The 144,179-nt window shown below is 36.6% G+C and overlaps 2 protein-coding genes across 3 annotated transcripts in view; one reads left to right on the top strand and one right to left on the bottom strand.

Annotated features, from left to right (window-relative positions):
- Positions 1 to 42,255, bottom strand: part of LOC145675987 (uncharacterized) — a 53,341-nt gene extending 11,086 nt beyond the window's left edge. For both annotated transcript variants that reach the window (XM_081746819.1, XM_081746818.1), the window contains exons 1-11: positions 42,161 to 42,255; positions 39,485 to 39,643; positions 30,709 to 30,916; positions 23,666 to 23,842; positions 18,644 to 18,776; positions 18,184 to 18,340; positions 11,816 to 11,989; positions 8,073 to 8,106; positions 3,432 to 3,484; positions 2,609 to 2,710; positions 705 to 830 (exon numbers count right to left, since the gene is read on the bottom strand). In XM_081746819.1, the coding sequence (XP_081602945.1) occupies positions 705 to 830; positions 2,609 to 2,710; positions 3,432 to 3,484; positions 8,073 to 8,106; positions 11,816 to 11,989; positions 18,184 to 18,340; positions 18,644 to 18,776; positions 23,666 to 23,842; positions 30,709 to 30,916; positions 39,485 to 39,619 (1,299 nt within the window). In that variant the 5' untranslated portion in view covers positions 39,620 to 39,643; positions 42,161 to 42,255. The remainder of the gene's footprint in view (positions 1 to 704; positions 831 to 2,608; positions 2,711 to 3,431; positions 3,485 to 8,072; positions 8,107 to 11,815; positions 11,990 to 18,183; positions 18,341 to 18,643; positions 18,777 to 23,665; positions 23,843 to 30,708; positions 30,917 to 39,484; positions 39,644 to 42,160) is intronic.
- Positions 42,256 to 56,646: 14,391 nt separating this feature from the next.
- On the top strand, positions 56,647 to 134,363 carry LOC145674875 (uncharacterized). The gene is made up of 12 exons (XM_081745117.1): positions 56,647 to 56,808; positions 59,544 to 59,751; positions 61,720 to 61,896; positions 68,768 to 68,897; positions 74,002 to 74,158; positions 78,877 to 79,050; positions 83,946 to 84,027; positions 85,599 to 85,642; positions 124,046 to 124,147; positions 126,160 to 126,285; positions 128,717 to 128,882; positions 134,046 to 134,363. Exons 1-12 carry the CDS (start codon positions 56,674 to 56,676, stop codon positions 134,174 to 134,176), a joined length of 1,632 nt encoding a protein of 543 aa, XP_081601243.1. The 5' UTR covers positions 56,647 to 56,673; the 3' UTR covers positions 134,177 to 134,363.
- Positions 134,364 to 144,179: the final 9,816 nt, after the last annotated feature.

Genomic DNA, 144,179 nt, shown 5'->3' with positions numbered 1-144,179 from the left:
CCAAGTTCGAACCAGATTATTAAAACTTCTATCGTTAATACAGCATACTCTTACAAGAATTTTGTAAAAGTGCCATTGATGATTTTAATAAATTATACCGGCATAACCAAAGTTATTTTCATTCTTTTGACTCTGTTCTGAAAAAAAGTTTTACCCATCATTCAGTTAAACGATGGAAAATGTAGTAAACATTTTCTAACGTTAGCTGTATTCTAGGTGGAGAGGCTTGCATGGAACATCAACCACCAGATCGTTATATATATATATATATATATATATATATATATATATATATATATATATATATATATATATATATATATATATATATATATAGAACCCCATATATAAAAGCGAACATAATGATCATAATGATAAGAATTACCTCCGATTAAATTGAGTTATTAGATGAAAAAGGTTTTGATTGAACCACAGAAGAATCTGTATTTACTTTATTTGGAAGTTAGAAAATCTGACGTACCATTATTTTCCCCTGAGCTGCTCACTATAGGGAACAGTTTTTAAGAATTACATTTTAGGCCAAGCCTAAAGGCAGTGGATGGAAGTTGTGCTTTTCTTGATAAATTTGCAAAGCTTCCACCAAACTCTTGAAAGACCAACATCGTCTTAAAATAAATTTACGTTGAAACAAAATAATAATTTTCTAACCTTTTCTTTCTAAATACAGCAGAAGAATAACTTACGTGATGTGCCAAATACTTAAATGTCTCCTTTAATCTGTCTTGAATAAATAACTGTTTCTTCTCATTAAAATATCCAATGTCTCCTGTTCGAAGCCAACCATTTTCGTCGAAGGCCTCTTTCGATTCCTTAAATAAGACACAAATACAGTACATCAATGGAGTGGCTAACCAGAAGGGGGTTCAAGCTTCAAACTTTATATAATTTCAGATTTTTATTGAGATATATTAATGTGGTAAATGCTTACTTTTTACACAAAATCTTGCTGAAGTAGGATTGAAATCTCAAAAGCTCCCCTTGCATACTTTACAGCATTAATCATACTATATAGCAAATTAATAATATTTATAAAACAACATAATATATAACTACCTGAATCTCTTCGTAACTCTTACAATATGCTTGATTTGATTTGATTTGTTTTTTTAAAGTTTAGTGTCCCTTTCAGCAGCGAGGCAATATGAGACGTGGACGTGGGATAAGAACTTCATGAGCTCCGCTAAGAATCGAACCCCGGTCTCACATGCCATAGTAGCGTACGCTAACCGCTTAACCACAAGGAACCTCTCCCTTAGGATATGCATTTCAGTGGAAGTGTATGGACAACAATCCGCAACATAATTTGACATAAATGTTTGAATCTCCCCTATCCAATTAAGATACATCATTTAATCAAAATAAACGTCATAAAAATTCAGCTTGAGGCAGGTATTATGTTCCAATATTAATTTCAAATAGGTCAACCATTTTCCTATGATGCGATCACAAACAACAAATAACGTCGTTTTTGGACCTACACTTCATATCTTTCCTCAACTCTATGTAAAAGCGAATAAGTACACGGAAAAGCGAAAACTTATTTTTCCTTTTATGTTACAAGAGTTATTTACAAAAATCTGGATATGCATTTTTTAAGCAAAGAAACAAGCTTCAGGTACAGATGTTAAACGAAAAACAGGTCCAAAATTATTTAAAAAGAGGGTTTGAATCCTTTGTGCACTGACTGCTTCAAGCGTATACTCTCCTTATGGCTTCTTTCCACAAAAGTCAAATAAAAGTGGAAAACATCACAATTCAAACTGTACATTCATATTTCTTAATTTATTTTGTATAATCAAGTCCTACCCGCCGATCTACTGATAGCACGAATCTCTGGTTCATGTGGTCCTGGGTTAGATTATTTTCCTCTCTGCTTATCTAATTGTTGTGGGGAAATTCTTTAAGGATTTTTCTTCCTCTCTTGTTATCTAATTGTTGTGGGGGATTTCTTTAAGGACATTCTTCTTCCTCGCTCCTTATCCAATTGCTGTTGGAAATTCTTTAAGGATATTCTTCTTCCTCTCTTCTTATCCAATTGTTGTGAGGAAATTCTTTAAGAACATTCTTCCTCTCTTGTTATGTAATTGTTGTGGGGAAATTCTTTATGGACATTCTTCTTTCTCTCTTGTTATCTAATTGTTGTGGGGAAATTCTTTAAGGACATTCTTCTTCCTCTCTTGTTATCTAATTGTTGTGGGGAAATTCTTTAAGAACATTCTTCTTCCTCTCTTCTTATCTAATTGTTGTGGGGAAATTCTTTAAGGACATTCTTCTTCCTCTCTTGTTATCTAATTGTTGTGGGACAATTCTTTATGGACATTCTTCTTCCTCTTTTGTTATCTAATTGTTGTGGGGAAATTCTTTATGGACATTCTTCTTCCTCTCTTCTTATCCAATTGTTGTGAGGAAATTCTTTAAGAACGTTCTTCCTCTCTTGTTATCTAATTGTTGTGGGGAAATTCTTTAAGAACATTCTTCTTACTTTTTTTTTTTAAATTCATATTCTGAATTAAGACCCAACAATGATGGATGCTTAAAGCTATTACAAAATTAAAAGAAAAGAATGTATAAATATTTCGATAATCACCTTCGGCCTGTTGAGGTATCCTTTCATCATGTTCGGTGAGTAAATAACAATTTCTCCAATTTGATTTGGGCCTAATGATTTTCCTGTTTCTATATCTCGTATCTATAAAATAAAATAAAGCAAGCATGAATTTAATTATATATGTGTATATGTGTGAGTGCTTTGTTAATTACATTATATGTTTTTAACTGTCTTACAGTAATAATAATAATAATAATAATAATAATAATAATAATAATAATAATAATAATAATAATAATAATAATAATAATAATAATAATAATAATATATTTAGGGAAAAGGTTTAGATTTGATGCGTAAATTTGTTGTTAGAAATCTTTTATGGAGAAATATTATGATCATAGTTTTTTTTTTTTAATTTATGAAACTTCTATGCTTATAAGTGGCTCTGGCGAACAAAATGATAAGTGACACTTCCCCGAGCTCTTACGTGGAGTGTGTTATGATTGAACCACAGAAGAGTATATAGATAGTTTGATTTGGGAAATGTACCTGTAGATTGCAGGACAAGCTTGTTTGATATATGCCACTGCATTGAATTGCATGGGAGTGATCATCCTTCTTTTCCAGTTTCATTGGAAACTTAGAAATGATGGCATATCATTGTGTCCATCCGAACCACTTGTATGTAAAAATGTTATTTTCAATGTATTACTATAAAAACTGTGGATATATATATATATATATATTAAGCATGTGTACCATATATATTTAGTAACTATTATTTTTATATCGTACCCCTTATGTTTTATATGTTAAAAATACAGAAATAAATAAAGAATACAGTTAATATGTAACTTACTTTTGCTTTCGTTGAAGGATATAGATACAGACCAGAGCGAATATCTTCAGCATCTTTAAAAGGAATATAAATATTAAATATTAGAAACTAAGTCTTTGAGTGATTATTTTTTGCAAATTATACCAATAATATTATTTATATCACACAAATAATTACTAGTTGTAATCCACGTAATATTTACCTGAGCAAAATATATAACTGCAGAGCTGAAATATGTTTCTTCAAAAGCAGTCTCCTTAATATTTCACAAGCTTCTTCCAGTGGCATCATTAGTAATCGAAACCTTTTCTTAAGGCCTTTTTAGAAAATAAAATAATCTTAGATCGTAGTCTTACGCATATGTCATCTGGTGTGTCGCATTGGGTCTATTTCGGCTGCATTATCAGTTTGACAACTACACAAAAATTAGAAACAAGCCGAAATAGAGAGTACTACTACTGACAGAAGGGAAATATTGTACGAGGTGTGTGAGAAAAGTAATGAGACTGGCAACACTGCGGGCGATCTGGCAACGTTGTGTCTACCGGCCTGTGCTAGACCGGTTTGTTTATCCCTTCCACTTCCTCAGTCCCGTTGCCAATGTGTGTGTAATTACACAAAATGTGTGCAATTTTGTTCTGTGTGTGCATTTTGTGTGTAATGCTAATCTGTGTGCATTTTGCGTGTAGTTTTGGCACAATTCAAAATTTTGATCATTGCTGATTTTTTGCGAAGTTCCTTTCATTCAAACATTCATTACTTCCATTTTTTCTGAAAATTGGCTTCTAAAAACTACGAGCGCCAACGCCTGACTCCAGGGCGACGCAATAAAACCTATCTTTCTTCCTGGGTACCTAAATCTAGTTTCTCAGAAGTGGGTGCCATTACCGTTGGCCCACATCCCCAATCAAGGTCGCTTTGTTCAAGCAAAGCAATATTAATGAATGTTTACCGTCGATGTTGGCCAAAACATGAGGCGGAAGGGGATAAGAAGTCTTTTTTTTGTTTGTATGTTTGTTTGTTTTCACACCACTTTTGTCAAGAAAATGCCATTTTGCAAACAGATGAACGACAGGGTGAACGGAAGGGATGGGAGGTCTTTCATTAAACGAAGGACAAAAATGGAAAAAAGTGTGTATGTGTGTGAGAGAAGTGAAGTTAAATCAAAGATTCAACCAAGTTTTACTGAATCAACTGGTGTGACTTGGTTAATGTAAAAACTTGTCAGGATGACTGGCCGATGTCCAATTAAAAGCATTAAGTACAATGAAAGTGATTGAAAGTGACAATGGGCGGGAAGATGACGGTTTTACTATAATAATAATAATAATAATAATAATAATAATAATAATAATAATAATAATAATAATAATAATAATAATAATAATAATAATAATAATAATAATAATAATAATAATAATAATAATAATTCGCTGAATCTCTGAACAATGACTGGTCGGTGTACGTATAGGTATGTACGTCATTAAACATAATATACATATAGATAGGTTGTTATTTATTGTGCAATTTTGTGTGCACTGTCTTCCAGTTTGTGTGTAAAATTGTGTAATTTGAACGGAAGGTGTGTGTAATTTCTCTTGCCGTGTCTGGCAACACTGTAAGTCCGAGTTACAACTCCGTACAGCTAACGCATTATTTTTGACAGCGCCATCAGTGAAGTGAAGTTGTCTTTTTGTTGTATGTTAGAGGAATGGAGCAACGGAATTTCCATCAGTGATTTTTTTTTTACCTCAAAACGCATTACTGTTGTTCCTCAACCCCCTTATTCACCTGATTTGAGTCCTTGTGACTTTTTCCGGAAATTGAAACATGTCCTAAAAGGATGTCATTTTGGAACTCTGGAGAACATGCAAAAGACTGTGACTGACCAGTTAAAAGCCATACCAGTTGAAGACTTCCAGCGCTGCTACCAAGAGTGGGAACAACGACTCTGCCGGTGTATAGTTACCCAAGGGAACTACTTTGAAGAGGATAACATTATTATTTAAAAAAAAAAAACACATAAAATCCTTAGTTAGTACAAAATTAGTCTCATTACTTTTCTAATACACCCCGTACGTTACAGGTTAATCTGAATTTAGGTTCAGGAGATATTCTCCTCAGGCCAAATCATGTCGCCCTCAGCTCATATCGTACTTCTTTGATGGTAACATGACGGTTTTACATGTCCCAAATCTGTACATATTCAACACGATTGTCAGTTTGGTTTGTCGAAGACTTATCGGAACGTGGTTTCCTATTAACTGATATAAACCGTTTTTTGAAGTATTAATACAGTGAGTGACAAATGAAAATGCTGTATTTTAAGTATAAACTAATGAATCTCTAATTGCACAAAGGACTTTAATGTACTTTCAAACGCTAGAGAAAAAATGTTTAAACCCAGGATTGCAGATTTCTCTTACACTCGACCTTCAGTTCAATGTTACGGTTACACAATTATAACATCTTCTATGTTTGTCCCTCTTATACACAAAGTTGTATATACCTCTAGAGAAAATAGAAAATCTCATAAATCAAATTACAGAAAAATATGACTTACGTCCTTTCTGAGCTATTTTCTTTTGTTAAAGAAAATATTATACCTTGACCTAACCGGCCAATCCCGTCCAACGTAATCAGTATGTCATTAGTTTTGTATCCGGTGCAATAGTCCAACATAGTGGCGTACGCAAGTGGGAGTTTCGGAATTTCAATCCTTCTTAAATAACATATTATGCAAAAATAAACATTTATTATATTAAGATACGCCTGAAATGATATAGGTTCTATATTTGAGAGCTTGAACCCCCCGTTGAGAAACTTCTGAGTACGTCCCTGGGCCATCGTACTCACTACATCCCTGGGCTTTTATCTATCGAAATATTGGAAAATAAATGGTAGGGAAGCTATGAATGACGGACTGTAATTTAGATAAAGGTTCAATGATAGAATCTGCCATAATCAGACCAAACACAAACAAAACTTCATAAATACCACTATCTGCGAAGAACTTGAAGGCATTAAAGATTAAAAGGTCGTGTATAGTAGTGAAGCTAAACCATACCATTTCCATCTTCATCGTAGAATATAGTTCTTCAACCAATAAATATTTTGAATCCGACCAACATTTCTATGAGCCTAATAGATACATCAAATTCAAGATCTGATTACTCCAATAACTGTTTCGAGGTTACTTTATTTAACATCCGTCTATACGTAATAAAACGAAGATTTGAGAAGATTCTTGAAGAAGGAAATTTAATAAATATATCAGGAAAAAGTATTTTCATTTAAAACAATTATGAAATGCAGAAGGTTCTTTCAAGAAATTTCGCTTTATTTGTGTTCGAAAAGATAGACCACTCAAACATTTCGTAAGGATTGTTCATATAAATATGGGTAAGATAAATATATTCATTTATCAAATATGAAAATTGTCAAAAGAAGTAAACTATGATCTTCTTTGACCTTCAGAATTGAATAATGTTACAATTACTTAGCAAAATAGGTTAAATATACTTTAAACTACTTCCAAGGTACTTTATTTAAAGAAAAGAAAATCCAAAATTCAATTATGCTGTGCTAACTTTATATTTCTTGAGGTCTAATTCGGGAGAGTAAAACTCCCGGAAGTAGGAACTAAATACGCGGTTGTGATTGGTTGGCGTTATCCGTTTCTAACTTACTAGAATACATATACAGGAAATCAAACGCTTGCTGCTGTCGGTTCTCGTACCCGAGTGCTTCTTAATATTCTCAACACAAATAAGATGAGAATAATACTCAAAAAAGTGATTCATTTACTTTTGTGCAGATAAGCAGTAGTAGTAGTAGTAGTAGGAGGAGGAGGAGGAGGAGGAGGAGGAGTTGGAGTACTAGTAGGAATAGTAGTAGTAGTAGTAGTAGTATTGGTGGTGGTAGAAGGAGGAGGAGGAGGAGGAGAAGGAGAGATAGTAGTAGGAACAGGTTAGAAGCCCTGCAGGGCTCGTTTTGTTTCATCTTGACTGCCATGATATAAATTTTGTGATCAACTTAAAACAACTGGATAGAGTAGCGCGTAAAGCAGCTGGCTAAGATAGTGCGCAAAAAGCGTACTTCCGGGAGTATTGCTCTTCCGAGTGGGTCGTATTTCTTGTACTTGACTAAAATCTATGGAATAGAATTCCCGCCTGAACACCTGCTAAGATGTCTCTGTAAACATACGTTGATAATCTATTAGGGTGGTGGATTTTTTTTTGTTACTTGTTCTGACAGTTCTGCGTCAACTATAGAATGATGTGTATTAACCAATTAACAGCCCTACAAAGTAATTGAATGTAAGCATAGCTCTTATATTAGACAAAAATACCCACATGGAGCCACCCAGATTGCTTCATGAAGAACAAATTAAAAACAAAATAATTTTTTCATATAGTAAGGTACCTGACTGGTTGTCGTCACATAGTGTTAGTCCACAACTAGCTTCTAAAATAAGGAACTTTATTTTGTACATTTCAATATTTAACTAACCCTATAACATTCGTGCATCATTTGCAAAAGTAAAGAAGCATTTCAGTGTAGAAAAAAGTATATATTTATTGCGCTATGAGTGAAGGTAAGTCAAATAAACTCTAGGTGACATATATGTATACTCGTATAATTGATTTAGGAAATACTTACATCCAATCATCCAGCATTCCGTGAGACCATAACCCTGAAAGAAGATAATAACATTGTAAGGACCCCCATATCATAACAGAAGCACATGTTAATACAACAGGTGTTATTGATTACACACAATGAAGCAGACAAGAAGCCAACACGGAAGACACCGGAGGAAGCCGAAAGGTGACGGACCTCACGAAAGGACCCGAATAGGACAAATAAAAGAGCAACCACGGAGGAACCTGGCATCAGTCGACCAACTGATCAGCTAACCATCACCTGCTCTGAAGTCGTATTGGACTAGGAGTACACCTTTCCTATTCCCCATGTCCCATTGGGCTACGGATCCAATCTTCAACTGAAACCTTGCGAGGCTGCCGTGAGCTAATGGGGTTATCCACAATCTCACTTATACACCTTGCCAGTATTCTGTGTTCTGGATGCTGCCATGAGCGGAAGGGGCACCCGGCAAAACATCGATATCCCTTCATCTGGTCATTAAAGAAAGACACTATTTACTCTTTGTAATCAAAGACATTTGTAATTAGAACTTTGTAATAAAATTGGTGAAGAGAGAAGACTCGTCCGGACCATCATCTAGTCTCTACCTATAAAGTCTTTGCGATGTAAATATTGTATTTTATTTACGTAACAGTTTCAAAGTTGACTCAAAGAATCCCACTTAAATTTACTATTTTTTTTATTATAAACTTCCATTATACAGAGTCCTCTTGAAAAAAATGTATACACTCTTTGTTATTCTGTACTAGAATACTGGCATTGAAAATTGTTCTGAAATTTAAGTATGTTCTAGTATGTTTTTTCACCCAACAGATGACGGCATTGTTTTCACTTAAAATTATGTCGTAGTTCGGTTTATTCATCATCAACGTCGGTACTATCTGCACGGTTAGCAGTGATGCCAACCCATGGGGAAAATCCCATATTGTGGGATTTTTGATAAAAATTTCTCGAAATGGGATAAACGGGAATTTTCATTTAAAAAATGACAAGATTTATGGGATTTTTTCACATATCTATTCCATTGACACCAAGAAAATTGTCTATGTGCGAGAAGTAGATAAATGTCTTCAATAAACTTAAAATTTAATTATAATTGTGAATTTTTGTTGCTGTAAAAGTTAATGTTAGTGTTAAAAATGATTTGTACAGTGACTTGTGAATCTCAAGAAACAAGTGACAAGGAACGTTAATTGTACTTTGGTGTTAAAAAAAAAGAGAGAAATTAAAGAAACAAGAGAATTAACGGAAGAAAATAAAACGAGAAACTTCCAACTTCCAAATCGTTCCTTACGAAATGACTGAGGAATGAAGTTCATCTAGCTTTATTACGTTCAATTAGAAGATTATGACATAAAAGCGTAATGGAAATATTAAACTTATAACAAAATGTATTTATTTTCATCAGCATTTTCAATTGTCTCTTTTAATTAAGGAAAATACTTGTTCATAGACTGTTGGATAAATGTAGATGATCGGAAATTTTGAACAGTTGACTCATATATTGAAGAGAATAGCTTACATACCCTAATTTCACTGTTCATGTTTTCTAAGTGTAGAAAATTTTGTTATTACTATAGCGTGGGAAATTTAAGAGCAAAATGGGAATTTCTGTTTTTCGAAATGGGATTTTATAATGTTTCAGGTTGGCATCACTGACGGTTAGTGAGATAAGAAAATGGCAGGAGCAAGCTTGACGTTCGAGCAGCGTAAGTACCTTTTGAAATGTTTTATCAGCTTTGGGAATGCCATCGAAGTGTAGTGTCAGTGGAGAGAAGAGTTTGGTACTCAAGCACCAACCTTTCTAAAAAATCAAATGCATTGTTGACAAGTTTGAGGGGCATGAAACGATTTGCAGGAAGAACACCTACAACAACATGTCCTGCCTGATAGTACTGACATCTATTGAGCGAAAAACCGTACTACAACATAATTTTAACTGAAAACTATTGACAACGCCGACATCTGTTTGGTGAAAAACTATACTACAACACAGGATGACAAAGAGTGTATTGTTTCGGCGGACTCTGTATTTGATGAAGAAAAAAACTTAATTTATAAAACAGGAATTGTTAAATTAAACACACACCCTGCGGTTCGGCTCACAATGTATTCCAAAGATTAATACTTATTTAACACCGTAGTTGATTATAATAATAATAATAATAATTACGGTACTATTATTTCTCCATTTTGTGAAAGTATCATATTCACTATTACCACATAGTTTTAGATTTTATTCAACTTGCCTTTATTATTACTCCAATATGTTCAATCAATTTGGTCATCTATTTCTACTGACCGAATTCTCAATACATCTTACATATCTGCAACAACAATACAATACGAACAATATATCAAACTTCCGGCCAAAGTGCTTGCTGATAGTTAATTACTTCAAAAATTGAATTTTCCAGAAATCATCAAATGAACAGAGTAACTCACTTAGAACGTGTTTTTCTTTAGTAACGAATGGCATTATGGGAAGGCAGTTGTGACATAAGATGTGTCAACCGATTAAACAATAATAATTGTCACGAAGGTGATAAACGAAGCTATAGCCGAAGCGTTGATTTGCAGTGATTTATTTAATTCACGTAGTGGGAACTAAAATTACACAAAACATTTAAAAGATATTATTCAGAGAGCATTCAAGGAAATTAACAGAGAGATATGGAAAATGTTGGATTCACATTTTAAAAAATACCACAATCTCTTGTCGCTTTTGGTCTATTGGGATCTCCGATATTGAGTCTAGAAACGGAAAGACCCTGCTACTTCCGGTTTCAATAGGAGGAAATGTGTAGAAATGAGGACGTTTCTACAACAAAATTTAACATTCTTAACATTAAACTTTGTCCTCTTCACTAAAGCTACTGTTAAATAATTTATGGTTAACTAATTAAATATTTAATTAGTAATAGAATCGTATACCCCATCAGGATTCTGCCGCCTCCAGTCGGACAATTTGTCCATGCCGACCGCGACAAATAGTTGCCTTGCCGAGCAGTCGGCAAACAGCCGGAAATGAGCATTAAATGTGCCGGCGCCGCCGTAAAGGCACAGTAAATGCGCCGGCGCCGCCGTCGAAAAGAGGCCGGCATAAGGAGTCGGCAGAGGGTCGGAAAGAGGCCTTTCCGACTGTTTTCCCGACTCTGACGGTCGGCAACAGTCGGCAAAGAACATTTTATTTTACGATTTTCGACCGCTTGCCGCCTCGGCAAAAGGTCGGCAACTTTGAATAAGTAGATCGTCGTGCCGCCGCGGACAGATGCCGGCTGCCTCCGGCGGCCCGCCACCGTCGACGCCGGCAATCCCTCTTTCCGACCGCGACTTCCTGATAGGGTAATTCAGTGTCTGGATGTTTACTGATTAATGTAAAATTTTCGTAATTGGAGGTAGGGACCACTTGGTCGAAAAAGTGTAAAACGCTTTTTCAAGCCAGCCACCCTGAATGAGGTTTTCCTGGGTTTTCCTCATTCACATCAGGCAAATGTTATGTGGGGTGGTACCTAACTTATAGGTCCCAGGCCGCTTCCTTCCTTTCCCGATCCTTCCTTCCTTCCCTTTCCCTGGATAGTGTGCTCGCGGAGGGACGTCATCCCTCAAAACATGACGGGCTAAATGGCCACAGATGCCGAAAGCCCAGAAATCTAAATCCTAATCCTAATCGTAATTGGAGCTAAACTCTGCAACAAAATAGAAATAAATATATAAATAAATTTTGAAAAACTTACCCCCAAAACTGCTTTCAGACCAGTCATTTTGTTCCTAAGAGTATCAATGACTTTGGGATCTACGGCTGCTCCTCCTGAGGCCATCGCCAGAACACTGCTTAGATCATAGTTCGAAGTTAACGGGGAATTAGCAAGTTGTACCAGGACAAACGGAAAGGCTGAGAACATTTGAGGCTTTAAGATGAAAGGAAAAACAATATATTAGGAACAAAACCTTTAGATTTTGACTATTAACTCAGTAATTGCTTAGTAATGTTTAGTAGAGAGGTTTGTATACATTGTATATGTTAATTGTTTGTTTTACTCTTTTGACGTAGTGTTATTCTAGTCTGCTAAAAAGTGATAACTGTGTGAATAACACCTCAGAAATATAATATAACACTTAAGAGTCTTCATCCCGGCGAAATTAAAATACCGCTAATTTTACAGTAATTATGTGATATCTTCAAATAGGTAAAAGATAATCGAAATGTGGAACAAGAGCGCCCTAGACAATATTATTTTACATGAGAAACCTTTATCACGACTCACTTATCTGCTTTCGATTTCGAGCTATTTTGAAAATCGGCATTTATTTTCGCGTTTTTAAACGGCTGAAAACGGAAAGCTACTAGGTGACTTGTGGTAACAGTACCTCATGCAAAATAATATTATCTAGTGCGGTCTTATTTCATATTTCAATTATCTTTTATCTATTTGAAGATATCACATAATTACTGTAAAATTAGCGGTATTTTAATTTCGCCGGGATGAAGACTCTTAAACAGACACTTGCATTAAAACTATCCCTTCAGTATCTCAAGAATAAAATTGAATGAAATGATTTTATGAAGCCGTAGTTAAAATTTAAGTGCTTTATACATAGACACATATAACCAAATAAGCATGTTGAATTTAAGGTGTCCAGTATGAACTCGTCCAGTTCAGATTCCACGTTAATCAGTAGGTTCACGTCTCATATAGCCTCGGTGCTCAAAGAGACGCTAACTTCAAAATCATCATCGTCACTTGGACTTAAAGAAAAATTAGCATGTTTTATAGTTATGACCGTGTATGATTGTATATCTCTGTCATTGGCAATAGTTAGAGGGAATAAACTGGAAGTGTTTCTCTATTGCTAAAGAATAGAGATTCCGCTATTCACTAAACTTGAATGATCGGTTGATCTCAAACAGCTCAAACGAAAACTTTCAAGTTCTCTCGGGTTGCACTGGACTAACAGAATAACAACTGAGGACCACACAACGGTTAAAGGGAGGACATCCATGTTTCAAGATTGCAGACGTGAAATATTTGAACCAAATAAATTATCATGGGAAATTAGGCAGACAAAAAATCACTTTTCATGGAAGCTAATATTATCAAACTGAAGCAATGAGCAATTGCTTTGAGCTTCTAACATTGTGACATCTTCAGAAATAAGTATTGCCGTGCTTATCGGTCAGATGTGATTCCACAGAATACTTCGTAAAAAGAATTAGCACGAGCTAACTGCAAGTGATAGTCAAATAGAACTTATAGTGTGGGTTCCCATTTGCATACAGGTCAATCTGGTCTACTTGAGTTTATTGGTAATGCTGCATTTCGAATGATCTATCCCCCAAAATTTTAACGTAGATTCTCTGTGCCGAAATGAAAAATAGCTAGCAAAACAAGAAATTCAAAGCTTCTAAGCATAAACTAGTAACCTGTCATAAACTACACAAATCACGTCGGATTTTTGTGCTTGATCACTATCTCCAGACTTATTTCCCGTAGGGAACTGTGACCTGTTCGTTCAAGGAGCACCACGTATTAGATGTCCACAAGCCATAAAGATAGACGTACTCTGTGTCTGTTGAGACTAGTGGTGGCTACAAAAATCGGTTTTTCGGTTTTTAGGAAAACCGAACCGGTTTTCGAAAATGTTCAAAAAACCCGTTTCCTCCAAAACCGGTTCGTTTTTGCACCGAAACCGGTTATAGGTTTTCTCCAAAACCGATTCGGTTTTTCACCAGACCCGGTTTCGGTCTTCTTCAAAAACTGTTCCGGTTTTCTTTTTCAAAATTGGTTCTATTTATGACCAGAATAATGTTTTCTTGTTCTCTGGAATCCGATTCCGTTTTCACAGAAATACAAGGTCTGTATGATAAGTAATGAGACTCGCCGCGCCGCGGCGCGCGTGTCGCTGGAGCGGGTTTGTCGGTGATGGAGGATGTAGGGGGGGGGTCCGAGCAAAGCAACGCACCGCGCGTCAGTTGGCTCCGAGCCTTAGTGGAGCGCGGACAAGCCTTGGACAAAGCCCTTGTGAACATTCTTGTCACGGCGGAAAATCAACAAACATGGAGGGTTCCATCGAACAGCGTTATGCGATCAAATTTTGCGTTCGCCTGGGGATAACGGCTACTCAGACGCTTTCTCTCATCACGGAGGCCTACAAAGAGGAAGCCCTATCCAAAGCCCAGGTGTTTCGTTGGCACAGTGCGTTCCGGAACGGCCGGGAAAGCGTTGAGGATCTGGAGAGGGCTGGACGCCCGACAACAGTGACTACGGACGAAACTGTGGCAAAAGTGAGGGATCTCCTGAACTCAGACCGTCGATTATCGTTGAGATTGATTGCTGATGAACTCGATATGAACCACACAACAGTGCACAAGATTGTGACGGAACAATTGGGAATGAGAAAAATCTGTGCGAAACTGGTGCCGCGAGTGTTGACTGACGAACAAAAGCAACGACGTGTTGATTGTTGTCAGGAACTGTTGAACCTCATGAACAGTGACCCTAACTTTGAAGATGACGTCATAACAGGTGACGAGTCGTGGGTGTTCCAGTACGACCCTGAAACGAAACGTCAAAGCGCGGAGTGGCACACTCCTGCGTCCCCGCGCCCCAAGAAGGCCAGAATGTCGAAGTCAAAGGTGAAAACAATGTTGATTGTTTTTTTTGACAATGTGGGGGTGGTCCACAAGGAGTTTGTACCCCAAGGACAAGCCGTCAACGCCGCCTTCTACAAACAAGTCCTTGAGAGACTGCACAGGAGCGTCAAGCGGAAAAGACCGGCGATCGCTAGCCGGTGGAAGTTGCATCACGACAATGCCCCTGCCCACACCGCCTTCTTAGTGACCTCCTTTTTGACCCGGATTGGGGTGGAAGTCCTTCCACAACCACCCTACAGCCCAGATGTGAGCCCGGCCGACTTCTTCCTCTTCCCGAAGCTGAAGCCACGCTTGAAAGGAACCCGTTTTGCAGACGTCACAGCCATCCAAGCAGCCGTGACCACATTTCTAAAGGACATGCCGGCTGCTGACTTCCAGGGGGCGTTTGCAGCGTGGAAACATCGATTGCAGAAGTGCATCGACGCAAGAGGAGAGTACTTCGAAAGCTTTTAAGTCCCTGTACAGATCAGATCAATAAAACAATGTTTCCAGACCTGGTCTCATTACTTATCATACAAACCCTGTAGTTTGTGTTTTCCAAAAGTTTTCACCGAAACCAGTTTTGGTGAAAACCGAACCGGTTTTGAAGAAAACCGAACTCGGTTTTTGGAGAAAAGCGAAACTGGTTTCGGTAGAAAAACCGAACCGGTTTTAAAGAAAACCGAAGCTGGTTTCGGTATAAAAAAACGAACCGGTTTTTGGAGAAGACCGAAACCGGTTTCGGGTTTCGGTTTTTCTAGAAACCAATTTTACCCATCCTTAGTTGAGACCACTAATGCCCATACATTTGGAACACTGAAAGAAGCATTCAATTCCAGTGCAGAGAACGTACACAAACTTCACCACCAGCTTCAGAAAAAGTGTCAAGTGGAACCATGAGTACTTTGAAAGTTGGCTGTAGCTCAGGAAATGACATGACAAAATATCTGTGTTTCTTTGTTGTCTCGTCAGTTGGCTTTGGATACTGGACTATGTCGTCATCGGTAATTGGTTTGGTACCATATAAATTCATTCATATAGAACCGAGATTACTACTGCATCGTAGATTTATTTTCTGCGTTTCGTGGACTGTTTCAGGTTACGTACATCACAAGATACTGTCACCAAGATAGATGATTAACAAAAATATATATACTCGAAGAAATTAGAAGGTATGAATGGAAATGTTGAATTCGACAGTGTTAGTTATTTGTGAGTCAGAGATGTGTTATTCTGCTTTAGGAGAATTTGAAGTCATATGTTGCTAAGATTATCCCTGACCAAAGGTACACACTTTGACCCAATGTCACTCGACCTCACGCTTGTGCCACCATCCGGGATCACACTCACAACATCATTTCGACTTATGCTCACTTCACCTCACACTTACAACATCCTTTCAACATTATGCTCATTCGACCTCACGCTCACATAATTTTGACATAACGCTCACTTAACCTCGTGATCACATCATTTCTACACTAAGCTCATTCGATATCACACTCACTCTACCTCACGCTCATATCCTTTCAACATCATTTCTACATCATGCTCACAACATTGTTTCGATGTCACGTTCACTCAATCTCACATTCATTTCGCCAGGTTGAAGATAGTGAACGTTAGTTTCAACACTTGGGCACGCTCGCCTCTGACACCACTATGCGACTTGATTGGGAATTGCTTATGGGTTCCCGTATTCTTTTGGGTATTGCTACTTCAGATCATAATATGTCTTATTCGTTAGACAATCATCTGTGAAGACGAGTCGTCATCGCCGAGATGACCCAACCTCTGGACAAATTCGTTGGTTCATTTTCTGCAGAATTCTTCTATCCTGGAAACGGTATTGTTCGCAAAATATGGAGATTGGTTATTTGTGACTTTCCAGGTACAGTACACCTTAGTTGATATTATCACATCTTTTCCTAAGGCAAATATTCGACATAAGAATTTTGGACACAGACTTTCAATATAACAAGTTACTTAACCTTGCCGTGAAGACATCTCTTCGCACCAAGAGCTCAAAACCTATAGAAAAAAAGTATCAAAATTGAGGTAGATAGGGTCAACTGATATACCTTTCTTTGTAGACTGTTCGGTGGTGATTTTTTTTTAAAAATTTCGGCAACCTTTAGAGCACATGAACGACCGGAAGATATAAACCGATTTTATTAACTTTTTACTCACCCCTAATTCGCAAATTTTCCGATGGTGAAAAAAGACTGACGTTTTTCGGCCCACCCTAGCCTGCATTTTCATGCAGCAAATTTTTACACAGAGCGTATGTAGAAGTTTGTGTCACGCTACCAGAAATGTCTTGAGGTTCATGGTGACTACGCCGAAAAATAGTGAAGATGTGCACTTATATATTAATCAGAACTTTTTTTCTCCTAGCATTTTCTTGCTTTTTGTAAAAAAAGAAAAAGAAAAGAAAGAAAAAAATGGACTTTTTAAATTTCTTTTAACATGAACCTCGTAGCTTATAAAACGCTTAATTATGAGAAGCTATTAATAAGTTCTAACCCTAACATGTAAGGGGTCCCATTCCAAAGTGATTTGTGTCAACTCAACGCAAAATATTCGTTTTACGTTGCGATAATCGGCATAGCAATTACAATTGGTTGTTTCAGCTTTTGCGTTGTGTTGCAGAACGCAAAATTTAGCGAACACTGGTACAAAATAAGGCCCCAGGATTAAATGATTATTTGACGGTACTTCCTCAGATTTCTATCTAACCTTCTCTGGTCTTAACGTACTTTACACATCGATCAGTAAGATGCCAAACACCAGCAGGAACAAAGGTTATAATCACAGCTGTCAAAACAGTCTTAGACAGAAGGAACGCATGCAGAAATTTATTTCGGGAGTGGTCCAAAGCTTTTCTTCGCTTCAAATTCAATATGAGGATAAAGTACATTAAAATTTATAAAATTAGCCCTAAACTTACACTACATTTACAGAAAGGTTGGGGTCTCGAGAAAGTCGGAAACCCAGTACACACCCTTCGCTTTCGTCCCTGTTGGACAGCAGAAAGGATCAATGTTTACTCACCATTGTCCCTGTGACGTTAACCACCCGTGTTTCTTCAGTTTTTGAAAAAAAAAAAAAGTAACTTGGAGCTAGATCTGGGAACAGGATGGGCGGAGAAGAAGCTACAATGTACACTGTTGAATTGCATAACAGCTTTGGAAACTGCAAACTCCTGGGTATCGTAAACATCACTGGATATCATATTCCACTTCCTACTAAAAGCCAAAGGATACATTTTTAGCGGCTTCTACTTTGGTTTTCCTTTCTAAGGAAGGATGACGCAATCGGTTTGCCAAGTTTCGTCACCTCACGATTGCTGCATCACTTTTTGTCGTAACATATAATGAATAGCCCTTGTACCTTGTATTGTTGACAGACTTTTGACAACAACCAAAAATTCAATCTGCCAAATTTATTGGATTACAGTTGCTTACTTACTTTATATTTCTGAATAGCTTTCAAAACATTTTCCACTGAGTAGACAGGAATCGTGTATGCTGCATTCCCAGACATCAGCTGATGGAAACTCAAGAGGATACCCGCCACATGGAAGTTTGTAAAGGTAAACATTGAAGTTCTCTGTGGACCCCACACTCTACAAATAATAAATAAATAAATAATAAAGATTTTTTTTTAAAAAGTACAGCACTCGAAGCAGGGTGCTATATCTTGGCAATATGCAGGGAGATTTCCTTCTGCCTTTATATTTTTGTAATTAAATATCTCCCTCTGCATACGTACATACACTGATAAGTAACTGGGGATGAATAAAGTGACAGTATTGTCAGAAGTAACAAAATTATTGTCTGTGCTTACAACATGGTTTCGTTATGGTAACCGTAATTCACAGTCTACAGTTACTTTTAGAAAAAATGTATTTCGTAATATCTTAACTTACACAGATCCATAGAGCATTGCCATTATTGTTTCGTGCGTATGGATTGCTCCCTTTGGTAGCCCTGTGCTGCCACTTGTGGTAGGAATAAATATCACGTCCTTTTCCAAATTTATATGGAGGTTTTCAGGGAATGCTGAAATTAGATACATACAGTACTTTACTATAGTCTAATGATAAGGCAAATGAAAACAATTAAATGAAATAAATTCTTCCAATGACAATTAAATGATAATAAATTCTTTAAGTGTGGATATAGCCAGTGTCGTGCTGTGAAAAATCAGCGTCCGGGGCGAGACTACACGACGGCGCCCCCATACGTATATTCCAAGTAATTTTTCATATCTTTTTTCCTTTTCTAACCCGATTTTTCGCCCCCCTTACTTCGGCGCCCGGGCCCTCGCCCCGCTCGTCCCCCCCACGGCACGGCCCTAGATATAGCCAAACCACAACAAAATCAACACTGGTTGCTCTTAAGGGAAGTTACATCGGGAAAAGAATAAAATGTTATCGCTTCAAATGAAGATGAGAAAAACTTTTCTAAGGTAAAAATTCTTAAATATAAAATTTGGTGCATTAGATAAGTTTCTTCAGTTTGGAGTGATAAAATGTTACTTTGTTTCCGATCTGTCTCTCCTCAAAATTATGTTGTCTTATTTAATTACTAAGCATAGCTTTTCTAAAACCAGGTAGTTTTGCCATGTTATATGCATATGGCTATTTATTGCTTTACATGTTTTATCAGTGTTCGTGAAAATCTAGACAGCACTAGGAAATTAACTAGAAAATTCGAATGATAATCATCCTTTTATGTAATAATCAACACTTTTTATAAATTAGTATGAAGTTATACAGAAAATATCTGATAATACTCTTGTTAAAGAATAATAATGTTTCTCCTATAATTCAATTGATGCAACTTGTCCCTTGTGACAGTTGCGTTCCTCTGTTTTTTCCATCCTGCACGTGGTCACAACAATCAGGCAACAAGAACTATTTGTATGGCAACAGCACGTACAGCCAATTATAGTGGCTCATTTCTCTCGCTCTGCAGTGGTAAACATTCCATGCTTTCCGCACTTTATTACCTGACCAGCGAACGAGTGCGGGCGGCAGGTTTTGGAACTAAAATACAAACAACAGTGTTTCTAATCGGATTACTTGTAATTAATCTATCACAGTTACTTTTGTCCTGTTCGTAATAAACACTTCAAGCATATGTTCAAGTTAAGAGAAACACAGTTTCAAATTTTATAGAAGTTATTTCCAGAACACTTAAAAAGACTACAAAAAAAGTACATACACCCTTCATATTAATTTGGGAATAACTTGCGAATAAACTCTAATCTCAGTGTTGTACAGTTGTATTGTGTACTTTTAAGATAAGACGTCTTCGAAATTGCGACCAAGTTGGACCATGTTATTCAGAGGGAGTTCAAGGTGAATTTCTCTACTCATAAATAAAAGTTGTGAATTTATTATGTTTTGAAGCAATGATACTTACGCTTACATTACCCATACGCTGATGTTTTATCAATACTTTTATTCCACATTTACCAAAAGGCTGGATTTCGATAATAATCATAAAAGAAGGATGCATTGTAATCAGATTTTACAAGTCAATCCCGAAAGGCTTGCTATCAAATCCCATAGCCCTTAAAAAACGAAGGAAAATTTTCTTCTTCACCTCCTTTCTCCCCCAAAGAGTTCATATTCATCGAAAAAATGAAATTAAATTTCTTTAGTTTAACGTCCCATCATTATGCTCTTTATGCTAGAGGAGACAAATGATTAATGAAAGTGAAAAGTGGTAAAATTAATTTTCGAGCTCTCACTGGGATTTCAACTCAGAACCAGGTACAACAAAGGCGCATGCGCTAGTCAATAGACCAATGTAGAGGACTTCCACAATTCTCGAGTAGAAACGTATCGGAATTCTTCCTTGATTAAAACAGATTAGGCTACTTATAGCATGTAAACTGCAACTTTTGGAAATCGTTGGATACACTGCAGAGTGACGCTCTCCGCTCCCCTGTCCCACCGTGCTTACATAGAAACTGATGTAAACACAACACCAGCGCTCTCCTCGAAAAACCGCACTAATATCCTGGTCAGGTAATACCAATTTGAATATAAACAAATTGTCACATTTGCACATTGTTTTAGTCCAATGTCAACTTGAGTACTGGACCTTGTAACGTATGAACCACCATTTAAAATGTAATGATTAATTTATATTATACATATATTTTACGTTACATTCTAGCCCACAGTCCGTGTAAATTTAAAAAAAAAATGTCAAAATGATCCAATCATATTAAATCAGGCACAACAAATTATATCACTATTACCTTTATTCTCCCAAACTCCATTAATTATACTTTTCTTTTTCGTTGTCATAGCAACGCTTTAAACAAGTAACTATCTACTGTTACGATAACTATAAATGCAGATTACACCTATAAAGCCAACATACACCGTATACTTTAACTATTGAGATTAAATCTTATTTCTTTCTATTTAGAATCAACAACATATATATTATTTTCTTCTTCTTCTTCTACACGACAGATTGTGTACTTTTATGCACCGTTGCCCAAAACCAAGATATAAAAATAGAAGAAATTACAAAATAGATATACAATGTCGTTGTAACCTGGTGGTTATTGAGAGCATTCTTTTTAGTTTATTTTTGTGTCATTTAGCATTCTACATTTAGTAAATATTAATATGGAAGAAGAAACAATTCACTTGTTCTACTCGTGTAGTTTCAATATTCGACGCAAAAACTGGCGACGCAGCATTGAGCACCACGTGCGCACAGCGAACTGTCACAAGGAACAAGTAGTATCAATTGTAATGTAAGTTTTAATATTCATCATCACTGCCTTCGCCTTGTTCAGGATAATTCCAGTATATATATACTGTATATATATATATTTCGCGAGTGGAATATTCATCGAAATTTCTGATATTTGCTATTTGAATATTCTCTGTTTATACTCGGAAGGAGTGTTCCTTATTAGCATTTCTACTTTGACTACCTTATGAATAAGATTGTGTAAGCTAATAATAACAGTGTAAGAAAAGCGAGTTTTAAGAGCCTTATCTATATCACATCGCTTGAGAAGAGTCACAGGGTAACTTTCACCGAGTCGCAAATGGAAATGAATGAATTTACAGGCTTTTCCTTTCTCGAAATCTCAAATTCTTTAGCAAAAAATATTCTGTTTCTAAACAAAGAACATCTTTTGTGCTCTCCTCATTGGTCTGGATCTTCCCAATAAATTCAGAGGCATTTATTTATTGAAATTTCGTTTTTGAAAATAGGTTAACGTGTGTCAGGTTTGCCTTTATTATTCTTGAGTCTTCACCCCGTCTCTTCTCAGGGTGCATACTTGAACACGTTTATTTCACTGACAGTTGTTCAAACGATGAGGATCAAGTATATTTACTGCAACTGAATTTGTGTTGAGTCTATTCGCCAACGTGCGTTACCATGCCTTATGGCAATGCATTAATTATACTTCGTGAAATTTTAATTTTCCCTGGCATTATTTCTTTTTCTAAGTGGACTGCGTAATCCAACCTAAACCATTTCCTCAGGAAACAGTAGGAAACAAAACCATAGTGACTTTCCGTGAGTACTAAGGCTTAATCTTGATACCTAATTCTGTTTTCGTGCAAGAACGGAACCTTTCTCATTAAGCCGTAACACACCAAGCGTGGTTCTCTAGGGACCCCAGAGGGTGATATTGGTGATACTCTCTAACTATAAGAACCAATTTATTCTTGATTTTTATAAGTGCTCTGCATCCTTTTGGGATATCTGCTACATAATTAGATCAATGAAACGTTCGTTAAAAAAGTACCAAAAAAATAATAAGTTGAGAAATTAAAATAATACTTGGGGTCCTCAGAAGACCCCAGCTTTGTAAACAACGTTGACGATTTAGGCTTGGTGAGTTAAGGGTTAAAGAAGCAGTGAATGCTTACAGTATATTTGATTCACTTATTGCCATCATGTGTGAAGAACCTAAGGTTTATTTCTTACAGTTTACATTTTGTAATGGCTTCGAATCCTACTTTTGACTTAAGTGAAAGAATGACTTGAATTGCATTAGATGGTTAATATACTTGCATTTCTTATAATAAAGCTTATTGTTGAGCTCTGACTATATGCTTAAGGGTATCCAAGTTACCGTAGACAACAGATTATAGTTTAAGAATAACTGATATACTGCATAAGGCTCTTTTTTTTTTATTTCTTTCAGTTACCTCCCTTACGGGAGATTTATAACGGAAGTCCCAGCCTTAGGGCCTTGTGGACTACGTCACTGTATTTGTTTTAATTATAAATTATTTGAAATAAGTAAATGTACTAAAATGGCACGAGCCAAGATGGCCGAATTTGCATGTTTTAAATAAAATTGTTTATCACACTATTAATGTAATAATACAGAAGGATAAGCGGCGCATGAACATATTGAAAATGAAATATAGTATATGAAAATTGTAACAAATAATAAAATTGTTCAAAGTAATGAATTGTAAATAGTAAAAATTGAATTTAAAAAATGGGAGGAAAGCTCCCCAATACTTAGTGTTTACAGCGCCATCTCTTATCCCTGCATAAAGCTCAAGGCAATAATTTTGTTCTCAACTGATTCTGCTGCATGATTGTACTCTAGGGTTGCATTTGACCCTCTAGGACATGCTCTTTCAGATGTTGTATATGTAGATGTTTTCACATGCTATGTATGAATATGGATGTACGAAACTGAGCCCATGTTTGTGAATCATTCTATATTATCCTCTTTGCCTCTAAGATCTCGCAAATGTGAGGTTCGGATTCGATCCTTCATCATCTTCAGTCTTCATTAAGTTTGCAACTCAAGTTTTATCCATAGACGAAACACTACAATTGAAACAGTGTTTAATAATCATAATGTTGCAGCGGTATCCTAACTCAAAAATTGTTAGTACTATTTATACTACACTGTATCTTTTCACTCTATGCCTTACCACTTCCATCATCTTCAAGTAAAGTTTCCACTGATGTAGCTCCATCTACGTCTCCAATAGAAAACAGTTGAACATCCCAACCTAACCTCTTAATTACAGCTTTCACATGAGAGGCAGTGTCAGGATCACAAAGAACATATTTGCATCCTGTCTCCTTCATCAACTGGAGTTGTTCCTCTATTAAGGTTAAAAAAAAAAAAAAAAAAAAGTATAAGTGTCATTAAACATTCTATGAAAGGAATTTTCTATTTTTATTCAAATCTAACTTTGCTGTAAGGAGAATATTGGCTAATAAAAAATCATTGTTATTTTTAAAAGAGTTATAGTGTATTGCCTGTTACATGGAGACTATTATTTAAATGATTTATGACATTTTATTTAGATGTGATAAATAGTAAAATAAAAAAGATTAAATAAAATATATAAGAAAAATGCATAATGTAATTAATTAATATTTAAAATAAAATAAACAATTACACATAAGTTAAATATACAAATAAAATATGAAAAAAAAGCATACAATAACTACAAAAACATGTAAATTGCTAATAAATAATTTTAACTTGTTATATTATACCATACTTTAGTTATACTTTTTTTTTAAGTTTATACTTAATGTTTTAACGACAGCTACTTAAAAATTTTATGTTAAATCTTTAAATAAAACAAAATAAATTCAAAATGGTGGATTTCAAATAAATAATTTTAAAAAAATGTATTTTAATTTATAAAATTTAACTTTTTATATTTATAAATGTTTTTGTTTATTACAACTAGTTGTCACTATATTTTTAAATTTTAAATTAATTAAATAATAATTTTTTTAATAAATACTATTATTATATATACAAATATAAAAATTATTTTTATTTTTTTGTTTAGTTTTGGAAAATTTGTGTATTTATTTATTAAATATTTTATTTTTAACTTTTTTTGCAAACAATTGTAAAATTACAAATATACATATTAAAGTTAACTAAATATTACGCTATAACTTGTTATAAAAAAGTTTATTTTTTAATTTACACAACCTTAGCCTCAAATTATTTTTATTTTTAAATACTTTAACTATTTACACTAAAAAATATTATTTTAATTATTTGTTTTATTTTATATTAATAAAAAAAATTATACACTATTAAGTAATAATTCACTTATTATATAACAATAGGGTAAAGGGCAAAATCCAGAGAGAGGTTCGAACAGTTAAAGAGGGCTGAAGGCCAAGATGGACAGGGTAAAAGGTAGAGAAAAGTGGGAGTGTAAAATGAATGGAAAAAAGTGTTGAAAAAAGAAGGGAATGTATGAACGTGTAAATGGAAAATAGAGTGTAAGAGGTGTAATATCAAATAAATGAATTAATTAAAAGCTCAGATTGCGTTATTACGTGTAGTATTATAAAATGGAGTGTAAAAAGAACGAAATTAACGTTATAAATTTTAGTAATGCTTCTTAGGTTGTAAGGACGAACAGCAATATTTCTATGTATATGGTACCAATGCATATGTAAGTGTAGCCTAAAAAGTGTTTATTACTTAAGTTTGTGTTTGCCTTTACGATAGTGTACCCCTAGACTATAACGTGCATAACAAAAAATGCCGGTACTCATTTCTGTTCCCATGTTTTCAATAGGATAATTTAAACAAGCATACTGAAAACGCACTTGACGTTTCAATTGTTTTCAGTATGAGCAGCAGAAAACCAACCAATCAAATGGTCCGTTAAAACCTTGCTTCGGGTTAACTATCTGACAGAGTATATATCAGGCACAGTATATTGTAGAACGAGCCACGGATTAAAGTAACTGACAACTTCCTGATATCTAATTCTGACTGATAGTAATCAGAAAGAATATCAGGATATTGTAGGACTGGCCCTAAGTAAAGTAATGCCCAAACTTTCAAGAGTAAACGCACTTGAGATGTCAAATTGAGCTGAATGAATGCGTTTATCAGTATCACTGTGCAAAGTTAACTCAATGTAACTGAAATCGTATCGAAATATTATGCGGTTAAAGTGGATCACAAGGTGTTCTCGGTGCTATGCTAAACACTGCTTGAATAGTGCGGTGTTGCCAAGTAGTGTCGAGTGTTTACTGGTTCCGAGATAATAAAGGAAGTAATCATGGAATTCTGCCTGGATATTTACTGGAGAAATTAGTTTTCGACCCCTACCGCAATTCACAGTTAAGTTCCGCTTCTCGAACTGCAACGCTAGAATCCAGGAATTAAACGTACAAATTTGGCAACAACGCATTATGGCGTTCTGCGCAAGTTTCTTCTCAAAATCTATTTCCTTAAATATAAATTAATATTTAAATAAAATGTGAAACATAACAAGAAAAACGGTCAAACAACATACCTATTTCGTAATAAGATAGTAACTTTAAAATACTTTACACGTTCAAATAAACATTTCATAAAATTGAGCACTTCCAGTAAGATCTAATAGCAAGTGCCATCTTGTGTGTTCATTGTAAAACGAATCAAATATTTTCTTTTATTTGTTACATTTTTTCGATATCAGAAGACACAATCAAATGAATCAATTTCTTGTGTTGTAGCTGAAACATAACTTTATGTTATAGTACAATATTTATAATATGTAACGTTTGAGTGCGCAGTAGTTAAGGGAATGAGCAAAAATATGTACTGACTTCCGGGTGATGATCCACCTCAAGGAAAGTTGGACAGAATATGTGATGCTTTGGAAGGGCTGTTCCCAAAAGCTTTCAAACAATTGAAAAATGAAATCTGTGAGTTTTACGTCCCACGGTTATGCCGGTTAGGCTAAAGGAGACGGTGATGATGAGTAATAAATGAAATGGTGGAATGAAGAAAGTGGGAGGAAACGGGAGAACCCCGAGAAAAGCACCCACACGGCGTTTGTCCAACACAAAGTTCACTTAGCGGGGGCTGGGATCGAACTCGAGACCCCAAGTACCAGAGGTGAACGCTCTACCACTGAGCCACCGCGGCCTCTTCAAACAATTGAGACAGCAGTTCTGACGAGAAAGTTTAACAAGTCATAACTACATAACGGTAATATTAATAACAGGAAAGAATGCTTTGTAAGGTATGATGATTGGTGAACAACTCCCCCATTCATTTTGATCGTAGCACGTACAGCAATCTATTAGACGCTACCTTACTTTAGCCGAGCAATAGTATCTATTCAATGTTGCCGACTACATGAAAGCAAAAGGGTGAACCGCAAGGACTTTGTCTCCATGAGTACATTGCTCCCCAAGGAAACTATCTGTAGAGACATTGCCTACCAGAAAAACTCATTACTGAGGAAAAGTCACGGTAAATACATAAGAGAAAAAAAGCCATATCTATCTATTATGTAACAACCCTTGACATGGGTTCGACTGCATTTATTGTTACGAGAAGAATTGATCCTAAAGAAAATGGAGGTCAAAATAGACAACGGAATTTTAAATTGTTATTACTATTTTTATTAGAATGCTTAGTACATTTTATAAAAGCGCGATACAAAGTGTGGTGTTTCACCCATGTGCAGCACGATTGTTAATTTATTTCGACTAACAGCCAGGCCCGCAACCAGAGGGGGTCTAGGAGGGCCAGGCCCCCCTAAACTTTTCGTGGCCCCTCCATACTTCAATATAAAATGCACAATTTAAATATTTAAAAAAAAAGAATTTTTAATGACTTGGCCCCCCGTAATATATTCATGGCCCCTCAAACTTCTGTGGCTTGTTTCGGACCTGTTAACAGCTAAAATATAACAGAATCCATCAACCAGTTCAGTGGTTCCTGCTCCCCAAAAGATTCGTTCAAAGAATCAGTCACCGTTTGGTCACAAATTGGAACTTGGGTCACTCATATCTTGCAAAGGGTTTAGTCAAATTGATGCAACGTTGAGACAAAAGCCTGAATCTCAATGGGTATCATGTAGAGAGATGAGGAAGGACCCTCCTACACATGTATGTGTAGTTCACAAATGTATCTTAAAAATACATATTTTACAGCTTAGAGAAACTTATATATTGGACGACCCACGTATTAAGAGTCTTCATCCCGGCGAAATTAAAATACCGCTAATTTTACAGTAATTATGTGATATCTTCAAATAAATAAAAGATAATCGAAATGTGGAACAAGAGCGCCCTAGTCAATATTATTTTACATGAGAAACCGTTAACACGACTCACTTATCTGCTTTCGATTTCGAGCCATTTTGAAAATCGGCATTTATTTTCGCGTTTCTAAACAGCTGAAAATGGAAAGCCATTAGGTGACTTGTGATAATGGTACCTCACGCAAAATAATATTGTCTAGGGCGCTCTTGTTCCATATTTCAATTATCCTTTATCTATTTGAAGATATCACATAATTACTGTAAAATTAGCGGTATTTTAATTTCGCCGGAATGAAGACTCTTAACACTATATATAAATTAAAAGCCATGCAGGATTCGGGCATTATCAGCCCATTATATTACCTATATATAGACATACACGCAGCTGCGGGCAGGATGGTAGAGCGCTTATATCTAGTGTGTGTGATCCATGGTTCGATCCCCGACAGGTTTGTGGTGAACAACATTGTGTCCGTATGTTTTAACGGGGTACTCCCGTTTCCTTCCACAATCTCGTTCCACCAATTCTTACACTATCATTCACTAATCGTAGGACGTTAAAGTGAATTATTTCATTTATACATATATATAAACACACACACACACACACACACACATATATATATATATATATATATATATATATATATATATATATATATATATATATATATATCGGGTGGTCCGAGGAGGAAGGGGCAATATTTTGGGAAATGGTAGTAAACATTGGGACAGAAAGAGAGGGCTCTTTTTCCAGGAATTCTGAAAACCCTGTCCACCCCTCTAAACCTTCCGCTAACAAGTCTCCGCGACACGTGGTAGAGATTTATGATCCCTTCTGGCTAAATACCAATGTTGCCTCAATTCCTTTTTCCTAGTTGCTCTTTTTTTTTTTAATTTCTATTGTTAACAGAATAGGAAGGAAAGCTTTCTCCTTATTTTGCCGGACTTTAACTACACAAGTGGATCGCAGGTACGGCAACACTGAGAGCAGTGACAGCTTAAACATTCGCGCGGACTAACCTAGGGTTGTGGGGGTGAAAAGAAGCAGTGGTTGGGGAAAGAGCCCTTTAAAGCTGTCAAGCAAAAAAAGTTCATATGAACATAGGTCCTAATCTTAACGGTTTGACAGCTACAGGTTATGAACCATCTTTGACTTTGTTACTTATTGTTCATCCTTTAATTATTTTACAGAGATAAGACATAGCAGATTTGAAAGGTGATGGGATGACCTTTCCAACGGTGTGCAGCATGTTGCAGTGTTGTCTTTGGAAGGGAAGCTATTGAGGGGAATTCGAGAAAGTTAAGGTTATTTAAAGAAATTGGATGGCAACACTGCTTTCAAATATCCTCAATAACTTCTCTTCCGAAGATACCACTGCCACTGCCCTCTTATTTTCAGAAATTCAAGTGTTTCGGAAGCACAGCATTCAAGTCGTAAGTATAGCAGTTAACTTATTGTACTAATCTGGGTGCTCCGGTAATTCCGATACGAAAGTATCAGATGGGTTTGTCTTATACGGGCAAGTATGCTGGATATATATATAGGATCGGATTCAGACTTTTCTGAGGGGGTGTACAAATAACTATCAGTACATACGAATTGGATTGGATTTTTTTTTTTTAATGTCTTTAGGCATTTGTTGTGTGAATGAGGAATGGCCATGGAAATGCTAAGCGTCTGCTCTCGGTTAATCCTTTTCTTTTGAACTTTTAGAGAAATGACTTAAACTATTGATTTTGCAAAACTTTTAAGCCCAAGCGGAAACACGACAACAGAAAATTTCTGAAAGTGTTCCTATTTTCACTGCTAGCTTCTCACTTTAGGTAGTGTGTATTTACAACGAAGGGGGGTACAATTGCACCTTTGCACCCCCTAGATCCGGCCCTGTATATATATATATACATACATATATATATATATATATATATATATATATATATATATATATATATATATATAGAGAGAGAGAGAGAGAGAGAGAGAGAGAGAGAAACTGGCTTAACGTTAGTGCTCCCAATAGAATTAGGGAACCTCGGCACTGGTGGTTCGATAGAACAAATTAATGCTTATGGTAATCTATATTATAAAAGAGAACGTACAAATCCTTTGTTCCCTCATCACGCTAATACGGCTGAACCAATTTCTTTTATTTTTGGGGGGTTATTAGGATTTGGACCCTAGATGGTTTTTATCATATCACTTTAATTTTTAATTACCAGTGTCTTGAGATAATTGACCATTCAAGTGTCCATACGTACAAATCCTTTGTTATTAGTTCATCATAGGTAAAAATAAACGTATTTATATGCAACCCGCATGACCGTGTCACTCGGCGGGTTAACATAAATGACAGGCGATATAATGTTAACATTTAGTGCAATCTACTATGGTTTTTATCATATCACTTGAAAGCGAAAAAGTAAAAATTATCTAAGTAACAAAGTTTATTGCGTTCCGGGGTGACCGCAGCGAAGCGGGGCGGGTTAACATAAATGACAGGCGATATAATGTTAACATTTACTGCAATCTTCTATGGTTTTTATCATATCACTTGAAAGCGAAAAAGTAAAAATTATCTAAGTAACAACGTTTATTGCGTTCCGGGGTGACCGCAGCGAAGCGGGGTGAACGCTGCTAGTAGGGTTATAAAGAACAGTTTTTTGGCCAGCATTACTCAAGGATACGAATTATCGCGATCATCTCGCTTAGAAAACATCTATACCATGGCCATTATCAAGATGAAAAGTCTTTGTATTTATTTTTATTTGTCTTTTCTATCGACACACATATACTCCCAACGGTGACCTACGTATAACTTGCAACTTTCCTTCCACTTTGACTATAATTTTTTGTTTTATGAGAAATTTTTGTAAGCTTTATTGCAAAATACTTGGAAACAATACAATCTACTAGCATATTTGGTTTCTTCCTTTACCTTCATTGTTTTCAGGACATCCTCCCCTTACGGCGCCATTAATTCTCCAGGCTGAAAGGATGATGAGCTGGAGTAACGCCATGTCAGTGGTTACAAAATACAGAATTTCACCCTGTTTGAAACCTCTTCTATATAGAGCGCTTCCAATCTTCTGTGTATAAGGCTCCACTTCATTAAATAATACACTTGTTTCGTGAACTGTATCTATCTGCAAAATAATAGACCAGTTAGTATTAAATTCTTGTTTGATTATATGCATATCTTAGATTAAATTGATATAATATGTTGTGAAATAAGTTTACAGCTAACAAAATAGCAAACGCTGCAACGTTTCGATACCGTAGCAGTATCTTCATCACACACAATAATACTTCTCCGATGTTTCTCATTGAAGCACTTTTTTTTAAATAAATACACGGTGTTTCAAAATAACACCGACAACATTTAGGAGGTGATTCCTGACACCAAGTGAAGACAAAGAGTATAGACCAATCTGGGTGCACAAAAGTTGATACATGAACTCAAGTGTTGCAAATATTTGAGCAAGAAAGAACAAACGAATTTCCTGATGCATTAAAATATGTACTCAGGTGCACAATACGAGCTTTCCTTTGTGTGTATATACATTATGTGATCAAAAGTATTCGGACACCTGGCTGAAAATGACTTACAAGTTCGTGTCGCCCTCCATCGGTACTGCTGGAATTAAATATGGTGTTGGCTCACCCTTAGCCTTGATGACAGCTTCCACTCTCGTAGGCATACTTTCAATCAGGTGCTGGAAGGTTTCTTGGGGAATGGCAGCCCATTCTTCACGGAGTGCTGAAATGAGGAGAGGTATTGATGTAGGTCGATGAGGCCTGGCACGAAGTCGGCGTTCCAAAACATCCCAATTTTTTCTATAGGATTCAATTCAGGACTCTGTGCAGGCCAGTCCATTACAGGCATATTATGATCGTGTAACCACTCCATCACAGGTCGTGCAGTATGAACAGGTGCTCGATCGTGTTGAAAGATGCAACCGCCATCCCCGAATTGCTCTTCAACAGTGGGAAGCAAGAAGGTGCTTAAAACATCAGGACTCTGTGCAGGCCAGTCCATTACAGGCATATTATGATCGTGTAACCACTCCACCACAGGTCGTGCAGTATGAACAGGTGCTCGATCGTGTTGAAAGATGCAACCGCCATCCCCGAATTGCTCTTCAACAGTGGGAAGCAAGAAGGTGCTTAAAACATCAATGTAGGCCTGCGCTGTGAGAGTGCCATGTAAAACAACAAGGGGTGCAAGCACCTCCAAGAAAAACACGACCACACTATAACACCACCACCACCGAATTTTACTTTTGGCACTACACACGCTGACAGATGACGTTCACCAGGTATTCGCCATACCCACACCCTGCCATCGGATCGCCACATTGTGTACCGTGATTCGTCACTCCACACAACGATTTTCCACTGTTTAATCGTCCAATATTTACGCTCCTTACACGAAGTGAGGCGCCGTTTGGCACTTACCTGCGTGATGTATGGCTTATGAGCAGCCGCTCGACCATGAAATCCAAGTTTTCTCACTTCACGCCTAACTGTCATAGTACTTGGAGTGGATCCTGATGTAGTTTGTAATTCCTGTGTGATGGTCTGGATAGATGTCTGCCTATTACACTCTACGTCTCTCTTCAACTGTCGGCGGTCTCTGTCAGTCAACAGACGAGGTCGGCCTGTACGCTTTTGAGCTGTACGTGTCCCTTCACACTTCCACTTCACTAACACATCAGACACAGTGGACCTAGGGATGTTTAGGAGTGGAAATCTCGCGTACAGACTTCTCACACAAGTGAAACCCAATCACCTGACCACGTTCAAAGTCAGTGAGTTCCGCGGAGCGCTTCATTCTGTTTTCTCACGATGTCTAATGACTACTGAGGTCGCTGATAATGAATACCTGGTAGTAGGTGGCAACACAATGTACTTAATATGAAAAAGTGTTTTTCGGGGGGTCCGGATACTTTTGATCATACAGTGTATATATAATTAGTTTTTAGTGTATCAGAAATACTAAAATAAGGCAAATTGTAGTCAACAAAGTAAAAATGCAAATGTTTTCGCTTCAGACAAACTTACAGCTTTTTAAGAGTTGAATTTGAAAAGATCGGCATGAAGTAGTCATGGCATCGTCAAGGAAATCTAGCTATAAAAAGAACTACGACATATGATCTGACTCAAAAACATTTACTCGGTTAAACTTCTATCTGATTTTCTCTATTCAAACACAGCGAACTCGAGTCATTTCTAAAGTGGTTGTTCATGAGTGATGATAGTCGATTACGCTGGACTACAAGGTGCGAAAAATATTGTGGTCGAGTAAGGAGATACTCCACGGCCCACACTGACTCCCATGTGCATTTGATGGAATTGGAAAGACATCGTGCATCATGAGCTTTTGTTGTCGCGCAGAACGATAGACTCGGATATGAATTATCGACAATTAGTGCAAGTGCACCTACCAATTCAAAAGAAATGGCCGGAACTGTTCAGCAGAAAGAGTGTCTTATACCATTCTGGCAACGCCAGATCACATACATTACATATTTAATAACATATCAGAAATTGAAAGAATTGAGCTGGAGGATTTTAATGCATCCACCATATAGCCCGAATGTGGTACCGTGAAACTATATTTTATTTGTCTCTGTTGAACTGCCTGAGTGGTGTTAAGTTAGTTTCGAAAAAGGTGTGTGAAAATTACGTATTTTTTTAAAATTCAGAAATCACCGAAGTTGAGTTGAGTTTATTTTCAGTTTAACATCCCTTGAGTTTATTTTCAGCAGCAAGGCTATATGAGACGGGACCTACTGATTAACGTGGAATTCGGACCACATGAACTCCCGCCGGGAATCGAACCCAATCGAATCGCCGGGGGTCTCCCACGCCAAAGGCGCGTACGCTAACCGCTTAGCCACGAAGGAGCACGAGTTCTACAGAAGTTCTAATAAGACAATATTATGGTGTTGCCGGAAAAATTACAGATGGTCGTCGAACAAAATGGTGCACAGAGTTTTATAACGTTATTTTCCTTATTTATAATAAATGTATTCTTAATTTTGATCTTCAAAGGTTCAATTCTTTCTAGACAACTTTACGTACGGTTTTTATACATTTCTTCTTACCCTTAGTACATTTATATTAGCAAAGATATTCTTTTATTTACCGGTATGCAGTTTACAAAAATTAACACCGATAAACTTTGCAATCTTTATGAAATCCAAATAAAATACTCAAGTATTATGTTTTGTGTTGCAATATAAGTAATTCTACAATCTCATTGTTTACTTCCATTTAAGGCGGACTTACTAGCTTCAAAGATCAACGTTTAAGTACCTTGCTCGTATTTATGCAATTATTATGAAATTTATTTTTAATCGTCGCGTCTGTAATGAGATTAAGATGAATGGATACTTTCCTGGTAAGTAACAAATGAAAAAATAATCAGTATTAACAAGTGTCACGTGTTTCGAGAAATGATAATTAAACATCATTTTCTAATTTATATATAGTGTGTACGTAAAGTTGCATAACTCAAAGTTTGATTACGCATATCTTTTGAACCAAGAACAATAAAGGCATGAGACTTGAAGCAAATATAAGCGTGTTATATGTAGATAGTTTTGAGATCGTGGCCAATGTTGGAATTTGTAACGTTTTTGTGTAGTGACGAAAGAAAGTACCGAAAGTGTAAAATGAGAAACATGTACAAACTGAAGAAAATCAATATTCAGTTACAGAAAAATGATTTCCTGGGGGAGAAATCCCTGTGTACAGTGGCGTATTTACGTTTTTGTTTCGGTCGGGGAGGGGGGGCTTTGCCTGAAAATGTGAAAATTCTGCAAGATATTTCATATACTTTATTATAGTAAGTAAGATTTCGGGGGGAGGGGCTTAAGCCCGGAAGCCCCTCCTAAATACGCCACTGCCTTTGTATATGTGCAATATGCATCAACATTTATCCATTGGTGCAAAAATGTGACAAAGTTCATACAGTGTTGCCATGTAAAAAGGATATTTATTGCAAGTCTGTTTTTTTTAACAGAAACGCGGCCCCTACCAACACTGTTGTTGTAAAATTACTGCAACAGGTGTGTTTTAGATTAATTAATGATAAGCAATGAGAATTTGAACATAATATGATAAAAAAAATTTGCGATAAAAATACCCACCTGGCAGCTGGCATAAAAACTCAGGAATCTAGCCCTTCCCCAGTATTTTGAGTGACAAAAGTAATTCAAGCTATTATTTATAAATTTTTGAAGGTTTATAGTAAACTCATTATATAACTATCATAGACTGGGTTCTGGTTACCTCCCCCCCCCCTTAGTTTTAACCTTTTCGATCCGCTACTGTGTATGCGTGAAATTTTCTTCTGTCAATTTAAATTTTACTTCATCTCACCTTTGATGCATAAAATGAAACCCTGTCCACTTTCCTTTCTTATCGTATACTTCTTAGCTTTTGTTTTAGGAGTACACGAAGAACTGTAAAACACCCATTATACATTTCTTTCTTGATAATGGCAGGGATTAAAATTGAAGGGAAGCCTGAGATACCTTCATCAAATTTCCCAATTAAAACTAACCGGCGTCGGTCTGAAGCACAGATAAATTAGGTGAGTTTGAATGGAATGTTCCCTTTGACGTTCGGTGGGAATCTTACATCACTAAGGAGTTTTTACCAAAGTCACGCGTCTAACGTCACAAACTCCATACACGTCCAGTAAACAATCTGAGGGTACCCAGATAGAAGGTAATGCGTTGTTAAATAGGATGATATGTAAGTTCAGCATTGATAATATACACAATTTCGAGTGGCTTTTCTTTCGTACACTGGGACATTCTGTACAACAAGCCACAAAATAACATTAACAGTGTATCTAGGTTACAAAGGCCGAATGAACGTACCATTCCCCATTGATTTCTCAAATTTCGTTCCGATGACACATTAGTATAAAGTGGGTCCAGTGGTCACTGACCAACATCCAGGAATGTCATTGAAGATTTTGCTTGGGGGGGGGGGCAAGACCCCTTGGTATAAATACAATTTCGTGTTTTTTCCTGCCTGCCTCCCTAAATGACGCCCCTGCCAACATCATGTTTAGATGAGCTACGGTCAGCACAGTCGAAGCGCCTCCTTGGAGAAGTGTTCGTGGCATTTCAGATGAGTTAGGCATACATCACAATACTGTCATTAGGCGATTTCGTGAAATCAGCAAGATGAAAAAGTTAGGACTCGTGGGTGCTACATGAATTGATACATCTCAACAAGAACCTCCATCGGAGGGTATTTAGTTCTCTGAGTGTAAAGGAGCCCATACACTATCGGTTTAACTGAAGGAAAACCTAATCGTGACTCAGACTGAAGGAAAAACTGTGCGAACTAAATGAATACGTTCAATTCAGTCAGTTCTTCATGCGGTTATTTGGACTGAAGAACGGTTATTTTGGACTGAACAAACGAACCGCCTTTTGCCACGATAACTGTGTTATTAACTGAAGGAAACACACAGTTGTCTCAGTACAGGGCCTGTTATCATGGAAACTTGTAAAAGCTAGGCAAAAGAGGGGAGGCATTCTTTCGGCCAATGGAAATCTGTTGATGATAATATGTTTCTATGATAATATCATTCCTTATTATACAATTCCCGCTTTTTCCTTCTTTTTTTCAAGGCTTTTTGAGCTAGAAATGAAACTGCAATGAAACAACAAATAGCTGCTTTTCTTCTGTTGCTCTCATAATGGTGTCTATCTGCTGCGAAGACGTACACAAGACGGCAATGCTTGTAGAAAAAAAGAAGTGTACTCCACAGAACATCTGATGAAACTGAAGGAACTGAAGGACTGAACTCGATTAAATCACGGTACTCCACACACTATCAGTTCAGTTGATCGTACGATAGGTTAAGTCAATTTCTAGCTCAGTTGGACTGATCAGTTAAAACTGATAGTGTATGGGATATATAAGGAATTACCAGGAAAGCTTCTTCTGCAACGGATTATTATTTTGATGGAAATTGGATGTCGTATGATAACCATAAATGGCCAGGACTTTGATTGGATCTTAATCAAAGCCCAAAAGGGTTCCATAACCACTAAATGTTGCTTCTGGTATGTTAAACATTTGTAGAGTTGATCCATCATGCCCTTCTCCGTCAAGATGAAACCATCTCTGTGGATCGTTACAGTGGGGTTAATCCATCATGTCTTTCTCTGTCGAGGGGAAATCCTCTCTGTGGATCGTTACAGTGGGGTTGATCCATCATATCTTTCTCTGTCGAGGTGAAACCATCTCTGTGGATCGATACAGTGGGGTTGATCCATCATGTCTTTCTCCGTCGAGGTGAAACCATCTCTGTGGATCGTTACAGTGGGGTTGACCCATCATTTCTTTCTCCGTCGAGGTGAAACCATCTCTGTGAATCGTTACAGTGAGGTTGACCTTCATGTCTTTCTCCGTCGAGGTGAAACCATCTCTGTGGAACGTTACAGTGGGGTTGATCCCTCATGTCTTCCTCTGTCGAGGTGAAACCATTTCTGTGGATCGTTACAGTGGAGTTGAGCCATCATCTCTTTCTCCGTCGAGGTGAAACCATCTCTGTGGATCGTTACAGTGGGGTTGGCCCATCATCTCTTTCTCCGTCGAGGTGAAACCATCTCTGTGGATCGTTACAGTGAGGTTGATCCTTCATGTCTTTCTCCGTCGAGGTGAAAGCATCTCTGTGGATCGTTACAGTGGGGTCGATCCCTCATGTCTTCCTCTGTCGAGGTGAAACCATTTCTGTGGATCGTTACAGTGGAGTTGAGCCATCATCTCTTTCTCCGTCGAGGTGAAACCATCTCTGTGGATCGTTACAGTGGGGTTGGCCCATCATCTCTTTCTCCGTCGAGGTGAAACCATCTCTGTGGATCGTTACAGTGAGGTTGATCCTTCATGTCTTTCTCCGTCGAGGTGAAAGCATCTCTGTGGATCGTTACAGTGGGGTCGATCCCTCATGTCTTCCTCTGTCGAGGTGAAACCATTTCTGTGGATCGTTACAGTGGAGTTGAGCCATCATCTCTTTCTCCGTCGAGGTGAAACCATCTCTGTGGATCGTTACAGTGGGGTTGATCCATCATGTCTTTCTCCGTCGAGGTGAAATCATCTCTGTGGATCGTTACAGTGGGGTTGACCCATAATGTTTTTCTCCAGCAAGGCAAAGCTATCACAGCGGATCATTACGGTGTTGAACTTCAGTAAGCCCATTGCAAACTCCCTCTGAAGTATCTAGCATCCAAGAATATTCAGAGACAGATGCACTTCATGTTTCGAAAGAAAGAACCCAAAACTTCAGATCAACAAACCTACTAAAGACCTCTGCACAGGGAATCGAATGTAGAAGCATGAACACATAAAGGATGGGGTCCAAATTGTCATTGACATTACGAATGTATGAAATCTTTCAAGTAATATCATAAATAAAATACCAACTGATACGCAAGATTAGAGTTGTTACTCAATAAATTTAAGATTTATATATGTATATCCCATGTCCCTACGGCAAGAAAAAAAGGTGTTTGTAGTAGTTTCCTTACAAATAATTAAAAAAAGAAATAATTACAAAAGCTTTTTTAACTTCGCGCTTCAGCCTCGAGTAGCAATTTATGAAATGTTCCCAGACAGAATTTTTTAACATGCTTAAGCAGTGTTGCTAACTTCAGCAATGTTTTTCATATCTCCGGAACGGTTTGAGATATCGAAGCGCTGTAAACGGCAATATAATTTAAACGTCCATTGCAAATTAGACAAGTAACTAGATATAATACTTACCTAAGCATGTTTTCGAAATAAAACCTTTCGAAAATATTCAATTATTTAAGCCGTTGTAACTTCGTTCCTATTCGTTCGAAACAAGTCATACCATGACCATGGTATCCAACACTAAGGTACTTTCTATGTATATTATCCTGTCCATTTCCGTTGTGTTGTATGAGGCAGAGGCTTCCAAACTTTGGATCTTTGTGATGCTAAACACCAAAACTATCCCAAAATCTATTACAAAAGCTTTGCTTTAGTTATTACAAAAGCTTTAGTTGGCAACACTGAATTATAAATGCGGTATTTTAAGTTTTCGTTTGAAATGTAGATTTGAAATATGTAATAATCAGACGTAGTGCCATTTGAAAAGAAAACACAATTTTATATTAAGTTGGCCACACTGATTGTTGGGAGTAAAATGAAATGAAATCTTTCAGTTTTACGTTCCACGGTTATGCCAGTTAGGCTAAAGGAGACGGTCATGATGAGAAATGAATGAAACGGTGGAATGAAGAAAGTAGGAGGAAATGGGAAAATCCCGGGAAAACTCATGAGCACGGTGTTTGTCCACCACAAAGTCCACACGGCGCGAGCTGGGATCGAACGAGGGACCCCAAGCACCAGAGGTGAACGCTGTACCACTGAGTCACCGTGCCCCCTTGTTTGTTGCTTGTTTCTGTTTAAAAATACTTGTGCCTTAAAACACTGTTCTCTTCTGTTTGTCTTCGAAGCTTTTGCATGATTTGTGTGCTGTAAACTAGAGGGAGGGGAGAAAAAGTCAACAGTCAAGCGTATTGGTAAGAGATTTACTATTCTGAGCAGATATGCTTAAGCTAAAGGTAAAATATTTATTTCTTTGAGTGTACAAAGCCTGAAATTTTTAGTTTTCAACCTGGAATCTTCGTACCCAGATATACAAAACAACTTACCACCCATGTCTGGTTTCCTGTCCTTTCCACGTGTTTCCTAAGATTTTGTAAAATATATTCGGCTACAGGTATCTTTGGAATGGAATCTTCTATGTTAATGGAATGTATTGAAGTAAACACATGATCTGAAGCCATTATTTACTTGTACTTCTGTAGTACCTATAAAAGAGGAAAAATACATTTTTATATATTTCACAATTCTGGTAGCGCCACGCAAGAATCGTTGCCAGTGCAGGTGAATTTCGCATTCCCTTCAAAACTTTTTTGTCACAGTATATCGGGCAAGATAAATTTTCTTCGTCTATTTGAAATGAAATGAAATCTTTAAGTTTTACGTCCTACGCTTATGCCGCCTAGGCCAGCGTTTCCCAACCTTTTTCAACTTGCGGCACACTACTTGTGTAACTTGAATTCTCGCGGCACACTCATAGATATTATTATTATTATTATTATTATTATTATTATTATTATTATTATTATTATTATTATTATTATTATTATTATTATTATTATTTGCAAATATAAAATACCATGGTATTTTTTTCTGTGATTACTGATCTCCTTCTAACAGAGATGAAAGCTCGATCACTGGTTTTCCCCTACACTAATTCATTATGCTTATTTTTTATTATAATTTTAAAATAGAAAACAATTGCAATGAAATATAGGATTCAGATTTTTAAAAATACGCTTTCTTTTTCGAAAACTGTATCCAACCTTTCACTAAGAAAGAAGATCGCTAAGTAACGAACGAACAAACAAATGTCTTGTACTTTTAACTTTGCTGTTTCAACCAAAACCGGTGCATATTATTGCAATCACACAGCTTGCGATACGTCGAAGTCAAAACACACCTGTTGAACAAAGTGTTGTTCTGTCATTCACGTGCTAATGAATGTTCTACGGACGTTCACTTGACGCGTACCGTACAAGTGCTTCCATTTCTCGGTGTCTATGACTCTCAATTGAAGCGTAACATAGTAGCTAACCGTGGAAATGTGTACGAGCCAAAATACTGTCTGCTACACAGTAATAGATGTAGAATAATATATTACAATTACAGTAATTTTGGAATGAGATCTTGGGAGGTGGCTGCAGGGCTCACAGTAATGTGAAATACAAAAATATATATTTTTTCCTATGTCTTGCAATTTGGTTGCTATAGAATTAATAATTTTGTTTCAATTTCCTCGCGGCACACCAGCGGTCCATTCGCGGCACAGCAGGGTGCCGCGGCACACCGGTTGGGAAACGCTGGCCTAGGCTAAAGGAGACGGTGATGATGAGAAATGAATGAAGAGGTTTAATGGAGCAAGTAGTTTGGTTCGATTTAGTTTAACGTCCCACAGTTATCACACGTCCCTCGCATTTTAGTTTAAAGTTTCTTTCCGGCTTTTTCTATTTCTTTTGAAGAATGAACGTATAACCCTTCCACTCTTTTACATCCCACGACGTTCTTCAACTTTTAATTCTTTGTTTTATCAACTCATCTGACTAAGAAAAGACCACTATTCTTGTATCCAACCTTTTCTTGGAGGGAAATACAATTTCTTGAAAAGCCAGATATTCCTAATCTTACCCATTCACCTCATCAGACGTGAAAAGTAGGGTTCAAGACATGATTTGAATGTTTGTATATCGATGTTAGTTTTCCTGATTGTTTCTAACATATTGACGGAAGCTTGTATAATTAATAATACTATCTTTTTCAGTTAAAATAGCGTATATTATATTTCATATTTTATTAAGTAAATTGCCAAGAGCAACTTAAGTAGGTACTATCCCTTTGTACTATTAAAGAACGAAAGTGTAAGAAGAGATTTGATTCCTTGCTCATGAACATCTTAAAATTCTGTTTGGAAAATTGTGTGATAAGATTATTTAATAACAAATTTGCAAAACAAATAAATAAAAAGGATAATATTAATCATAGTAATGAATAATGAGGCTTGTTTTGCAGAAGTTATATTGAAACTGGGGATTAATGAACAACTTATATTTTTAATTCCATACATGCCATTATATGTATGCTATTATTCTTGGACAATGAAAGACAGTAAATACTACAAGCATATACTACAACATATAAAGAAACACGAAATTGCGATATTAATTGCTTTGAATTGCAATTAAAACGCAATTCCTGTAGCTTTTCTTAACTCTACGGGAAGACGAATAACCAATACGTACACACGCAACGGCAAATATTATATGGCAACATTTTTTCTATGAAGCAGTAATACATACAAAAATTTTACATTTCCAAATGAAACTATATACATTAAGGGGTCACTTCAAAAAAGTGGGGGCAACTACCCCCTCTTGCCCCCCCCTAATCGCCGCCCCTGAGCCTCACCAATCTCTCTAATGTGCAGTTTTCTACGTATATTTCCTCTTTTATCACTGAAGAAGGGTACTGGCCGTCCTATCCTTGCGTTACTGCTAAATAGCTTTCTCTATAACTATTTTAGGCAAGTGAATTAGATTGTATCGTTGGAACATTCAAATAGACAAAATTGATAAACGTTACTAAATTTCTTTTTTAGACAATATTATGGTGTAACCTTAGATAAAACATGTTACGTGTTTAACCGTAAGCACCAAGATTAAATTAACGTTAGAAACACGTAAATTAAAAACCCCGGTACACAAATTAATGAATCGCCTTTAACTTACCTTGACTAATCCTTACACAGTGTCTTACTTCAGAATAAAAATGACCAGATATAAGTTATTTATTATAAAACGGACATTATTAAAGAGTTATTGCTCAATCTTATCAGTATTGGCTTAAGACGTTTCTACTTTTGATAGCATTTGTGCGTACCACGATAACGTGCTCTGATTGCAAATCTCAGTCAGGTATCTCAAGAGTTAGATTATTGTACCAGGAAGTCTGGTAACATTGCGACATCTTCCCATTCTTTCCACGTGAGACATAAAGAATCTATTAAAATTTGAAGGTGATAGAAACAAAAATCTTAAAATTAGCGTCCTGGTTTAATCTTCAGATACCCCAGCGGGATACAAATGTACCCCATGCATATGGTTCACTGTATATTTTATGTTACAGACACCCAAAGTTGAGTAGCTTTCTTTACATTGTGGATCGAATTGTAAGGAAACTTATTTTCTCAATAACAATTATGTTGTAAGGTGACTTGCTTACGTATGTAGCTAAAATTACACTGGGATGTACACTCATGTCCAAAATTATTGTCGCATGTCTATAAATATGTTGTTGTAGGAATATAATTTGATAATGAATTCGCCCGGTATTTCTTATAAGGTTAGCATGTGTATAATCAGCAAAGAGATGTATATGGAAAATTTCATGTCAAAAGAGCAGTAAATAAGAGCAATGAAACGGAAATAAAATTTTCTTATCTATTTAGCAACATTTAGTTTCAATCATTCTAATTTTCGTGTTTATAATTCTTTTCCAATGAAAATTTACCACAAATATACATTTCCCGATTATACACATAGTATCAGTATTAAAAGTACCCTGCAAACTCATTATCAAATTATATTCTTACAAGAAGACAGTTATAGATATGCGACAATCATTTTGGACATGAGTGTACATTTGTACCCTCCTTGGGTATCTATGTTACCATATCTGTCTCAAATATTTTATTGTTGTATTTTATTATTGTAAAGAGCAAAATAAAAAAATAGATATTATTAGAGCCTATTGCAATATATTATTGCAATATTTAATTCATATTGCAATATTGCTGCAACCTTTCCTGCAACAAAATATTACGAAATGAATACAGTTCTATAGCGTACAAACAAAATTGCGTTTCGCTAACCTAACCTACCTAAAGTAACCCTAAACTAACCTACTCTAACAAAACCAACATTACCTAACAAAGCACAACGCAGGATACCAATATTATCGATGTCACAAATAAGGATGTTTCAAATTGAAAAAAAAAAATTGGGATACACCTGTACCCTTGTTGGGAATCCGGAGTTAAAAGAAAAAATCATGAGTATCCGAGGGTTAATACTCGGATATTTTTGAGCAGGGCTGGACTTAAGCTGATTAGACCGATTGCTTCGAATCGGGCCCTGCGCCTTAGCTGTATAATGTAATCCACTTTCGCTTGTCAAATACGCACAAAATTACATTGCAATTTAATGATTTCCTTCACAATCCCAGTGGCTATGGCATCTGAAGAAAAGAGTTTTTCGAGTTGAAACTGGTCGAAACTTAGTTGAAAATAGTTGGAGTTTAAACTTAGACTAAATATAAAGGAAAATTAACTTTTATAATCATAAATAATATAATATAACTCGTTTATATTTTATGAATATTAAGTGATTTTAGAAGTTCGAAAAATATAATTTGTTATCAACGGTACATTTAAATTTTCATGTCTTTTTCGAAGGTAAATAAATACCTATATTCCACCTCTTCGGTAATAGTTCAACCGTGAGATTAAAACTTGCGATTTTAATTTAATTCATTACATGACGACATACAATAATCAAATTTAGCGCAGTTACAGACATTAGGAGTCCAAGTTTAATGGAGAAAGCAGAGGTGTTGCCACGGGGGGCCCATCGGTGTCAGTCCACTCCAAATGATTTCCTGGCTCCCCCAAATGACCAACTTATAAAACATTATCGTAAGTTTACCTCAAGTCGGTCATTTAAAAATAACAAAATTTACGTGTAATTAATAATTTACGGTAAATTATTTGCCGACCTTTAACGATCGAAAAACGTATGATATCTCTTACGTGTAAGGAATGAGCAAATGCACAGCTTGTTACTACATCTACTACAATTTTCAGTATTTTTGTGTGTTTTTTTAGTACATTGTAGCTGACCCCTCCCCTCAAAAACAACGGTTCCCTCCTAGATAAAACTGCTGGCTGTACCCTCGTGGAGAAAATAAGACATTCCTTGAGCTGGTAACATGAAGGGATTTGATGTTAAAAATGACCAAGACTAGAGTCCAATCCATAGTTTTCGGTGTCGTAAAGCTGATTAGTGACAATTTCGATGACATTTAAACCCGTACTTGTATGGTATGATAGCGTACGAGAACGATTGTTGATTCTTGGCACGAGGTTGCATTGTGGGAGTTAAAATGTACCCACGTTTCTGAATTGTTTGTAAGAATACATTGCGTGTATGCAACCAATAATACATGTTTGTTATGCGGGTTTGTATAACAGGAGAGACAAAATACCCAGACAATGGAATGGTTGTAGGGCCATTCCTTCAAAGACATTCTTCTTTCTCTATTTTTTATCCAGATTTCGAATTACAATCCAGCAACGACGAGCGCTTACAACTAATATATTATACCTTAATTATAGGCTTATATAAGAACACTCCCCCATTATGAAATGAAATTAAATCTTGCAGCTTAATATGCCATAATTTTGCCCATTAGGCTAAGGGAGACAATGATTAAGACTAGTGAATGATAATGGAAGAATTGGTGGAATGAAAAAGTGAGAGGAAACGAAAGTACCTTGAGTAAAACCCACGGACACGATGTTGTCCAAACCCAAACTTACTTGGCCCGAAATCGAAATCGAACTACGGACCGCACTCACCAGAAGTAAGCGCTCAACAACTGAGCCACCGTGCTCCCACTAAACAGAATTTAGTTTTTAAAAGGTAATTTTCTTGAAAGCAATTAATGTGTACCTTTTAAGGGCTGTGACAAACATCTTGGCATTTCAGCTAAACGAATAAAACACAAACTCTGACGCGACGTTGCCGAGTGTTAAACGGGTGTGGCTATAGCTAAGCAGACGAACTACAGTGCGATCAGGTGGCAGGGGATAGACGTGGATGTGTATAAACTAAACGTGGCAATACCGCTGGCCTCTCATTTGCTAGCAGCATTTAAAGGGACCTTAGAGCGCCGCCTTCAAATGCCAAGATGTTTATCACGCTGTTTGGTATGGTATATTTTACTTTTAAGGAAAGCATAATTTTAAATTTATTTTATTTTTTCAGAGTTACTAAAAGAGTTGTATTGTGACTATGTGCTTTTCAAAGCTAATATACAGTCCGCAGAAAAAAAAAACTGCTACATGAGCTTGTAAGTTTATTGTGAAACGACGAAGTCTTTTGCTCCAAAATAAGTGTCGATGTTTTTTTCCTGGCGTGATTCGTGCCACTTAGTGTTATGTTGATTCCTTGCGCTGTTAGGCTTAGTTTCACAATAAACTTACATGCTCATGTTGCAGGTTTTTTTGGTGCGGACTGTACAAATAATGTTAGTTACTTGTAATGTTACAAGTACGCAATTTTATATTAAAATGTAGCATCCATCTGTTTGCTCTATTAACTCGCATTTCGCGTGCACTTTTCAAGTATACATTTTTTTCTATTCTTATACAGAGAAATAAAACTCTTCCCAATCAGGTCGGGTATCTCCTAAAATAACTTTGTCCTTGAGAAATTTTAGAGATCTCAGATCTGCCAACTTCTCTTTGATCGTTGTTCTGTACCAAATAGTCGCACAGTTATGACTTCTATATTGTTTGAAAATTAAAATTATACAGGGTGTCCATAAAGTCTGGGTACGTGGGGGAAAAGCACATTTTAGTCATGTTAATGTTAATGAATAATATATTCAACATGATTTCCAGGCCCGCAACCAGACGCAGAAATTTGGGGGGGGGCATCAATAAGATAGGGGGCAAGGCATTAAAACTTCTCTTACAAATATCTAAATTATGATTTTTGTATTAGTCTAATAATAGCATTTTGTACTAAGGTCTGGAGGAGCTATGAAACGTTTAGGAGGTGCAAGCCCCCTCTAGTTGTGAGCCTGATGATTTCCGTGCTGTTTAATGCATAATTTGATGCGCTTTGCAAGATTAAGGTGAACTTGATGGAATAGGTCTGAATTGCCGTCGAATTCAGTACACTGACTGGTAATGCGTTCTGTCAGGTTGATTGATTTGAGACCAGTATCGAAGATTTTGTCTGTTCACTTCACCACTGACATAAAACACAGCTTCATCCATGGGCGTCTCTGGCGGGGGAGGCAAGGGGCGCGTCCCTTCAATATTTTGAAGTAAAAAATATTCAATATTTTATTCTAATTTAATTTATTTACTAACAACAGAATAACATATAAATAATAATTATTATTATATTTATTTGGAATATAATATTCAGGCTGTAAAACGATAATCATCGAGTTCTTGATATACTTTAGGGTGTCCGTTAGGATAAGCAGAAAGGTGATAAATTGAATCGAAGATAATGAACAGGTTGGGCTACGTAGTACCATTTAAATCATTGTCTTTGATGTCCCCCGCCGCCGAATTTTACATGCCAGAGACGTCAGTGGCTCCATCACTGAACAACACATAGTCTTTAGTAAAATTGATATTTTCATAACATTTATCTGCAAACCACTCACACATCTGCATGCGTCTATCGGGATTATCTTCATTTAAGTGATGCAATATCTGTAACTTGTACGGATGAAACTTCTCCTCTGCCAGGATTTTGTGGATGGTTGACCTTGCAACACCCAACTCCGTGGATGTCCGACGAAGCGATTTCTTTGGGCTAACATAAACCTTAGCCAAGACAGCCTCTTTCGTTTTGTCTGAAGTCTTTGATCATCCGGAACGGGGTTTGTCCAACACACTGCCTGTTTCTTTAAACTTGGAAATTAATTTCCAGACGGCAGTAAAACAAATAAGTTGATGATGAGGGTGTCAAAGGTCTCCACAATTTTCCAATACGTCCATCCTTTTCGGCCACTTAAGAGTACCAACTCGATTCGTTCTTCTTTAGACAGAGCCATCATTCAATCTGGAAAAACAGAAACAAATTATTAGAATTCCCTATGTACCCAGACTTTATGGACACACTGTACACATATCACGTATTATAAACAAAATAAACATTTAAAAAAATAACAACTAACCGTTGATTTTCTGAATAGTCAATTCTATTATAATAAATGCACAGATACCGAACAATACAACTAATTGTAAACTGATTCAAAACTTTATGTGATTTCTATAATAATCGATAAGGGTTTAGGTTCCCAGAAAATCAATGTAACTTTTGCAATTCAATGTAGATATAATTCAGACTAAAATGTTCGAGCGCTGTCCAATTGCGAAAGAGAGCATTACGTAGAATTAAAACCTAATCAATATTTCTGTTATTGCAGCAACCATCGTTATAACAAATAACTACTTAAGATAAATATAGCCGCAATTCTTTGTAATAAGTAAATACAATTATTTCTGTATACTGACCATTTATTTGCCACTGTTGGTAAACAGCTTATCGAAATATTTTTTCAAAATAGATATATCTAAACAGTGACGTATTTACGATTTTGTTTCGGGGGCTTTGCTAACTTTCGGAAGGGGGGCTTTGCCTGAAAATGTGAAAATTCTGAAAGATATTTGATATACTTTACTATAGTAAGATTTCGGGGAGCTTAAGCAAGGAAGCCCCCCTAAATACGCCACTGTATCTAAACAACATTGTCACCCGAATCGAAACTTCATCAAGATTTTCTTTTCTGTTTATTTATTGACATGTTATGTTTTCAGTTAGTACTTTCCATCAGTTCACTAGTTAGCTATATTCCCAACAAAACCCCTCCCTCCTTCCTTGGTGTTTTTGTGTGTGTGTGTGTGTGTGTGTGTGTGTGTGTGTTTGTGTGTGTGTGTGTGTGTGTGTGTGATTCTTGGGTATATTTACAACAAAAGTCCGATCGCCATCTACTTCTGATCCCTTCAGATTTATCCATCCCACCAAGTAATAAAAATTCTTCTGTATAAGTCTTACGCACTTCATTTTAGGTTCGTTATTGCTTGACCAAAAGTTACGATTATAAAGTTACACAAGTAGTTCTTTTAGTTGGTCTTTGTACAGATCGCGCTACTGAAAGTGATACAAAGTTTTGCCACTGAAATTGTTACAACACGTTCTTTTCCAAGTGCATAGGCAACCTAGCCTAACTTCCCGGATCTTTTTTTCTTCGTACGAAGATTCGTGTTAGACTACGTGCTTTTAAAGAATTTGTCAAGACTTCGCTAAAATTTCTTGATGCTTTATTCTAGAATCTGGTTGTCTGCTACCTGTTTCGGGATAGTGACACAGACTTGCTAAATTTTTATCGTTTACTGCACAGCTACTCGAAGCGTTCGCAATGAGTTTTTATGACTCATGTGTACGCTTGGAATACGCTGGCTATGTATTTAAATGGGGATGGCTAATCACAATGGGTTGCAAAAGCGAAAGAAATAAAAAAAACGCCCAAAATACGTAGGCTCGAGCGTGTTTCGTGCGTTTCGCAACAATAGACCGCCAGTTGTTTTGTAATCAATAAAAGATTTCCAAAGGAAGGACGTGTTGCCAGGGAAGGTGATTTTAGCAAGAAACAGCTGCTCGGTAGATGCATTGTGCACAGTATTGGACCTCCTCTATTAGCCCTTTGGGCAGCCTATGGTACAATTTGTACCATACGGATTTTTCATGGTACAATGCGTTATAACTCTCCTATTTGAGCTTCTTCGCCTTTTTTTTTTTTAAAGTCCAGAGGCATTATAGAAGACCTTACGTATGGTTTCACACCTTCCTACGTCGAGACATAGGAAGTGAATTCTAAAATATATTTTTTTTATTTATTAAGTCTATGTTAATTATTTTTTGGTGGGCTTATTTTTGCAGTAGAAGATTGAAATTTTGCACAAACATTCAATCCACCGAGTAGTATTTACCAGATTTTTCTCAGATTTCTGCGTTAAAACAGGGGGGGATCCAGAGGGGCAAAGAGTTGAAAAAAGGGATATTTTTACCCAAAAAATCCCTTTGTTCGGGATTTTCCCGCCTTAGATACATGATGGAAACACGTGAGTCATACCGTCTGAAAGGCAGTTTTATTCTGAAGAGTATGATGGGTGAAACATGACCCTAGGATAAGTAGGGATGTCACAGGGAATTTTTACAAAATATCCCTCTGTATACGGGAATATGGTACATTGTCGGTATATATATATTTTTTGGCGGGCTTACTTTTGCACCTAGAAGATTGAAATTGTCCATACACATTTAGCCTACCTAGTAGCATTTATCAGATTTTTTTTTAGATCTCTGAGGTAAACAGGGGGGTCCTGAGGGGCTAAAAGTTGAAAAAAGGGATATTTAGACCAAAAAATCGCTTTGTTCGGGATTTTCCCGCCTTAGATACATGATGGAGACACGTAAGTCATACCGTCTGAAAGGCAGTTTTATTCTGAAGAGAATGATTGGCGGATTTTAGTCCTAGGGTAAATAAAGATCTCTCAGGAAAATTTTTACCTGAGATCATGGTGTTTTGCGGTAATTTGGGGCATTGTGGGAATTCTTGATAAAATTTCTCCCGCTCTTAGTATTCAAGACAGAAACTTGAAAGGAGGTGGGCGGATAAGGACCATTTTTCGCCCATCAGACAACGGAAAAATGAAGTGTCCGATTCCGACAAGTTTGCAATGTATTTGTATACTAGAAGATATGTTGCATATGTAAAAATAATAGATACGTGATAAAGAAAATAGTAAGTCATAGAAATGAGTGCCCAAAAAGAGTCCGTTTCAGCGTTTTGTGACATTTTGGTAATGTTTGCTGTCTTTGATGGAGGCTTATAGGAAGAAGGAGTCGATGAACCAAAATAAATCTGACTCGTCATAATATAACACTGTGTAATCTTTGATATGAGTACTAACTGATTTTGGTTCAGTGTGTCCTTCTACCTATTAGAGAACAAAATGTATTGCGCGAGAGTATAGAGCGATGAATACCGTTTATACGCTGTAATGTACGAGTTCAACTGGATACTCCAGCTCTGATGTAAGTTACCGATTGTGACTGAAAATACATGCTCAGCATGTCAATAAGATATATAAAGAAAATGTATTGTTTGCTCGGATATGTGTGTAGGGCAGCAAAAATAGAGACAGCACGTTATGGAGTATTGAGAAGGAGTGTCATTTCTGAAAGTGGTATGAGTAAAAGTGCGAGCAGGAAAACCAGTCGCAGAATGGCATGAAATTCTGCAATATATATATATATATATATATATATATATATATATATATATATATATATATATATATATATATATATATATATATATATATATATATCGAAGAATCATACATACCAAGCGTCAATGAAGTACCGATGGGAAGTCATTAATACGTTATATTGCAATACTGAGGGAAAGATGAAAAACAACGACCAACAATCGTTACCTGATGTCTCCGATCCTTACACTCACGAGCACTTAAGTGACAAAGGTATGTACTCTTTGTACATACATCATGACGATGCTTCTGTTCTCCGAGTTCAGTGGTACTGTCAATGTAAAGTAGGCGCACGGGTCGTCGGATGTTGTGGGCATGTTGCTTCCGTACTATGGTTTCTGGATTACTGGCGCCACAATTCCACCGCAGTTAAGAAACCGAGTTTAGAATATACTCATACACTACAAGATGCCGCTGCAGGATGGTCCAGTGGCGATTCGGATGACGACAGCAAGCACGATGCCTAATCTGCAAACTAGCTACAAGTGTCTTCAGCTATCTGATTATTATCTATGCTTGATTATTTCCGATGTAATATATTGATCTTATAGTCGTAGTAGACTTCATTCTTCTTATTCTTGCCGTTAGTGTTCTATTTACTGTTGCTTTCTCGGATGCCAACTCATGACATTAGTGTTTACGTTCCACATTAACACACGACTTACGTCTTTGTTTATTTTTTTTTTTTTTTTTTTTTTTACCTCTCACTTATAGCGCTTTCCATCAAAATATATTTGTTTTCTTATTTTTATGAGGTATACTATTGGAAATCATGCATTTCACATCTCGGGCCTGATGGGCGAAAAACGGCCCTTATCAGCCCACCTCCTTTGGCACACACATTTAGTATACCAAGTACTATTTATGAGATTTTTTTTAGATCTCTACGTTCACACAGGGCCGTTCCAGAGGGGCCAAAATGTGAAAAAAATTTCGCTCCTAAATTTTTCCTTTGACATCATTTTCCCCTCTCTTGGTATATGGTATGAGCATGTAAGTGGTACCATTTGAAAGCCAACTCTATTCTGAAGAGAATGAGGTATGAACCATGATCCTATGATAAATAGTGACGATGCAGTAGCTGCTTGACTGAAAGTCCAAAAAATACCCCAAAAAGCCTGGATCCCGAAAGAGTTAGAAAGTAATGCGTGTATAATAAAAATAAAAAAATCACAAAGATAAAAGAAAATTTCGAAAAATTAGCTAATCACAGAAAAATCTATGTAACACAATAGGGTTATTTCTCGTAATTCGCATGAATGAGAATAAGGGTATTGCAATAAGGCCTGGAGACTCTGACTGGCTCACAGTATGCTTTGTAACTCTGGCGAAAGTAAAATTACCGACTAGCCACCTAGATCGCGTTCGCTGCGGGGAGTGACGCATCGGAAACGCATTCTCGATAACCATACACTTAGGGTCGTTTACGGATAGGATATCTGAAACAATGCTTTCGCAGATTTTTAGGAATTGTGTTTCACATAGCCTTAACTCAATTTCTGAAAGATCCTGCTTTCAAGAAATTAGTGTTAAAATCTCCGTTAGAATTTCTCTGGTTTACCAGCTGACCGTGTGTGGGAAAACAACAAGAAGATCATTTCCAGGTAGTCGCTTTGTCCAAAATGATATTCACAAAGGTTTTAATAAATGCATATGGAATTAAATGAAACCAAAGTTAAATAAAAATTTGATTGAGTTTCACATCCCGCTCAGCAGCGATGCTATATGAGACGTGGACCTACTGTTTAACGTGGAATCCGAACCACATGAGCTCCCGCCGGGAATCGAACCCGGGCCTCCCACGTCAAAGACGCGTACTCTAAACGCTTAGCCACGAAGGGGCTCTAAATAAAAATTGAGATAGGGCACTTGTTACAATGGACCAAACGTATCTTATGATCCAGAAACGAAGAATCAGTGCGAACAACAATGTTATCCATCTTCTCGCGATATAAAATGACTTACAATGTATAAGCCCTACATAAGTTGGTAATACAACGCACATCTGCATTTTTCGGCTTCCAAACTATATATGAATAAGTACTTGAAGTGTTATACAGCGTTGGGGGCGCGGTGGCTCAGTTTTAGAGCGTTCACCTCCGGTGTTTGAGGGCCCTGTTTCGATCCCACCTCGCGCCATGTGGACTTTGTGGTGGACAAACACCGTGCTCGTAGTTTTTCTCGGGGTTCCCCCCGTTTCCTTCCAATTTATTCATTCCACCATTTCATTCATTTGTCATCATCACCGTCTTCTTTAGCCTAACCGGCATAAGCGTGGGAAGTAAAAACTGAAAGGTTTCATTTTTACTTACATAGCGTCTATATCTATCTGTCAACAGATATTAGAGCAGAATAGTAAGAAATATCGAGAAGCGGTTTCGTAGAACCGATTCAACTTCAAAAGAACTGGTTTAGTATTATACGTTAATCCTTTATTTAAAGCGGAGTATAAACCATTTCTAATTTTAAGATTCATCGCAATAAAATGAAAATGGTAACATATAGCTAGTAACTACATATTCACAGTCGTTTTCCACATACACGAGGTGGCAACGGACTTTATGGGCACGAAATGTGAACCCCCGCTATTTAGGATGGGATCAACGTAAGGAATTGAATCTTTCGGCAAAATATTTCTCTTGTCGATACCTTTCCAATGGTATGTTACTTGATCCTCTTTGCTGTTTAAAATTTTCAAGTTGACCTCACGTACCCCTGTAGGGATATCTCGGGTGGACTTTTTATAGCTCAAAATTCAAGCCCCTTAAAATAATAATGAACTTGTTTTTGGCGTTTTCCCACATTTGCAATCGTTTCGAAGGTACACTTGGTGGCAACGGACTTCATGGACACGAAATGTGAGCCCCCGCCATTTTGAATGGGGTCAACATAGGGACTTGGAACTCTTGTCGAGACCTTTCCAACGATATATTACTCTACCCCCTTTGTCATTTAAAATTTTCAAGTTGACCCCACGTATCCTTATATGGGGGTGTCTGGAGTGGACCTTTTATAGCTCAAAACTGACGCCCCTTAAAATAATAATGAATGTGTGTTTGCGTTTTCTCATATTCGCCAGTCGTTTCGACGATACACGGGGTGGCAATGGACTTTATGGACACCCTGTATATATCTACTAACACCGGAAATGGTACAAATTGATTACTTCTCCCAGTTTCAATATTGATCTCCACAGACTGGAAGAGATAATGTATAAATAGTATTCGCTTTCTGATATCGATTCAGCGTCCGAGGAAGAGGTTCAATCTTTGATCCTATTATTATTGTACTGCAACTAGAAATTACAGATTACCTCTTTCATTTTCAGTACTGAACTCGCATATATTGGAAGTCTACCGTAGTTTTTTACTGTGAAACGAAACTCATCTTTATATTAAAATGCTTGGTTTACATGTTTGTCTCCAAAACAAAGTTTATATGTCAATCCTTTCGACAATGAAATCTCGAAAACCACAAATGCTAGAAACGTGCCGTTTTCACTAGTCGATTCCAAATTTTGTGTAGATACAGTTTTAATTGAATATTTAAAAAAGAAAAAAACATGGCCGTTATTTCTTTATTACATTTTTAGGGTACACTGGAACTTCTAAAAAAGTAAAGCAATATATCCTTCGAGTTATACGTTCCAAAACCACATAATTGTATACGGGAGTAGTATATCTCTCAGTCGTTTGTTTCATGCCCAAATGTCAATGGAAAACGAACGATAAATATTTCTCCAGTCTAAGATAAATCTTTGGAGTGTTTTGCCCAATGAACACCATATGTCACTGACATTATAATTAATTGTGTATGTAATGTATTTGCTTGTTACATACAGCATACAAGAAGAAAGAAAACACTGATCATACATGAATTAGCAACTGCAGCAGAAAGTAGGCTCAAATCTTGCAAATGGAGCGAGATATTGAAAAAATATAATTGAAAAAATCTCCTCTTTATGATACCCCTTGCCGATTTTTATCACGACGCCTTGTGTCTGTAAAGGAACGTGTACAGATGTTGTGAGGAATGACAAGGAGATTTGTGCTCATATGAGAATGATGCGCTGTGTAAAGAGCGCAGGTTCAGCTAGTTTGTTTCAAAAAAAAATTCGAGAGTCAGATTCAGTGATGTCTCTAATATCACATAATGTAATGGAGACTCTCTTAATGATATAATTATACCAACTTTTGCATTACTTTCAATATAACCTTCGTATGTTGAAAGTACTACATAATAATTTATAAGCGCCGATGTGTGTGTTTTTTTTTTTTAATTTCCACTGAGAAATAATCTTCACTTACCAGAACTAGTTGGCTTATATAAATATTTGACAACATAATCTGTGATTGGCATTATTTCAATATAATTTTTTATCTTTGTATAATCTTTCACGTTGACTGTTCCGTAGAACCGTATTATCACAATGTGTACTCTTTATCACTTCTGTACTTATAGTTCTAAGTAGCTTTTTGCTCGGTTGATAAAAGCCAAAATCACTTCCACGAGTTAACTGATCAAAATCAACTGTTTGTTTGCTGTGCTGGCGCTCTAGTTTTGGTGAGAATAAACAATTTGTTTTCCATAGTTTTAGTTCTTCCAATATATAAGGTACATGCAGATGTTACGATTTTTAGTAATCTCTGGAAATTTAAATTGGTAAGTACCTTCGAAAGGTAATTGATCTGTAATATAACGTCTGAAGCCTTTCCGAACTATACGAGGCTATTTCAGATTCATGGCAACGAATCTGATCACTAGGCAGCAGCACGCGTGAACACGCCCGAGATATTATATCTGTTGCGTGTGTTGACTTCAGCAAGGACAGCTATTGAGTGTGTGTGTGAGTTGTCATATGGCTCCGAAATTCTACATTTGTACCCTTTCAGACATTGGTTATTGTTGTAGCTAAATGAGTTAATAGTAACTATATGACAACGTTTCCATGTCTTCCAAGAAAGGGAGCAATACTGTGTTGAATCGCAGCGAAATAAGAAATAATTTTAATGTCGCTCCTGTAACTGCTGCGTTTGCTACATTTTATTGCATTTTATTGCAAGAATAAAAGTTTTCTAATACAAATTTAGTAAACTGTTCGGTTCTTCAAGCCACAGAGACTGTTTTTGTTTATTAAAGGAAACAAATAGAAAATCCCATTAGCTTGGAAACTCTCAATGGAATCATGTTGATTCATGTGGGTATACGGAGAAATAAGAAGTGTTTGTAAGGACTATGTCCTGCTGAAAGAAGTATTATTGAAAATTAGAACAATGGCAGTCTAGACAAACACAACCAATCCACGATCCAACTATGGTGCATCCAGTTCCAGCACCTCGGCTAGCTGTGACATCCTCGATGATAACTTATTTCAATTCAACTGATAATATGGTTGTTAAGTTTCGCAAATCAGATGAGTTGTTGATGGATTTTATTGTAATTTAAAGTCGTGTATGTTGTTTGCTAGTCTTCAGTGAATAAAATTCGACAGTTCAAATTTTACTATAACTCACGTATAATCCTACACACAGAAAAGGGGTTTAAAATCTACAATGTGTTATAGATTAGCTGTTCAAAATCTAGCCATTTTTTGCGTAAAAAAGCTTATTTCTGAAGGCAATCTAGTATAATTTCTTCAGAGGTTGTTGGCAACACTGCAGGCGAATGATTTCTAATATTTGGTTGTATAAAAACTTTTTGAACGCTCTAATAAATGTTTTAAACAAACATTGTAACTATGTGGAAACATAGTATAATGTGTACAAAGGAAATAACAAAAAATGTATGACACTATCTTTACCAGTCTTGTTTCTATTGACAATTGGATCTTACCTAAAAGTTAGCCCTCGTATTTATCATTTTGTAAATATACAGTATTTTATTAAGCATAATAAGCCTGTCACTTTTAATGGGACACTATAGCAGGAAAAATCCCATAACAATTCGTGCTAACTAACACAATGGGTTTAGTTTATTTATCCATACCTGTATTAGAATATAAGACAAAAATAAATAAAACAATCCAAATGTTTTTCAAAGTAAATTTTAATATATTTTCTATTATTTTCAGGTATTAACAAGTAGACTAGTTACAAGTACGCAATGGCAAACAATCAAGGAGTAGTAACATCACCATTTCCGTTTGATAGTCATGCAATGCCTCGTGTACCGATTGTTGATTATATCTTTCAACATGTTCAACAACACGTCGCTCAAACAGGAGATAAACCATGGGTGGTAAGTATTCTCATCATTTGTGTACACACAATTTCATGAAGAAGGGTTACAAAAAGTCTAATTGATATATCAGATATTTTAAATACTAATCAGGGAATAAAGTGAGGGTGAACGCAAGAGGACGCCGTCCCCCCAGCTCGGAAAAAGATGTACGGCATCCCCCCAGTTCCTAAAAATACAATGGGCAAAGATAGGCAAGGGGACGGCTTGACGTCATGCCGCTATCTACTGTCCCCCTACCTTTTCAAATCCACTTTTACCCCTGATACTAATAATGGTATATGTGGCTTAATATTGCACAATACTACAATATCTAATTATTTTACAGATATTGTGGTGTATTGTATGAGATTAGACACTCCGGAAAAGCTTTGGACCCTCCTTCGGAAATAAATGATTACAATAATTAGAAACGTGAATTTACAATATTTAGTATTTATGAGTTCTATGTTCAATTCGTAGCTAGCTATCTTCATTAATTTTCCACAAGCAACTCAACATATCACAGATGCTGTTTAGGTTGCCTGACCTTATCAACTGCCTGAAAATTAGATGTCATGTCATATGTATTTTATGGGTTGTTTTAATTCACACTGGAAGGTAGGAAAAACCTGAAAGTTAGACGTCATGTCATATGTATTTTACAGGTTACTTAATTCACACTGGCAGGCAGAAAAAACCTGAAAGTTAGATATAATATCATATGTATTTTACAGGTTGTCTTAATTCAAATTGGCAGGTAGGAGAAAACCTGAAAGTTAGACTTCATGTCATATGTATTTTACAGGTTACCTAATGCACACTCGTAGGTAGGAAAAACCTGAAAGTTAGATGTCATGTCATATGTATTTTACAAGTTGTCTTAATTCAAATTGGCAGGCAGGGGAAAACCTGAAAGTTAGATGTCATGTCACATGTATTTTACAAGTTGTCTTAATTCAAATTGGCAGGCAGGTGAAAACCTGAAAGTTAGACGTCATGTCATATGTATTTTACAAGTTGTCTTAATTCAAATTGGCAGGCAGGGGAAAACCTGAAAGTTAGATGTCATGTCATATGTATTTTACAAGTTGTCTTAATTCAAATTGGCAGGCAGGGGAAAACCTGAAAGTTAGACGTCATGTCATATGTATTTTACAGATTGTCTTAATTCAAACTGGCAGACATTTTTTTTAAAAAAATCACAAACCTAGAAAAGGATAAAAAATCATTTTTGTTTCGGTATAAAATTTCGCTTACATCTCGTTCTCTGTTCGGAAACCAATTAATTATATCCATTCAGATATCCGTTTAGAACTTAATATGAATTCACTTTACAAAATTAAACACATAAACGCCCATTTTAAATTTAATATGGCAGTTAACCATTCACAGAATTTCTTTTACTGATCTAACTTTTACGTATTTTAGGTATGCTCCTATATAAAATGTGTCTTAAGTCATAAAACTAATATATGAAACAAACTAATATATGAACTGAATATTAGTTTATTCATACATTATGAATAATAATTTTGTTTTAGGAAATCTAACTACTATATGCTGAGTACATTTATTGCTAGCACTATTGAAGGTTTAACTAAAATACATTTGTCGTTGAACATTATTCTAATACTGAACAAATAATTCACTGAAATTAGAAAACTCTCCACGTCCACCGAACTGCCCTATTTTCTTTCTTATCGAGTGATCTATCTTTTGACTCCTAATTGTTTTCATGTTCTTTATTTTTTAGAATATAATAATCATACGTTTTCTTCGCGTTATAATGCAGAAAGATGGAACGTAATGCAATGTCATGATTAAAATTGAAATGTTTAAGAAAAGGCGCAAAATTTTCTAGACAATAAACGCTGTGGATTTTCTCCGCATGTTCTAAATTCAGAATCCATAAATGTTGTTGTCCTATGATTCGTTATTTATAATCATTGACAGACACGTTACACATTTACGACTCTACCAAATCTACTTTTCACGGTCTGCGTAAATACGTGCCTAGTTGGGAAGAACTCTTTTTGAATAGATATACTCGTAGTACATTTGTTTATTTTACTGGGCTTTATCATTGGTAAATTTTGACTCTGAGTTGTCTCCTTAGCAGCACAGACATTAGGCCCAACAGATGGAAAAGGCAGACTAGCTAACTGCCTACGTTGTAATTGTACGCTTTACCGAGGATTTGCCAACGAATTCAACTGCCTATGTTGTAATTGGCCGCCTTGCCAATTTTTTTTCAACGAATTCAAACGCCTATGTTCTAATTGTTCACTTTACCAAGAATTTACCAACGAGTTCAACTACCTACGTTGTAATTGTCCGCTTCGCGAGAATTTGCCAACGAATTCAACTGCATTTATTATAATTGTCCGGTTTGTCCAGGATTTGCCAACGAATTCAACTGCCTACGTTGTAATTGGCCGCATTGCTGAGGATTTACCAATGACTTTAACTGTCAACGTAAACCCTAACGAAAATTGCGATTGGGAGTGCGGAGTCGAAACTGTCAAGTAAATGGCGGTATATTGATGGTTGGCCAACATACACTTCAACTTACATTGGGTCAACGCGCTTTTCAATGAAACGCCACCCATTAGCCTACGTTGAACCTACTAACTGTACTGGTAGGGTTTACGTCTTTGCTTGCAACTATCACTATTTTCCAGAGTTTCACTTAACTTGCTGGTATTAAAGTAGAGGATAAAATAGTTAGTATTATATAATGAAGTTTTTTTCAGACAGATGTGGTACATGGATCAAGCGTGAAATTCTCGGAAGTGATACCGCTTTCTCGTAAAGTGGCGAGTGCTCTCACTAGAAGAGGTTTCCGGAGCGGCTCTGTACTGTATTTTGTCACTCGAGAGATGGCTCGACTAAACCTTTTCATTCTTGGAGTTTGGACTTGTAATGGCGCTGTAAGAGGCGGGTCTCCAGATGAAATACCAGGTAACAAGAAAATTATATAACGTCAGTACTAATGATAAGATGATAGGAACGAAATCCGTTGGCAACGCAGATAGATAAATATTAGCATATGCTACAAGCGTGAGATAGGTGTCTTACAGCCAAGATTCTAGCTAACGAAACGAGATTTATCTTAATATTTGGGAATATATCTCCACCAAAGTAATGTTAAATTAATCAGTGATAAGAAAATGTGGCACGGTGAGTGCATAAGGGAATCAAGTCCACTTTTTGGTCATTTAGGACATATTTCACCTTTAAAACTTCTATCTAAAGCTCTTTTCAGTGTAAACATTCATGTCCAGATGTTGTAAATAACTCTTATAGTATTAAGAAAAAAAAACAGTGTTAACTTTTGCATGCACGAGTTTCATGTCTCTTGCTCTAACAACTTTGGAAATTGAACTTGTTTGGCTTGAACGTCCCATGTCTATTGTTTTAAAGCTAGTAATGAGAAGCCAAACTGAAACACACAAGCCTATTGGGGGATGAATTATAAGAAAAGTAAGTAAAGCAACATAGCTAATTGGTGATCATTAAGTAAAATCGAGTGATTTTAAAAGATAGTTCATGGGAACAGTTTTGAAGTCAGGCTACAGGTACTTATAAGGATAGAAGACCGTACTTTCCAAATTTGGTGAGGGTTCTAATTTGATAGATTGGGATTAGGATTAGGAATTATATTTCTGGGCTTTCGGCATCTATGACCATGTTACCCCGTCACGTACGAGGGATGACGTCCCTCGGGAATCAGACTATCCAAGGAAAGGGAAGAAAAATGGGGAACGAAGGAAGCGGCCTGGGACCGAAATGTTAGGTGGTATTCCGGCATTTGTCTGGTGTGAATGAGAAAAAAATCAGGAAAACCTCACTCAGCCTGGCTGGCCTGAAAAAGCTTTCACAATTTTTTTGACCGATTGTCCCCACCGGGAACCAAACCCGAGACCGCTCTTTGGTAGATAGAAATTCTCAACTCTATTCTCGTCGGTTTCTCCTTCCTTTGACGTTCTTGCGATTTGATACGTTACGTCTTGCTCCGAAATTTTAGTTTGTCTGTCTCTGTCTCAGTTACGTAATCCCCAGCTTATATCTACCAGGAAGTTTCCTTCTTTTCTTACGTAAAAATTCAAAGAATTCGCTCTCCACTTGCGAAGACCCTGCGTCAGCTGATCGTCGACAGCATCCGGTAGTCGAAGAATCACTAGACTTTCAGAGAGCTGGATCAGGATTTTACCTTAAAGAAGGTTAGTAAATATTAATATAAGTTATGTAATTTGTTATCTGCTTACTACATGTTTATTACAAGAATTAGATAGAAGTATATTTCTGTAAACATGCTCGTCAGAGAGTTCAATTCCCGGCGGGGTGATTCAAATTCCACGTTAAGCTTTACATCAATTTCTTATCTAACTTCGGTACTGAAAGGGACATTAAACTCCAATCCAACGACAACAAAAATCGTCCGAAAGAGAGAGAGAAAGAAGATCGAATGGAAATGATTAAATATCTTCATCTTGCAAAAACAGTAAAGATGAGGTAGCCATCTTAGTTTGAGGCTAGTCGTATCCAAAATAAATGCCTGAAGGAATTGCAGATTTTTTAAGGCTAGTTAGGACGAAGAGTTCTGCGAATTTCAGTGTGGATCAAGGAATAGGATTCTTTATAAAATATTCACTTCAATCTGCACCCCATCGATATTTTTTTTACAAGTGACATTTAGAAATGTTCATAAAGAAAACAACAGTGTAAGTTTGAGTTTCCTTTTTAAGGTAGGCCTACTGCATCCTCCATTTTCCATTCATCTCTTTTGAATAAGAATTTCTACTCTCGTTGGAAAGACAAGTTTTTTTTAAATTTTTTCCTCGAATCACAGATAAGAAACGGCTTCTCAAATTTAAGTAATTATTTTTAAAAGTATAAGATTTCAAACATCTATTCTTTTGCTTACAGAAAATCTAGCCGAATTAATGAAGGAAGTTGAAGCTTCTTTCGTCCTCTGCGACTCAGAGACTGCATCTACAATAAGAAAGGCAGTAGAGCTCAGTGGTCTTCATCCTGAGTTCCTTTCCATTGATGAAGTGGAAGGAGCTACTTCATTAGCTAAGCTGCTACAGGACGATGGAGCAGGTAAGTAAGGTATTACATTGCTTGGTACACTGAGAAAAAAATTGTAGGTGGCGTACTTAAAAAGATAGGTTACATGCGTAAATCCTGTAGTTTTTGGACCTAACGTACAGTAGACGTATAACTGAAAACGCATGTTTTATAATACTTTCTGTATAAGTGTTCCATCTATGCGTACTTTCCGTATGAAAAAATGTAGGCGGTCAGGATCTCACATACAAATGGACGTATATAACATATAGCTGACGAAGGTAATATAAGTATATGCATGTGATATACGGAAAACTGTTAGATGTCAGACATCCTGCAACGGCATGATGTAACATTTAAGGGCAGTACCTATGTAGCATACGGATAACGTATGCTCCGTACAGATTTCTATAGTAAGCAAGAGGATACCGTAAATTTGTACAATATACCGCTGTCCGGAGAAAAGATTTTTCTCTGTATATTTTAGTTTTAACTTTGCAACTACACTTGAATATTAAGGACCCGATCACATTTCAAATTTTGTGATGTATTAATTAACCGTATTAATTTTGTCAGACTGATCAGCAAGACTTACCGTAAACTTAGTTTCTAGCATAAATATGTGGAAACATTACTCATATTTCAGTACGTGCTAAACCTTTTCAAGTCTTATAAAATGTTTAATAACGTACGTGGTATTTTTCATTAGACTCATATAAGCACATAATAAAATATAAACCAACCCAAGTGTAGTAAATAGTAGGGGCGCAGTTGTAGGAAAAATCGCTTTCGTGTGCAGTTTGATGATACGAACATGCCGTTTGCGACATTCGATTACTCTCACAGAACAATTAACATGGTGTCACTTTTACCAACCCTTAGGACGCGTATGGTGACGTCATGAATATGGCCACAACTTCAAACTACTTAACAGGTATTATCTTGAAAACCACTTAACAAATTTTTATTTTGTTTGCGTCAAATGAAAGTTTGGTTTAAAGCTAAATATTATGTTCAGTGACATTTTTTTATACAAGCGATAATTAAAAATTACGAGGGACTTTATGTATTTTCCGAAATCAAAATTTGTGTTTTTTGGCAAATTTCAAAGAAACTATCAGGTTTACGAAAACAGAACATAAATATTAATGTAGTTTAAGACCTTTATTTTGTTGTAAAAATTGGTCAATTAATTCTCGAAGTATGGACATAAGTAAAAAAAAAAAAAAAAAAAGTATTTCGTAAATACTCGTCGCTACCCAGTTGCAGATGTTATGAAGAAAACTCCATGTTGAAGATGGTCACATCATTAGGATAACGAAAATAAAGATATGCGTAGGTGCTAATACCATAGCATTGCAACTAATTTGGTTACCTACAGTAGGTACTGCTTCTATAAAGCCGTGGATTATCTATAAAGCCGTAAGTTCTGGCTACTGTGCCATGACAATTCTGTCTCACAAACTCACCGCCGAAGGACGACCATTTCAAACTGATCACCCGACCGTAACCGAAACGTGCAATTGAAAAACTAATTTAATTGCCGGTGAGGTCGAACGTTTCCAATACACCATTAAATGTGATATACATGCTGTGTCCATTCAAGATATCGTGAAAGATACGAATTGCTGAATTTTGATAAAATTTACTTAAAATATCTGTTGGACAATACCACATGAATCAATAACAAATGAACTGTAAATAATCTTTTATTTATTTTCGTTTCACCCTCCATACAAACAATCAACTGAGTCACAAGAGCAATTACTGGTGCTTTCAGTTACATGCATTTCATATATCTTGCACACAAAGAAATATGTAATACAGAAATAACTTTTATTCTTCATCCCTGCTAACGAGGTACCTTTCTATTTTCGAAGAAATAATACCACTCAATAGTGAAACCATTAGACACATTACATATGACCAACCTCTTTATTTGTTGATCAAACTTAAGGTCACTAACATCGTCATCTAGAAATAAGAATTCACTCTTAAATTTATTATAACTAAATAATTCATTTTCATTGCACTCACACATTTCAGTACGGGGAATTTATTTGCTGAACTTTTGCACGGAAGATTGCACTTATTTCTAGTTTATGTGCAACGTACTGACTTTAAAATGGAATCTGGCGCACAAGGTACATAATTCACAGTACACGGACGTAAGATCTCAATTTTCTTCACACTAACCATGCCCAACAGGCGAAGGTATACATGACTTAATTTTATCATTTTGATTCCATACGATCGTTTGGTGGTTTACTCTCTAGAAAGCGGGTTTGAGTGAGTTTCGAGTTGGAAATAGTTTCTTCCAACTTGTCTGCATTTTGCTGAACATATTCCAACGAAGTTCTGCAAGAGAAGTAATTTTTGTTGCTGGTAGATAAATTTGATAAATTTGGCAGATGAAAACTTCAAGCTGATATACAGTATTAGTGTAGCAGAAAGTTCTTGCCTTCCAAGATTCTGCAATGCAAAGGGTCTCTTCATTCGAGTTTTCAAATGCCTTCTAATTGTGTTGCCGAATAAACATCCAGTACTGTCACATCTAGAGAGGTCATGTAACGCTGGAAGTGCATGCATCTTTGTAGCACCTAGGATGTGGTAAATATCTGACAAAGCTACACACTTCTATGGAAACGGTCTAAATAGGATTTTGTGCGAAGTCTTAGTTAACGCCTTAATGCTAAAACTAAGATATCGGTACCTTGAGTAAATATATAAAACGTTGTAGCATCTCTTTATGTTGCATTTATAGAATGAATAATTATTTTTTTATCTGCTTCCTTCTGAGTCCTACTTAGGTATTCCAAATTGCAGTGAGTTGCAACTACATTTGTACACCATGCAGCTACAAGGTTTTTCTGAAAAGGCCGCGGTGGCTCAGTGGTAAAGCTTTCACCTCTGGTGATAGGGGTCCCGGGTTCAATCCCAGCTTCCGCCAAGTGAACTTTGTGGTGCACAAACACCGTGTGTGGGGGTTTCTTCGGGGTTCTCCCGTTTCCTCCCACTTTCTTCATTCCACCTTTTCATTCATTATTTCATCATCACCGTCTCCTTTAGCCTAACCGGCATAAGCGTGGGACGTAAAACTCAGATTTAAAGAAAAGGTTTTTCTGAGAGCATTTAGCATACGAAATTATTTTCGCTGAGAAATAGCATATTAACTCATCTTTAGTGGTTATGAGGAGGTCAAAAGAGCTTTCTTCATGAGGATGTTTGCTGTCATCGGACCGTCTACAATCCTATATTAAACTAGAGTCATGCCTTGCAGTTTTCCTGTCTCACTTGATTCTTAATGGATTTGTGTTCATACCTATCAAATATCAGCTGCATTTCGTGGAAGCCCCAGTATTTTTTAATAATTAATTTTGTGAACTCTTCAGTTAAATCCTGACATGTCCTTTACTTACAGCCTGTAGCTTCGGCATTCTGTCAACTAAAGCAACTGAGAAGCACCTTTCGCATAGGATAGATTTTAGTTCTTTTCTTTGCTCTGTCAAGTCCGAAGGCAATTGCATTTCTCCTGGAGAATCAGATTTTGGTAGAATCTTCAAAAATTCTGTTAACACGCTTTTGTTATTGCGCAGATGCATTCGTTCTATCTAAATTAAAAACAGAACGTGACACAACAGAAAACTCATAACGACCCAACACATCACGTAAATCCGTCTGGCACTGTTATGTTAATTGCAATGTTATGATATCAGCATCTACATATATATTTATTTTAGTTATCCTAATAATGTGATCATCTTCAACATGGAGTGTTCTCCATGACATCTGCAACTGGGTAATGACGAGTATTTAAAAAATATTTTTTTAGTTATTCTTATGTCCATAGCTCGAGAACAAATAGGTTAATTTTGATTTTCTTTGCAGCAAACTAAAGGCTTTTAAGGTATACACTAAAATTTATGTTCTGTAACATGTTTCCGTAAACCTGATAGTTTCTTTGAAATTTGTCAAAAAAAAAAAAAAATGATTTCGGAAAATAAGTCCCTTGTACATTTTTAATTATCGCTTGTATGAAAAAATGTTGCTGAACATGATTTTTAGCATTAAACTAAAACTTTCATTTGACGCAAACCAAATAAAAATCGGATAAATGGTTTTCAAGATAATCCGTGTTAAGTAGTGTGAAGTGGCGGGCATATTGATGACGTCACCACACGCGTTCTGAGGGAGGAAAGGAGTGATTGCATGTTAATTATTCATTAAGAACACGAGAATAATCGGGTGTCGCAAACGGGATATTTTTATCATCAATTTGCACGCAAACTTAATACTTCGCCTCTACTAATTGACTTATTCTTATGTCGATACCTCGAGAAATAATAGGCCAATTTTGATTTTCTTTGCAGCAAATTAAAAGTCTTAAATTACACTAAAATTTATGTCCCGTAACATGTTTTCGTAAACCTGTAGTTTCTTTGTAATTTGCCAAAAAAAAAAAAAAAAAAAAACGAATTTTGATTTCGGAAAATATATCAAGTCAATCGTACATTTTAAATTATTGCTTATATGAAAAATGTCACTGGACATAATTTTTAGCTTGAAATTAAACATTTCATTTGAGGAAGACAGAATAAAAATCGGTTGTGCGGTTGTCAAGATATTATGTGTTAAGTACTTTTAAGTAGCGGCCATATTGATGACGTCACCACACTCGTCCGAAGGGCAGGAAAAAGTGACACCATGGTAAGTGTTCATCAGGAACGTGAGAATAATCGAATGTCGCAAACGGTATGTTTCTATCATCAACTTGCATACGAACTTACAACTGCGCCCCTACTAAAATGGTCCGAGTTGCTGACTGCTAGCAACGGTATACTGAGTTCGAACCATGACTGTCTACAGTAATTTCTTAGTGATATTCTGGTAGTGCTCGACAATAAACATTTCTGTTTACATGTGTCTATTTACTACAGTTGGGTTTATCCACCAACGATTGGTCTACTTTGCAATTCTCTACGCTAGAATTTCACATGACTAAAAAATCGACCAACTTATTTATCTTCGTATATTAAGCCATATTCCAGTCTTATTAATTACAGTACTTTTATAAGCCTGCGTTAAATCATACAAGAACTGAATTTGATGATCTGAGATGTCCCTACAATCACTAGCAGTGATTCGTCATTTGATATACATATATAAGCCAAGCCTAAGAACAGAGCCATTTCCATGTTTAACAATTGGAAGTTGCCAGTCCGGAACTTAAGTTTATCTTGGCGTACCCCATACCACTACAGAGGGACAATCACGTTTAACAATGACAAGTAGGCAGTCCGAAAAATCTGTTTGTTTTTGCGTACGTCCTACATGAGCCTTGCCTAAGCACAGAACTACACTAGAGACGAAGTGTTTTCCACCACGTATTTCACACATCTAATGCCTTGCCGCGGCCTGTCGCCCTACTTTAACAGGCTGGTACAGGTAACCATAAAGCCTGTGATTTCCCTATCTTGAATCTTAACTGGGGGTGGGGCACAGTGACTCAGTGGTAGAACGCTTACCTCTGGTGAGAGGGCCTCTGATTCGATCCCTGGCCAAGTAAGTTTATGATGGACAACATTGTATCCGTGAGTTTCTCGGGTATTCCCGTTTCTTCCCCATTCTCATTCCATTAGTTCTTCCACAGGCACTCACTTGCTTTGATCATCGCCTCCCTTAGCCCAAGGGGCATAATCGTGGGACGTTAAACTGTAAGATTTCATGGTTTTGAACCTTAATTGTCCTTGTCCATGAAGTGCACCTTCAAGGTTTGTCCCTCTATCTTGGTTCACTTTGGCGAAGTAACCCTAGTCGTCCTATGGATTGGATCACACCCACTGCACGACCAGACCGAAGTCTTTAGTGCCTACCAGTTTTTCTTGTCAGGTCCTTCCATGCTTTCGCGCCCGAGAGTTACGTCATGCTCACTTCTCGCCGGTACTAGTACAGGCTACCGCATGTCATGGTTTGATCACAATCCGAAAGAATACAACCCAATTCGGGAACCACAAGCGAACCTGAGGGTGACCTAATCATTCCCTGCTTTGCCTACCCCTTTCGTTCAATGGACACCGCCCTCCGCGTACAGGTACAGCAAACACGTCATTATATTCTAAGCCTAAAAGAGTGGCGTAACAATCGGAGGATAACGAAGCTCACTAAAACGATTGCATCATATTTCCTTAGGATAAAAGCGAAACTAGAAGGTGCTATCATTTATCGTTCAGTTTTAGTAAAGTGCAAACCGTTGATACTCAGAGGTATCCAGAAAAGCTATACGACAGTGCTCCTGCTCATGGAGCTCATCCACCCTCTGGAGAATACCAACTTTGGAAGTAGCAGGTCTGTGGGCAAGAGCATTGTCGTTTAGCTTCCATAGACATCGCTGGGTATCAACGTTTTGCACGTTACTAAAACGGAACGATAAATGGTAGCACTTTTCAGTTTCCTTTTAATCTGAAGAAAAGGTGACATGTTGAATTACTTTTGTTATTAACGGGTCTATATTTAAAAAAGACATCTTTGTTTTAACATTGATTTGAGCTTTACGCAGTTATATCCTAGAGTTTAACCGAACTCACCTTATCTGGATCAAACTTGGCATGGGTGTAGATCCAAATCTACAATGCAAGCTTGTCGAATATTATGGTATTCAGGTGATTAGTTCCCGTTACAGGCAATCAAATTTCCAGCATGGACTTAGTGATTTTTTTTTTTTTTTTTGCAATAATAACTTGCTTTAAAAACAATAAGGAACGACATTCTTCCGCGATTGAGATACTTATGTCTGCAAAGTTTTGTTTCTATCATTACATTGAAATTTTAAGTGATGTTTTTCGTGTTCTTTTAAAATTTATAATTATCTTTTATGCTTTTTAATGACAATTTATTTTTCTTATAGCCTATCCTACAGAAGTCAAAATAGACGTAGACAATGATGCAATATTTCTGCCTACAACCAGTGGAAGTACAGGAAAGCCCAAAGGAGCAATGCATACACACACGACATTAAAATTTTCCATATATCTAGAGTAAGTGAACATTTCTAGCAGTGACAGATCCAACTTTCATTTCTTTCTGAGCACGTGTAGGGGGAGATAAATTTTAGGGGGCAGCTATTTTTGGATACCGAAAATAATAGTTTTATGTATATAACTTGAGCTTCATTTCAATATGAATGTCGGGGGCAGTCGGGGGAAGGAGTAGTCACTAAGAGGAATGGCACTTATCTCCCTTGCCTCCAAAGTACTGTCAGTTATTATCACACAAATTAATAAATGAATTTCGTCCTTCATTTGTTTGTTATTCTATCACAACTAGTGATATACGACTGTATGCTGAGGTTTTACTGATAAAGATTGAATATTATCATCAAGAAATTGACTAAGGAAGCTGAAACTGCTACACTATTCTACACAATCACTTTGTAAGTCAATGCACTTAACGACATCTGTCATGCAGCTTTTGTAGTACCTGCAAATAAAATTCCTCTGACTGCTGGTGGAGCTACACATTTGTTGCATTAGTTGTCTCCTGATCACTCCCACAGATGGTAGTCGTAAGGTAGCAGGTTCGACGGATAGCATAGATGGGGCAACATTGTAAGGCCTAAGAAGGTCAATTTTGCTCTTATTTCATCTGCAATAAGTGACCAGTCATTGGCATATAAGATGATGACACCTTTGGAGAGCTTTCCCAGACCTTTGGAGTTTTGGATTGATATTTTAGCTCGACTCCCCCAATTAGAGCAAAGTAATATGCTGATTTTATGGTTGAACCTTGTTGGAGATAGTCTACTTGCAGAACTTTCTTCTTACTCCAAAATATTGTTGTCATTTATTCCTGCATTGGCCTCTGCACAAGGAACTTCCTTGGCCTGGGGGAATCACCATGCATCATTCCTTAGGCTGTTCCTTGGTCACAAGATCATAAGAACAGACCTATTTTTCATTACCAGTTACCAGTTGATACACAAAATCTGAATCATTCTTTGCGAAACAGCTACCACAGTCTCCACAGTTTACTTCTTTTTGTAGATTTGTCAAAAGTTATGGAATGCATTTTGCTATAATCTTTTTCGTATCCAAGTCGTTGTTGATAATGACGTCAACTGTCTCACATGGTATGACCAACCAAACATGTAAGAGTACATTTGGTTGTTATTCGATGGACCTTATACCATGCATGGCTTTCGCATTTTCAGGAACAGAGAGAGAGAAAACAGACCTTACACTGAGTTTTTCAGTTTGAACACTGAAATGATTAATTTTAAATTTGGTAACTTTGCGTTTAACTGTTCAATATGAAAGGCTATTGACACTCAAAGTTTGTGATTTCTCTTCATGCATCTGCTTCGCATCTTTCTTTTAAGAGTCTTCATCCCGGCGAAATTAAAATACCGCTAATTTTACAGTAATTATGTGATATCTTCCAATAGATAAAAGATAATTGAAATGTAGAACAAGAGCGCCCTAGACAATATTATTTTACATGAGAAACCGTTATCACGACTCACTTATCTGCTTTCGATTTCGAGCCATTTTGAAAATCGGCATTTATTTTCGCGTTTCTAAACAGCTGAAAACGGAAAGCCACTAGGTGACTTGTGATAACGGTACCTCACGCAAAATAATATTGTCTAGGGCGCTCTTGTTCTACATTTCAATTATCTTTTATCTATTGGAAGATATCACATAATTACTGTAAAATTAGCGGTATTTTAATTTCGCCGGGATGAAGACTCTTAAAGAAACAGGAACTTGTTCATGATCCTATTCTCTTCATCACTACACTTTTCTTGAAGTGCTCCCATTTCCACCTTGCACCTAAAAACGAACAACAAGTTAAAAATCATAGTAAGTTGATTTTGGCTAGTACATATTTGCATACGTTCCGTATTTTACGGGATTGTTCCTCATTAAGAGATTGTGCCTCTGCGTACTGTCAAGACGTAGAATTGTCCCGTACTTGTGGATTTTCTTTTGTTAATGTTCTTATTCTTAAATTTCAAACATGAAATAAACAAGAAATTGATAGCTATCTCCAAATAAAATGTATAACAATTGACAATATAATACTCTCATGTTGCAAGGATAGTGCCACTAGCGGACACGGTAATAACTAAGTACACTCATGTCCAAAATGACTGTAGCATATCTATAACCGTCTTCTTGTACGAATATAATTTGATAATGATTTTGCAGGGTACTTTTAATACTGATACTATGTGTATTATCGGGAAAAGTATATTTATGGTAAATTTCATAGGAAAAGAATTATAAATACGAAAATCATAATGAGTAAAATAAAATGTAACTAAACACAGTAGACAAGAAAATTTTATTTTCGTTTTATTGTTCTTATTTACTGCTCTTTTGACATGAAATTTGCCACATACATGTCTTCGCCGATTATACACTTACTAACATTATAAGAAATACCGGAAGAATTCGTTATCAAATTATGTTCGTACAACATGTTTACAGACATGCGACAATCATTTTGGACATGAGTGTACATCTTACTTGATAAGTAGAGACGAAACTTTTTCGTTAATGCGATATGTACGAAACGTTAAAAAAAAATGCGTTTATGTTTCAGGAAACCTTAAACTTTCTGTTTCAGAGTCGGAAATCACGTTTATGTGATCGTGAATTTTTGCATTACTTGCGATAAATGCGAATAAAAGCGAAAAAAGTGAAATTATTCGTACATATTGCTAATAATAAGTAAAATTGGCATTTCCAATATTTAATTTTTTAAAAAACGTTACATTTACGAGAAATCTTTGCGAGTTATATGATCCAGAAACTGTTTCACTTCATAAAGATGTAGACATCAACAAAACTGAACTGTTGTTTAAATCGTTGACTGTGTTTTGTGGTGAAAATGTTCACGATATGTTGGTTGCTTACCGTGAATGTAAAAGTAAGGTTAGTTATTGAAGTTCTCAAGAGTGATAATAAAAAAAGTTGACATTGTATCGTTGTTAAGCAGTTTAAATGTTAACCACAGGTCTTTTGCTGTCAGCTCGTTACGTTAAATATGGTTGCCAGTCTCCAGTGTTGATGCCGAGAGATTCTTTTCCAAGTAGGCTATAATATGATTGTTACTGACAGGAGAACAAGGTTAAAAGAAGAATTGGTAATGTCTTGGTAAATGCTATCTTTTAACTAAGGATGAGGTTAGAGGAAATGCTTAAATTTTTGCAGTAATTTCTATATTTCAGTGAACACATTAGATAGAATGTGCACATAATCAAGGTATATCCTCATTTTTGTATTAGATATAGGTTCTACACCTCGCTATCAAAAATATACTTTTTACAAGTTCCATAATTATTTTTTTAAAAAAAGCTTGTGCTACATTTACAAAAATAAATGCGACATAAATGCGAAAATTGTGAAAATTAATGCTACAAAATATCAAAAATTGTTGCGAAAAAATTTCGTCTCTATTGATAAGACATTGATCTGCTAAGAAACGAAATCAAATATACTTTTATTGATTTTAGTGCCTTCAAAATACCGAAGAGAAAGTGTGTTCTTACAAAAATAAATCTAAGGACTAAATACCTCTTTATTATGCCATACAATGGTGATAGGAAATGTTCTCTACGATTCAAAATCGAAGTGTCCGGTACTTTTTTCAGTGTATAAACTCTACTCCAGCGTAGAAGCATTGAAAAGTATAGCACAAAAAATGCAGCTTCCTACCTTAGCCCCTTTAAAAGAAGATTTTTTTATCAGCACTCTCTTGTTGTTATCTTGGAAAATCATTTATCATATAACGTCTTTGTAAATAAATATATAAAACGGACGAGTCGATGAAGTACAGGGTAGCCCATAATTATGTGTATCATGCTTGACTGTAGAATTTGTAATTCTGGACAAAAAATTCGATATAGCAACACTGTGTAGCCTGAGAGTGGGGTTAAAGGTCACTGGACTTAGGACATTTATAGTAGGTATGGCAGACAGGATGACAGAACGGTTGTCTCTGGAACAGCGTGTGCGTTTGAAACATTTAATGTAGGTATGGCAGACAGGATGACAGGACGGTTGTCTCTGGAACAGTGTGTGCGTTTGTAACATTTAATGTAGGTATGGCAGACAGGATGACAGGGCGGTTGTCTCTGGAACAGCGTGTGCGTTTGTAACATTTAATGTAGGTATAGCAGACAGGATGACAGAACGGTTGTCTCTGGAACAGCGTGTGCGTTTGTAACATTTAATGTAGGTATAGCAGACAGGATGACAGAACGGTTGTCTCTGGAACAGCGTGTGCGTTTGTATTTTGCAACCAACAAATGCGCAGAGGTGAGACTAAGCTCGACATTCCGATTTGTCACCACCTGACTTTTCCTCATGAGGTATTTTAGAATGATAAAGTGTATCAACATCACATGCGTAATTTAGCCTAACTACGGGTGGCTATCACAGAAGAGTTCCACAAGATACCAGTACGGATTTGTTAAGCTGCTTGTGACAACGTTACTCTTCGTATCCAGGCATGTATCGATTTCGATCATGCATTGGTGGACCATGTCATGGAGAACAGCCATTAAAATTCTTCCAAGGAAAGGTATGAGCGTAATGTGTTTACGTTCAAGTTATGTTGCTAGTTTCTTTACCAGAGTCTTTGAAACATGATATACGCAATTAGAAGCTTCATTAACCCTGCACCACTCGTGCGGTGTTAGGTATCAACAACCCTCGCGTGGGGTCACAGTGACCCCACTTTATATTAAACGTATTTTTTGTGTACGAGAAATGTTGCAATAAACAACTAACTAATTGTTGGCCTTGAAGTAGACTATACAATAGACAGCTAGTAGGGTGGCCGGGTCAGAATTGCCAACTGTCTAAGAGAGCCAAACAAAAAATATCCCTCTGGGGTCATATTTACCCCGCGTGAGGGTTGCAGGGTTAAAGAATCAAGGCGGGTCGAAAAAAAACTTATTTCTCGTTTCGTGGGTAACACAACCTACATTAGGGAAAAATTCCTTGCTCTACTAGCACTAAAATATTTTAAAGTAGAATTATAGTAAACTTTTGTGATTTGACCTTATGAATAAAGAACTTCAATAGGTATCACGGAGAAATTTATGTGAATAATTGTTTTGTTTTTGTTTAGGTACATAACCCCTCGAAAATCAGTATTGTTCACCTACACAAATTTCCATGTGGCTGGACTTTGTATCTCGATGCATAATCTTCTAACTGGGACTTCTTCGTATACAGTTCCCGTTTATAGCATTGAAAACTTCTTTCGAGGCATCGACAAATATAAGGTATGTTCAACTGTTTTTAATCTCAATATTTCTTAGATTTATTTTCTTTCGTTTTCCAAAGGTGATTATGCTGTCCCTTTGGTGGTGTTGGATGTGCATTAAATAGTGCGAGAAGAAAAAGAAGCTGATTTTTAGTCTAGGAATTTCGGGGACGCGAAATTTAACAGAATTCTGTATCATACACAAGATTTTCCGTACCAGACTACGTACATGTTTTGTTACTTGGCCAGGACCAATTTACACCTTACCTTACTTTACCAACTGGCACTACACCTCAGGGTGAGCTCTGACGTCCTTTACCACATGCCTCCAAGCTTCTCGATCTTCAGCCATTTCTTTCCGGCCTCTTACTTTCATTATCTTCAGATCTTACCCTACATTTTCTTTCCAACTTAGTTTGGGACATCCTTTCTTCCTGTTAGAGTCTTTGCTTTCGTTAAACACTCTTTTTGGCATACTGTTACCTTCCATCCTTTCCAGGTGACCGAACCATCTTAGCCTCTGTGATTTAATAAATTTTATAATACCTGTATATTGTCTATTTCCTCATTATTTTTTTTTATCATCCATTGGTTTTCTCTTCTTACTGGATCGTATATCTTCTGTACGATTTTCATCTCAAATTTCCTTAGTGTATCTTCTTCTTCCTACCTTAGGACCCAAGTTTCACTTCGAGAAATCAAAAAAAAATCCCGTTCAGGTTTTGATATAGTTTTTTCTATTTCAACTATGCCCCTTCTGGTGCTGCTGTCGATATGTGATTTCCCGTACCTCCCTCGAAAGAGGAGGAACAACTTGCTGAGACCGACATTTTTCAATTGTTGGATGCGGAAGCGTTGCCACAATAAATTATTTCACGGACTTCGCTGTGCTCTGTCTTGTTAGCCATTCTAAGTAGCCTACGATCTTCACACGTCAAGACCAAACGACTGAATTACAAACTGGCAACACAGCTGAGGTCATTCACTTTTTTCTCAAAGCATAGCGAGGGTTTCATCTGTCAGAGACAGGCGGGGGTGGGGCCGAAGTATAGTTCGCATATTTTCCGAGGGCACAGGTGGAATAGACAGAGTAGAAATGGTAACAAATAGTAAAGGAGGTTTACTGCAATCAATCAAGCGTACTAAGAATATATGTCTAATATCTCTACTAACATCGGAAGTGGTAGAATCTACTACCATTTCTAGTTTCGACATTAATTGAGAAAATATGGCGACATACAAACCAAATTTCTTACATTGTGTACATATGGTACTGACAAACGGGAACAGAACTCCAGTATATTTAGAAGGAAAATCTGTAGATTCCGGCTTCATGGTGCAGCTCCTACCACAGCGAAAGAACTGGAACTTGCATTGTGGAGGAGATTTCGTGTACTGCGTTCTAAAATGAAAATAAAATTAATTTATTAGTTATAAAATAATGAGCTTCCATTATTTTATATGAATTGACGATTTTAAAAAAAAAAAAGAATGTCTTTGAAGTAACCCCAAAAAAAGGCCTTTTCTACTTCGCAACATTCTCTTGCGTTTGTCATGGCCGAATTTAAAACACACAGCAGACAATGCACATACTGAATATACAGATTCTTTTTTAGTTGTACCTGCATATCGCCCATCTTACTAGAAAGGGAAAAATATTTAAAATATACCTGGCTTCTGAATAGGACAGGAGTGAGTGGTGGTCAAGTATGTATTTCTTTCTTTTTTAAAATGTTAACTGGCTCATTGCATCAATACTGTGGTGCAAGAACCCTCAGTGTTCGACGACCCAATCGTCTATGGAACTTTTCAAGTCAATAAACGTGAAGAAGAAAATTGTCTATTTTGGAAAATAAATTATATTTATTATATGCAGATAAGAATTAATGGGATGAGAGTTGGCTAGAAAAAAAATTTCATGTCGTTCTGCTCCCTGAGACTTAGGCTTCTTTCACATTGGTGCGGCGATTTGCCGTCGCCGTTTGCGGCACTTTGCCATGGGAGAAGTGTACCCTTTCATATTACGTGGCGTTTTGCCATGGATGAAGAATATGCGATCAGGGTTGCTGTGCAACTGAAGATACAAAACCTTGTGACTCTTGTCGTATTGTGATCGTTGCAATGGACAGACGCAAAAAGTTTCTTCTCGCATTGTTAAGACAGACAGAAAAACAAAACAAAAAAAGTCAGAGACACATGTTTTTATTATTATTATTATTATTTTTAGAGAATTGGTATCTTGAAAGAGATTTTTCTATACTTTCCACAATTGATAGACTTGAGCAAAATAGCAGCCAGGTTCTGGATATTTAAAATACGATCCTGGTATTCATCTGTTGTGAAAATCCTTTCAGGGTAGTCGGTGGTTGAGATCTGTCCCAACGCAACCACTAAGCCCAAGGCTGATCTGCAGGTATTATTATTATTATTATTATTATTATTATTATTATTATTATTATTATTATTATTATTATTATTATTATTATAGTATGTCGGATTTATTCTTTTGTTTTAAGCGTTCCGACTATTGACTCAAGTCTCTTCTAAGCACTGCTCTAGTCCCTGAAATCAAAGGACTATTCAAGAAATTACAACCATAGAAGTGTTAAAGATAAAATATATAATGTACGGTAGGCTATATTTATCAAATATCATATCATTAATTCTCTCTTGCTTTGCGAAAGTACATTAAGGTATTATTACTAATTATGTAATATTGCTGAAATATTTGATAGTGTATATTTCAATTTCGGAGCACCACAAATTTATAGAATTATAAGCTCGTTTGTCCAGTGCTGCATGGGCATTTATTTCTCCCAATCTTCTATTACGTAGAAAAAAATAATTTAAATTGAGTTGGACTCTTTTTAATGAACGACCTATGGAGTTGACACTTCGGTAGTATCGGTCGTTTTCGATTATTTTTATATGTCATCTTTTCCCCATATATTGTATGTAACAAGTTTGGTTAAAATTACTCCAGGTGTCCTAGGCTAGAACATAACCACATATACAAACTACCACATACACTAGGATAGAACATAACCACATATATATAGCACAAAAAATCTAAAAACACTTCATACAGGACACGTAAGTTTGGCTCTCCACTGTACAACGCGAGTTGCGGTTGCCAATCGTTTTTTGTTTTCAATGTGTCATGTGGACCTTCCTCTTCCGTCAGCAGTAACCCGTTCATCTGGAGTGTTGTGGTGTGAAAGTGGTGCGGTAAGATGGGCGACCTGACAGACTTCCAAAGAGGCATGATCGTTGGTGCCCGTCTGGTTGGAGCTTCAGTGGCAACAGTGGCGAACATTGTGAGGGTATCGAAAGGCACTGTGTCAAATGTCACGAGGGCATACACAATTCATGAGCAAACGACGTCTGCAAAGCACAACAGTGGTCGAAAGACAATCCTGTCAGATAGGGACCGGAGCACATTAAAACGAATTGTAGCAGCTAAAAAGACCACTGCAATGAAAATTACGTCTGAACCCGATTCCGGCCTACAGAACCCGGTTTCATCGAAAAGAGTGCGACGGGAACTTCATAAAATGAAAATTCATGGCAGGGCCGCTATCGCAAACCCCTGGTCACAGCAGTAAATGCGAAGAGGCGTATCCAGTGATGCAAGGAAAACAAGGCGTGGACTCATGAGCAGTGAAAACACGTAATGTGGTCCGATGAATCGACCTTCACCTTGTTTCCAACTGGTCGTGTTTACGTATGGAGAACACCGTCGCAGGCATGTGATACAGACTGTCTACTCCCAACTGTAAAGCATGGGACTGGTTCTGTTACAGTATGGGCACTGATATCGTGGTTTTCTGCAGGTCCCATCATAGCCCTGAATTTAATTATGAATGCTAAAGCGTATGAGGTAATTTTGGGGGACCAGGTTCTACCCATGGCCCAAATATTGCTCCCTGATGGTGATGGTATCTACCAAGATGATTTGGCACCCTGCCACGCTGCAAAAAATGTGAAATCATGGTTTAAGGGCATCACCAGGAGCTATCACACCTCCCCTGGGTCCCACAATCACCAGATCTGAACATCATTGAGCCATTAAGGTCTGAGTTAGAAAGGCGTGTTCGGTCTCATTACTCTTCAGCAGCATCCCTTAAGGAACTGGAGCATGTTTTGGAGTAACAATGGTACAAAATTCCAAACATCACGATTCAGGAGCTGTATACGTCCATTCCACGTCGAATCTAAGCTGTTTTGGACGCAAATGGAGGCCCCACACCATATTAGATATGATTTTTACACTTTTGCAAACGTTTTAGATTTTTGTACATTTTGTTAAGTATATATATATATATATATATATATATATATATATATATATATATATATATATATATATATATATATATATATATATACTTAAAACACACACATTCGTATTATCGCAGCCACTCTCTACTCTTTCCTGGCAACGTTTGCTCACTGCCCCAACACCCAACGGCAGATCGCCGCGTATATGTGAAGAGCTCCATTGCTTGCAATGTCTTTCTACCCTGCCCGACAATTCGCCGGATAATGAGAAGGGACTCTTAGTGGGGTCTACCTCTAGCTAAAGTTAGGGTGAGCTAACTGCATTTGCAAAGTATACTGGGTCAATCCGCCCCTGCACAAGAGTTAGTTCATAATTGTTATCATATCATTTGTTTAGTTTATTATTAAATTCAGTTAGTTTATTAATAATAATACGTATTTCTTTCTGTTTTTTAGCCTACTGTTATTGCTGGGTTTCCGTTTGTGATGAACGCAGCATGCAAGTCGCCACTTGCAGATAAGTATGATCTATCCAGCGTTGAATACATATTTGTTGGTGGATCGGTCTTGGGGAGCGACATAAAGGAAACATTAAGAAATGCATTTCCGAATCTGAAGAAAATATACAACGTAAGTGTGTACGTTAAGAATTTTTATCCTGAACCGTTGTAAACAGTATTAACAAGTCTAATAATTCTAATATCAAAAGAATTGGTTCTGGACCACTCAACTACTGCATTCTAGTCACTTTGAAGCATTTTACAGTTACCCAATGTTGTTACTGATAGATATATCTTAAAGTCACTTTGAAACTAATAGCGTCTAAATCCTTTATGCAAAAAAGCTTCCTCTTTGCAAAGTGATTAGTCTACGGGCCTTTGGCGTGGGAGACTCGGGTTCGATTCCCGGCGGGGTCTCAGGTGTCCAATGTTCATCTGTAGGTCCTCGTCCAATATCGCCTCGCTGCTTCAAGGACGCTAAAACTTAAAATCAACTCAACTCTTTTCTTTCTGCAATGAAGTAGGTTATTTATAAACATAAAGAACACTTACGGACTTAAACTGGAACCTTGAGGTACTCCTGATAACTAAATATTCTGTCAATTTGCAACCTTTATATACTATAAATTGATGTGTGTTTACCGAGTAGCATTTAAGTAAATTAATAATCTTAAAATAAACGCTGAATTGACTGAGTTTGTAAACCAACTTATTCTTACTATCGACATCTTTGGCAAAGACAATATAAAGTACATCTACTTGGCTTCTTATATTCTTTTATTTATGAAATTAGTTATTACACTGAGATTTGTAATAGTTGGTTTGCCAATTCGTTAAGCGCCACGAAAAATTTTGTGGATTTTCCCATCAAGCTGGTAATAATTTTATAAATAAAAAAAGTAATATTACGGAGCCTAGCAGAAAACCCTTCAAAAGGGCCATGTTAGTCCCTTCTAATGGGAAGTCTCACCAATATCAGACCGACTACAGCTCCTAAAGAAATAACAAAACATAATAAACATGTAAGTTCCTACAGATAATTTACTGTGTCCCATGGGACACGTAAGCTTAACGTGTTACGGAACCATGTTGGAATTCTGTTAATGAGCGTTTGACGTGATTAAGTACACCTTGATATAGAAAAGTTTCAAATACTTTTCCAAATATGCTGAAGATCGAGATAGCAATGTTATTTTCAATCTCACCGTTATTTTAGCCAGATTTCGGAATAGGATTACTCTGGACATTTCAGTTTACTTAGAAATCTACTAGTCTTATAAATATGTTAACGCTATCAAGAAATGGTGTACGCAACTCTTCACAGTGTAGCTTGGAATTCCATGGACAACTATTACACTTTTTGAGTTGATTTTCATATACTTGTAACGTATATTGGAACCGCCATTTAAAATGTAATGATTAATTTATTTTATACATATATTTTACGTTACATTCCAGCCCACAGTCCGTGAAATTCTCAAAATATATAAAAACGATCAAATCACATTAAATCAGGAACGACAAATTATATTACTATTACCTTTATTTTCCAAAAACTCCATTAATTATACTTTTGTTTTTCGGTTGTCATAGCAACGTTTTAAACAAGCAACTATCTGCTGTTAAGGTAACTAAATATAACGATTATATACATAAAATCAACCTTCAGCTGCTTAGATTAACTCTTATTTCTTTCTATTTAGAATCAACAACATATATATTCTTTTCTTCTTCTTCTTCTACACGATAGATTGTATACCTTTATGCGCCGTTGCCCAAAACCAAGATATAAAAATAGAGGAAATTACAAAATAGATATACAATATCGTTGTATACTTGTACCGATGATATGCGTCATTTTGTAATAACTATCTGGTTCATACTAACTTTGCTATGTTCAATACGTTAAACTAGAGATACAAATCGCTGAGCAAAACAATATTTATTTAAAAATAATAAATGTGTAACATTTTCGCCAACTAACTGAACTTATTGGGCGGTATTCAGAGAGAATTAGTTATTCGTGTGTTCGTCACAGTCTAGTTATTAACATACTAACTCTTTACTAAGGAAGGTGCAATTTTTAATATTCAGAGTTTACTTTGAGTATAACTAAAAAGATGATTTGGGTATGATTAACTTATAGAATCCCAATGCATCGGGTGAGAAAAATAAAAGTGGCAACTACGGAAAAGTGGATCAGCGCATGCGTAGTCTGTAAAAATGAAAACACATGAAATACGAAATACGAAATGTTGTGTCGCACGCTAAACCATGGGTAAATGATTAGCCTCTGCTTTAGATTAATTAGTCACATGTGATTAACTTCGTCAAATATTACGTCCTAATCACAGACTCTGAATACAATTTTGATAACCATTCGTTAGTCAACCCCGTAGTATAGCGTTAATCAGATGTCAAAACGACTCTGCATAAGGCCCATTGGCTTTAGTATCAAAACAGTGTCAAAACAAAACCGTGTCTGATGAAGCCGGTGGGCCTTATGCAGAGTCTTTCTGTCACGTGATTAGTACCATACTAAAGAGTTCGACTAACATTTGTTTCCTGCAGTAGTCAGACATTTAGTATGATGTTAATCATACGTCAAAACGTCTCTGCATAAGGCGGATTATGTTCAGTTAGTTGGCGAAACATTTATTATCTTTAAATAAACGTTGCTTCGCTCAGCGATTTGTATTTCTAGCTTAAGTCGTTTCCTAGTTGAACTTAATACTCTATATTACTATTGTTATTATTATTTCTTTTTGTATACGGACACTGAAAACAGTGAGCAAATACGTGTGAGATTTCATCATTATTTATTAATTCTTTGTCATTATAAGACAATAAACTAGAGTTAAGATGTTATGTTTGGCTCTTTACGAAATTCATAATTCAGATGAAGATTCCGATTTGATAAGAAGTTCTTATTTCCATTACTCGTTTTGCCTTTAATTTCTCTTCGTAACATACAAATCTCTGGTTGATGAAAGACGAGCTTCGCCCTGCCCCTCCTAATTTTTTTGGAAGACGGATGATTTGCTTCGAGTTTTGTTTTCTTAATTAGTTTCCAAGTAAAACCATGAAGAGTAATTACAAAAACGCCTAAAAATTTATAATGGGTCATACTCATACAACTGTTGATAGTCTACATACATATCTCAAGAAGAAATGAATTGATTAGGTTATAAACGAGATACATACACTTCACGTAAACTGTCGCTGATTTTAGTACACTTGCACTCAAAAATTTGTTTCAGCTTCCCATTATTTCTTCCAATGTTAATCAAAATGGTTGGAAGATAGCAGCATATTAGTAAATTTTTGCCGTGCATAGTTTTAGTATGACTTGTACCTCAGATAATGTTTGCACTTATTATATTTAGTAATTCTTCTCAACAAGTAGAGCACGTCCTAGCATGCCGAACCTTTATTTCATAAACTTAGAGTATTTACGTTATAAGATCCAACTCGAAAGTAATGACATTAAGTTTTCTCAATTAGAAGATGAAGGGAAGGGTGGGACGGTTGATGCGGGATGTTAGGTATCGCCATACGCCTCTGTGCTTTACAGGGTTCAGATCGCCTTCGAAGAAAACAACAACTATTTGAGAGTTGCATAACGATCAAAATGCAAAAGGAATGTCGAGTAGCGGTACATGATAAAGTTCGAGCTAAACTTTTCCCTACCAAGATGCTTCCTATGATACAAAATGCCTACAGAAGGATGAAACTTGGATCTTTCAGTACGATTCAGAACGGAAAGACAAGAGTTCTACTGACCCAGTACCGGATATCGTTGACAAAATCTAGGATTAAATCGATTCTTACTGTTTCTTTTTACTCTAAAGGAATCCATAACTAATTCGTACCACTAGGAGATTACCAACATCAGAGTTCTTGACTATGATAATGAGTCGAGCTAACCGTCAATCCTAATGGGAGAATTTCTGGCAAAACAGTCGTGGTAACGCTACCCTAAGCAGCCTACTGCCTGAACTTGTGCCCGGCTTACTTCTTTTTATTTATTTTTATTTTTTCATTTCAAATTCAAATCGAGAGAACATTGTTTTTGGAACTGTGAAAGCGTGCAAGCTGCCGTAACGAGTACATTGAAAGACATTCATAGTTAAAAGTTTTAGGCAAGCTATGACTGACATAACTACTAGGAACGGTTCATCGATGTTGAAGGATGATATTGCGATGAATTTTAAATGAATATCTTGAATATCTTAAGTGAACTGAATAAACAAATGTTGTAATATGAGAAACTACCTTCTATCCAGCAGCGCAAATCTGTCTTCAACATTGGGAGGAAGGGCGGCGGATAAGACCGTTCCCATATTTTGTTTTGTTTTGTTTTGTTTGCGATGTCCAAAATATTTATGAAGTTGAAAAACAATGTGGAGGATCAGAGGAGAAGAGTTGTCTTCAACGTTGCGAGGCGAGCAGATTTGAGGCTTATTCTGGGGGACATCAATTTCATCTCACATTCCTTTGTGGCAATCGGGCAAAAATCATCAAATTTCTCCCCCCCCCCAAAAAAAAACACATTTCAAATCGGATTAACGCGGGGGGAGGGACAGTTCCTCTCAGTTCAAAGATTGGAGGGGACATGTGCTCCTCATCCCCCCAGGATTTGCGCCAGTGCTTCTATCCATACTTTGTAAATTGCTTTGAAAATGTTACTTGCTAAGTCTATAATTCTCTGTATACCAGCTAGGATTTCCAACACGACATCCACACGTTCCCGCTACATCAAAGTCAGAATAGTCCCTAAGTATTCTAATTCATTTTCTTCTTCCTTGTGTCAGTAGTGTCTCGACACTGCTTGATATTCATCCCTATTCTGCTCACCGTTATTAAAGTACTCAGTCCTTTGTCTTACTTTGCTTGTAAATCTCTATTTATAAGTTTTCTTACGTTATTAATTTGAAATGCGATTGAATGGTAAGAAAGTTTCAAAAGAAAATATTCCTTAAATTGTAATTATAATTTTTATAATGTTTTAAAACAATATTTCAGAATTATGGAATGACCGAAATTAATTACGTAAGCAGTCAATACGCTCAAGATGATTTCTATAAGGACGAGGTGTTAGACGAAGGTAGGGTACTGTAACATATTTTCTTCAATCTTTGCATACTGTGTTAGCCTCTAACGTAGCATAGCATACACAGAATATTTTAAACCACTTTATGGTAAACCCAATAATATAGGAGGAGAACCTGTTTCTCGTAACTTTGGAGTTGCGTAAAGAAGTTACCCAAAAATCACAATGGCACGAGCAACAAATCAAACTCGAAACATTTCAGAGCGGGTTTCCAGAAGATATACACCTTCTAGCCTGATACTGCTCATAGGTATATGTATTTCCAAAATAGACAAAAGTTTAAGTAAAATGGTTATATTTTCTTTACAATATGTTCTCATTTTTGCTCTAAAAACTACGTTAAAACATTTGGTTGAGTCCAAATGTTGAGGAGAAGAAGACGATGAGAAACCGAAATACACTTTTTTGGGGGGAGGGGAAGGAGTGAGGATCTCCTCCAATAATGTAAGCCGTATTACCTGTAATCCTCAATATGAGTAATACTGGATACAGTATGTACACTCCAACACCTTAAATGTACTGTATCACTCTACAATTTCTTAAGTAAAAACATGCGCAAATAGTGATGCATTTTGCCCAGATATTTTAATGGAAAATGACCGCAAATTGCTTTACTCGTACGCACAGTGGCGTATTTAGGGCTTAACCTTCCCCCCGAAATCTTACTATAGTAAAGTATATTAAATATCTTGCGGAATTTTCACATTTTCAGGCAAAGCCATCGACAGTTAGCAAATCCCCCGAAACAAAATCGTAAATATGCCACTGCCTACGCATATGGTACCTTAACACACTATGATTGTATTAAGATTGAGTTCAGCAATCTAAACTGTTATTTATGGTTTACCTCTTGAATATTCAGCGATGTCACTCACCTAGGCTTAGTTATGGCACATTCTGCCTCTTTCTTGATGATCTCTTGTTGCAAGTGCTGTATGCCGTCATCAACTTGGATACAGTTGGCTGAACATGGCTCACTCAGTGGAAGTCTTGTATAAACTTGTCGCAACTAATCATCTACCCACATCTGATATTTTTGAAAATCGGAGAAGTCTTCCGTCTCGTTAGCGGGAAAGTCTGCAAAAGAATAGAGATTTCCTTCCAGACTTATCGAAATAAATAGTAAGTTTACCAATGCGTGTACATCCAAGGAATAATCCTACTTCTTTTTACGTTTAATCAGTGTGCCCACAAGATAGTAACCAGTGTCTACTTTACTATGTCCAGTTTGAAGTTTAAAGACAAGAGACATTATTATAGACTAGTGTGTCTTTCTTGAAACAAAAAGTAGAAAACTCGTAGCGTCTTAGCCACCCAAAATTATTAAATATGTAATTTTTACGTATGTTCATAAAATCGCATCGTATCTGAATAATGAAAACTCTAGAACTTTACTTAGTTCGAATCATTACTGAATGTATTTTTAGTAAACTTTTTTGTTCTCAATGTGAGCATGTGAGGCGACAGAATATTTATAGATGCATTACGATGCATTTTTTTTATACATTCGTAAATTTCTTCTAGACACTGTCTTTATCCTGAAACAAAATTATTCCTCATTTCAGAATCTACAAGTGCTGGACTCCTTCTTCCAGGTTTCCAAGCTAAGGTAAGAGAGACTGAAAACTAAGCTTAAATAAGAACAATTAAAAAATAGCCCATATTATCAGAGAGTGCACTACCTCAGCGCTAGGGTGGTCTCATCTTTAGTGTAAAAGTCACTTCGTTTGAAGCCATACCATATGAATTTGAGGTGTAAGGAAGATAAAGTTGATTGATTTTCTCGGGGTTCTCTCAGTTTCTCATAATCTCACCAGTTTGTTTTCATAATTATTTAGTTGTATGTACGTATTATCAGTCTTTGTTTTCATAATTATTTAGTTGTATGTACGTACCATCAGTCTTTGTTTTCATAATTATTTAGTTGTATGTATGTACGTACTATCACTCTTTGTTTTCATAATTATTTAGTTGTATGTATGTACACTTGTGTCCAAAATTGTTGTCGCATGTCTTTAGAAATTACATAAATAGAAATAACTCTCTTTCTTGTGATAGAAAATGTCACATTTCTTCTTTGAAATAAGCAGAAAAACAAAACACATATTTCCAAAAAATATTTCAATAAAAAATTAAGAAATAAGCAAGTTATAATTAAAAAAAGAAATCTCCGAAACTTTCATCGAAAAATTCTAAGTTCCATTTTCGTAAACGTGGCAAACGCGCAGCGAAATTTACAAAGAGGGAGGGAATTTTATGCTTTGTTAGAAATACAACGTAAATCTGTCATAAGGTTAGTTACTATACATGTGGCACAGCTCTAACAATCATTGCTATTAAGCATTTTACATTTAAACAAACGACTAAATAGAAATAAGCTACAAAATGTGCGAAGCGATCAGACATTTTGTTAGTGGTTTCGCTACATACGTCTACCAAGGTGCCGTCCGTACCGTGCCTTTGTAGAGTAGTCGGTTAAAGCTTCTTCTTTACATACTTTATTTTTCCACGATCATCACTTCGAATCCCATACCCTATAGTAACTTTTTTTTTTTTTTTTTTTTAGAAAAGCTTGATTCTGTGAATTCCTTAAGGAACAATGTTTTGTTCTAATAATGCTCCTTAGTATTATCCTCTTCATTTTAGTTTATTTGAATATTTCCAAATAATTTAGAATTATGTCTTTAAAAACATTAAAACTCAAGAATTTTATAAAAAGCGGAAGCTTCATTTATAATCATTTTCATAACCGAAATGAGAAACTTACAAATAGTGGAATTTTAATTAACATATGGCTAAGCTTTCATAAAACAGTAACTAATAAAAAAAAAATTACTCCGCATAGTTTCTGCAAGTAATATGCAGGTAATAGGCAGAAAAATGAACGTAAACTATTAGATGTCGATTAAAAATTAGTAGGGATAGTTCTAAAGCCAAGTAGAAAATTATCTCTGCTTCATGAAAATAATGAACATTTTACAAAAATAATGGTATTTTTGCTATATCGGAAATTTGTTTAGTAAATAAATAAATAAAATACAATTACATAATTCAATCACTCTTACTCGATAGCTTGAAGAGAAACTGTTCGGCCGGGATCCTTCGGTTTTCTTCGTAGCACACGATGGGACACGAAGTTGATCCGAACCAAGGGAAAGGGTGTAGAAAGAAATAGTGTCACGCCACCGAACGGCATGATATGTGACAATGGCCACAGCAGTGACATGGACGGATCATGGCAGGGGAATGACATGGACATGATACACAATGTGTGAATTGATATTTAACTGAAAACTGGCACATTCAGTACACGAGGGAGTCAAGTTCACTTTTGAAATTTTAGACATGTTTTATCTTTAAGATCTCTACTTGAATCTCCTTTCAGAGCGCATAAGGTTCAAAGATTCATGTTCAGAAATTGTTAAAAATGCAAAGTATATCTGTCATAATGTTAGTTACTATACATATGGAATAACTCTAATAATGATATTAAGCATTTTACACATAAACAAAGAAATAAATAGAAATAAGCTAGAAAATATGTTAAACGATCATGCATTTTGTGTTAGTGGTTTCCTTATATGCGTCTGCAAGTAGTTCGCTCTTAACTTACCTTTGTAGAGTAGTTACTTAGCACTTGCTCTTTATTCTTTATTTTTCCATAACCATCAGTACAAATCACATACCCGATAGTCTTTTTTTCTTTTTTTTTTCTTTTTTTTTTTAAGAAACGCTTGTTCTCTCTATTCGTTATAGTGTTTTTCAACAAGTAGTAGGGTGATTTGTTAAAGCATGATTTAGTGCCCTCTTTTTTTTTTTCGATGATCATTAGTTCCAGCTCCGTGCCTACAGTATTTTTAAAAGTTTGTTCGCGAGATTTTGTTATACACCTCTCTTCTATTAATAAAAGGTATTTGATATTATTCTTTTTATGTTAGTAATTTAAATATGGGCAAACAATTCAAATTTTTGCTTTTAGACGTGTTAAAATTATCAAGAGTTTTATCAAAAGTAGCAGCTTCATTGTCATAAAATTTCATTGCGAAAATGAAACTTTAATAAAACTTAATCAACATATCATTAATTTTAATATAACAATACTTCCGTTTTTATCACGAAGGGGCTAAACAATGGCTATACAAAGGATCGCCAAGAATTTCGCATGTGATTCATACCCTTTATTGGGACAAGTGTCATCTTACTTTTCAAAAGGAGTTTATAAACAAAATTTAATCTGCCTATTTTAAGAGTTTCGGAAGATACTATCTTTTTATCACAAATTTGAAGCCGATTTCTTCCTTAGGATACCGATTCTAATGAAAGCAATATGATAAAAAAGAAAACTGATTCGACCATCTTCGAAGTTTCATTCCAAACGATTCAGTCATTATCCGTGATGAAAGTGATGAGTACAAACTATTTCTCCCGGGGGAGAATCTCAATATACAGGGTTAAAGTAGCATTGCAAAAGTACGGTTTCTTCGGAAGTTTGGACGGGAGTAGTAAGAATTTCATTGGTCCCAGGAGAAAATGTGCTCCTCTGCTACCCCATGAAATCATCAGTACGTGGTGATGTGGTAATCAACATCAACTTAATTTTTACAAATTGCCCTTTCTTTTCTTAGAAGCCAAGCTATCCTAAACGCTGGAATAAGTCTTCACTTACTTCATTGACGAATTTATATAAGTAGTTTCAAGTCCCTAATGACGGACTTGCAGGATACACTTAGTGATGAGCAAATGCAAGACCAAGACCAAGACCGGGGTGGTCTTGGTCTTGGTCTTGTTCTTGCACATCCAGTCTTGGTCTTGGTCTTGCACTGGAACCCTTAGTCTTGGTCTTGGTCTTGTTCTTGCACACCCAGTCTTGGTCTTGGTCTTGGTCTTGCATGCAAGAGTCTTGCAAGTCTTGCAAGTCTTGCATTTAAGAAATCTCAAGCTTTTCCTAGGTAAATTTTACTATGGATATAAGGGATAATAAACTCTACAATGCGCCAATAGTGACGGAAATATAATACGTGTTTCTAAATGTAATATAATTTAACTTTGTGTAAGTATCATGATAGTGTACAACATAGGTTATTACCTTCCCACGCTTCACTACTTGTAAGATATGCCTAAATCATAACGTTTCGTAATCTGTTTATATTTTTAACAGATCCAACACTCCACTGGTTCCCAAACTAGGGATGCTATCCCTGAGACGCATGAAAGAAAATCAAGACGGCACAGTTTATTGATATACCATGTATTGCAAAATTATTTTTACACTCTAAAGGCGTCAGATTTTTCTTTTCAACCACGATTAGCTAATATTTGTATTAATCAAACTTCCAATGAAATATTGAGGTTTTGTTTTACAGATTCCAATATGTACTCTATGGGCAGAAACTTGACATTACGAAAAAGTGATGAAAAAATTGCAGGCTTTCGACACATGGGCATGGAGAAAAAAAGGAGAGAATTAGCTGTGTTGAACGGACAACGAATGAGAAGGTGTTAAAAAGAAATTAGCAGTAGGAAAAAAAGAATATTATAATTGTTAAGAGAAGGAAAAGGAAACGGTTAGGATGTTGGCTGAGGAAGAACTGTATTATGAGGGACGTGCTGGAGGGTATTGTGGAAAGAAAGAGAGGGAGGGAACGAAGGAGACTAGTTGAAGGAAGGTATAAAAACAGAAAATTGCTACGTCAAGACGAAGAGACTAGCTGAGGACCACCGAACGTCGAAGCTTCTCAGTTGCAGCAAGTAACCTGCCAATAAGGCAGAATAGCTATTATGAAGATGATGATATATTTAGCAATATTGACTAAAAAAGAGAAAGAGAAAATTAAAATAATAATTATTATTATCAAACCTCTTAATATTTTAGAATAATTTGAGTGAAAACTGAAAACGATTCAACTGTCTATGTCTTTTGTGTAAATTCAATCTATATAAATATTTTGACCTGTATTGGAAATACAAAGCAACGGCATCAAACTCCAAGTTATTTGAAGTCCCACTTGTGAATATGGATTACTAGCATCAATTACGCACTTCGTTGGGTTAAACTTTAAAAAAAATAATAATATATTTCGTTAGTCAGTCACTTTTTACTATTAGTAAAGCGCTCTGTGATATCGGTCATTTTCGATTATTTTTATATTTCCCTCCTCCTCCCCAAGTTACGAGGCTGAATTTGGTCGTAAGCTGTATCGAAAGTGTCAGTATTCAACTCAGCGAACTGGAAAACTATGACTTCGACAATAATATTTGTCATTTTCGATCGTTTTTATATATCTTCTCTTCCTTCCGCCAAGCTACTGGGCTGAACTTGGATTTAAATAGTATCGGAAGTGTCACTGTTTATCTCAGCGACCCCTAAAACTACAGACTCCATTTTAAAATCGGTCATTTTCGATTATTTTTAAATATCTTTCATTCCCCTCCCGTAAACTGCACCGTCAAAGTGATATGACAGAAACCACCTCAGGCACGATCCTCATCTATGTTGAAAATGAGACCGAGTTCGGTCAGGTGGTTCAAGAGTTATTAAATTATTTTTGTACATTTTCCATCCCCACCTTTTACCCTAAGTTCTACCGTCAAAGTGATTTGATAAAAAAAAAAAAGTCAGAACCTCATCTATGTTGAAAATTTGATTGAGATCGATTGGCTGTTTCAAAAGTGATGAAGTCACAAAGACAGCACTTATATTTTTATTTTTACATATTATATTATATATATATATATATCCCTCCTCCACCTCCCCTACGTTGCATCATCAAAAGTAAACTGATAAAAATCGCTCCAGCCCTGAACTTCATCTATATTGAAAATTTGATCAAGATCGGTTGGGTGTTTCAAAAGTTATTAAGTTTTATTTATTTTATATATATATTCCTCCTTTCCTCCTCCCCTAGGTTCTACCATCAAAGTGAAGCAAATTCTAAAAAAAAAAAAAAAAAAAAAAAAAAAACTTTCCAGGATCAAACCTCATACATATTAAAAGTTTGATTGAGATCGGTTTAAGAGTTATTTAAGAGTTATTAAGTCACAAACTTAGTCATTGTTATTTTTATTTGTATTGACTTTTGTAAAACTCTCCCTCCTCCTCCTCCCCTACATTGCTCCGTGGAAGTGAACTGACAGATAACATTCCAGGCTTGAGCATCATCTATGTTGAAAATTTGATCAAGATTGGTCGTTTGGTTCAAGAATTATTAAGTTTTATTCATTATTTTATAACTCCCCCTTCCCCTCCCCTAAGTTTTACTGTCAAAGTGAAATAACGAAAACACTCCCAGGCCCAAACCTCATCTATGTTGAAAATTTGATCGAGATCGGTCGGTTGGTTCAAGAGATTAGGACTCACAAAAATAGTCACTTTCAATTTTATAATATAAATTTATTGTTGTAGTATAATGTTATATCGTTTAATCCCCGATGTGCCGTATACCTAAGGAGGCTAAAAGTTATATTAATAAACAATTATTCAATGTATAAGCATCCGCCCATGAAATCAAACTTGCGGTCACATGCACTAAGTCTTTGTCAATGTCATGAAAATGTTATTTCCATATTAGTTTTAAGAGCACGCATTGAAAATTTCCAACGGATGGTTGAGTGTCGGAGCCAAGGCCATACCCATGTAGTCGAGACCTATGGTGTACGAAATTACCTATGTTCAATAATACATATCTCTTTAGTTTTGGAAAAAGAACACCACTAATATGCTTTGAAATGAAATGAAGTATCTAGTTTAACGTCCCACGATTGTGCACCAAGGCGTTAAACAAAGGAGACAGTGATGATGAGAAATGACTGAAATGGTGGAACGAAGAAAATAGGAGGAAACGAAAAAATACCTAGAAAATCCACGCACACGGTGTTTGTTCACAAAAAAGCTCACATGGGGCGAGATGACACCGTTATGGCTTGAAAACGAGTAATATCTACAGAAAACGCGAACAACCGATTCAGAAAACGACATACTGATCGACTCACACGGATTGCATAAACTACTGGGGACACATTCACTCCAGCAGCATTTTTACTGAAGCCAAAACATCCATCTCCTTTTTTACATTATATAAAAAAATTCAAGTAGTGGCGGTACTTGTGCAAGACTCTTGCGCAAGAGTCTTGGTCTTGGTCTTGGTCTTGCAGGTATGGTCTTGGTCTTGGTCTTGGTCTTGCACCCCTTGGTCTTGGTCTTGGTCTTGCATCGGGATACCTGGTCTTGGTCTTGGTCTTGGTCTTGGTCTTGCATGCAAGACTCTTGCAAAAACTGCAAGACCAAGACTCTTGCGCTCATCACTAGATACACTATTTTATCATGTATTTTGAATCTCCTTCTGCTTTAGGATATATATTTTAGCGACAGTGAGGTGGTGAAATCACGACTCTAGCCAAATGATTTGGCGTGGTAGACCTGGGTTCGACTCCCGGAGGGAGCTCATGTGGTTCGGATTTCACATTAATCAGTAGGTCGCGTCTCATGTAGCCTCGCTGTTGAAAGGGACTTTAAACTCAAAATCAACTCAACTCTAGCCAATTGATTCTGATTTTCAAAAATTCGTTTTACATAGTTCAGCGTTTACCTGTGATGAGGAGACAGAAAACTTCGATTCATATGTTGAGAAAGTATTATATAAATTACCTTTATACCTTTTCCTGTAGATGCTGAATATTCGAAAACTCGATTACACCGAACCATTTATTTTAGTGAGGAGTTTATATATCAAACTTCATCTATATAACATGAGGGACTTTTGAGATCCTTTATTTATAGGTTAAATTTTAAAATTCCATTTTCCCCTTAGGATGCAAATTTAGCAAAACATTGACAAGACGACAGTGCTAATTATGTTCAGAAAACCATTTAACTAAACTAAAAAATGAAGCAACCACCCCTTTTCGTATAATTTGTTTATATGTGTTATCGAGATGTATTTAATAAACTAGCAATCGTGGAGCAATCAATTAGTGTGCACTCACTAAATATTCACGTTTTGGGATGATCAGCAGTTCAAATCCTGCATACTAGTTTTTTTTTATTTATTATTATGTTCACATTTTGTTAGTGATATTTTTTAAACAACTCTCTTTTAATCCAGCGTGGGAGGCCCGGGTTCATTTCCCTTTGGGAGCTCATGTGGTTCGGATTTCACGTTAATCAGTAGGTCCACGTCTTATATAGTCTCGCTGCTGAACGGGACGTTAAACTCAACTCAACAATCTCTTTTAATCTAAAAAAAATATTTCTCAATATTACTAATTTAATGCTATTCAATTTGAATGTGTGCATAAAGTATAATTCAAACTTTTATATTTATCAAATATTACAATTAGCAAGATTTCAATAAAAAGAAGGAACTTAATTGTCACAACCTGAAAATGAAACTTTAATAAAAGTTTAGTCAACATGCCCGCAACTTTAATAAAACATTACTTTCCTATTTATTATGCATCATTTAGTGCTAACTATATTTGTTGTATTGCAAAACAAATTAATTTAAATATTCTAGAAAAAGTAACTACATTTGTTAATTCCTTTTGTACACAATGCTGTGATAAATCGTTACATTACTACATAAACAAGTATGAAAGTCTCAAAATTATTCTATCAAAAAATTCTTCTAATTGAATGCAGAATATTTTAAAATCATCATTCAATGTTTTGTTGCATAAAAATGACCATAATAGGATTGCTTTTTTTGTTTACTCTACATATGCACTGCAAGTTATACGTAAATGTAGTTGAAATAATTAATATAATATAAAAAAATATATATCAATTGGCGATTTAAAAAAGTGTTGGTCAATATGAAGATCTACAAGTATGATTTTATGCGAAGTTGTCTAATATATATGTGAAATTAAAATTAAATATTTTTTTAAAGACAGCACTCCAAGTTAATTTGTTTCATTGTAAATGTAATATTTTTTTTAAAAAAAAAAAGCGCTTAATACTCCTTGATGAAAGTGAAAAGGCGACGTAAATAAGTTTTCGGTTTGATGGCTGATCTTGAGTTTGTCGTCTCTTTGATCACTGAGACTATATGAGACGTAGATCTACAGCTTAATGTGGGTTCCGATACACATGCGCTCTCACCGGGAATCCGAACTGGATCGTTTGCGTCGAAAAGGCGTACGTGAACCTTATAATCACGAAGGAACAGTTTTCACTTCAAGGAGAAATTCCAGTCGGAGGTGACTTGAAAGAGTTTATTTCGGAAGAAAGATTAAATATTTGCATGAACTTCAGAATGATTAACTTTTTCATGTCTAAGAAACCTATTTAGTTGCGTCTGAACTTTTGGAAATGTCATTTTGAAGGTAGATAGAGTCTTGAGTGTGTGTGTTTTATAATGTATTTTACAGTGACCTTATTGTTTCTCATAGTCATTCTCTGAAATGAAGTTTTTAAAGTGGCAATTTTAGTCGAAATCTTTTATTTTAAGGTATATGTATGAAATTAAGTTAGAAATCCCCCTTCAGAAGTGTTTGAAGGATTGATCTTAAACGCTTCATACTTAACACGTTATCTTTCACCCAGTGCTTCTTCCGGACAAGCTCTGACAGTGCCCCCCGTAATACTGACAAGGAGAAGGCAGAGTTTGTTAAGTGAACTTCGGAGCCATTTTTTTTGGGGGGGGGGAGGTTGTAGTGCACATTTAAAGAGTTAATATTACAAACTGAAGAGCGCCATGGCCAAAAATAACGAAGAAAAACCGTCTTAAAGTTTTCTAGTCTCTAATTGACGGTGTGGCAGAGTGAGTAAAATCTGTAACTCATGTGTAAAGTGTCCCGGGTTCGATTCCTGTTCGAGTCACACATCTCTTTTTTTTCAACCAATAAAGTAGGCATTTGTAACTATAAGTAAAATATTAATTCATCGTATGTTTATAATGAATAAAACAATAGAAATTTTCAAATCACTTGTAAAATCTTTCAATGTTCCATGTTAACTGGCAAACAAAATTTAATCTATTCCGTAAACATGCTGATATCATGAATTATATTATGGTTACGACCAGTGGTGTATTTGCGATTTTATTTCGGGGGGGGGGAGGAGCTTTGCCAACTTTGGTCCTGGAAATGTGAAAATTCTCGAAGATATTTCATTTACTTTAATATAGTAAATAATATTTCGGGGGGGGGCTTAAGCCCGGAAGCGTCCCCAATAAATACGCCACTGGTTACGACAGTCGTTGTGTATTAAATGTTGTTGACGCTTCGTGTCTACATCTGTTGACAATGTACGAATTACAAAGGAGTTGAGAGGGAAATCCCCTTTGCTAATACTGGATGTTGCTATATCAAAGGAGATTTCCTCCTCATTTCCCTTGTAATTTGCACACTGTCTACAGATGTAAACATGAAGCGTCAAGAACATTTTTTACACAACGACTGCGGTAACAATAATATTTACGGAATAGATTCAATTTTGTTTCTACCGTAATTAAAATGGAACATTGAAAGATTTTACAAGTGATTTGAAAATTTCTATTGTTTTATTCATTATAAACATATAATGAATTAATATTTTACTTATAGTTACAAATGGCTACTTTATTGGTTGAAGCAAAAAAAAAAAAAGGTTTATGACTCGAACAGGAATTGAACCCGGCACCCTTTACGCATGAGTCAAAGATTTTTTTTTTTACTTTGCCACGCCGACACTTGGTAAATGTGTGTGTCGTACAATTCATGCAACGAGTAAAAAACTTGAAGACTGTTTTTCTCCGTTATTTTTGGCCATTGCGCTCTCCCAGTTTGCAATATTAATTCTTTAAATGTGCACTAACAACTCGCAAAAAGTAGCCCAAGATTTACTTACCAATGTCTGCCTTCTCCTTGTGAGTGTGCCCCCCCCCCCCCGGAACATTAATTCTGAAAGAAACAGTGCTTTCACCGATTACTGATTTTTGTTTCTAATCTTGTAGACATATCTGCTGAGGTGGTAGTCATAATTTACGTTTTAGCGAAATATTTCTGAATAGAATTTCGTTCAGACAAAGAATGACTTCAAATCTATACTTCCTACACATTATGGATTACAGGGGATACCTAGTACTTTGCCGTACTATGTAAGGTATGCCGAACAAATTGTTCGTAAGGGGAGTGCACAAGAAAGTAAAAAAGCAGTGTCATCTTAAGACTTTTATTCAAAACTTTCAATTGAAATATAATTCGTTGAGCATTGAGACAATTTTAAACAAATTCAAAATACTTTGATGGATTCCTAATTGCAATTCTTAATTCAGAAATCTGAGGACGTCTATATTCTAAGCGACGAAAATACCAAAGTTTCTTGTCTAACGAGTTAATTGGCTTCCTAGCGTAATTCTTTATTTCTTTTCTGTACACGAAAATATCTATGATATTAAACAAAGAAACTTTTTTCTGACGTAACAAGCAATTATTATAATCACACTTATTTCTAATTTAATATGAGGTATAACTCTTGTTATAGATGTTATATCAGCTTGAGAGTTTATACTGTAAAAGTTATAGGAAGAGAGTCCTTAGCTATCTAATGATTAGGCTGCTCTAGAATGTATTAACTGCTAAGGGGTGTGGGATTAAGCATTGTTCTATTGTTAAATTATTATTTATTATTTAACACTATTTTGAAGAGGGAACATAATTAAATTAACTCTCGCAGAAAATAATAAATATTTTACAAAAACAATTGTTTCAAAAACTTTATCACATGAATGGTAACTAATGAATGTAGGTGTGCAGTTAGCACTGGCGCTTCAAAATCAGGAGTCTCCGTGTTTCAATTACATATATGCCTTCTTGGCTAGAGATTCTCCATCCCATTACGCGGAGGCAGGGATACAGATTTTTAATATATAGCCATGACTGAATTGATAAATATTCTGTTCATTTTTTGTTAATGTTTCAGTGCACTTGGATCTTTTAGTTTATCAACTTTATCTAAAATCTTTTAAATAAATAAAACACATAACGCAATCACCATAATTTGATCCCACATTGAATACAAGAGTGAAGTCAAAACATACTCTTACAAAACATTATACAGCTCAAAGAAGACAGTAAATATAAATTATTTATTCTAAATGAACGTTTAAAATAAATGTGAATACCATATTGTATGTATACTGATAATCAAATAATTTCCCTAATTTCAGAGATTCAGTTATTCAGGTAAGATTGAATATTAGCATGTGCAATCCTTCTAGTTAGTGGTTTTATACAGGGTGTTTCAAAGCAACACCGACAAAATATTTGGGATGTGATTAATGACACCAAGATAGGACAAAAAGTATAGACCAGTCTGGGTGCACAAATGCTTCCTTTCGGAGTTATAGTATGTCAAAAATATGAAAAATGAACTTCAAAGGTCCATAGGTCCAAACCTATGGCACTCACTGTGGTCGGGTCAAGGCTTCACTTAGGAACTATATGTGCTCTCTCCAAATATCCAACTTTCAGAATCCTGCGGTACTTCCGCAACAATTTTTAGAGAGGTAGTTGGTGAGTACTTCAAATCATATGCCTTTAGCAAAACTACCTCTATAGAAATTGTTGCGTGAGTACCTTAAGATTCTGAAACATGCATTTTTGGGTAACTCACGTATTAGTTTCTAAGTGAAGTCTTGACCCGACTACGGTAGGCCCCATAGTTTTGGACCTATGGACCTTTAAAATTCATTTTTGTTTTTTCATGTTTAAGGCAGCCTATAACTCCGAAAGGAAACATTTGTAAATCCAGGTTGGTCCATATTTTTTGTCTTGTTTTGGTTCAGGAATCACCTCCCAAACGTTATCGGTGTTGTTTTGAAATATTCTGTATATTTGACACCAAATAATAGGTATGGTTCAGAAGTATAAAAAGATAATAATCAAAATTCAGTAAGGTTTATCAAATTTGCTTTGGAAACGCAAAAATCTAGTTAAGAATTTCAAAAGTACTTTAAGAAATTTATCCTAATTTAGAGATATGAATCCACTTTATTTTAATGGCGTAGAGACTCGGATTCGATTCCCGGTGGGAGCTCATGTGGTTCGGATTCCACGTGAGTTAGTAGGTCCACGTCTAATATAGCCTCGCTGCTGAACGGGACGTTAAACTTAAAGTCAACTCAACCCAACTTCATTTCAAGTTTGGTTATGAATAGGAATTATTTTAAATTACTTGCAAGGAAAATACGATTTTCGACTATTGCATTTTCCTTTTCATCAGTCAATAATGAAGCCCTACGTTTTCAATGCAAGAGACGTCTTCTTAATAATGCCAAATAATGGTAGTAATTAGGTATCTCTCTTGTATATGATTTTTAATTACGAAGGAATGTTATGTATGAAATTTTGGCGGCTTGGCAGCAATTGTGCAAGGAATTGGTAGGCGTAACAGCTAGTGAGAGGCTAGAGTAGAGGTAGCGTTTCGGCTTTAGGTAGTGAGGGTTGCGAGATCGAATCCCACTCAAAGCACATTTTATTTTTTAAAAATATATTTCGATGATTGTATCACATTTTTTTCTGCATGCTTAATCACATATTCACATAACATTTTATGGATGAAATGTAGCCCTTAAAAGGGCTGTTTGAAACTAAACACGTTCTTAATATGATGTCCAGTGACCACCTGCTTCAACAACCGCTAACATTCGACGAGGCATTCTTTCTATCATTCGACGGACATAGCCCGTGCCATTCGTAGCAAGATCTTCCCAAGCATTAACGACCGAATCCCAGAGGTCATTGGAAGTTCTAGGAACTTCATTAGCCCATTTCTCCCTCAAACACCTCTTTACCTCTGCCCAGACATTTTCTATTGGGTTAAGATCTGCTCCGCGTGGAGGCCAATTGATTACCTCTACATCATTTTGCTCTGCCAGCCACTCTTGGACAACTCGTGACATATGGACAGGTAACCGGTCGTGTTGAAAGTGGATTGCTCCCTCAGGATAACGTTCGCGAACAGATGGCAGCATAATATTCTCCAAGATGAACTTATACTGCGCACCTGTAAGACTCCCATCAATCCTGTGAAGATACCCAAATCCATCTGCAGATATCCAGCCCCAGACAGCCACTGATATGCGTCCGCTGGAACGCTTGTGCCATATGTATCGAGGATCGAACCTGGAACCTCTCTCCCGAAAGACACAGACTGGTCCATCATTTGCAGAAGAAAATATACATTCATCGCTGAAAATGACATTTGTCCAGTTCCGATGCATATTTTCCTCTGCAAATTGACGTCGTCGTCTGATGTGTTCCGCAGAAAGAAATTCCTTAATGGCTGCACGCCGAGCGAATAGATTAGCCTCCCTGAGTCGCCTAATAGCTGTTTGATGTGATCCAGGAAAGTCAGCGGCTTGTCGCAGTTGACGCGAATTTGAATAGGGAGTTTCCTTGGCTTGTTCAACCAGATGACGGTCTTGCTCATTTGTGGTAACTCGGCGTCTCCCATTACCACGACGAGGAATTGTTTCCCCGGTAACACGATATCTATGTGCCCACCGCTGACCAGTTCTAGGGTGAATGCCTACATGCTCCGCGGCTTGCTTAGCGCTGTAACCTTCGTCAAGAAGCGTTATGAAACGAATTCTTGCTTCCTCCATGACGTCTACCACTCAAATGTAAGGGAATGTCTATCTAAAAGAAATCCCATGTATTACGTGGCATTTACTAGACACGAACTCCCTTTTATCGAATTTTGATTGGTTGTCATATGAGATATTTGGTAGTGTGAATTGAGTCCTTACTTAATAGCCCTACAGTATCACACGAAACACAGCCAGAGGCGTTTTCTTTCAGCTTTACCTTTGAATGTGCATAATGTAACTTGTATTCTCCAGGCGTTTCAATAACCCAACACACTTAGCTTCAGAACTAGTAACAGTATATATGTATATACCTCAGTTTCATTCAATGACATCTAGAATACTTCTTCCAGCACCGAGGTTATATAAGATGTAGACTTACAGACTAGCGTTTAATTTGAACAAATGCACATTCACCGATAATCGAATCAGGCCCGTATCCAGGGGGTCTAGGGGGCCGGCACCCCTAAATTTTTAGCTGCCCCCTAAAAGTTTCACGGTAGGCTTGCAAATGAACTATAATATGGCGATGAACTATAATATGGTTGGATCGGGCCTCCCCTAACTTCAGCCGGACCCCCTTTACATTTTTGGGCTGGCTACCGGCCTGAATCGAATCCAAAGTGCCCCCATTCCTTTCACAAGGATACCCCTTAGCCGCAAGTGAGCGCAACATTCCTTTAAATTATATATACCAGAACCACTTTAAATCACATATAGACCCGATTTCATTCATTTTTAATTTTCTTCGTAACAATAAATCCTATTTAATGTATGTATACAATTTACCGGTAAAATAAGTACAACTGAAATAGGAAATAGCGATGGCCAATTCCAGAATTTTTAGTTCCCGGAATCCGAAAAGTAAAATCGGAAACATTCTAGATTTCGGAAAATTCCGATTTTGGAAAAAATTCGGAATTCGGAAAAATCCGGATTTCAGTAAAATTCCGATGTCGGAAAAATTTCGTATTTTTTCCGAAGTCCGGAATATTTCTAGATTCCGGAATTGTTCCGACATCGAAATTTTTCCGAAATCCGGAAAGTAAACTTACCGATTCCGGAAAATAAATTTTCTGGATTCCGGATCGCGAAAAATTTTGGCCATCGCTAGGAAATAGTAGGCTGTAATCTATATATCAAGGGTGCATTTCGTGCTTGTGTTTTAACCTGCATCTGATTGCTTCAGAGAAAAACGTAAAATTTCTACATTTATTTCTTTAATAGCAAAGATGTCCGTTCATTGTACGGGAAGAGTAGTTTTATTTGAAAAATATTTTGAAGGTTGTTTGGACCTTCTTTCTCCTCTCAGAATGCGTATTTGTATTGAAGTAAACTGATGAAAACTAAGCTCGACTCAAGTGCTTGCTATGTGCACAAATTCATTTCAAATGGCTGAGTCGTTTTTCGTGGTGAAACAGAAAATATCGATGCAATTTTATACTGTTTATTGAGAAAACATAGAGGAATAGTTGCGCTTCATCCTAAAAGCGAAATTTTTGGAAACTTTGGATCTTGTGTCCATCGAGTTTTAATAAGGAGTTTATTTACCAGATTCCATATTCCAAATCAGTCCATATTCGTGATATACTATATACTATTCATATTATTTGCATAATTTTTAAACCGACTATCCCCCCAGAGCATTTTAATGAAATGGACATGACAAAAGCAATGTCGAGTTAACTGTTTATAACTTCAATTTAAACACTTAAGAAATTTTCCTATCATGATGAGACTGTATTGTATTCGAATGCGAAAAAAGTCATGGTAGAAATTGCTCCTTCCTTACGTGAAAACGGAATTGTTCAAAATACTAGAACGAGTGCCTATATATTTTAAATTAGGAATATATACGGTGACTTTCATATTCTTAACTTAAAGATCTCGTAAGATACTCTATTTTTATGTATACTTTGGATCATGTTTCCCTCCTTAGTATATGTGTTCGTTTTTATTAAAGTAAAATAAATAAATAAATGAATAAAACATTGAAGTGGAAGACAGTGCTAACTATGTCTAGCTATTATCATGTTACTTTCATTAAAATATGTTTGCTAAAATATTAAAGATATTCAAAATGTATGCCAAAAATATATCTTGGAAATCACTCAAGTTTAACAGATGAAACTCAGTATATAAGTTCCTTATTAAATCTAAGCTGGTATGAGTCCCAGCGCTTTTGAACATTTCGATTTATAAGTATGAGGATATCAAATTCCATATTATTCTAGTTTCCCATAGTCTGTTCATAAAATAACCAAATTTTAAAAAGGTTACATCGTTTAAAATGAATTTGTGACTTGCGTCTACCTGAGTTTTTATCATCTCACTTTAATTCATAGGGGCGTCCTAAAGGGGGAAGAGTCCCCAAATATACCTTTCAAATATGTTCCATACATGTCATCTTCCCGTGACAAGAACCGGCATTTCAACTAGTATATTGCGTAAATGAAATCAACCTTGACTATCGAAATCGAAACAAAAAAAAAAAATAAATAAATAAATAAATAAAAGAAGAATTTTAGGAATGATCCAAAAAATGAATCAAAAGATTGCGATCTTGGCCAATAATTAGTTTCTTAATCAGAGGCACAAAATTTTTGAATGGTCCCTAAATCAAGTGATCGTATTTTCGACAGAATAAGCACATTACACTGAGTTACGTGATAGTTTGGGTTTGGCTACACTATATGTAGAACTCCAGATAAAGGTGTAGAAGAAAAATTTTGATTGAATGAAATATATTAGATTTTTTTTCAGGGGTCACAACATTTATGAGCGGCCCCTAAATCGACTTTTCGTTTTTTTTTTTTTTTTTTTTTTTTTTTTTTTTTTTTTTTTTTTTTTTTGCGAAATAAGCAAATGATACTGAGTTGAATGATAGTATGAGTTTGGCTACACTATATGTAGTTCTCCAGGTATAAGGCGTACAAGAAAATTTTGCCTAAAATATGTTGAATCTTTTGATCCAATAAAACAAAAATGTTAAGATAGGTAATTTTTAACAATGTTCTGTATTTTTTTACTTTAATTGACGCGCGTATATTAAAGGCTATAAAGGATTAAAAAATTATGCCAATAATAAAATACCTCAGAGCCTCTCAAGTTACGGCCGTGAAACTCGATACAAATGTCTTATTAAATAAATAGACATATATCCTAACATTTTCAAAAATTCCAACTTTAAGAAGTAGTAGAGGGGATTTCTTCAATTGTTTTATTCATATTATTTTGTTATCTATTGCATCATCACAAAAAAACATTACAACCGTTTCAAATTAGTTTTTAAACATAATTATCAACCTTTTCGAACTAAGGCTTTATTATGTTACTTTCGTCTAAAGTCCATAGAGAAAGCGGGTGGAAAAATTTATGCTTAAAAAACAGTATCTCACAAGACTAATAAGGGGAAAGCAGACTTTGGTAAATGAATTTCGGGTTCATCCTTAGCGAGGTAGGAGTGCATATTTAAGTGTATATATTACAAACTGGAAGAGCACAATAGCCAGAAATAGTGGAGAAAACGCGTCTTAAAGATTCCGACTCTCGCATATGATACCACGCGTAAAGTTATCAAGTGACGACGAGGCAGAGTTAGGAGCATCTACGACCCCGTGCAAATGGTTCCGGGTTGCATCCTCGCTCGATTCAACTTTTTTGTTTTTTGCTTTAACCAATAAAGTAGCCATAAAATATTAATTCACCATATGCTTATAATGCATAAAACAATAGAAATATTCAAATCAGTTGTAAAATCTTTCAATGTTCTGTGTTAACTAGCAATTAATTGTACCCTATTCCGCGTTGTATATTGATATCACGCATTATATTATGGTTAGCACAGTCGTTGTGCAAAAAATGTTCTTGTCGCTTCGTGTCTATATTTGTGAACATTGTGCGAATTACAAGGGTAATGAGGGAGAAATTCCCTTTGGTACTGGATGTATGCTGTAATCAGCGGCGTCATTTCAGACTTCAATTGAGGGGGCAAGAGCACCACCGACATAAGGCTTTCACGTTTAGTTCTAGTGTATTAGTAGACAATCGATTAAAGGATATTTATTCCTCAAACTCTTGAGGGGTAATTGCCCCTCCTGCTCTCCCTAAATGGCGCCCCTGTCTACAACTGTCATACTTTGCCATGCTATTGTCGTCTGAAATACAATCCATCCTCCCTTGCAAATGTCCGGTCAATTCGCACACTGTTTACAGATACGACACGAAGCGTCAAGCACATTTTTTACACAACGACTCTGCTAACCATAATATAACTCCGGGCCGCGGTGACTCAATGGTTGAGCGTTCACCTCTGGTGCATGGGGTTTTGGGTTCAAACCCTGCTCCCGCCAAGTGAACTTTGTGCTTTACAAACACCATGTGCGTGGGTTTCGTCGGAGTTCTCCCGTTTCCTACCACTTTCTTCATTCCACCATTTCATTAATTTCTCATCTTCACCGTCTCCTTTAGCCTAGCCGGCATAAACGTGGGACGTAAAACTCAAAAATTTCATGTTTTTTCATAATACAACCCCTGGCATCAATATACTACGCGGAATAGGTTACATTCTATTGCTAGTTAACATAGAATATTCAAAGATTTTACAACTGATTTGAACAATTCTATTGTTTTATGTATTATAAACATATGATGAATTAATATTTTACTTGTAGTTAAAAATGGTTACTTTATTGGTCAAAGCAAAAAACAAAAAAAAATTCACTCGAGCAGGAATCGAAACCAGGACGCTTTGCACGGGAGCCGTGGATCATCCTAACTCTGCCACGCCGTCACTTGAGAACTTTATACGTCGTGTCATAAATGCGCTGAGTTAGAATCTTTAGGACGCCTTTCCTCCACTATTTCTGACTATTGCGCTCCTCCAGTTTGTTATATTAACATTTTAAATGTGCACTACTGCCTCGCGAAGGATGGTCCCGAAGTTCATTTACCAAACTCTGGTTTTCCCATGTTAGTTAACTCTGGCCGGGCTTTTCTCACGTTACTTTCATACAATACATGTTCTAAGCGAGGAAAGGAAATATTAAAAATATACTCCAAAAAAGACTTTCTGATGAATGTCTCATCATAAGGAGATGAAACTCGGCATTTAAACTCCTCCTTACAAATCTGTGACCACGTGATCCATCGTTTTTGGAAATTCCAACTCTAGGAAAGAAAGTAAGGCAACTGCTACAATATTTTAATTTCCCATTTTGTGTTCATAAACTGGCCAAAGTGAGTAAGCATTCTAGCTGTTTAAATTAAATCTAGAAGATAGCAGTTGGATTCACTTGGATCTTTTTCATTTCACTTCGCTTGATATGCTATTCTATTGGGGAACAGGTTTGAATATTTCGCAAATAATATTTCCATAAACATATTCTTTTCGTTCAATAAATGGCTATTTCACTAGTTGGTACCTGACCTTTAAAGACTGCTCCAGCCTATATTTTTAAACGAATTGTAAATTCTATTTTTGAGTTTTAGAATACACTAGCATCAATTATCTGCTTCGCTGGGGTAAATTAAGAAAGCATAGTTCCGCTAGCCAGTCACTTTTTACTATTACTAAAGCGCTCTTTTATATTGGTCATTTTCGATGGTTTTTATATATCCCCCTTCTCTCCCCATGTTGCGGGGCACGGGATCGGAAGTAACACCGTTCATCTCACCAACCTGGAAATCTATAGATTCGCCACTAATATCGGTCATTTTATATCGTATTTATATATCTCCCCCTCCTCCCTCTCTCAAACTGTGGGGCTGAATTTGGATTTAAACAGCATCGGTAGTGTCACTGTTAATCTCAGCTAACTCAAAAGCTATAGATGACTAATATCGGTCATTTTCGATCATTTTAAATGTCTCCCCTCCTCCTCCCTAAAGTTACACCGTCAAAGTGATATGACAAAAACCATCTCAGGTTAGAACTTCATTTAGGTTGGAAACTTGATCGAGATCGGTCCGGTGGTTCAAGTGTTATTAAGTTCTATTTACTTTAGGTATCCCCTACCCTCCCTTAAGTTCTACTGTCAAAGTGAAATGATAAAAAAAATCTCTGACCCTAACTTCATCTATGTTTAAAAATTCGACCGAGATTGATCGTTTGGTTCAAGAATTAAGTTTCACTTACTTTTTAACTCCTTCCTTCCCCTCCCCTAATTTTTATCGTCAAAGTAAATAGATACCGGTAAATACCATCCCAGGCGCAAATCGCATCTATGTTGAAAATTTGATCGATATTGGTTGGGTGGTTCAAGAGTAATAAAGTCCCAAAGACAGTCACTTTTATTTTCATTTTTTAACATATATCTACCCCTGCCCATCCCTTACGTTGCATCGTAAACGTGAAATGGCAATAACATCCCAGGCCCGAACCTAATCTATGTTGAAAGTTTGATCGAGATCTCTCGAGTAGTTCAAGAGTTACTAAATTTTATTCATTTCCATATATTTGCCCTCCTGCTCTCCCCCTTCCCTAAAATCTACCGTCAAAGCAAAATGATAAAAAAAAACTACAGTGTGCAATTCTCAGATATGCTCTCAATAGAGTTTTCAGATATACGCTGATGTCAAGGAGGGTCCAAAGTAGGCAGAATATAAGCCTTAACAATAATGGACATCCACTGCTTCGGAGGGAAGTCGGAAGTGTTAAGAACCGGCGGCTCCATGTTTTTTGTGTTCGCAATAATGTGTGATTCGATGGATTTCCTCACTGTATATTTCACGTTATCTTCACTTATAAGCGTGAAAGAAAACATTACAACATGCGTTTTCCCGATACGAGAAACCGTGTTGCTGACGATCCTTAACACTTTTGACATCGCGCTAAAGGTTTCTGTGTTCACTGCTATCAGGGCTTATCTTTGCCTACGTTGGACCAATCATAAAGTCAGTCAAATCTCAAAATTCGGTTGATTGTATGTCTGGGAATTTTGCCCTGTATGGAATACTTTGTACACCCACTGAAAATTAATGAAATATGCATTTCTGGATTGCGTATGTGTGACTTCTTTTACCTGATAAGGACCACCATCCACAATTTCTGGAATTCGAAAGAGGACATATTGAAGTTTTGCTTTTTCGCGATTTTGGACAGCCCTAGCTCTGAAACTATGCACTTTTCCCCACAGGTCCATATGAACTTTTTCTCTTATTTTGATGTAAGGAATCACCTCTTAGAGTTTGTCGGTATAGTTCATTAACACCCTGTATAAAACTCTAGTACTACAAGTAATGGCTGTTCCTTTGACGAAAAGAAAAAATGTAAATATTACAAGTAATGGCTGTTTCTTCGGCGAGAAAAGCAAAACACACTTGACCACTGGCGTCTCTGGCATGTAAAATTTGGGGGCGGGGGGACATCAAGGAAAGTGATTTAAATGGTACTACCAAGCCCAACCTGTTTATTATCTTCGATTCCACTTGTTAGCTTTCTGATTACCTTCACGGACCCCTGAGGTATAACAAGTCTGTTATAATCCTTTCATAGCCAGAATATTATATTCCAAATAGTGTAATAATTATTTATATGTTATTCTGTCGTTAGTAAATAAATTAGAATAAAATATTGAATATTTTGTACTTCAAAATATTGAGGTGGACGCGTCCCCCTCAACCCCCCGCCAAAGACGCCCATGCACTTGACGAAGACTCGAACATGGATCAACTGATTGGTAGATTAGAACGTAATCTACTACGCCACATAATCAGTTGCTTTTTTTTTTTTTTTTGCTATACACTTTAAATATCCAGTTTGTGATTTTTGTTTCTGTTGTCTTACCATATAACAGTTTCTCTGCTTTCCCTGCTTCTCACACTATTTGTGTTATTTGTTGTGTAAATTGCATCTGCAAACGTAATATATTTTGTTAATTTACCAGCATCCATAGCTTTTAAAAGTTTTAATGGTCAATTACATTAACTGAACCGATTTTCCCGTATTTTCCATCGCGTCAAGAAGCAACAGATACAATCCTGCGGAGAACATGCATTTTCTTATGTGACAGGCAATACCTATCCGGCCCTGAGTGCCATTACTTTTTTCTACACCTTTTCCCTTGGTTCGGATCAACTTCGTGTCCAATCGTTGTGCTACGAAGAAAACCGAAGGGTCGCGGCCGACAGTTTCTCTTCAAGCTATCGAGTAAGAGTGATTGAATCATATAATTGTATTTTTTTTATTAATTTACTAAACACATTTCCGATATAGCAAAAATACCATTATTTTTATAAAATGTTTATTATTTTCATGAAGCAGAGAGAATTTTCTACTTGGCTTTAGAACTATTCCTACTAATTTTTAATCAACATCTAATATTTTACGTTCATTATTTCTGTCTATTACCTGCATATTACTTGCAGAAACTATGTTTTATTTAATCACTGTTTATGAAAGTTTAGTCATATGTTAATTAAAATTCCACTATTTGTAAGTTTCTCATTTCGGTTATGAAAATGATTATAATTGAAGCTTCCACTTTTTATAAAATTCTTGACAGTTTTAATGTTTTAAGGACATAATTCTAAATTATTTGGAAATATTCAAATAAACTAGAATGAAGAGGATAATACTAAGGAGCATTATTAGAACAAAACATTGTTCCTTAAGGAATTCACAGAATCAAGCTTTTCTAAAAAAAAAAAAAAAAAAAAAAAGTTACTATAGGGTATGGGATTCGAAGTGATGATCGTGGAAAAATAAAGTATGTAAAGAAGAAGCTTTAACCGACTACTCTACAAAGGCACGGTGCGGGTGGCACCTTGGTAGACGTATGTAGCGAAACCACTAACACAAAATGTCTGATCGCTTCGCACATTTTATAGCTTATTTCTATTTAGTCGTTTGTTTAAATGTAAAATGCTTAATAGCAGTGATTGTTAGAACTGTGCCACATGTATAGTAACTAACCTTATGACAGATTTACGTTGTATTTCTAACAAAGCATAAAATTCCCTCCCTCTTTGTAAATTTCGCTGCGCGTTTGCCACGTTTACGAAAATGGAACTTAGAATTTTTCGATGAAAGTTTCGGAGATTTCTTTTTTTAATTATGACTTGCTTATTTCTTAATTTTTTATTGAAATATTTTTTGGAAATATGTGTTTTGTTTTTCTGCTTATTTCAAAGAAGAAATGTGACATTTTCTATCACAAGAAAGAGAGTTATTTCTATTTATGTAATTTCTAAAGACATGCGACAACAATTTTGGACACAAGTGTACATACTATCAGTCTTTGTTTTCATAATTATTTAGTTGTATTTACGTACTATCAGTCTTTGTTTTCGTAATTATTTAGTTGTATGTATGTATGTACTATCAGTCTTTGTTTTCATAATTAACCTTCTGATGGTAACATAAATTGAACACCCTAGATAGGTAACATGGGCTTACACAATAACCCCAACGCTAGATCTGTTCAAAATAACACTACATTTTAACTGTTCCCACTTGAAATGAAAATTAACTTTTATACGAATATTCTAAGATTACAATATTAACGTTTATATAACTATAATTTGTAATACAAGCATGTTTCTAAAATACACTTTGATATTGAAGAGCAGTATCAATCACTGCTTTTTTTTATATCATGTAAGTTATTACACACAGTTGATGGAAATTTCTCTTTTGTGCTCACTACATGTAGGTAAATGACACTTGCAACATGTTGTTTTGACGTTTTTAGTCCCTTGTACGAGAACAGATTACACATCCTGTTTGCTTGGACATTTTCTGAAGAGGTTCTTAATCATCGATGTTCTTCTCAATAACCAGAATTGCTTTGATATTGGAAATAAACACGAGGAATGTGAACAACATTACGAACAGAGGTTCTTGAACGTATCGGAGGCAAAGAGGGCCAAACATGTCCGTCCTTATCTTTTACTATACTACGTGACTCTTACTCTATTTCACTATCTGGATATTCTGCCTTTATTTCAGACTCTGACTCCGATTGCACTTCAATATTACCCCCTTCCTTACTAGAAACATCATCAGCACTAACTTCAGTCTCTTAGTCTAACGCAGAGGAAACAAAGGCCTTAAAATGTGAATCAGACACCTTGTCACTAGCCATTATACAAGAAAAGTGTTAACATTCCACCACAAAACTTCACTAACACGAATGGTAACAGGGGTGACCCACCACATCAACAGCTCTATTTCTCGGTAGATAAATTTAATTTCACCGTGAACACTTCAGGAATAACAACATTTTGTCTTTTCCCAGGAATACACAAAGGCACTGAAAGCTGAGTGCAGTGGTTCCAAGTACATGCAGAAAAAATATTCTCGCTGGGGTTACGTATAACCCCTCTTACCATCGGAAAGTTAATTAGTTGTATGTACGTACTATCAGTCTTTGTTTTCATAATTATTTGGTTGTGTGTACGTACTATCAGTCTTATTTTTATAAATTATTTAGTTGTGTGTGTACGTACTATCAGTCTTTGTTTTCATAATTATTTAGATGTGTGTACGTACTATAAGTCTTTGTTTTTATAATTATTTCGATGTGTGTACGTACTATCAGTCTTTGTTTTCATAATTATTTAATTGTCTGTACGTACTATCATCTTCATTGGAATTGGGAAACGTTAAATTAAGTACTATTTAAATTCATTTAATGACTAGCTATACTGTGTCTGTGACATGCTGTTCCCGCTAATTATATTACACTACATTTGCAGTTGCATTTAATACAGGCCATTGTAACTCATGCATAATTCCCTATAGTGTAAACATCAGAGTAAAGAGTCAGAAAACTAATGCACGGTATTAAAATCTGTAGAGTGATATAGTATAATTACTTCATATTTATTACAGTGCCCATTTTGCTACTCAACATACAAGTATATACTACGGTGGAGCGAAAAAAACTTTTTTCCACCAAGCAAAACGCCTGGAGTCCAAAAAGTTGCGTAGTGGTCTGTTGACAACGGGTGTAAAATATTTCCTTGATCGGTTGATATCTTCAGGTTGCGCATACGCACTGAAGTTTGGCGAAAATGAGGAAAATTTGAAAAAATAGGATATTTTAATTTATTTTTTTATTTTTTTATTTATTTTATTTTTTATTTTTTTTATTTTTTTTTTTTTTTTTTTTTTTTTTTTTTTTTTTTTTTGTCATCAAGCAAAACGCCTGGGGTCCAAAAAGTTGACAACGGGTGTAAAATATTTCCTTGATCGGTTGATATTTTCAGGTTGCGCATGCACACTGAAGTAACATTCTTTTTTGCTTTACCAATAAATGCTATTTTTCCATTAAGCCCAATTCGTGTACTGAAGTTATGTTAGCAACATTCATGTATTGTTTGTAAGAGTAAGTTAAGAAGCAATTAGTTAATTATTCATTAATTAATTAATGATTAACAGGGGCGAAAGTATTTCTTAGTTTCAAACTTCGGCATCACGAGCCGATTCAGAAGACGTGCCCGGATGAAACCATCGCGCCTGTCCTGTCCACAGACTTGAGTTGCAGCTTTTGTCACCACACGAATGCATCGTTCGACTGCTAGCGTATGGCACGATAGATCCTTCCACCACAGATTTTGAAGTTGATCTTGATCCAGGCTATCTTCTGGCAGTCCAATAACGAGTGGCGGTTCGTTGACAGCGAGGTCTTGCCAAAAGATGATGTCTGTGTAATCCTTGGCGCTGAAGTTCAACGGCGGAACTTCGAAGGTTCGAATCGAGCCGCCAGGACCAGGAGGAGTCTCTCTTGCCTTCAGGATTCATTTCTTGGCCAAAGTACGAATATGAGGTCTCTCGTCATGCAGCATCGCCAGTAGGAGGTTTTCGGAATGTGCGGCGAAGGCGTTTCTCTGCATGGTGTCGTAAACGACCTTCTTCAGTTCCGGATCGAGGTACTGCGACAACTGTTGCAATGCCATACATTCTTTGGTGCATCCGTGATCTTCCAATGGCGCTTGATATTGAACCACATTGGAGCGTACACGCGGACCACGAACGGGGACAGGATGACTAGGTTTTCAGATGGGATTTCACTCGCCACATACAGCCGCAAGATTCGATTTGCAGTAGTCAACCATCGTGAATGGGACAACATGCCAGGACTTCTTCCTCCCACCCCTTACGGGAATTGCCCGGTTGCGAGAGCACGACAGATGTCGAGTAGATACTGCTGGTCGGTGCTGAGCTCTGAGACGACGTCGGGAAAACTGTCTTGGATAGGCTGGAACTCCAGGACAGGAAGGTTCTCGCAAATATGAAGGTTCTTTGCGAGTGGTCCCTTATACCCTCGTGGGCTACTCGTAGGTCCCTCTAGATACTCGATTGGATGACGTAGGGTAAGCTCATTGAAGTGGAGTTGACAGACTTTTTTTTTTTTTTTTAGGCTCAGTCCCGTCTTTCAGAACCGGTATCTGAAAATTAAAACCGGCACGGGTTATCATCATTGCCTTTTATTTCTTTAATTTATTTGTTTTGCATTTTGGAATAGGTGAAAGGGGATTTGAATAAGGGAGGGAAAGGAAACCACAAACAAGAAACAAGAGACAAAAAAACGAAACAAAAACAAAACAAGACAAAGAATGAACAAAAAATAAACTATTCAAAACTCAACTATTGACTGTTGTAATTTCCAAAGTGCTATAACCGTTAAGCTTGACCCTAATATATTCTAATATTAAACTATGCAATACTCAACTATCTATTAATACTATTTCCAGGGTATTTGACCATTGATCTTGACACTAACATGTTCTGATACTAAATTGTTTGCTAATCAAATCAAGATTATCTCAACTCTTTCTGATCTGCGTTGTCATTTCTTACCTCTGTTTTGTATTTTTATTTATTTGATTTTGATCTTGTTAGTATTTAGTTAGTTACTTCTAACTGTTTAGCTACTTCTATTTTTGGTATATTTATGTCTGTACGTAATATTAGTATTATTGTTATTATTACCATTCTTCTTCTTATTATTATTATTGGAGTTATTTAAACTTTGTTTCTTTACTTAGCTTGGTTGAGTCCATATTTATTAACTATGATTATTATGTTTTAATTTTTTTTAAAAAAATATGATTTATTTATTTATTCTATTTCTTTTTAATTTAATTTAATTTTATTTAATTTTTGAATTTAATGTTCATTTAGTGTTTATTTTTTACTATGTTATTTCATTTACTTTGATGGACTTCTTCTATCTTCAGGTTTTCCCTGTATGAGCTTGGTTTTCACCTGCTATTTCAAGTTTCTCTCCTGTGATCATATTTAATTCTTTCACTAATTATACACTGGTTTTTCCCTGTATATTTTGCCCGTTTCACACACTAAAAGCACTAAGAACACTAAGTTGACACATAAACCGCATTCACCAAAACACACTAAGCCACACTAGTCTTCACTAATCCATATCGCATTCCTCTTAATAGTCCCTTGAGCCTTCGTTTATTGAATGTTCTCGTGGTTGCAATAGATCTTCTCCCAATATCACAGGTTTGAGGTCCAGGGCCCACTCAGAGTACTTAGTGTGGATCCTGGTCCGAGGTATCCTTCCACCTGTGCCGATATAGGGATCAATCTCCATTAACATACCGTTATTGAGTCATTCACGAAGTAAACTTGTCTCTTATGGGGTCATAGTCACAGCCAACACGCACACAGACACACAGATGGACCCGCCACCCGAAGGAAAGACACCTCCAAAAACACACTCTAGTGCGTCCGGAGTTCCGTTCCAAGTCACCTATGCCTGAAGACGCACTAGCACAACCACACTCGTCCTCCCCGGCAGATACGGAGTTCCAGTATCTTCCACGACACGTTCTGAAGTCTCCGGTCCTGAGGAGAAACTGGATTCCATTCATCCTTCCACATTCATTCTGCTCTTGTTTTTCTTATGCGTTTTTCTCTATAGAATTGTTCTTTTTTTTTTTTAGTTTCGAGTAAAGGTCTGTTATTTTCTTCAGGATATTGTAATCTTTCTCACTTCTCAGTATATCAGCTATCGTCTTCTGTCTTATGTCCACTCTTTCCTTAAATAACTCTTCGAGAAAGGGGCACCAGAGTATATGATGCTCTGGTGTCCCCGTTTCACCATATTCACAAATTGAATTGTCTTTGGCCTGTATTTTTTGTAGGTAGGTTTCATATGGACCATGTCCCGTTAGAAAATGAATGAGTCCTGGGGCTGGGTCAAGAAACTTTATTTGTTCTCTGATTTCTACCGTTGGTATAATATTTCTAAGTCTGTGACTTAGCAGAATGCGTCCATTCAATATTCCACATTTTTTTGATTCTTTCTTCAATCTCTTGGGCGCTTTCAAAAACATCACCCAACAGTGCTCTTACCTCTTCTCTATTATTCCTTTTCATCCAATAATTTGCCGCTCTCTGTACTGCTATTAAGTTCAAAGGCTTGACATCAAGTAACAAACACAGGGCATTGTTGGAGGTGGTGCTATATGCACCACTTAATCTCATCAGAACGTTTCTTTGTGGTCTGATAAAGTTTTCTTTTATTCTCTTGTTTTGAAGCAGTCTGTGCACCCATATGCTAGATCCGTAAGTCATTGTAGCACATAGCAGGGTTTCGTGATACAATTTTAATATTTTGTTAGGCAATTTATATTTATTTTTACCTAGGGTTATCAATTTATTTGTCACCTTATTTACTCTCGTAAGGGTTTCTTGAATGTGTTTACCATAGTTCAGGTTTTCATCGATTGTTACCCCTAGGTATCTAAATTCTTTAACTCTGTCTATTTTATGATTGCCTAGTTTTATTTGTGGGCCTCTATTCAATTTTCTACCGAAAAGCATGTATTTTGTTTTTTTGACTGATAATTTTAGTTTATTTTCATGACACCAATTGTTTAGGTCTTCAACTATTGCATTTGTTTTCATTTCTATTTCTCTTCTTGAATTGGCTGATAATATTATCGCAATATCATCTGCAAAGGCTATTATTTTGTCTATTAGATTGTTAGCATTTAATTTTTCTAGGCAGGGTTGTATCAAAATGTCCCACATTAAGGGTCCTAAAATTGAGCCCTGTGGGCAGCCTTTTTCATTACGAATTTGCAGCTCCTCTTGCTCCATTTGTACTGAGATCCGTCTGTTCCGAAAGTAGTGTTTAATGATATTTATCAAGTAGGTTGGCATTTCTAGTTTAACTAATTTATCGACCAATGATGGGACCCATAGGTTGTCAAATGCTCCCTCTATGTCTACGTAGAGCGACAGGACATATTTACTTTCTGAATTACTCATTCGAATTTGTTCTATGTACTTATTCAGAGCGTCTTCTGTTGATCTGCCCGCTCTGAAGCCAAACTGTAGCGTATCTTCACTCATATTCCTATGTTTGTTAATCCTATTTGCTATAATCTTTTCGTATATTTTACTTATGTTTTTTAGCAGGCAAATTGGGCGATATGAGCTTACATCAGTTGGGTCCCTGTCTTCGTTTTTTAGCAGGATTATTAATTTTGACATTTTCCATGAGTCCGGAAATTCTTGCCGTTGTAGTAGTACATTGCAAAGTCTTGTCAGGTACGGGGTCCATATTTCTCTATTTTTCGTGAAGACTTCATTTGGTATTTCATCCAATCCTGGTGATTTTCCTGTTTTTAGTTTCCTAATGATGTTTTCGATTTCTTCATTTGTTGCCATGTCTTCCTTATTTACCTGTTCTACTTGTGTCGGCTCTTCGAATTTTCTTCTTATTCGTTTCTGATCTTCTGTTTCATCTTCCATTATATCATTCGGGAAAAACTTTCGTGTTAAATTTTCAATGGTTTCCTTTCTAGTTACTGTATAAGATCCGTCATTTTTTCTTAACGTGCAAAGTGTTAAGGGGTTCATTTTCTTCATTATTAATTTGTATGGAAATCCCCACTGATCAAGCTGTATGTTTTTGGTTAGGAATAGTTCCCAGCTTCTTTTCTTTGCTTCTATGATTTCTGTTTCATACTCTTCTTTGGCATTTCTATAGGCTAAGAGTCTTCTTTCTTTCAAATTTGGAATTGCTGTGGCTTGGTAACTTTTTCTTTTTGCTCGCACGATTTTTCTTAATCTTTCCAGTTTAGGTGACCAAAAATCGCCATATCCTACTCTCTGCGTGGTTTTAGGAGTGGATGCCTCTATTGCCAATTTAGTAGCCTGTTCAATTTTTTGTACTAATTCGTCACTACTTTTGTCTATGTCCAATTGTGGTAAGGTAAGCTTCTTTTTAAAATTTTCCCAATTTATCTTTTTAATGTTTAACCTTTCTTTATTCTTACTTGGTGCATTTAATTCCATGTTAAATGTTATTATTTCGTGATCGCTTGTTGTTTCTCGATCCCATGTATGCCAATCTGTAATGTTATCAACTAAATTTGGTGTACAGAGTGTTATATCAATATAAGATTCTCCTCGGGAGCCCACAAACGTTGGTTTGTTTCCAGTCTTTACGATTACTAATCCATTCTGGGCTATGAAATCTTCCATAATTTCTCCTCTTGCATCTGTAGAGGGTGATCTCCAAGCAGTACTCTTAGCATTCGAGTCTAGAAAAAACAATATTTTCTTTTCAGGATTCTGCCAAATGATTTGTTGAAGTTTACCTATAAATATTTCAATGTCTTTGCTATACTGGAAATATGAATTGACTATCCAAAAGGTGTATGTTCCTTTCGTTATTTCTATACAGATTATCCAATTGTCACAATATTGTGAAAGTTTTAAAGCTTCAATGTTCCTGTTCATTATTTCTGTGGCTGCTTGGGGTTCTTCACCTCCGTATATGATTTTACTTGTTACAGGAAAAGTTGTTAACTTGTTGTTATGCAGATATGGCTCCTGTATGGCTAAGATATCTATGTTGTTTGTTTCTGTAAATCTTCGTAATTCCATTGTTGCTATTTTCGATTTGTGCGAATTGTTTTGTGCTATTCTAATTGTTGTTAACGTGTTATGCATATTTGGTATAAACGTAGGCATCCATCCCCGTTTTACTGTAGTCGAAACAAATCCTACCATGCGCATTTACCAGTTGTTTATAGTCATTCTCTAGATCCCAGTGGATGCCTCTTCTTTCGTATACCTCATCTATTAGATCTAGCAACTCCCATCCATTAACTGGCAGATCAAACGTTCTTAGTTCCAATCTATCTATTTCTTCTAAGACCGGATATGTAATCGTTCTTCCTTTTTCGTGGATGTCTCTTACTAGTTGTCTAAATGCTACATTCAGTAAGTTTTTATCTTCAAGCTTGGCTAATCTGTATAGATGGTCCATATTGGGGTACAGCATTTTGGGCTCATTAAATATTGTTTTCTCTTCTTCTTCAGTAGAGGTTATCGTGTTGTCTTGTATCCTTTTCTCTTTTGGTGGAAACAGATATTTCTGTTCTCCCTGTGTGAATGAGATTAATGTTTTCTTCTTTGTATCTCCTTTCTCAGTTGGTGTGATGTCTGTATTCTTTATTCTACTTTCAGGTTCCATTTCCATGTTAGTCATCCTAATTGACCCTTTTAATTCTTTTCTTCTTTTATGTCGGTTTGAATAAATTTGTCCTTGGGTGAAGTAGTTTGTTTTCTCTTTTTGTTTAAAAAATCTTCTAATCTTCGTTTATCCCTTTTTTCTTACTGGGCGGTTTATTGCGTTTCTTATTTTTTAGTTGTGCTCTTTTATCCATAATTTATCTTGCTTATTATCCGTTCTCGTGCCATCCTGTACGATACACATTCTTCTGTGTTGGGTGTTTGACATTCCTTATGTCTCAACCTGCACGGTACGCATATGTTTTTATTCTTATCTTCACACTCGTCGCTATTGTGTCTTTTTGAGCCACAGTATCTGCACACTTTTCCATCCTTAGCATCACAGTACTTCATTAAATGGCCAAAATCCTGACAAACGTAGCACTGTGGTACTACGATGAAATCTTTGACTTTGTGTGACTCGTAGTCCACGTATACTCTATCTTTGCTTATTAATACCTTCCTTATACCTGGCGTTACTTCAATCACCAGATGGCATTTCTTTTGTCCTTTCTTGCCTGCTCTAAATCTGGCTTTGATCTCCTTTGCCTCTTCCATTTCTTCCTCTTCAAAATTCTGTTCCATTATGGCAGCTACAATTTCCTCGTCTTGGACATCTGATGGTATGCCGTAGACTATCATTAAAGGGTTTCGCCTCCTAGTCTCTTCGACTCTAAAATCCTTCTTTATTTGTTCTTTGGAGACAATTTTATTCAAATCTTCCTTGGTAGCTGTTTCCAGGAATACCAGGTCTTTTGTTGTTCTCATCCCTGTGATTTTTATTTTCTCTTTCCTAGGATCTATTGTCTCTGCCAGTCTTCTTACTGTTTGTTTTGTAGTCTCTCCCTCGTTTGGTCTAATTATCAACGCAGGTTTTGTTCTTGCCGTGACTTCCATTATTTTCTTCTCTCTTTCCGTTACCTTTCTTCCCATAACCACTTCCGACTATGTTAGGTTTTCATCCTGTTCCTTTTTTCATGTGTATCTTCTATCTTCTTTGAAAGAGCCTGTATCTCTTTAACTACAGCTTCTGTATCCGTGTCTTGCTTATTTTCCAATTATTGTAGCTTTTCTTGTAAGATATGACGTTGTTTTTCCCAGGCGATTTCCGATCTACCAAATGTTTGCTGGGTCTGGATCACTTCTTCTTTCAACTTTTCGTGCTTCTTTTCCAAAAATTTGTAGTCCTCTTCTGCTTTCCTCAATTTTCTGGACGTTTCCTGAAGTTGCTGCTTAATTCCATTCCTACTTTCTGTTATCTCTGCTATTTCCGCCTCCAGCCTTTTATATTGTCGGTCTCGGTCTTGCTTGATCTCTATTTTTTCTTCTCTGAGGTCTTCGATCTCTTTCTCCAGTTTTTCATTCTTCTGTTTTAATTCTTCTATGAGTTTTTTGTCTTCTATTCGGCTACCCTTTGCTCCCGACATTAGCTCCATTTCAGTGATAATTTTCTCCTTCTGCAGGTCATCATATTTACTCTGAATCTTATCATTCATCCTTTCTAATTGTTCGATCTTTCCAATAAGCTGTGAACGGTCATTGACCCAGACTGTTACTCTTTTCTTGAGCTTTTCTAAATGGCCCCTACCTACTTTTTTCCAGTCGAGCAGTCCTTCCAAGTATGTCATTTCCTGTTCCATTTGCAGAATTGTGTCAAAGCCCGGCTCCTCCGTTGTGGCTTTTTTGGTTTGGTGTTCAGGCATCTCCATCTCTTCTCTCCCTTTTTTTCTTTGTTCCGTGTTTTCGTCAATTTTGGTAGTTCTTACGACTGGTGATTGATCCCTAGCTGGCGTGCCCGGTGGCGATCTATACATGGCCATTTTCCACGTTCAACTTGTCTTCCTATAAATGTAGTTTAGTTATGATAGAGTCACTGTTTGAAAGTTATGAATAGTATACGTACTGCACTCGCTAACACAAAAGTCTCGATGGGCATTTTTTGTTTGTTTTTTACGCAATTTCACTGAGACTTGGTGTGGGCACTAAGGACGTCTTCCCCGATCGGGGGGACCTGAGAGGGGTACGATTCCCGGGACTGAAGGGGGGTTCGATGGTGGATAAAATTTTGACCCCGGAAATAAAAAAAAATTGAAAATGTCGCGAGGGGTTGGGGGAAGGGGTCACATATATTCTTCCGAAAATGGGGTCAAAGGTCAAGATCTACCCCATTTTTGGTCGAATATGTTTTCGGGAGAGGGAGGGGGAGGACCATGGGGAAGTAGGGAAAAGGGTTGAGGATCCACCTAAAAAAAATCAGGTCCCTGGTCCTTTCGGTTTGGACTCCATAGTGCCCTAGAGTTGGCTTAAAAGCACATGTTATATTTCATTGTTTCTTATAAGAAAAATTCTAAGTTCAGTTTTGTTGAAAATATACGGTACTTAGTTCAGACTTACCAGAAAGATGTGATCCTATGTTGTCTAGTGTTAAGCCGCATTAGTGAGTTCGTTTACTTGTCCTTGGTTGCTTCAGCAGGAAATGCTGATCTTTTATTTTTTACTTTTTAAAAATTCTTCCTGCTCTCGCCACATGTAAAAGCACACACAACGTATTTAGATGGAGAAAACTGGTCCAGTTTTTTGTCTATATGTTCTAAACGGTTGGCCCGATTTTGATGCGGTTCCTTTTGTTGGACTCTGGACACATTCACTGTTTGAATGGTATGTAGCACTACACATAAACAGCACTTTTACCCACTTTTTTCGGCTTCTACTGTGGAGCAGAAAAACACACGTGTTTTCACTCCAATCAATCACCTGATAGTTGACAGACTATCCACTGCAATGGCTTGCCCAGCTGAACTTCCAGACAATGAATAACCCCATTTCGCTTTCCTGTGTTGACAGCAGTACCGTCGCTGCCGATCGCCTGCAGTCCCGACAACTCCATGTTCACGACGCTTGCGTATTCCAGGATTGCATTCGTAATTGCTATAGCAGATCCGGATTTTGGTGTCACGTGTCCAATGTAGACCCTGGTTCACTGATTAGTGACACGTGTTCCTCCACAATCTCCCTGCGATGTAATTTTCCATCAGCCATCATTTGAACAGACATCGTTTTGTCCGTTCTCCCGTCGAAGTAGAGTGCCCGCAGTGGTTGAAGCTGGAGAGGCGGATCTTGTAAACCCTCCCTCATCTTCTCTCGCTCTCGTCTGACTTTGCTTCTGTCGATGACCGTACTCTCAGCTGACGGATGGGCTGTGTCGTGCAGAATAGCAGAAGCAATCGCTGCGGCAGGCCTGTCAGCAATCCCATATCTGTCTAACACCTGGGCAAACGTGGGGAGTTTGAGACTGGTACTGGGCGACTGCTTTGTGGATTTCCGGATATCGAAGGTTACTGATTGGTCAGTTGTCTCAGCACTAGCAGACTCCGCGTAATCGACGCCATCGTTGGAATCCGAATAGTCAGCTTCCGTGTCAAATTGGGAACTTGGACCTGGGTCTTCCTTCCGCTGTTTGAAAGATCTTGCTCTGGCTGCTTCGGACTCCTTCCTACTTAATCGTTTCTGAATGGCCTTGGTGACTTTGACGTCCAGTCTCCCAATGAACATCTGCCGAGCTGTTCTCTGGTCGACAATGAATTCTTCCTCCTGTCTGGGGACCTTCTTCCCTTTCTCGCACTGGCAGAGGGAAAATTTCTGACATTTGCAACCGGCGATGTCGAACAACTTCCCATTTTCATCTAGAAATGAGTCCAGCGATTTCTTGAAAGCGTCGACGTTCTTTCGACTTAAGGAACACTTCTTCAGCTTCTGCACTTTCTCCACATCCTTCTTAATTAGTTCCACGGCTCTTTGGTGACTCACTGTCGGAATCGATGCCTTAGTCCATACCTCCTCTACCTGACAGGCCACTTCGTCTGCGATGAAAGACAGAGGCGGGTCTTTCTTGCTCAGCTGCTTCTTTTCTTCACGCTTAAATTCCACGTACTTCAGGACATCTAGATGTGTGGAAAGAACTGCATCCGGTAGGCGGGAGGCACTCCCTACAACCGGGCCGTCAACCTGACGTCTAGTTTTCGAAAGATTGTAAGTTTTCTCAGTCATTTTTTTTTTTTTTACTGTGTAATTGTCCGTTTACCCTTCTACTGTCTCGGAACATAACTGCGACTGTTGCGCGTGGACTCTTTGTTCATTTCACTTCCTCAGCTAACTATACGGCAACAATCGCTCTCTGCAACAAAGAAAATATGCGTATTAGGTTAAATATTTAAATAAGAAACAAATGAAAAATAGTAAATACACATATTTCGATAATGAATGAGAAACGACAAAAATATGATGTAACAGTATTATTTCATTTGACATTTGGTGACCAAAAAAAAAATGAAATATCCCATTTTTTCAAATTTTCGCCACTGCGCAACTTTTTGGACCCCAGGCGTTTTGCTTGGTGACAAAGAAGAATAAAAAATAAATTAAAATATTCCATTTTTTCAAATTTTCATCATTTTCGCCAAACTTCAGTGCACATGCGCAACCTGAAGATATCAACCGATCAAGGAAATATTTTACACCCGTTGTCACCAGACCACTACGCAACTTTTTGGACCCCAAGCGCTTTGCTTGGTGACAAAAAGAGAAAATAAATTAAAATATCCCATTTTTCAAATTTTCGTCATTTTCGCCAAACTTCAGTGCGCATGCGCAACCTAAAGATATCAACCGATCAAGGAAATATTTTACACCCGTTGTCACCAGGCCACTACGCAACTTTTTGGACCCCAGGCGTTATGCTTGGTGACAAAAAAAAATAAAAATAAATTAAAATATCCCATTTTTTCAAATTTTCGTCATTTTCGCCAAACTTCAGTGCGCATGCGCAACCTGAAGATATCAACCGATCAAGGAAATATTTTACACCCGTTGTCACCAGGCCACTACGCAACTTTTAGGACTCCAGGCGTTTTGCTTGGTGAAAAAAAGTTTTTTCACTCCACCCTAGTATATACTAAGAGGAAGCTATGAGTTCAAAATTACAGGAAAATGAATTTAATAAAATATATTAATGGAGGATATTATAGTATTGCACAACGCTAGCAATTACATAAATCGATTTTGCAAAATTAATATTTAAAGAACAAAGTCAGTCGACTCGAAATTCTGAGAATTTATACGAAAATAACGGGCAAAGTACATTCTTCTTTCGTTACAACCTTTCTTTTAAAAAGAAATAGTAGAAAATGTAAGCTTTATGTTGCTATGTTCCATTGTTAGTTTGCTGATTGAGGAAATTGCAACATCAAGAAGGACACGAGTGAGTGGAATCAAATGAATACCACTGATTCGTTACATTACTATACGTGCATAAACAGTTTCAATTTCAGAACACTACAATACCTCCAATCTTAGTCAATCAATATCTCGTGAAGCCTTCACGTTCATCTATACGTTATGTGATTCTGACTAATTCTCTGTCACACTGCTTGTATGTTTGTCTACAAGACATCTACACTATCTACTGAAAGCCCGGAACAAAAAAAAAGGGTCCTGATCAGCCATTTCTCATACATATTTGAGAGAAACATATGAAATGATCATGCAGGTCAGGAGGGCAGTAATTCCAGTGGTTACTTGCAAATTCCGAAATACATGTGGCTGATCACGACCCTGCTGAAATATATAGCATCCGAAGTTGTGTGAAAGAAGGACCTGACCTCGATATTCTGATCTTAGCAGGTTTAGTGGTCACTGTTAAGATTGCCTTCAAAGTGTAAAGACCGAGATGGCATCTGTACCTAATTGTGCTCATCATCATCATCATCACAACTGTTGTTCAGCTGTCATCATGTTCGACAATGTACTCTGATAGACTACTTTAACCATAATAGCGCCTAACAGTTATGTACCAGTCATTGTAGAACACATTGAAGTGGAACTCGTCCAAAAACACAACTATTTACTATTCAGTTCAGTGCTGTTGTTCATGTGCATATTGCGGCCTGAAAGTTTTGTGGTTCTTGGTGAAAGAAAGTCGACACAAACACATGCGTACTGGCAGTCCAGCATTTAGTGGGTGTCAACTAAGTCTCTATCGTCGGTCATGTTTACACGATCTCCATCATTTTATGGTATGTTCATTTTGTACAGTCCACTATCCATATGTTGCTGCGTACAGTTCTCATCTGTCTCTTGCTTCCCCGTATTTATCGCTGTCATGGTGGCATGTCCTGTACGAGCATCAACTTCGCGGTACGAGAAGCCGTCTTGTAAACGTAAACCTACTATGCGTCAAGCTACAAACCAAATCGTCTGTCTACATCAAGAAGGCACAGTGGGTCATCCGCACATACACATTATGTTCGCTTCTTCACGCTCCACTACCTCAATGCTACATACACGCTCCACTATCTACATACACGCTCCACTACCTCAATGCTACATACACGCTCCACTACCTCAATGCTACCTACACCTCCACTACCTCAATGATACATACACGCTCCACTACCTCAATGCTACATATATCACCTACTGGAGGTACTATTCTACTCAACGAAGAGAACTGAAGGATCAATAGAATAAACACACTCACTGTTCCAGTGAAATTGTAAATAGCCCGTACAACATACCATGGTGTACTAATTACGCAAAATGTGCCCGCATTACCATAGTTTCTTCTTGAAATTGCAATTTTCACAACCAGCATGGCATTTGTATTTTGCATCCTGCAACTATTTATTATTGTGTTGATTTATTTCAATCCTTAAAAAAAAGTAAGAAAATGCAAAAGTATACAAATAATCGAGCACTTTTCTTTAATAAGTGTATACGTTATTTTTTCGTTAATTAAGGTAAGAAGAAGTTTATTTTTTCCGCTTTCTACAGGAATTACACATTCAAATTCACGGGCCCATATATTATTAAGCAAACAGTAGGTTTAAGTTGAAAACAGGTTCTGATACAGCAAGGGTTTACTAAACGATATTTCTACTTACAGACAAGAGATATCAGTACAAACGAAAATTTACCAGTTGGTTCAAAGGGACATATCCTTTTGAAAGGACCGTCTTTAATGAAAGGATATTTTAAGAAGCCTAAGGTAAATACATGTTCTTTTCTTGTACGTGTACAGTTATAATAAGTTGATTTTTTATTTGCTTATAGGTGTACAACCAGGGGTAAAAGTGTAGGAGAACGCGGAGAGACGACGTTCTCCCACTTCTAGAAAATATATGTGGCATCCACCCACTTTCTAAAACAATTACAATGGGCAAAGATAGGAACGGGGAACGGCGTGACGTCATGCATCCCCCTACCTTTTCAGATCCACTTTTTCCCCTGTGTAGAACATTTCATTATATTTGGTAATTGCTGAGTAAATCGATTTCATCACTTCCGTACATTATCAAAATGCAAGGTTCAAGTGACAGTAACGAGTTTTGGACATTTATAAATATAAGTATCGAGGAAATATGAGGAACTATTGATACCTCGCCATTGTTGAAACTTTGGTCTACATGTCAGATACTCGTGGTTAGCGTTACTCTACAGCAAGTTCATTAAAAGAAAAGGAAACAAATAGACGTAGTTGGAAACTGTTTCTCAAATCTTTCAGCACCTGGTCCTGGCCACGTCAAGTTCAGCAACAAGGCTATATGAGACGTGGACCTACTGATTAACATGGAATCCGAACCACATGAACTCCTGCGGAGAATCGAACCCGGGTCTTCCACGCCAGAGGCGCGTACGCTACCGCTTAGCCACGAAGAGGCTCAACTTCAATCTAATATCCAGGTTTCTATACAGCCTGGGCGCATAGTGCTAACGTAACGTCCGCCTCAGGTGTGTAATGTCTAAAAGCCCCCCAAAAAATTAGCATTACAATACCTGATTAATCAATATGGTCATCGTTTACAGCCACATAGTTTTACCATCGCTCAAATGATTGCATTTCATGGCAAAAGAAGTTTTGGATTTACAATGCGAGGAAGCCCTGAAACGCACGTTGCAACTCTCCATCATCAGGGAAGGTCTTCCCTCCCATGAAGAGGTAAGAATTCCGAAAGAGGTAGTAGTCAGTGGGAAATACATAGGGTGTATATAGTGTATGATGACGGGTTTCATACTCCAACTCGTGGAAAGCCTGTACCTTCCTTTACGTGACAGCATTGTCTTACAACACGAGGACACCATCTGTTCACTATTGCCCCACGCTTACGGACAAATTGGTGGTAAATTCCATACAGTTCAACACTGTAGCGATCTGCATTTCTGACTTCATCTCAGCTGAGGGAAATAAGATGAGTTATTCTCACCACAGATCACCATACCATCAACAGCACCTTCTGTGGATGGAGAGGTGGTTTCTGGAACCATCCTCGACGTTGATCACGATCCTATCGATCCACAGATCCACGCGGCATGAACCCAATTTTTTCATCTTACTCATTGCGCGCACTCGCTGAATGGTAGGGGGTATAGTGTATACCTTCTCGTCTGTAATGGAACGAACACTTTTTCAAGGGTCTACTTCCATGATGTTTATGAAGTGCTCATACAAACATGATATTTGTCGGTGTTCATATGGTTCATTTCACACTGATATGTCACTGGAGCAAATTTGACATACTAACACGAATAGTGGCTTCATTCGCCATTCTTGACCCAAATACATTATTAATCTTTTTATGGCTTGCTGTGCATAATGTCATAATTTGAATCGTAAAGAAAAGTTACTTACAATTGTGTGTTCTCCATGGTAAACTTTCATATGACGCTGTTCTACAATGCGCTACCTTGTGACAGATGTGTGTCCTTAGACCATCCCCATATTATATTGTTGAGGAGAGGTTCTTACCGGACATCAAAGCAAACACTTCATTCGCTCCAAGCTATTATTCGAGGCAATGTATGGAGCAACTGTAAGACGTTTTATTTCCACGCACTCGAGAATAACAATTTCAGTACTTAGCCTATTACATAGAAATTACGAAAGGATTGTAGGAGCACCAGTAAAATTATGATATAAGATTATGAACAAGTAAAAGGCTAATAATGTTTTATCATTATATTTATTACACATTATATTTATTAAACAATTATTGCTTACAGGAAACTAAAGAAGCAATTGATGAAGAAGGTTGGCTTCATACAGGAGACATCGGTTACATTGACGATAAAGCGAGAGTTTTTATATCAGATAGGATGAAGGAAGTCTTCAAATATTTAGCTCACCACGTAAGTATTTTGTATCACATAGGATGACGAAAATATTTAAATATTTAGCTCGTCACGTACTATAAAATGGAGTGAAGAAAGTGCTCAAATTTATAGCTCATCATGTAAGTATGTTCACCTAATTTCAAACAGCATGAACTTTATCAATATAATGAATTATTAATTTTGAAGTAATGCTGTGAAAACCGGATATCTAGGTCATCTACAGGTTATTCAAGGGCGAATCAAAATTATCTAATGTTATATTTTTCGTTCTATAACCTGTTTGCTCGAAAGTAGAGGTTAAACATATAAATCATTTTTGTACATATTCATCTTTCTTGTCAGTGCCCTTGGTCCAGCGATCCAAAAGCTTGCTTGTTCCTTCCAAGAGGAACGCTTTCAGTTGATCGTGAAGCCATATTTGCACCGTTCCTTGAATTTTTTAGGGAGAACCATGACTAACGTTCAAGAAGACCCTATCTTATAGAGGGTTAACTCCCCTTTTCCAGAACCATCTCTCGACCTTGCTTAATCTTGTCGCCCATGATGGAGGTTGACAGTTGTCTTATTTAATTTTCGTGTGTCACATTTATCCGGCCTTTTTAAACATTTTGATCCACGGGTAAACACTTTTACGTACCAAAGTATGTCCCCTATTGTGATTAAAATATATTATGTATTTCAAATCTTTTTACAAGAGAAATTGGATTACTATTTGTTTTTCCTCCTTGGCGCAAACTGCTAGCAAAGTAGATAGAGTTCCACGGTAATAGACGAAAGGCAAATGGCACGATCTGGATCAAATTTTGCACACATGATCAACATTCATACTTACTGTAAGGCCGCGTGCAGAGAAAGCAGAATGAAGATTGTGAAGATGTGTTATTCACATCCTCCTATATTCACTACATCACTTTTTTAGATTCTCACTGGTTGAAAAATCTAAACATTTGAGAAAGCGTATTGAGAATAGCAACAAATATGTAAAGCACAACTTGTACTAGCCTAATGAGATACATTCTTTTTCAAAGCCATCATCAGAAAAAGTACATGTTGCACCGGTATGTCTGGTGTAGTGTTGAAAGCTTGTAGATCTCTGAAAGATTCTGAAAGAAAAGCTAAACAAAACTTACATTTTGTTTTTGCTTACCAAAGGGAAATAAAGACAGAAATGTCTTTTAGAAATCTACATATTTATTTAAGTTGTTTCTTTACATTTTGTAGCAAAAGAGCAGAAACGATTATTTCTTCTACTGTCAGTCTACCCATTTTGTCAACCCTCTTGAAAGTAAATACTATAAATTACGATGCTGCTAGCGAGATATGATATATAAAATCAAAAGAAATATCACAATAGTAAGAAGTGCAGCTGTATTTAGTTGTATGCGAATTCTACATTGATGTTTATTATCCTATTATTATCCTGAGATTTGCCTGAGAATGGCTACCAATTATCCCAGGACTAACTTCACATTGTCCCTGAACTCTCCCAAGATTAATTTCAAAATGTCTACGAATTCTTCTCAGGCTGATTTGATAATAGTTATGAACTCTATTAAGGCTGACACTGATTTTGAGAACGGCGACGATTAACTAGCTAAGACTGACTTCAAAGTGGCCACGATCTCTGTCAAGACTCATTAGAATATGATAAGAAACCCTCCCAAGACTGACTCGAGAATTACTATGAACGCTCACAAGACTGACTTCGGAATGGCAGGCACGAACTCTAGAAGTGTGACTAGAGAATAGTCACGAACTCTCTAAAGACTGACTTAGAAATTACCATGAATTCTTTAAGGAGTACCCTCAGAATGGCTTCAAGCGTCGTTTGCTCCAATTTCTTTGAAAAATAAAAAATGTCTTCGTGGGCACAAGAAAGTCTATCTCTGTATGAGAAAAGTACCTACAAATACGAAAATTATATTTTCTTAGGTTATAAAATTGACTTAAAGAATAAAGAAGGATTCGTAGTATGACCCTTCACCCAACAGTAATGTTGTCGCAGAAAGAAAGAAAGGACGCAGGTCTGTCTTGCAAACAATGTGAGGCATGACTTATGTCCAAGATTTATTTGAGAAATCATACCAAAATATTTTCCTGAGACGCCATTTTTTTTTCCTGGTCGGGAACGAATACACATCATTACTACATAGCTATACAAAATGCGATACTCTTATCTGAATTCACTATAATCTGTTATTCTGTCATTAAATTATATCATTATTATAGATATACCACACTAACTTGATACCTAGTGTTCCGTTTCTAGCGCTGCTATCGGCAGAAGGAATTCCACTCCCTTTCGCTAAGACTCTCTCGCTTAGCAACAGCTGAACCTTTATTGGCTCAACGTGGGTGTAGGAGGGTGTGAGCTTTAGTTCGCATTTTTGCCACGGCTCAAGACATTTTGGCAGCACTATAATAATATTGTTTTTTTTTTTTTAAGATCTCACCCAGTGAACTTGAAGGACTTCTTCAGAAACATCCGTCTGTGGTATCAGCAGGTGTTTTAGGTGTTCCAGATCCTCAATGCACTGCTCTTCCTCGTGCGTACGTGGTGAAGAAACCTGGACATAACGTTACAGCAGCGGAATTAGAAAAATATGTTGAAGGTATAACAGCTTTTGAATATGTTTTTCTGCTTTTATCATTCGTTAACAAAATGGTAAGAATTATTATTCTTAGATGATGAAATATTGTTCATTCTATCGATATAATTCCCTTATATACACTGTTAAGTTAAATAAATAAAACTAAACTCCAACGGCAACAGTCCATACGAGGACAAGTTCTACCAATCGCCTGGTGAAATTCATTTCTTTGGGATGTTGTGTGGTCGGCACATCGTTTCCTTTCGCCATTAATGTTGGCTTTCTAGACAGGAATTCGACACTCTTTTCTTTCAAGTACCTCCTCAATTGTCTTCGACACTCTGGATGGACCCACCATGTCATGAATATGAAATGTCACTCATCTCCCCTCTGATCAGACTCGATACTGCTTAACTTGGCTGATATCACGAGAAGTGGTATTTCAATACTACTTGGGCGTTTGTAATGTTAAGTAAATACCGACCTACTTTTCGCAAGACTTAATATTGGTTTATTTTTCTTGTTCGTAAATCACACAAATCTGCCATTTAGTGTAAATATACTACGAGACAGGAACGACGGTAATAAAACTTGAAAGGTGAAGAGATAACAGATAACATTTGTGACTAGAAGGGATTAGAACCTGCAACAGACCGCTCATGTAATCGCGAACTTAATACCTTGGACTGGTCGTCCATCTCAGTTAGTTCTTCGTGCAACTGAAAGTATTGCTATCTTCCAACTTCGCCTAACATTTTATCAGCTATTGTCATCAGATAAAAATCATATCCACCATTTTATAGGCGTAATGCGAATTTACATTTGGTCTAGTTCTCTTTTCGCCTAACGATATTATCATGGGGGGAAATCCCTCTATATAAAGTAGAAGATCTGACAGTGTCTCAATCCAGCGCTGAAACTACAAACCACAGTTCCAACTTCTTGAGGTAAAAGTAACATTTCAAAAGTCTAGCATGTAGAAGTGAACGTTTTATATTTCTTTGTTATCGTTTAAACGAAAAGTAAGTTTCTTTATTCGTTCATAAAAGTTTGTGATGTCGTACTATGTTTTGACAAAATTTGACTGTGGCTATCTATGTCTGTTGCAGAAGGGCTGTGTATTTATCACACATATTCATGCTCTTAGCTTATATTTGCCAATAAACCTTTCACTGGGTATGGAACTTACCCATGCACTATGTTAGTGTGAATGAAATGCCCGCTTTGACGTCTGGTGTGAAAGTCAGCTCAGCATTACAATGCAGAGATAGACTAAGGTCACACGTCCAGCAAACAGGTCCCGGGTTCGATCCCAGCCTCCACCAAGTGAACTTTGTGGTGGACAAATACCGTTTGCGTCAGTTTCCTCAGGATTCTCCCGTTTCCTCCCATTTTCTTCATTCTACCATTTCATTCATTTCTCATCATCACCGTCTCCTTTAGCCTAGCCAGCATAACCGTGGGACGTAAAACTCAAAGATTTCATTTCATTTTTCATTTTACGTCCAGCAAACAGGCTGGGGTGCCAAGACAGTCAGGAGCTATCGTCATATAAAAGTTGACCATGGAGAACGCACAATTGCAGGTTTTTTTTCTACTAATGCAAACCAAGATATTCCGCACAGCAAGGGATCCAGAACTTTGGTTTCTCACTTATTGCCATTCAAAGGTGGGTTTGTACTTAATGGAACGGTATTATATATCGCTTGCTATCAATAAAATTCATTCACTCTTGACTAAACTCGGCTTAGTATGAGTATGATATGTTAGTTTAAGTTTCCAAGTTGTTGGCAACTAAATTTCAATTTTGAACTCAAAAAACTCAAGAAAATATAGCCGACCTTAACGAAACTTTATATGGTGCTAGACCTTTACAAGTCTAGTTCACATGCAAACTTAGTATCAAGTATTACTGATCTGGTGTGCAGATCGTTAATAAGCAACCGAGTTAAGGTGGATCACCACCCGGAAGTCAGTACATATTTCAGCTCGTTCCCTTAACTACTGCGCAATGAAACGTTACATATTTTAAATATTGTACTATAAGATAAAGTTATGTTTCAGCTACAACACAAGATACTGATTCATTTTGTTGTATCTTCTGATATTGAAAAAGTTAACAAATAGAAGAAAATATTTGATTCGTTTTACAATGAGCACACAAGATGGCACTTGATGTTAGATCTTACAAGAAGTGCTCAATTTTATGAAATATTTATTTGAATATGTAAAGTACTTTAAAGTAACGATCTTATTACAAAATAGATATATTCCTTGACCGTTTTTCGTGTTATGTTTCACATTTTATTTAAATATTAATTTACATTTAAGGAAATAGATTTTGAGAAGAAACTTGCGCAGAACGCCATAATGCGTTGTTGCCAAATTTGTGCGTTTCATTCCTGGATTCTAGCTTTGCAGTTCGAGAAGCGAAACTTAGGTGTGAATTGTGGTAAGGGTCAAAAACTAATTTCTCCAGTAAATATCCAAGCAGAATTCCATGATTACTTCCGTTATTATGTAGCATCAGTAAACACTCGACACTAACTGGCAACGCCGCACTATTCAAGCAGTTTTTATCATAGCACCGAGAACACCTAGTGATTCACCTTAATTACTCATCAAAACTGTGTTTGGATTCAGTGAAATCAAGAAATTTTACTAAAATGTAATATTGATGGAACTCATGCGATTTTGACCAAAATTAGCATGGTGGTAAAGCTTGACAATATTAGTAGGCGTATCAAACATTATAGTGTGCAGACCTTCGGTTACTGAGTTATTGTCAATGAGACTTAGGCTTTGGATTTATTCTTCATTAAGCCTAAACGTTAACTTTGATCTGTAATAAGACCGGAATCAAAAGCCTGTACAACAATATTTTATTATGTTTACTAATCTTTTCAAGTTCTACTACTATTTCAGATATAATCTCAGGAGACCTTTGATTCTCGAGATATTGGCCTTCAAAATTAAGATGTGTATATATTTCAGTCGAAATCCAAAATTTTGCTGGCCAATAACTCGAGAATCAAAGGCCTGTCATGATACTTCACACATGCATTCAGTTTGTTAAAATTATTCAACATTTCAAATTAGGTTAAGACGATACCTTTAGTTTTTGGTTTAATGGTCATCAAAATTCAGGTTCCAACTTATAAAATCTGTTAAGGAAGGTAAGTGCAGTGTGTGTTTGTAATAAAAATGTAACAGAAATCAATTAAGAACAATTTTATTTACTGAAACACAATTATAGTATAACAATAACAATAAGCTTGTGTGTATTTCTATTAAAATTACCTGCGTTTAAAGTCTTGATAAATATTATTAGGTTGTTTTTCTGTTTGTTTGGTTGTTTGCTAAATTAAATCTTGCAACTTAAAGTTCACGCACTTCCACCCTAATTAGAGCATGAATTTGTGTGCCTATACGTAAACTTAATAATATTACAATGTTTCCACATAATATTGGCTCTATTATCCATTCCGCCTTACTTCTAAACCGTGATAACCGAAGCCACATGCAAAGCGTACTGATTCACTATTGGCCAATCCAGTGTCGTACAGGCTAAGTTGAGAATATATATATATATATATATATATATATATATATATATATATATATATATATATATATATATATATATATATATATATATATATATATATATATCAAGAGAGAGAGAGAGAGAGAAAGAGAAAGAGAGAGAGAGAAACTTCAACCTCAGTTGCAAAACATGATAAGTGCCAAAATCATATTTTCTGTATTGAATGAACATGTAGTACAAAACAGATCGAAAAAAAGTTCATGGGGCCGTACTGATATGAGCAAGGGGGCCCAAGAAGACTTTTTTCGGAAAGACGAGCATAGGCTTCCAGAAAGACTCAAGAAAGCATTTCCTATTGCGAAAGTACGACCAAGGCCTAAAGGTTCTGTGTCTCGTGATTCCTCAGGCCTCGGGCCCTTGGCGATTGCCGAGTAGCCAATGTGGCCAGTCCGGCAATGGGACAATCTAGTTTTATACTTCTCCGCAAAACAGTTTATCACTTTTAATTATTACTTTCACTATGAAACAAACACATGAAACAATGATATTATTATAAGCCGGGGTAAAATTAAGGAGGAACGAAGGGGTACGTCGTTCCTGTACTTCCAGAAAATATATATGATGTTCCTCCACTTCCTAAAAATAACGATGGGCAGAGATCGGCACGGGTGACGGCGTGACGTCATCCATCTCCCTACTTGTTCAGATACACTTTTATCCTTATTGTAAGTAATCAAAATATATTACAGATTACCTAATAATACCATCAAATATTTAATAAAATAACAGAAATATTACATTTAAGCATCCGCAGTAGTTATGGCGTCACATCAGCTGTGTGTGTGTCCTCATAAGTCGATAACATGACTGACATGAATCCTGTTTCTGCTGATATAACAAGCAAAATCTTTAAATAATAGCAAAATGCAGTTTGTGTTAAATGTGTTTAATATGTTGTTCTTACTAACGAAATTCGAAAAAATATCTATTTTACCTTTCTTTTCTTGCTGCTATTAAGTACTTCACACGACACAGGATTATCAAGTGTACAGTCATGTCCAAAATGATCGTCGCATATCTATAACTGTCTTCTTGTAAGAATATAATTTGATAATGATTTTGCAGGGTACTTTTAATACTGACACTATGTGTATAATCGGAAAATGTATATTTGTGGTAAATTTCATTAAAAAAAAAAAAAAAAAAAAAAGAATTATAAATACGAAAATTAGAATGAGTAAAACAAAATGTTGCTAAATGGACAAGAAAGTTTTATTTTCGTTTTATTGTTCTTATTTACTGCTCTTTTGACATGAAATTTGCCCCATACATGTCTTTGCCGACTATACACATATTAACATTATAAGAAATACTGGGCGAATTCGTTATCAAATTATATTTCTACAACAACATATTTATAGTCATGCGACAATAATTTTGGACATGAATGTACGTGTATAATTTGCTTCTCCCTGTGCGCGAGTGAAGTAGTGCATCACTATTGAACAGCGGAAGAATACGATTAATTTTGTTTATTTCCGTTTAGAGATAAACCAGAACGGATAATAGCTGATCAGGTTACTGTAAAAATCATTTGATATAAAGTGTAAAATAATTCATTGCCGTTTTCTTTGCAGAAAGAGTTCCCGACTTCAAGCGTTTACGTGGAGGAGTCATTTTCGTTGATAGCCTACCGTTTACACGAACTGGAAAACTTTCACGACCTGGTCTCACAGAACTTTTAAAGCAAGGAAATGAGCAAAAATAAGTTGTGTTGGTTCGTTTCAGAATGTCTTCACTATAGTACAAAGAGAATGCTTGAAATGACATTCATTGTTTATTATGAGAGAAAAATACTTGTGTAATAATGGCACAGTGACGTACCCTCTGAGACCACCCTCTATCTCCTACTGAAGCAATATTCTTATATGTTAATAATCGCATTTTGCTTATCACTTCTTCTTGTAAAAGATTAAACAAAAATGTTACTAGCTACTTACTGAGTATTTGTACCACTGTGTTGTTAACATAATGATAATAAAAACGAATGCAATTTTATCCAAGTGTCTCAATAAGTCCAGGTTGAACCTTAAAATTTGGTATATAACATAATATGTATGTCTTGTTTTCATTAATATGTATATATATAGTTTTCTCAGAGTCCCTTAATTATGCACAGAGAATAAAGAAGACGTTGATGATAGTAATGAATAAAATGGCGGAATAAAGAAAATAGGAGGAAACAGAAGAACCTCGAGTAAACGCACTCACATGGTTAACCAAAAGGTCCACTTGGTGCGAGCTGGAATCGAACTAGGGACCACACTAGAACTGAACTCTACCAATGAGCCACTCCAGTCCATATATATATATATATATATATATATATATATATATATATATATATATATATATATATATCGGGTGTTTTAAAACAACACCGACAACATTTGGGAAGTGATTCCTGACCCAAGATCAGACGAAAAGTATAGACCAACCTGGGTGCACAAATTCTTTCTTTCGGAGCTATAGGCTGCAGAAAATATCAGAAAATGAACTTTAAAGGTCCATAGCTTCAATACTATGGGACCTTCTGTACTCGGGTCAAGCCTTTAATTAGGAACTAGTATGTACCCTATCCAAATATCCATGTTTCAAAATGAATGTTCCACAACAATATTTATAGAGTTAGTTGGTGAATACTGCAAATTATATGCCCGTAGCCAAAACGTCTCTATAAAAATTGTTGCGTGAGTACCTTAGGATTCTGAAGCATGTACTTTTGAATAGTGCACATATTAGTTCCTAAGTGAAGTCTTGCGCCGATTACGGTAGGTCCCATTGTTTTATAGCTATAGACCTGCATTGGTCCATGCTTTTGGCAGTCTATAAACCCGAAAAGAAGCATTCGTGCACCCAGGTTGGTTTATACTTTTCAGGTAGGGAAGTTCTCAAAGACCCACCTACTACTGTACACTTAATTCAATTGAACTGATTTGGAGTCAAGTAAAGGGACATGTGGCACGAAACAATAAGCGTTTTACACTTAGTGAAATGAAGACTCTTTTGGAGGAAGGGTTAGAAAGGCAACAGGTGAAAAGTGGAAAGATTGTGTGCAACATGTAGTGGAGATGGAAGAAACGAAATACTGAGAACTTGACAGGATAACTGACGAAGTTACAGAAAGAAATCGTTAACTTTGGAAACAACAGTGACGACTCTGACGAGAGTTACCAAAATATGAATACAGAGCCTCTGGAGAGCAGCAACTGATACTAATACCTTTTACTCAGTATTATTTGTCCTTCCTTGTGTATTTATATATGTTGATTTTATAGAGGATTTGAAGTCAACGCAAGTAAGCACTCATTAATTGGATTGACCTCCAGACAAGTGTTCTGTGAGAACTCCAAACTTTTGTTGGAGCCATAGTGTCTCCGTGGTAGAGCGTTCACCTCTGGTGCATGAGGCCCTGGTTCGATCGCAGCTCGTGGCAAGTGGGCTTTGTCGTATAAAAGCACTGTTTTCACAGATTTTCTCTGAGTTCCCCCGTTTCCTCCTGCTTTTTTCTTTCCACTGTTTCGTTCATTCTCGTCATCACAGTCTCCTTTAGCTTACTCGGCATAACTGCGATATGTAAAACTCAAAGATTTCATTTCATTTCCAAACTTCTGTTACTCTCCCTCTTCCACAATGGTCGTCAGCACTATTGGCAACTCCGTTTTTATTAAAATAGTCAAGTAACAATTCAAAAGTCAATTTCCTCTATTATCAATTGACTAGACTCAAGGCCGACGAAAGGGCTGGGCGTAGGGATGGTATCGAGACGAGACGAGACGAGACTTTGTACAGTCTCGGTCTCGTCTCGGTTTGAAAATAGCTGTCTCGGTCTCGGTCTCGGCTCGAGTCAAAAATCGCCGTCTCGGTCTCGGTCTCGTATCGGTCAACAAATGCTTGTCTCGATCTCGGTCTCGGTCTCGAGGGCCAAATCTCGGTCTCGTCTCGGTCTCGTCTCGAAAGTCTCGAAATAAATAGGTGAAATTAAAATTGTAAAAGTATTATTATTGTAAAGTCTGTCGTTTCTGCTTCTTATTTTTGGCCTTATTCTTGACTTAGAATTATAGAATGGCGTACTTCTTCAGAGCTAATTTGCTAGCGCTGATGCCTTCCATGCGTGTGTTCCAGTTTCAATCATCAGTGGGTATATCAAATCTGGGATAAAATTCTAATAGTAACCCATATTCACTTTCAGCAAAAGACTTTTTCATATGGCCTCAGTACTGCCTATACAATTAAACTCTATTAAATTAATTTCTGTACTATACAGTAGTTGTTTCCTTCCTTAGAATAAGAATTGTTCAATATATTCTAACGGATAACGCAACACATAGCAGCATGAATGTATTTCTCATTTACAATTTCTCATTTATTATCCAATACATTCTGTTTTGAGTATCATTTTAAAAACATAATATAACGTTCATTATCTTAACAAACAGGGTAAATTATTACTACAATATATTTTGTTTAAAATTGATCAAATGCTTTATTACCGTTTCACATCTACGTGTTTAATTGACACCTTATAACACGAAATTCCTGAACTGAACATTATCTGATATATATATATCTAATATATATCTGATACCTGATATATATCTGAACATTAGTGGTAGACTATGTTAAGTCACTTTTTGGTCAAATTGAGTTGGAACACTTTTTTTTAATAGACTATGTTCTTTCTAGTGGTGTAATAATGTAAGTCTAAAGCCATCTTACTACTTTGTAACTACTTAGTATAGTTTGAAAAATAGTATTATAGATCTTAGTTAAGGAACCGGTTTTTCGCTTCTCCTGTAAAATTACGAAATTATGACTTGGTTTAGTTTACCTCTGAAGTCTCGATATAAAATCATCACCATCATCATAATCAAGCATTATCAATCCACTGCTGGATGAAGTCTTCCCAAGTTTTCTCTACAACTATCTATCTTGGGTAATTCTTTTCCAGGTTACTCCCCAGTGGTTCCTGATTTTGTCACAATTTCTTGTATGCGGACATTTCCTAGGCTGTTTTGTCACGTGGTATCCAATCTAAAATTATTTTCGTCTATCGATCATAATTTCGTCTTGCAATATGTCCATCACATTTTCCGGTCTATTTTAAACATTATTTCATTAGTACCAGTCATTAGTTGCCAAATAATTCATTTCTATATATTTGGGCTACAAATAGTTCATATCCTCTACTTTTGGAGCACAGACACGCTACTTTTTGATCTTCGGATCTGGCAACACTGGCTCAATTATTTAAATTAACACAATGTAGGAACCCCCATTTGCTGTAATGGCTAGTACGCTTGATTTTGGTTCGCATGGTCCCGATTTTGATTCCCGGTGGCGGTAATGTTCAACGACCGAAATTTTTCGGATTCCACTATGATCAGCAACTCCACGTCTCCTTTAGCCGCCCTAGCATAATCGTGAGACGTTAAACTAAAACAAAACAAACTAAAAATCAACACAATGTGTATTACTAACTGTAATTCTTTGAAGAATTGCATATAGCTATATGGTATGGAGTTCGAGGTGGTCGGTGGTCAAACTATAACAAATGAAATGCAGTTAGGATGAAATTAAAGCTTTAAAAAAGCAGTGTTTTAATCTAAAAAAAATATACCAGGCCTAAGGCTTAGGGAGAACAACTAGTGCTACTGAAAAGTTGTCAGTTACGTTTAATTTCAGTTACAATTTGCTTTTACATGTATTCTGGAACGAAAACTTTGACATTAACATTATAAGTAGCCCAAAGACTATGAAAAACATTGTGTTTTGAAAACATTCTTGCACCATAAAACAAATTACGAGTAATTTTAAAATATTTTGCACTTTAGCTACGTTATTTGCACTATATTTGTAATAATATTTAGCAATTTATTTAAGTTCGCAACACTGCTTAAAATAATGTAACTGCGACTTGCTGTAATTTAAACTACTGAACACTAATGTTATAATGTTCCTGCCATTTGAGTTATTAGAGATCTCCAAAATGTTGATGTTAGTGATATGCCTATGTATTGTTCTTTGTTACACTGAAAATATATGTGCTTTTGTGGTTTTATTTAATATCTAAATTAGAAATATGTAGAGCTCTTTCGTGGTTAAGCAGTTAGCCTATGGCGTGAGAGACCCGGGTTAGATTCCCGGCGGGAGCTCATGTGGTTTAGATTCAACCTTAATCAGTAGGTTCAGTCACATATAATCTCGCTGCTGAAAGAGGCGTTAAACTCAATTAAAAAATGAAATGAAATTTTTTAGTTTTACGTCCCACGCTTATGCCGGTTAGGCTAAAGGAGACTGTGATGATGAGAGATGAATGAAATGGTGGAATGAAGAAAGTGGGAGGAAACCGGAGAACCCCGAGAAAACCCACGCACTAAACTAAATTAACTGAACTGAATTAAACTGAATATGTAATATCAAACGTAGTGCAAGTTGAGAAATTACAACTTTATGTTGCGTTGGCAACATTGCTTGTTTATCTAGTGGTATTGCAGAGTATCTAGAAGAATTTCCCCTTCCATATTTTACACAGCATGTTAAAAAAAATCAGCATTTTAAATATATATGACTATTATATATAACTAGATGAAATACCCATTTTTCGCATGGGACCAATATTTGGAAGTCAAGGCCTGTGGGAGTATCACTATCTCAGCAACTGCGAAAACTATGTATTTGACACTAATATCGGTCATTTTGTATTATTTTTACATGTCTCGGTACCCCCTCCCCAGCAGGTGAACCCCGGCCCGTATGCACTGGTAGCTGAATTTGAAAGTCATCGCTAATGGAAGTGACACCATTGATCTCAGCGACCGCAAAAAACTATACATTTGACACTAATATTGGCCATTTTGGATTACTTTTACATGTCTCGGTACCCCTCCTATGAACTCCGGGCCGCAGCTGGATGGGGTGAATTTCGAAGTTAATGCGATCGGAGTTTCACCATTGATCTCAGAAAACGCAAAAACTATTTGACACAAATATCGGTCATTTTGTATTATTTTTAAGTCTCGGTACTCCCCTCCCCGCAAGTGAACCACGGCCCGCATGCACTGGTGGCCGACTTTGAAAGTCATCGCTAATGGAAGTATCATCATTGATCTCAGCGATTGCGAAAACTATATATTCGACACTAATATTGGTCATTTTCTATTGCTTTTACATGTCCCGGTATACGCCCCTCCTGATTCAAAATAAAAAAAAAAAACACTTCTTCTTGGTCTGAGGCCTGGGACATGATACTTGTCACCCAAATTTCGTAACTCTTGGACTCTCGTCTGGTCCCCAGGCAGGGACGGCGCCAGAAACATTTGATGGGGTGGGCGGAAAGAGGTGGACCCAGTTGCTGGGTGAGCGGACAATGAAAATAAGAACTGGGCAATGTAGACATTTTTTGGACAATAATTGTCAATCTTTAAACTCTTTAGTTAGCTAAGGCTCAGACCGAAATAGGGGAGGGACAAGGATGTGGAAAACAGTTGTCTTGGCCTTACAGAAGGTACAATTCCGGCATTCGCCTGGTGGATCTGAAGAGATGCAGGACTTAGGATGGGCTGCGGGAGTTCGTGGCTATATGCTCGACCTACCGAATTCCGCGTGGCAGACACACTACCTCTACTTCCAGTTTTTTAAAACAATAATAACGGTGTGTACTGTGTAGTCGATGAAGTTCAAAACAGCTTTATTTTCTCTCCCTCCAAGAATGCACATGAATGCATAGAAATAAAAGAAGATTCAAACAACACAGACTAACAGATATACTCCATCTTTCGCTAATATCATAAAATACACAATAAGTATGTAAAGTAAAACAAGGCTAAAATAGGCTATTGCAAACATGTTCATCTTTGAAGAGTTTATTACAAAAAAGCAAGAGACAAAAAATATAAATCATTTATATTTTCTCTCGTATATTCTTAATTTGTGCACACTTGATTTTTTAACGTGATCTCTACGTATACGCAACAGCAAAGATCTATGTTACTAAAAGAATAGGGAAATTCGACAGCATAATTATTTGATCATACCTTACACAGAAATCTTTGAAATTGAAACTTAAGTTGAAAAAAATAATGAAACAATTATAAATTGGATAAAGAAATAAATAGCAATTAACAAAACTTCATCATGATCCACAGAAACAACAATGTATTTTAAACTATGAAGGGCTTATCACATGGTACGAACAAGCTCACAATGAACTTTTATACCTGCACTTTAATGGAGGAATGGTGACAGCAATTACGGCTAATTTGTGAATTTCATGAAAAGCAATTTTGAAACGATCCATCACTTCAGTAAACTGAGAAACGGAGGTAATTTTGTGTTGCTTTTCCTCCTCATAACATTTCAAAACTTGCGGAAGAAGTTTCATTTCCACCTCTACACTAGTGATGAGCAAATGCAAGACCAAGACCAAGAGCGGGATGGTCTTGGTCTTGCACATCCAGTCTTGGTCTTGGTCTTGCGCTGGAACCCTTGGTCTTGGTCTTGGACTTGCACACCCAGTCTTGGTCTTAGTCTTGCTGTAAGAGTCTTGCAAGTCTTGCTTTTATGAAAGCGTATGCTTTTCATAGGTAAATTTTACTCTGGATAAATTCTACAATGGGCCAATAGTAACAAAAATACAATGTATGTTTCTAAATGTAATATAGTTTACCTTCGTGTAAGTATGATGATAGTGTACAACATAGGCGATAACTTTTTTTTTTCAATGGGTCTCCACGCTTCACTACTTATAAGATAAATTACAACGTTTCGTAATTTTTTTTATATTTTTTTAACAATCTAATACTCCACTGGTTCCCAAACTGAAGACGCTACCCCTGAGACGCATGAAAGAAAATCAAGACGGCACAAATTATTCAAATGCCATGATTTGCAAAATTATTTTTACACTCTAAAGGCGTCAGATTTTTTCTTTTCAACCACGATTAGCTAATCTTTGTATTAAACAAACTTTCATTTAAATATCGAGATTTTGTTTTACTGATTCCAATATGTACGCTATGGGGCAGAAACATTGGCATTACGCAAAAGCGATTAAAAAATTGCAGGCTTTCGAAACGTGGGCATGTAGAAAAAAGGAGAGAATTAGCTGGGTTGAACGTAAAACGAATGAGGTGTTAGAAATATTAGCAGTAGGGGAAGAAAAGAAGAATTTTAGATATTGTTTAGAGGAGGAAGAGAAACTGGTTGGGATATTGGATGAGAAGGAACTGTATCATGAAGGACGTGCTAGAGGGTATGGTGTAAGGAAAGAGAGGGAGAGAGCGAAGGAGACTGTAGTTGAAGGAAGGTATTAAAACAGAAAATTGCTACGTCAAGACGAAGAGACTACCTGAGGACCACCGTACATCGAAGCTTCTCAGTTGCAGCAAGTAACCTGCCAATAATGGTAGAATAGCTGATGATGAGAAATAACTGATATGGTGGAATGAAAAAAGAGGAAACGGAAAAACCGCGAGAAAACCCAATGCACACGGTGTTGTCTACCAAAAATCTCACATGGCTCAATATGACACATGTGTGGCTTGAAAACGAGTAATGTCTACAGAAAATGCGAACAACCAATCCAGAAAACGACATACATGCTACAGGGGCAGATCGACTCACACGGCTTGTATAAACTACTGGGAACACATTCACTCCAGCGGTATTTTTACTGAAGCCAAGAAGTTCAAGTAGAAGACGTAATGATTCCCCCCTTTTTTTTTTACATTCTATATAAAAAAAATAAAGTAGTACCGGTACTTGTGCAAGACTTTTACGCAAGAGTCTTGATCTTGGTCTTGGTCTTGCACCCCTTGGTCTTGGTCTTGCACCCCTTGATCTTGGTCTTGCATGCAAGACCAAGACTCTTGCGCTCATCACTACTCTACACTATTGATATCACATCCATAATGACGTGCAAGTGGTTGAATTTTCTCAAATGAGAGGGAATGTTCCCTTTTAGAGTGAAGACTGCTTATTCCAGTGTAAATTGGCGTTCAGCTGTATCTAGAATTATGTTTGCAAATAAAATCATTGTTCATTGCAGAGTTAAACAGGGTCCTAGAACATATTACATTACAATCAATAGCAATACCTATTGCTTTTGAAGTACAGGATGTCACCTTCATTATCCTACTTCTGTTGGGGTGGGCGGATGGGTGGGCAAGGCCATTCATTGGGTGGGCGGTCGCCCACCCCCGCCCACCCTTAGTGCCGTCCCTGTCCCCAGGCCGCACACAGGCAATCAGAAAGACAGGCACGCAGACACACAGACAAACAAACTCTTCCTTTTACTTATATTAGATATGATATAGGCGAGGATCCAAGGGGAGTGTTAAAGGGGTTATATACCTCCCCTTGACGCTCAGCTGTACTCTGTATAAAATGGGCTTCAATCCTACTTCTTTCTTTACACTGGATAAAATGTCAAATTATGGTTTAGCCCCTCCCACGATCATCATATCCTCGTTCCGCTGGTGTGTGTATATATATATATATATATATATTGTGTGTGTGTGTGTGTTGAGAGAGGGAGAGAGAGACAGAGATGACTATACACATCAGCAGTGGATTTTGTTTCGGGAGAGGTTTGAGAACGAGTAAGAAATATTTGTGTTGTACGTGCAATGCGAAAAAATGATCACAAATCTATTTCGGGAGGGGCTTCAGTCCGATAGCCATCCCTTAAATACGCCACTGAACATCAGTCAACTGTTCCCATATTACCTAATACACCAACGAAAGAAATTTTGAGTAAAGGTCAATCTTAATAGTTGTCTATATCAATATTCGAGACGAGACCGAGACTTTCGAGACTGACCTAAGTCTCGTCTCGGTCTCGTCTCGATTTATAGAGCTCCGTCTCGGTCTCGGTCTCGTCTCGGTAGATAAAAGGCCGTCTCGGTCTCGGTCTCGTCTCGGTATATAAAAGGCCGTCTCGGTCTCGGTCTCGTCTCGATAATTCGAGACGATACCGAGACGAGACCGAGACTAGTCTCGGTCTCGGTACCATCCCTAGCTGGGCGAGGATTGCAACCGAACAAGGCGCCAAATTTTATGGGATTTTAGGGTCGTCAAATTCACTATGATGGTTAAGCTCCAATAATTATAATTTTGCTCGCAAACGGCAGACTCCGACATGCCCTGTTCAAATTACGTAGCATCTGTAGTTACTACTTCGTGTCAGACTTCAATCAATCTGGAATTGTTTTTCTAAGTCAACCATAACAATGCTTCCTCCCTTAATAAACTCAGAAGACTTCAATGTTGATTAATCTTATATATGTGATGCTTCACTGTAAAGCTGCGTATTAATAAATAACAAACAAACAAACAAATAAAAAGATACTTTGCCACCATCAGATCAGGTGCACGTACAAAGAGAAAAACGTAGGAAAATGATTTCATTGAAAAATAATCAATAAAAATCAGGGCATTCGCCTGAGTTGAGGCGCTCGGGGCGAGCGTGTATTATTATTATTATTATTATTATTATTATTATTATTATTATTATTATTATTATTATTATTATTTCAGATTCTGTTGTTATCATCTTAACGCTCTGATAATTTACTCATACATATTGTACTTGGTTTCCGATTTTATATTGTGAAATTGTTGTATCAATGCAGTAAATACCCATTCAATTACCAACCCTGCCATCCCTTGCCATTCCAACATTATGTCACAACCTTGACCGCCAAAAAATG

The sequence above is a fragment of the Thermobia domestica genome, chromosome 18 (assembly GCF_964235325.1).
Source record: "Thermobia domestica chromosome 18, izTheDome1.hap1.1, whole genome shotgun sequence".
NCBI lineage: Eukaryota > Metazoa > Arthropoda > Insecta > Zygentoma > Lepismatidae > Thermobia > Thermobia domestica.
Note: the sequence above shows the minus strand (reverse complement) of the source record. Positions and strands in the feature narration are given on the sequence as shown.

Excerpts from the sequence above, each read along its gene's own strand:
- LOC145674875 (XM_081745117.1), top strand. The coding sequence starts at position 56,674 with ATGGCAAACAATCAAGGAGTAGTAACATCACCATTTCCGTTTGATAGT. Across the intron at positions 61,897-68,767 it reads GCTACAGGACGATGGAGCAG|CCTATCCTACAGAAGTCAAA; the intron begins GTAAGTAAGGTA and ends TTTTTCTTATAG. Across the intron at positions 124,148-126,159 it reads GATATTTTAAGAAGCCTAAG|GAAACTAAAGAAGCAATTGA; the intron begins GTAAATACATGT and ends TATTGCTTACAG.